Genomic DNA, 118911 nt, shown 5'->3' with positions numbered 1-118911 from the left:
TGTCAAATACTCCCAGCCCAGCTTTAATTTGTAAAGTTTCTTAAGTTAAGCTTTTTAAACTTTAACTAAATTTCTAAAAAAATAATAAAACTTATAGTACTAAATTAGTATCGTTAGATTTATTATAGAATATGTTTTCATATGTTTTTTTCTATAAAATTGATTATATTTAAAATAATTTGACTAGCGTGGATTCTACAAATTAAAGCTCTAGGAACAGAGAAGCACGAAAATCTGAACAAGTTGGAAGATATGAATTCGGACCAGGTTCGGACCGCGGTTGGGCGCGTTTTCCGCAGAGCTCGAGGCCGTCCAGGCTCGTAGTCGTAGCGCAAGTGTGCCAACTGGACACGTACGTACAAACAGACAGCCCTTTCACGCAGTTTGATTTCGTTTCTTCCTTTTTTTTCTGTCGCTTTGCTAAAACTCTGCTCCAGCTTATACTCCATTTATCATATAATATAATACATTCTAAAAATTTTAAGACAACTTAAAGGAACAATCAAATGACGCATGTACCAAAGATTATTCTAATTATAGAGTTTCTACTAAAATCATAGCTTCCTTTTTAAAAAACCTTGACAAATCGAAACATTGTTATTATGTACTCCCTCCATCCCAAATTGTAAGTCGTTTGACTTTTTTTACCCCAAGTTTGATCACTCGTCTTATTCAAAAAATTTGTGCAAATATAGTCAAATTTAAGTCATTCTTGAAGAACTTTTATTAATAAACCAATACACAACAAAAAAAAGTGATATTTTGTACAAAACTTTGAATAAGACGAGTGGTCAAACTTGATATTAAAAAAGTCAAACGACTTACAATTTGGAATGGATTGAGTAGAATACATTGTATTTTAATATAAATTTTAGAAGTCACAATACAGTTTATTTTGGAACGAAGGGAGTACTACTCTAACTCTATTTGTTGCAAAAAAAATGCAATCCTTACTTTCCAAAATATCAAACGGTTTTAATTAGCCAAATCTATGAAATATACTAATGTTTATGGTACCCAATAAATGCTATTAGGTTAGTTATGAGACATATTTTCATAGCAAGTCTATTTTGAGATATAAATATTGATAATTTTTTCTATAAAATTAGTCAGACTAAAGTTTGATTTACACGTCCAAAATATAGAATTGCAATCTTTGTTCATAAAAGGGAGCACTTTAGACCTCTTCCCGTGCTTGGCCACCACATTTGGATAATAAGCGAATAATTATTTTTCCAAAAACTACACGTAAGAGTGATTGTACCTCGTGTATACATTATTTTTCAAAAAAACTACACTTTAGACCTCTCCCCGTGCTTGGCCACCACATTTGTTGTATTGAATGAAGATAATTGTTATATAAAAATTATAGTTCTCGACGAGATCTACTACTTTCTAGTTTTAAATTTTTCTATTTGAAGTCATTAAGATTAAGCCTGGGCATTCGGGTTACCCGATTTTTTCGGGTCGGGTAATGAAAATTGTTACCCGATATTAGTCCCGAAAAAAATAGTACCCGCAATTTCGGGTACCCGATAATTCAGGTTCGGGTTCAGGTATTCCCGATTTACCCGAATTTTAAAAAATAACACACTATACAAAATTTCAATAGCAATTTATATATAATTTCAGCAGCAATTTGTATAGAATTTCAATAGCATTTTGTAAAGAATAATATATTACTATCACTTATTCAAACAAAGAGAATTATGTTCTAATAAATTGATAAGTTCTAATATTTAACTAACAACACATGATAAATACAAAGATATAGACAAATATTTAGGTAATTCGGGTACCGGAGGATATTACCCGAATTACCCAAACTAATTTCGGGTAATCAAAATCACTATCCGAATTTAGGATCGGGTACCTCCGGTCCGGATCCAGGTAATTCGGGTAGGGATAATGGGTATCGGGTAATTTGCCTAGGCTTAGTTAAGATACTAAAAAAGTAATTGCATATTTATACCAAGAGTATTTTTGACTTTTCACACCTATAGTTTGACACCATTAGAGCCTAATCTAACAACAGTGGCATAAAGGGCAAAATAAAATTTAGAGTAGTGGCGCTGAAGTCCGCCAAACTTTTTTAGTAGCTCACATGAAATTATAATCTTTTTTAATGGCTCACAAGGAATTCCCTCCAAAAAAGAATGCAATCCTTATTTTTCCCAAAATATCAAACGGTTTCAATTAGCCAAATCTATGAAATATACTAATGTTTATGATACCCAATAAATGTTATTAGGTTAGTTATGAGATATATTTTTATAGCAAATCTATTTAAAGATGTAAATATTGATATATTTTTTTTATAAAATCAGTCAAACTTTAGAGAGTTTGAAACGTCCAAAATCTACAGTACCATTGCAATCTTTTTTGGACAAGAAAGCATTTAGACCTCTCCCGGTGCTTGGTCATGACATTTGGACAATAAGTGACAGAATTATTTTTCAAAGAACTACGCGTAAGAGGGATTCTACCCTTGTGTATAAGTTACTTGCAATCTATGTTTGGATGGGCTCCTCACTAAGAGCTTCTTTGGACAAGTCGAAGCTATTTTAGAGTAGCCATAGTTTGCAGCTTCTTCAAAACGTCTCTGGCACCTCCTTTCTCCAACTCCTCTTTTTTCGCAGAAAAAATGGCTACACCTACTAAACTGTTTGGTAGAACTCATCTGGAAAAACCGGAGCCGGAGTGGAGCCCTACCAAATGAGGCTTTACTATTTAATCTACAAATGAAGCTTCCATGTTATTTCTAAAGCATATAAAATATCACATTAATGAGGAAAAATAAAATAAAGTACCCGACTACTGCCATTACATTGAGATTTTTTTAGGAATTCCTTACGTAGAGATTAATCCATACCCTTATACTTGCAGAACCGTGTTAATGATACTTTGACATTACCTATAACATAATATAAAAATTATATCTATTTCTCTATTTCGATCCATGCCATGTTAAAGAAAATGAACTCACTTTCTTTGTTGCACCCTCATGCACGTAATAAGAGGTAAAAAAATTACTTGGTTTGATAAACAAAAGATACCTTGGTGGTGTCGGCCAAGTTATTGATATTTATCATACCTTAGACTAAAAGAAAATCTAAAGTTGCATATCAAAATATCTATTGATGTCAAATATAATGAAAACGAGAGGTTTTTTTTTCCATTAACTATTGTCCAAGTTTGTTTTTGTCATTCAACTCTAAAAGCAAAAATATATTTGGCCACTGAAGATTGAACTATCAATATTGGACAATTTTAGCCTTCTAGATGGTTACAGAAGGTGGTATCATATTTTTAGAATAGTAAAAATAGTTTATTTTCTAAAAAAATAACAAATTTGGATTTGTTGCTATTTATTATTCCCATTCCTTGTTTTTTATTGCTCATAATCACTTATTACTTATTTAAATCATCATTTGTACACTATATTATATTCGAATCTACAGTAAACTATGGGTAAACTTAAGATATGGGGAAAGACCGAAAGACACCAATCTTGTAGGTGATAAGCTCCACTGCTTATAGATCGTATTTAACCAATACAAACTATTATGGCATCATACTAGCCCTCCAAAAATATTTTTTACAATTTAACTCTTACATAGTTTGTACTCTAATTTCAGTATGGGGGCCATCTCTACGTTGAATATAGCACAAAATTGTTACTTTGAATAATGGACATGACTAAGAGCAATAAAACACTACGCACAACTACAAATACCTCCAAATTCAGTGCTAGCCGACAGATTATATTATAAGAAAAAAAAGTTGGTTGTAGATCCATTTTTAATTTAAAATGAATTAATTACATATGATTTTTTACAAAACCAATCGATTTTTGTTTTTTTGGGCAAAATACAAAAAAAAAACACCTTTGAGCTTGATGGCCCCGCTTGTTTGGTATTGCTAGTTCGATGGCAAAAGGGAATTCTAAATTTAGAGTTATATGGTCAAAATCAGACTTGAAAAAACAGTTGAACGGTTTAAAATGGACTTCTCCCAATATAAAAAAAGGAATAGGTGAATGTGAAAAGTTGAAATAACTAAAGGAAATCAAAGATATTAACCGATACCGATACATGATAACGATCAATTTTTTTTCATATATATGGAAAATACAAACGCTCATTAAAAAACACTAGTTTAATTTATTGTCCCCATTGCACAAATGATGATATATCTAAAATGTCAAAATAGTTCATAAATCGAAACAGACGGAGAGTAACCAAAATAATGCGGACTTTAATAATTACTCACTGTCTCTAAATATTTATCGTTTTTGTTTTCTCATAAATAACTTTGACTAAGTATATATTAAAAAATATTAATATTTATGGTATATAATTAGTATCATTAGAAAGATCTTTAAATTTAGTTTTTTAATAAGTTTATTTATAATATTTTATAAAAATTGAATCAAACTTGTGACATACACTATACCAAAACGATAGTATTTCATCTAAGGAGGAAGCACTAGGCCCTGTTTAGTTGCAAAATAATTTTACAAAATGGCTACTGTAGCTTTGTTTGTATTTGATAATTATTGTCTAATTATGGACTAACTAGGCTCGAAACATTCATCTCGCAAATTGCAGGTAAACTGTGCAATTAGTTAGTTTTTAATCTATATTTAATGCTTCATGCATGTACCATAAAATTTGATGTAACGAAGAATCTTGAAAAAATTTGGAAATTGTTGGGGCGAAAAGTTTTTGGGTACTGTGGCACTTTCGTTTGTATTTGACAATTGTTGTCTAATCATAGAGTAACTAGGTTCAGAAGATTTGTCTTGCAAATTATAAACAAATTGTGTAATTAGTTTTTGTTTTGGTTTATATTTAATACTCCATATATACATCTAAAAATTTAATGTGACGAAATTTTGAAAATTTCTAGGACTACGCCCTCCGTTTTTAAATAACTGTCATTTACGCTTCCCTAGAAACTACTTTAGTTACATATATATTAAAAATATTAATATTTATGATATATAATTAGTATCGTTAGTTTTGAATCTAGTTTTTTAATAAATTTATTTAAAGATATAAATGTTGCACGAGTCAAATTTATGACACGTAACAATTAAATAGGGCCTTATTTAGATCTAAAAAATTGTACAAAATAGATACTGTAGCAATTTTGTTTGTATTTAACAAATATTATATAATCATAAACTAACTAGGTTCAAAAGATCCGTTTCACAAATTATAGAAAAACTATGTAATTAGTTATTATTTTATTTATATTTAATGCTCTATAAATATACTTTTTAGCAAAAAAAATTTAATACCTGCGGGCCTGAGAGTTTCTCTGCGCTGACCTTGACGGATCGAACAAGACTGCCTGCGGCATTGTTTAGTTCACCCCAAAAAGCAAAAAGTTTTCAAGATTCCCCGTCACATCGAATCTTGTGGCACATGCATGATGCATTAAATATAGACGAAAACAAAAACTAATTACACAGTTTAGCTGGAAATCGCGAGACGAATCTTTTGATCCTAGTTAGTCCATAATTGGATAATATTTGTTACAAACAAACGAAATTGCTACAGTACCGAAATCCAAAATCTTTTCGGCACCAGAGTACTGCAAGATGCAGATGCACGCAGAGTCGCACACAGCACACGGTCAGGTACACGCACGACGACGACGACGCCACAGGTCCAAGCCCGTGTCGTCAATTAGGTCCGAACCCCGAGGCCCATACACATGATGGACGGGAGGACAGACTGACACGTGGCAGGAGACCTTTTCGCCGGCCACGATGATGGCGAGCTGACCGGCTCCGCAGCAGCTGCTGCCTCGGGCTTGTTTACTTCTAATTTTTTAAAAATAAATAATATAGTTTTTTTGTTTTATTTAATAAATATTGTTTATTTATAAATTAATTAGATTTAAAAAATTCTTCTCACATATCATAGATAAATTATATAATTAGTTATTTTTTATTTATATTTGATGTTTTATATATGTACTGTAAAATTTGATGGGATCACAAAAGTGAAAAATTTTGTATTTTTTTTTCTAGAACCGTGGCTTATCGCAGCAGCTGCCTCCCTGAATGCCGCTGCCAATCGTCAGCCGGCAAGCGTCGACGTCTGACAAGAAGCAGACACTGTGAGACCACTGTGCCAATTTTTTTATCTATACTTTTGTTTACACCGTTTGGAGGTGAGAATATTTTGCAACCCTAAAGTTTACTCTCTATTTTTTAACACATGTATAAAGTATTATAATAAATTAGATTAAATAAATAACTAATTATATAAATTGCAACTATTTTGTGAGACGATTTTTTAAATCAAATTAATTCATAATTTAACAATATGATGCTACAGTAAAGCTACAATAAACATACACTAATAATAGATTAGTCAGACTTAATAAATTTGTCTCACGTATAATTTATTTTATTATTACTATCTAAACACCTGATGTGACATGTACTCCCATCTGACAGCCGATGTGACACCCCGAAATTTAAACAAGGCCTAGAAAAAACTTTCTATTAGGGTCCCTTTAGATCCCTTTATTTTGGAATAATTGAAATCTACATAATGGATTAGACTATTCTTAGCTTAGAATTTGGCATTCCATATTACTTTCTAAAGCTCACAAATAAGCTTATCTCAAATTTATAAGATGTGAGACGGAAATTGATTCTATACTCATTATGCTATAATTCAATTCTCTAACTTATAGCACACTCTTCAACACACTTTCCTACAATAGAAATGAGCATATAAGTATGTTCCTTTTATGTCTAACAATAAATATATAAATATATTATATATATATAACTATATATTAGCTTAATTAATCTATGTTAAATTGTAATTATTAGAATAAATTCAATTTTAAGGATCCAAACGGATTTAGTACAATTTTAAGTCTGTTCGTTTGAGCTTATCAACCGAATTAACCAGCCATTCAGTAATATTTTTTATACCAAATCAGTCAAAAGTACTTTCTGCTATGACTTATCCGTCAAACAAAGTACCGGTACATACAGTACTCCACTGCATGCTTCGGTACGGAATGTCGACCTTGTCAGGCAAACTGTGTAATTAGTTTTTATTTTCATCTATATTTAATGTTCTATGCATATACCGCAAAATTTGATGTGACGGAAAATCTTGAAAAAGTTTTTAGTTTATAGGTTGAACTTTAACAATTAGAATCCGGCAATTGGGCAACCAAACATTGGGACAGCTAGGCCCCACATGGCCATCCAAGATACTCCTACCCCTCTACAGTTCAGTCCCAAGTCCCAACACTAGATAAAGTTCGACAGAAAAGCTTCTACGGAAGTGTTCTGGCCTTCTGGGATACCGGAATGGGTAGACGCGAGGCTGCGCCCAATTTTTTTTTTAATTTGCATACAGAAGATGAGTGGAAGGCTGGTTTTGCCCAGTGTAGATCCCACTAGCTGTCGTGGTACCTGTGTGAAATGATAAGATTGCAATATTTTTGAGACGGGCAGAGTAAACCTCTACGTATACGGTTTAATACGAGCAACCAATCATTACCTAATATTTTGTTCTTCGCCCATTTAAGAATTATCATTTTTATATACAATAAATTTCTAAGAACAAATAATTTTTCATGGAAAACAATAAATTTCGCTACCTTCGAGAATCAAATCTAGTCAACTAGCCACATGATTTGAGAAAGTGATTCTGATACACACAAAAAAAAATCATTTCTAATAATTCCTTTCGAAAAGGAACATTTCTAAGAACAAACCAAAATCTGAAACGTTAATCTAGATCTATAGCAAACGCATTCTTAACGCACACAACTACTGTGATCTGGTCAACGGCCTTAAGCTTTATACTCCCAACATGCCACATAGTGTCATCTCACTTTTCGAGAAGTTAAAAATTTCCAACTTTGACCAAATATATTATATATATGTGAGAAAATATTGATATTTATGATGCATAATTAATATCATTAGATAAATTGCTAAATATATATTTTTATAATAAATTTATTTAGAGATATAAATATTTCTAATATTTTTTTATAAATCTAGTAAAAGAGAGAGTATACTACTGTATGCTGTTGAATTTCCCTGGTTGCGACACTCTTTAAGGACGACGGAGAGAGTACTACACTATGCTGTTGAATTTCGCTGTTACATTACGTACAGTACAGTAGAATACATCGTCTGCAGTCTTGCAATGGAAGTGGTACGCTTTGTCCATCTACCTATAGTCCTACTATACACTACTACACTGGCCTGGTGTCACTGCCATGAGGTTTTCTGATGAGCGGCGGTGACCAAAACTCCCAGCTGAACCGACCGCTCACAGCTTCTCCACCGGGAAGCCGATGACGGGCTTCACCTGGCGCGCCATGGACCGGAGCTCCTCCACCTCGTCGGCCGTGAGGCTCCACCCCAGCGCGCCTGCGAACTCCCGGGCCTGCTCCGCGTTCTTGGCGCCAGGGATCGGCACCACGTTGCCCTGGCACACCAGCCAGTTCAGCACCACCTGACGACCAAGTTATACAGACAAAGCATCGCTCATCAGCAATTCACGTATGATCATGAAGAAACACAACTGAGTACAGTAATACTACTGTGCTGCTCGTCGACTCTGTCAGTCAATTGATGCCCTAATAGTTAAGGGCAATGAGCCAAAAGTCCCCAGAACCCAGACAGCATGTCAGTCTGGAATTGGTGGATTGCTTGCTAATGTTTCATGACCAGTTCTGGTTGCAGGAACTGTTGTCATTATTCTGTCTGTCACTAATAAGTTTGTTTCTTGTAAGACATGTCTGAGTCTGCACATGTGAATGTATAGTACTCCTATTTGCCAATAGCACCGACACTTTGCAAGGAGCCAACGACAAATCATTGTAGTACAGTTGAGCTCTGTGTATAGATATGGATGGACAGAGCACCTGGGTTGAAGTCCTCCCGTAGCTTTCTCCAATCTCCTTGATCCGGTTGATAAGTGGTTGGAGCTGCATGGCATGGCATGATCCAGGAGACCTTCAGTGAGTAGACAGTATCTAGGAACGAACAAACGATCATGAAATAGTTGGAAATGTATGCAACCTTTGTCAGGAACTCTGGTGTGTATATCCGTCCTCGAGGACCTTTAGGGGGATTCTCCGGAGTGTATTTTCCTGTCAGAGCACCTGAGCCAAGGAAATTGATTGATACATCAAAACAATACATGCATGATTTCATACCACATAGGAAAGCTGAAACTCGATCAAATTAGCACCCACACATTGAACTAGGGGATAAGTTATGAATTAGGTTTTATTTGTATACCTAAAAAAGGCTAGTGAGCTTAGTTGAGTTCACCAACTAAAACAGGTACACAGTTCATAGGTATACACTCGCAGAACATCAAAAAGTGTGTGGAGAAGAAACAGGTCCTACCTTGGGCGATTGGGGAATAAGCGATTAGAGTAACGCCAAGCTCATCGCAAGCCGCCTTCACCCCGTTTTCCTCCGGGTTCCTGTATATCAGACTGTAATTCACTTGGTTCGAAGCGAGTGGAATCCCCCTCTTCTTGAGGCGCTGGTAGGCATCCCGGAGACGTTTTTCTGGTACCCAGGTATGAGAAAAACGAAATTGGTATGAATTAATTTCACTGAAATAAGTAACCAGCACAATAATAATCAGATCACATATTATATTAGTGTTGGAGTTAGACAGCAACCGCTGTAGTTTGAGACTCCAACAGCCTTTACAAGGCCCTGCTCGACAGCGTCTCCAAGGCCATCCAGGTAATCTGAATCATGATAGATCAGTGAATTTGGTGTACTAATTAAAAACTAAAGAGGGGTTCATCAGTACTTATGTGTTAATTATTTTTCTTATACCTTCGTTGCCCCATATCCCTGGCCTGAAAAGGATATGCGAAGAGAGGTTAACTGATAGAGTACACAGAGAGAAGGGTAAAAGAGAGTTGGTTGAAAAAAGGCTGATGAGCCAACCAATGAAGTTGGTAGAGCTCAACTGAAGAGACGCCAAGGCGATCCAACGAGGCCTTCAACGCACAAATGACGCTCCCACGACCAAACCTCCATGGAAGAGCTGCAAACTTTGTCGCGATAGCCACGTCTACCTGTTCCTTCTGTTGCCTTTCCTTGATAAATCTGATGGGAAGAGAGAGCTTCAGAACTGACACTGCACAGACTTAAATTAAGGTATAAATAGATCCATGAAGAATGGTTCACGACATACCTTCCTAGTAAACTTTCTGAATTAATCGCTCCTGATATCTGAATAGCATACATTTTTAAATAGTGTTAGATTTTACCTTAATGAAGCGGACAGCAGTATCAAAAAAAGGTTTTCTGTTTCTTACCCCTGCTCCATACACTTCAGCAGTATCAAAAAAGGTTATTCCACAGTCGATACTCGCGTCAAATGCTCCTTTAGCGGCCTTCAGTTTCCTATCTGGTATTTGTTTGAGAGTGTTCACTCATATCAAAAGGCAGTCATTCCAACGTTTTGTAATGTGAAGTATTCTGAGCTGAAGAGCATCTAATTTAAAACAAGGAAATGCCAGTTTTGACAATTATATCAGGTTGATTTGGATTTTGGTCAAAGCAGCAGGCATTTCATATGCACTGGAAGTATGACCAGAATTTCAGGCCAACTAAAATTTCTTCCAACGAGATGCTAGGAATAAGGAGCACAAGTGTAGGATGGTTTACCACACTTTCTGGCCCTGGATCCTGGGATGGGTTTCAGTTTCACCGTGTGATTTCAACTTCAGTATCGAAGTAGACTAGTAGCACCAACCCATCATACCAATACACTTGTAAGGGTTCAGCCTACCGCGGTTGAGACATAAATACCGGAGAGCACCGGTAGGACCGAAAATCGGTCAAAATATGGTTGAATTTTTCAAGATATTTATAAAATTTTAGCTAAAATTTGGAGAGAGAGAGAGAGAGAGAGAGAGAGAGAGAGAGAGAGAGAGAGAGAAATCTGAACGAAATGAAGCTTCAGTATCGTAGGACAGGTGTACCAACTACCAACCGATACCAGTACGCTTGTTTCTGAAATGTCATACTAATCTGAAGCGAATTCCAAAGCTGCAGCAACCTTAGCTCGTAAAGAAATGTTTTGCCCTGCAGGATTCGTGATTCAGGTAGAAGGCTGGAGGATTCAGAAACTCAGGGGCTATACTAAAACAATGCTGATTTTTATGGCATTTATAAGTTGGTGGAAATTTCAGAACTGTAATAATTCTTGTTCCTGGAAAGAGGCTGTCGCGCCTAGCATGTAATCTTGCAGCTAACTAAGAGTACAGGAAGAAAATTTGAGTACGAGATCCTGAACCAAGAAGAAGCACGCAAACGTACGTACCGTCCCACTGGAACTCGTTCCAGTAGGTGGTGTCGCCCCAGGACCAGGCCCCGACGCCGAGCTTGGTGACGGCGACGCCGGACCCGCCCAGCGCCACTTTGCCGCCCTCCTCGTTCGCCGTGGCGGCGGCAGCGGCGTCGGACGCCACTGCTTGGGGCGGCCGGAACACCCGGCGCCGCTGCTGGCCCCGACGGGTGAGCAGGAGCGGCTGGCCGCCGGCGGCGACCTGCAGAGCCCCAGTGATCATGTCGGCGGGTAGTGGCTGCTGGCTAGCTGGTCGCGCGCGCACGGGGCTCGGGGCTCGCCGTGGGGCCGTGGAGGTGCGTTGCTGGTGGGTGGCGAGTGGCGGGGAGGAGGGGTGGGCGCGAGGGATTTGTTTGGCCGGGAGACGGAGAGGGTGGCGTCAGGCGTGCAACGTGGACTCGCTGGAGGCGCACGTGTGGGCTGGGCCGTAATTGCCGCCTCTCGGCCCACTTCCCCTTACAAATTCCATTTCTCTCTCTCTTTTTTCTTTTAAAAAAAAATCCGATGCGTTACAATAGAAGCAATGAAAAATTACACAAGATATTTGATGGCCAAGTAAAAAAAAAATCAAGATCAAGATTATGGTTATTCAATTTTTCGCAGAGATAGTCGTTCGAACATATGTCATGATGAAGCAAAGTCAAGGTAGCAGTGAGGCCTTCAAGATATTTTGATGGAGAGAACCAGCGAGATCGACACCGGCAGAGTGAAGGAAGCTGTTGCCTCCAACCAGAAAAAAAAAAACTCTCTTGAGAAGCAGGCAAGCAGCCCAAAGCCCTAAACTCGTACATCAGATGATCCGGGAGTGGCCCAATCAACTATGGCAACACCATATTTGTGAATTTTTTTTTTTAACTCAAATATTAAAAACCAACACCATTTGTGAATTTATTTAACTCAAATATTAAAAAAGTTAATTGGAGATGCGAGGAGTTGAACCCCGTACCTCTAGAAAGCTCTTCATAGTGCTCTACCAAATGAGCTACATCCCCAATTTGCATTTATTAGCATTATAGGAATTTATTTTTTCTTTATTAACTTTTATTAGAAAGAATGTATATGTATTGCTACAGTTGAATATTAAACCACTATAGCTATTTTAAAATAGTTTTATCTCCTTAACTATTATTTGATAATTTTTTTTTGTGTTGCTACGGTTGAATATTAAATTCCACCATGTTTAAAGAACCACAAGTGATAGTATATCTAATTCTAATCTCTCATCCAAATTGGCGAGAACTTTTTTTTTTTGAGATTACGGTTTCCAATTTAGGTGCTACATTTTCCTCTGAAGTTAGAATTTATTTTGTTTTAAGTTATTACACTATTTTTTTACTTAAACACTTTCTCTTTTATGATTTTCATTCAAATTAAAGACGTTACAATCTTTCTCTTTCACAATAGGAGCAAGTATATTTTCTAGGATTCAAACTGAGAATCGTGTGGACTTTTTAGAATTTGAACCTACATCGCTTGATAGTGAGTTTGAATTACTGTAGAAAGGTCACACAAAAAAAAACTAGGGCAAAAACAAACAAAAATATAAAATTAAATTGTCTGGTGCCTTCAAAGACACCAGGCAAATAAATGTTTGCCTGGTGCCATGGAACAAGGCACCAGGTGAAGAATAACGGCAAATCGCGCCGTCCACGGGCCCGTCACGGGCAGATTTTTTGCCGGGTGTTTTATTTTACCAGGTGTCGACACCGGGCAAATTTTATATATTTGGCGGGTGTCTTTTTTTGCCGGGTGTCGGTGTCCAGAAAACACCAGGCAAATCATATTTTGCCGGGTGTTTTTGTTTGCCGGGTTCTTCTGGGTAGGGCACTAGGCAAATAAATTATTTACCGGGTGTCCGATAAAAAGCACCAGGCAAATCTCGCGTTTCCTGTAGTGAACCATCTTTTCCTTCTCATAGGAAAATAAAAAATGAGTATGTGAAAATTGCGATGATATATATGTATATATATGTATACAACGGAATACATCAACTAATACACTCATGAATACAACAGATCATCAACAAGTATATATAATCATATCTGCTCATGCGAAGAACAGCATGCATGTCCAGCAAATTAAATTAAACACACTATCGAATGACCCAATCATCCACAAGAATTCAGACATTGGCAGATGCCGCAGAAGCGCGCTTCAAGCCGAAGGAGGTGGCGCCAAGAACGGCATCGGCACACCGGGGATGGAAGGCATCGGCGGCAGTGTCACCTTGGGCACGGACGGCATCGGCGGCAAGGTAACCTTGGGCACGGACGACGGGACCACCGGCGGCAGCGCCACTTTGGGTACGGAGGGGATGGCCGGCATCGGAGGCAACGCAGCGGCGGTCGGCACGGTTGGCACCTTGGGCATCGGCGGCAATGTCGCCGCGGGGACCGCCGGCACAGATGGCATGGGCGGCAAGGTCGTCGCGGCAGGGACTGCCGGCACTGCGGGGATCGGTGGGACGGCGCCCACCGCGGGCACTGTCGTCGGCACGGCGGGCATCGGTGGCAGGGCGACCACCGCAGGCACGGTGGGCACGACGGGCGGCTTCGGCACGGCAGGGATGCCAGGGACGACGGCGGCGGGCGCGGCCGCCGGGGTTGTGTCGGCGAGGTGGCGCGCGGCGTGGGTCGTCGTGGCGGTGAGCATGAGCGCCACCGCCGCCATGACAAGCGCCGTGGCGAGGGGATCCGTTGCAGAGGCCGCCATGGGTGTTTGAACGGTTCTTGATGTTCTCACCTTACTGCTAGTAGCTGCTACTGCTAGCAAAGAGAGTACTGAAAGATCTCAAGCTGCTGCTTACTTGTGATGTAAAGACATGGCAAATGCATGCCAATTTATATAGGCGACGCATGCACGTACAGCTTGTGCAAATTGGTCGTCTACTCGTCTGCTTTGAGATTTTGTCTTTTTTTTTGGGTCACCTTCCGGCCGCCGTGTCAAGACAACAGTAGTTGAAGAATTTGGTGAGAGGAGATGGATGCGGCGATCGAGGTTGATATATACTGGCCGGCTACAACATGTAATGATACATTTTTCTCTGGTTAGCTCACCTTCTTGGATGACATTTTTGACACACATGCATCTCTTGAGCTCAAACATGCAGGATGCTGAAGCTGCTCTGGTTGTTGGTTGTTTGAGAGCTCTATGTGATCACACATCAGCACAAGAGTTTTATCACTACGGGAAACCGAAGCTTTGCCGAGGGTCCAGCTTTGCCGAGAGTCAGACCCTCGGCAAAGCATCCTTTGCCGAGAGCCAGGACGGACTCTAGGCAAAGACCCTTTGCCGACGGCTAAGCTCTCGGCAAAGCCGAGCACTCGGCAAAGGCCAGCTTTGCCGAAAGTACGACTCTCGGCAAAGGAAGGCTCTCGGCAAAGGTGCCGCGCCGTGAACGGCTCCCGTAGTCGTCGCCTTTGCCGAGAGCCACCCTGTTAGGCTCTCGGAAAAGAGAAGGGTGGCAAATCTCACATGCTTAAAGCTGGACCCAGACCAGCAACCTTTGCCGAGCGCATGCCACTCTGGCTCTCGGCAAAGAGCTCCTTTGCCGAGAGCCATAACTGACCCTCGGCAAAGAGCTTCTTTGCCGAGAGCCAAAATTGGCCCTCGGCAAAGAGGGAATTTTTTTTTTTGAATTTTGGACCTAAACTTTTTCTGTAGCCCTTGCATATTGTATACAAGCATATGTTCAAAGTTTAGAGATTTTTATGATATTTTGCTATATTTCATCAATTAATTTATTTTCCTTGCATTTTTCTTGAAAAAGTCAATTTGAACTAGAGGTGTATTAAATAATAAAATATAGCCATTCAAAAAATGATATTCATGTTCGAGAGTGTATTTTGAGGCTGTATCCATAAAGTCACCCAAAAGTTTGAATGTCTTGTATACGAAACATGACCATCCATGTGTTGTAGATGTGATTTTTAATTATAAAAAATCCAAATGAACTCCAAAAATCACAAAACTTGGCGACATGCCGTATTATTGTATGTCGACGCTGTGGTAAAAAAATCATAAGGTTTCAAGTAAGTTGCAACTCCGGATGTCTAAAACCCAAACTTCTCCATATATGATCACAATTGATCACATGTGGAGAAGTATGGGTTTTAGACATCCGGTGTCCCAACTTGCTCGAAACCTTATGAATTTTTTACCACACCCTCAACATGCGATAACACAACTCGTTGCCAAGTTTCGTGATTTCTGGACTTCATTTTGAATTTATATAATTAAAAATCACTTTCCCTCACATTCCTCGACATGTTACATTAGCGAGAGGGTTGAGATTTCATGTATGGTTGTGGATACGGCCTCAACATACACCAAATATCCAGACTATCATTTTTCGAATCACCGAGTTCCAATATTGCATGTACCTGCAGTTCAAATTTGAATTATGTGAAAAATATAAAGAAACAAGATTAATTAGTTAAATATAGTAAAAAAAGTCAAATTGATACCAAATTTTGAAATGTATTTAAAAATTGTGTCACAAATACACACAAAAAAACTCAGCTCTAAAATAAAAAAAATAAAAAAAGTCAACAGCTCTTTGCCGAGAGCCTGTACATCTGGCTCTCGGCAAAGGATCTTTGCCGAGAGCCTTACTGGCTGGCTCTCGGCAAAGGGTATTTGTAGAAAATAACTAGTCTTTTTCTTTGCCGAGAGTTTTTCTCTGCGGCTCTCGGCAAAGGATATTCTCAGAAAAAATAAAATCCCCTTATCTCCACCAGTGGCCCAACCAGACGCCAACCCTAACACCCGTGGCCCAACCAGACGCCCCACACCGCTGCTCCCGCCGCCGACGCCCGCACGCCGCCGAAGCCCCCGCGCCGCCACCGCCGTCCAGATCCCCCGGCCCCGCCCCTGTCCCGCCCCTCCCCGGCCCCGTGCGCCACCGCCACCGCCGCCCCTCCCCGGCCCCGTGCGCCGCCGCCGCTCCTTCCCTGGGCCCTCGCACAGCCAAAGGGCGTCGGCGAGAGGACAAGACCATGGATGCTCCGCTCTCTGGGTCAGGTTCTCGCCGAGGTAACCTCCTCCTCCTCCCGTGTCTTGGTCTGGATTTTAATTTCCATCTGCTGCCGCTGGCTTTTGTTCCCCCTGAATTTATTTGATCTGATAGTTGCAGCACACTTCCGTTCAGATGTTGGTAAATTTCGTTACTGTGTTGGTTATCTAGTTGCAGCACACTTCCGTAGCAGATTCAGATGGCAAATAACCGTAGTGGTCACTCAGATTCAGATGGTAAATTTCTTGCTTAAAAATTCCTTCAGATCCAATTAGTACATTCGTGAACTTTATTTGCTTTATTTAAATTCTTGATATAGCGAAAAAGAAACTGTGCTTTACATCCTTATGATCTGGTCACTCAGCTAATACGACAGGACTGGTAGTGGATGAAGTGGTGCTGCGGAGTAGTCTATTAAGTGAAACTGTTTCTGATTACTCAGGAAATGGGCTTATCTCTATTTACAGCTGGAGAGGCAACATTTCGGTGGTATGTCTCTCGATTTTCTCAGTTCTTATCTGGTTTCTTGTTTCCTAGATTAGGTGTGCTGTTGTGATGTTCTTGCTCTTGCGGTAGTCAAGAAATTTTCTGTAGGAATGTTGGTCTTTTGGCAAAGGGCGACGTAATGATCCGTGGATAGGCTGTTCAAGTTGTAACTGCTCTTCGGCCTGATGGGAATACTCATCTACTAGTAGTAGTTTGTAAGAACTCTTCTATGCAGTCTCCAACTTGCAGAGTGGATTGGCTACTGTTGCAAACCATTGTACTCCTACCATGCTGTTGTTGCAGCAATCTTGCTTGCAACTCGGTGCTCTATGGTTTCCCAAGGGCAAAACAATGTGGGTTCCATCTATCTTTCAGCTGTCTGTAACATATACTAATTCTTTTTTAATTCAACTCTTCCTTTTTACCCCCTCCAAAAAGGTCAACTAAGCAAACAAATTTCAGCAGACATCATGAGTAAAAACTGAAATGAGATTTAGTACAGTAGCAGAGTGGTGCTCTCACCTCAAAACTAAAAAGAGCTATTTTGGAAGTTTCAGAATACTTCAAACACTTGTTAAAACTTCAGCAGACATCATTTCAATTTAAGGGCAGAGCTGATGCTCTTAGCTAGGTGTTTGTATGTCCAATTAATGGTGCAACCATTATGTTTCGTCATTTTGCATATCTTTGTAAGTACTTCTTGTTTAATTGTACTAATTGGTTTAAGCTTTGTCATTGTAGACACAGGACAAGTTTTTTTTTAAAAAAAATAAAATGTCTTTGCCGAGAGCCTTCCTGGACGGCTCTCGGCAAAGCCCTCCTTTGCCGAGAGCCAGCTTGACGGGTTCTCGGCAAAGACTTTTTTTTATTTTTTAAAAAAGTCTTTGCCAAGAGCCAGCTAGCACGGCTCTCGGCAAAGCTCTCCTTTGCCGAGAGCCAGCCTGGCAGGCTCTCGGCAAAGACTTTTTTTAAAAAAAAATAAAAAGTCTTTGCCGAGAGCCTTCCAGCACGGCTCTCGGCAAAGACGACGTCAACATTGACGTTCCTCGACGGCGCCGTGGGCTTTGCCGAGGGCGTTTCTAGCTCTCGGCAAAGACTTTGCCGAGGGTTTTTAGGCCTTTGCCGAGGGCTCTGGGCTCTCGGCAAAGAAGCCGGATCCAGTAGTGTATACGACCACGTATGGGGTCCTCCTCTGATCTGTTAAGCATGCATTAGGTAGAACAAACAGGCAACAATGCAAGATGTGTAGAAAAGGCTGGTAGCTGTTCTCACTTCTCACACCGCCCGGCCGCCTACCACAACAGCGCTATGCTTTTGACGAGTTGAACGAGGGAAATGCTTTATGTCCATGTCGTTTATACAAACAAACTCTATTACACTATTACCCGTTTGCCGAATCTACCAGTTATTATTCAGCAGTATCTTTCTCTCATAACAAATCAACGAATAGTACTTTCAACTATGAGTTTTCAAAATCATGGCAGCAGCAACCAGTGGTTTAAGCCATGTCATCTCCTAGTTAGAAATGACTTTGATTTGGATATATGATGGTATGACGTTGGCCTACGCAATGACAGAGCTGTAGCAGGAATTCGACTTAATTATTTTTGTTTTCACTTTTCTAGGAGGCCAATACAATAGTATTGTTTTTTCTTCAAAAATTGGTTGACTTTCAAATTTCTAGTATGGCCCCCGCCGGCTATTTTTGTCTAGTCAATATATAGGACATTTATTTTGAAAATATTTGGCTAATAATTAAGTCATATTGGTTTTTTTAGGCATAGAGATTTTGCTATACATACATATCTAGATATAATATATATAACATATATTAAGGTACATAAGCGAAAACGATGTATCCGAAAAAAACAAAACAATTTTTAATTTGGAAGAAAAAAGAACTCCTTGTTACTAGTTCAATGAGATCAAGGAAACAAGATTCTTCGTTAAAGGGGATGCATGGTTGGTCCAACAGAATGAGAAAACCCGTGTCTTCTATATTAGTACCTTTTCTTCATGTCTCCTCTCTTTTACATATATATTATGTAGTGTAAACCTTATTTCAACACCATAAAAAATCCAAACTTTTTATGATACTACCAAATACACAATTCAACAACTTTTCAAATCCATAATTTAGACTCCTAATTTAAATTAAAATATGAAATTGTATAGAATCCCAAATATATGTTTTAAATTCGTAAATTTTCAAATTCAAAACTTAGAATTCCCAAAAAACTTTGAATGTTTAAGTTGTTAATAGCAAGCTATAGTGACTGACTTGCATATTTTGATATTCAAAATTTTGAAATTTGAAAATAGTCTTGGATGGAGACACATCCTATATCAAAGTTATATTGTTTAACAAAATTTAAGACTTTATAGTTGAAACCTTTTTCATTTGAAATCATTTAGGGGCTTAAACATTCAACATAAGACGACGAAATATTGATAAAAATATAGCTCTATATATGTACCAAAACAAAGAGGGGGTGATGCAGTGGTAGGAAGGTGTTAATTATTGCTGTAATAAGCAACAAATTCGAGTCTTGAGGAGAACCTAATTTTCGTAAATAAGAGATTACTAGCAAAAATGTCCGTGTGTTGCAACGGGAGAAAAAAAACTATCAAATCTATATTTATATCTCTATTATCTAATTATATATAATCTATATCTAATAATAAATAGGCAAAAAATTATGCTCTTTTTTTCGTCCATCCATTTTTTTGTTTGTCTTCCTCTAACTACCGAATGATGGAGAGTTTCTTTTATCTAGACTTATATATATAACCCGTGCTCATACAACTTAGAATAACTTGCGTCTAAACCAATATGGAGTAGGAGTCTTAATATAAATAGATTTCTCAAATCCTAAGTATTCTAAAATGAACTCTTAATAGTTAAATAGAAAAGGATAAGAATTATGTTTTTTATTTTGCTCCGCTTTCTTTATTTAGTTAGATGTCAATCGGAGGCAAAAAAATCAAAGTCCTAATCTGTAGTTCCTTCTTCTTCTTATATCTATACCTAATAATAAAGAAGCAAAATTTCAAGTTTTTTTTCGTCCATCCTTTTTTTTGTCTGTCTCTCTTTAGCTACCGGATAATGAAGAGTTTTTTCTATCTAGACTTATATATATAGCCCATACTTTGACAAGTTAGAATAGCTTTTGTCTAGCATGATATAGAGTTCGATTCCAAAACATATTAGATCAGGAACTAAACTCTAGATTCGTAATCTATTCCTCCTTAATAATAGAATGCCAAAATTTGTGGCACCTAATTTTTTTTCGTGCGGCCAATCACCAGTGTTCTGTCCGAGTTCACCATGACTGCCTGAGTTTAGATTGGATCTTTTTTTCGTCTTTACCTTTTTTTTGCCAATCACCAGTGCTCTGTCCGAGTTCAGCATGATTACCTTAGTTTGGATTGGATCTTTATTTTTATTTTCGTCTTTACTTTATTTTTTTCTCTCCAGCTCATAGGTGTTGCATACCTTGGGTCTAAAAGAGTCGCTCCCTCTCCCCCGGTGGTGTCCGTGACTTTTTTTTCTTTGAAGTAATTATATCTTTTCTTATAAGAATAAAGATAATTTTGGTCGAGCTCTGTTTTGGATTTTAGTTAAGTCTAACTATTCGCTTGTTTCGGTTTAAAATTGGTTTAAACTCATGTTAGGCTTCCGAGTTAGATTCAGCTCATAACTTTCTTTTTTTCCCGCTAACCCTATGGGACTAGGAGTTATTGTGCCATAAACAAAAAATAAGTTAAAAATAATAAGAAACCAGCTCCAAAAAAGAGAAACATAGTCCTATGTAGTCATATAAATATATATTTATACGGACACTGATGAAAGGCCTAGTGAATATATAAAGATATGGTAGACTGAAATTTTGACAACAATTTATTATTAGGTATAGAATAGCAACAGTTGGTTAGAAGCGGTCGGCTTGTCCTCCTAGTGTTGTGCTCTTACTTCTTGGTATGCATCTCATCGGCCATGAGCCTCAATCTCTTGCTTCGTCCATGGAGGCCTTTTGTTCATTAGCGTGGCCGAGAGCTTGGAGTGGCACTTCCAAGATTCATATAATTGATCACAATAAATGTGTTCAACATATGAGGTACTAATTGTTTGGGAAAAATTGGTACTCTTTGAAGTGAACTAGATAGGCCCGCCCCTTATTAAGGCCTGAGGTGAAATTTTTTGGGTACTGTAGTATTTTTGTTTCTATTAGATAATTATTGTTTAACCAAAGACTAAGAGCATCTCCAGTGGTTTGCTAAACACACTTGTTATCTTGTATAATTTGGCAAAACTAGACAAATGACCCCTCCAATGGTTTGCTAATCAACTTGCCAAAAAATGGCAACTTGCCATTCTGCAGCCATCGACGCGCAAATTTGCGCGGCTCGTTCCGCTTGCCATCGCGAGATCCGGACGCCGTGGCCTCCTCTCCCGCGCGAGTGAATTTTCATCGTCGGTTCCCGCTGTCGTTCCGGGGGAAGTTCTTGCCCGGTAATAACAACAAGCAGGGAGGCAACGAGAAGAAACCGTCAGCGGCGTCCTCAAAGAAGCGGGGGATGGACGCAGCAGACGACGTCATCTACGGCGTGTCCAAGGCGTCGTCGGCGCTGCTGAGCTCCGCGTCGTCGCTGGACTCGAACACATCATCAGCGTCGTCGTCGTCGTCGGCGGCGTCTCGCTCATCCACGGCCTCGTCCTCGCCGTCGGTCTCGGGGGTGCTTTACCCGCCGGCGGTCAAGCAGCAGGCGAGTAATAATAAGAGGCCCGCGTCGTCGTCCCCGGCGGCGGGCGCGGCTGCCATGGTGATGTGCCTCCTCATGGTGGTGTTCTGCGGCCGCGTCGGGGCCACGCTGCTCACGTCCACGGCGCTCTACCTCTTCCCGCGGCGGTGGCGGCCCGCGACGACGACGCGTAAGGAGAAGAAGGGCGCCGTCGACTCGCGTCGTCGTCAAGCGTCGCCGAGGAAGAGGAGACGGCGGAGAGGAAGGTGGTTATGGAGGGGTCCTCGGTGAGGAACCGCAACAAGTGAAGCGATGATACCCGTCGTTTCGTCCCCACCCCCTGCTAATCCTTTTTTTTTCTTTTTGAGGAATCACTGATTCTTTTTGTTTGGATGAGAAGGAAAAGTTTTTGCAGTACTCAATTTGCGCGGCCGGGGTTGCTGCTGCCGGCTCCTCTGCTGCGCGGTGGTCACCGCAGTCGTGCTGGCGGTGCTCGCCGCGGCGGCCGTCGGCGCGCTGTACCTAGCGCTCGACCCCAAGGCGCCGCGGTACTCGGTGGACCGCCTCTCCGTGTCTGCGTTCCAGGTCGACCCGTCGACGGTGACGGCGCGGGCGAGGTTCGACGTGACGGTGACGGTGGCGAACCCGAACTCCCGGATCGGCATCCAGTACGAGCCGGGGTCCAGCCTCGGGGTGTGGTACCAGTCGTACCGCCTGGAGCGCGGCGCGCTGCCGGCGTTCTACCAGGGCCACCGCAACACCACGGTGCTGCCGCCGGCGCTGGCCGGGGAGGTGCAGCTGGCCACCGCCGTCGTGTCCGGTTTGCAGGACGCGCAGCGGACGGGTGCCGCGCCGCTCGTGTTCCGCGCCGACGTCCCCGTGCGCGTCGAGGTCGGCAGCTTCAAGGGCAGGGAGAAGTCCAGTCAAAGTTAGTTGATGAAGTGGACCTACTTTTCTTAATTTACCAAGCCTAAATAGCAAACCACTGGAGATACTAAGAATTTACACTTGCTATATGTTTTAGTCACTTGCCAAATCATAAGATTTGTTAAATGATTTTTAGCAAACCACTGGAGATACTCTAACTAGGCTCAAAAAGATTTATCTCGCAAATTATAGATAAACTATGCAATTAGTTTTTTATTTATTTATATTTAGTGTTCTATACATGTGCTACAAGATGCGACGTGACGGAGAATCTTGAAATTTTTTTGGATTTTAGGATGAACTAAACAAAGCCTAAATAGGCATCTGACACTGGCTGCACCTGTCTTTTAAAACTAATTATGTTGCTGAATGGAAACATTTGTTTTTTCTTTTTTCAGAGCAAAATTCAGCCTATGAAATACCAAGAAGATATGAATACTAACATTATGCAATAAACGCAACTAAAATAAACTCATATATGCTCACAATAGAACGAATAAGCCGGCCGGGGTGATATGTGTACAATACAAACACTTAAACCAACAACCACACGTATATATCAGAAATCAGGAAAAAAAATAACTTAAGATATAATGCCAAAGTGAAGAATTTAGAATGGAGGGAGTATACGTATTATATAAGTATATGTACAACAAACATATAGAAAGGACTAAAGTAGAAACAGAAAGGAAGAATTTCTCCAACCAAACCATCTCATGAATCATGAGCAGACAGCCAGACACCATACCCAGCAAACACAGGATTGAGCGATGACCGATGAACTCGATGGACAATCAGACGACAGACTGACACTCCACGTCTCTACATAACACAGGTACACATGCATATATAGACACGGAAGGAGATGCTTGATTATGCCGAAGGAGGTGGCGCCAAGAATGGCTTCGGCACGCCCGGGATGGAGGGCATCGGTGGCAGTACTGTCACCTTAGGCACGGCGGCCATCGGCGGCAGTGTCACCTTGGGCACGGCCGGCACTGCAGGCATCGGCGGCGGGAGGGTCGCCTTGGGCACGGCGGGGACGGCCGGCATACGGGGCAGCGCGGCGTTTGGTACTGCAGGCACCGCAGGCATCGGCGGGAGGGTCGCTGCGGGCACCGCCGGCATGGGTGGCAAGGTCGCCGCAGGGACGACGACCACTGGCACCGTGGGCTTCGGTGGCACGGTGACCGCGGGGACCGTCGTCGGTACCGCGGCAAGCGGTGGCAAGGCTGCCGCGGCAGGCACCGCGGGCACGGTCGGCACTACTGCGGCAGGAGCGGCCGCCGAAGTCGAGTCGGCGAGGTAGCGAGCAGCATGGCACGTGGTGCTCCCGGCGAGCATGAGCGCCATGACGAGCGCCGCTTTGACGAAGAGAGCTGAGGCGGAAGAGGCCATTGTGCGATCTTGATCGGGCGGTTACTTGCTGCTAGTTAATTGCTCAACTAGTAGCTACAGGAGCTCTGTCTGTTTACTAGTGATGCATGCAAACACCTGCGCAGTGGATGTCAATTTATAGGCGACTGCTTGCAAATTGATCGTCATATGGATGAGCTTTTGGTGATCTCCTTCAGAGCCATACGTTTTTTTTTCTTTTTTTTTTGGGTGTCAGAGAGGTGGATGCCGGCCGGTTTGACGCTGCTTCTCCGGCAGCTCAGCTTCTTGCATGCAGGACATACTGGTGCCGTGTGCCGCATCTGCACATCTGGTTGGTTTCTAAAACCATGACGATGACATCAGCAGATTTGTTTGTAACATTATTAGGTACAACGATAGTCAACAATATGCAAGTAATTAAACTAGTGAAGATAGAGCTTGTGGTTTTAATTCAATTCACAATCCATTGCAAACGATCGAGATTGGACAGAAGCTCCAAGATTCAAACACACATGCCATCAATTCAATCAAAGATGGACATGCATCAAACTTTTTAACTTTGTTAAAGAAGAAAAAAAATCTTTACCGAGTGCTAGAAAGATGGCACTCGGAAAGAAAACAATTTTTTTTAAAAAAAACTTTGCTGAGTGCCCGACGACGGGCACTTGACAAAGACTAACGGCCGTCTTTTTGCCAAGGGTTGAGCTTTGCCAAGTGCCTAGCTCTCAGCACAAATGGCCTTTGCAGAGTGTCTAGCTTTGCCGAATGCGAGGCACTCGGCAAAGCTTTCTTTGCCAAGTGTTTTTCTTTACCGAGTGCGGCACCCGGCAAAGAGAAGCTTTGACGAGTGCCCGACATTTAGCACTCGGCAAAAAGACCCAGTCTCCAATAGTGATGTGAGAGAGAGCCTCCACGTGAGACAAGTGAATGTTGAAATATATATATATATAGTGAATTATCCGCCTTCTTTGGATTATAGCATATACAACTAAATACTTTTCAACTTATTTTGGACCGCTGATGGAGCATTGTAGGCATACAACACGGTGCCATATACTGCTTACCATAGGCCATGCTAAATGATTTAACCCTCTCACACTTTCTGTTTGAACATGCGACGTTTATACTCACCAAAAGTGCTAAGGGCTACGACACTACTGTGCCAGGAGACTTAACTCCAAGTACATGCCCACCCCTCCAACGTCTATTTAAACATGGAACCACAACTAAAATTTTCAACTTTTTCTAGTAATGTAGGCTTCTTCTAGTGTTTTAGTATTCAAAATTTAGTATAAATTTTCCCTAGTACGTAAATGTCTCATAGTAAGGATTTTCTAGTGCTATGACTAGTGGTAGTACTTTATTACTAATTAAAACACTAGGAGAAGTCTACCAACTTGATAGTGAACGAGCAATCACGTTAATGTACATTCTCCTCAAAAACCTAATTGCCTGAAGTAGTAGCAATGTAGAAACACAATATGTTAGAAGGTGTCAATTTCTCATATAGAATTACACATTTTATTGACCTTAAACTTATTTGATTTGATTCAATATGAAATAGGCCAAGCCCAACTAAATCCAGCACATTATCTAAATATTTATTTTTAGGCCAATGTGTCTTTAGGCCTTGTTTAGATGCACCCAAAAACCCAAAACTTTACAAGATTCTCCATCACATCGAATCTTACGGCACATGCATTGAACATTAAATATAGATAAAAAAGATAACTAATTGCACAGTTTATTTGTAAATCACGAGACGAATCTTTTAAGCCTAATTACTTTATGATTGGACAATGTTTGTCAAATAAAAACGAAAGTGCTACAATGTCAAAATCCAAAAAGTTTTTGGATCTAAATAAGGCCTTAAATACATTACAGTCTTTTGGTTTTCATACTGTGGCGTGGTAAAATACTATATGCATACAAGTGCGAGGATACAGACACTGCCGTTCTGCAATTAGCAAAGTGCCAAAAATAAACTCAAATACATGATGCAGAACACTCGGCGTAGCCGAGCACTCTGTTTAGTCTGTTATACAGTACACATGTGTACTTATATATAAATCAGTGACCATCAATCAAAATAAATTTTTTTTGGCAAAATGAACCAACAAAACTTAATACAATATATAGGTATATAGAATCACAAACATACATAAAAAAGGAAAAATAAATACTCCGCTAATGAAAAGGCAGCATGCATGCGGCCCAACGAACACATATGCATACATGCATGCATCACGAGTGATCAACTCGAATACTCAGATGGACAATCTATCAGACATGCATGAGCGAATGACTAGATATTACACTCCAGACAATGACACAATTAAACACTGCTGATGATTATGCCGAAGGAGGCGACGCCACGAACGGCATGGGCACGCCAGCCGGGATGGAGGGCATCGGCGGCAAGGCGCCAACCTTAGGGACGACGGCGGAAATCGGCGGCAGCGTCACCTTTGGCATGGCGGGTATAGCCGGCATAGGGGGCAGCGCGGCGGCGTTCGGCACTGTGGGCACGGTGACCGCGGGGATCGGTGGCACGGCGCCCACCGCGGGAATCTTGGGCAACGCTGGGATCGGTGGCACAGCGCCCGCCGTCGGCACGGTGGGCATCGGTGGAAGGGTGGCCGCGGGCACGGTGACGGTGGGTACGATGACCGGCGGCTTCGGCACCGCAGGAATGCCCGGGACGGCGGCCGGAGCAGCGGCCGGGGCGGCAGTCGTCGTGTCGGCGAGATGCCGCGCGGCGTGGCACGTGCTGCTGCCATCGAGCACGATGAGCGCCATCATCACGAGCGCCGTGGCGAAGAAGAGGGACGACCCGGCGGAGGAAGCCATGGCTACTACTAGCTAGCAGAAGTGTGCTCTAGCTACTAGCTAGCTAGAAACTGTGAAGGGCGCGCTTGCTTGCGATGGAGGAGATGCAGAGACATGTGTGCTTGCCGGGCATTTTATAGCTTCATTTCGATGCTGAGCGCGTACTCTTTCGCCAGCGGCCAGCCAGTTGGGAAGTTGGGAATTGGTGGGCAGGTGGCTGGCTGCTGTTGGAGGTGTTTGGTTCATTAGCTCATCACCATCTTGTAGCTGGAACCACTCTGCTGCATGACGCAATATATTGGACACTAATCAACTAATGCTGCGTTATGAATCTCTGACGACCTCTGTTTCACAAGTTGATGCAGGTTTTCTTCTCTTTCATCAGGTTAATTGTACGATGATAGCAGGTTCTATCTGTCCATAACTTGTGTTTTACGCTTATATGTCTAACTGTCTATATGTAATTAAGGACCACCAAAACCACGTAACACGCTGTGTTCTAATTTTGACATGGTTAACCTAAGTATGTATTACCATCTGGCAAATTATATTCTGCTGTAGTAATCAAGTGGTGCACTACTTGTTTAACCTTCACTGCGGCTAGTCACAAAAACAAAACCTTCATTGCGGCTTGGGATGCACATAAAAATCATAATTAAAAGTACATATGCTGAACTAATAGTACACGTACATATCGATATATCCGAAATGAGTATCTTGCCTTCAAAGAAAAGAAATCCTCATTTAGTGAACACTACTAATCCTGAATTACCTTTAGGGGCAAGAGTTTTCTTGAGTACCAAAATGAAACCACATCAATCTCTAAGGAAATATGTATTTCTTGAATGATGATGAAGTAAAACCGTCAAGATATCCTCATTTAGTGAAGGTGTATGTCGACTATGTGCATCATTATATTTAACAAGATACTACATGATAAATAATATTTTTTCTATTGATGTACTAGAGCACACAGAGATGCAAAATATGGCACATCAGAGAATAATTGTTGAAGGCACTTTTGCATTCCATAAGAATCAGACTTTCTAAGTTGTTTTTTGTTTTCTCATGAGAAATAGTTATATAGGCCCCATACATATCTTTAATTTTTTAAAAACAATGGTAAGAGCTTAGTTGTTCATTAAACTAGAAGAAAAAAAAGATGCCGGTGGCGGTGTGTGTGTGTGTGGCGTAGCCGCGTAGGGTTGGGGGGAGGCCTCATCCTTGAACTTAGTACTCAGTTATAATATATTGGAAATGAGCATTGTTTCTCTACTTATATATCTGTATAAATAAGTGCATCATCAACTCCAATTGAACAAATAAGCTTGCTTGCATACTAAAGTTCTCGCAGACAATACATGCTTAATTATTCCACTAAAGTTAGAGAGGAATATCTGTCACAAAATATTCTCTGGAAATACTAGAAGTGAAGGATTTAGTAGAGGGAGGAGATTTTGTATGCCCTAGGAAAACCTTATTTTCTGATATATTATTATTGTTCCCTAGAAGCCTTTCGTTTATTTAGAAGACATATATTCATAGACCTCCAGCATGTACTCACAAATTTAGGTTATATGGAATTTTGAGCTAACATTCAATATCTTCTTACAGTACAGTATACAATACAATGTCATATATACTAGTATCTTGTTTGTTTAGGGCCCGTTTGTTTAATTTGGCCCTTTCATCCATATCCAAATATTAATTCACCTTCCGGCTGTCCTTTTCAAACAGACAAACACAGAGAAATAAAATAAAACCAAATAAAGTCCTTAATTTATTTTCTTTAGATAGTTAAAGTAGTACACAACTCCTTTTCTTTAGATAGTTAAAGTAGTACACAAGTCCTGAGTCATGACCTCTGTTATTACACCAACAAGGACTCCTTTCTGCTCCAGTCATGGCTGCCTCTCTCTTTATTTCTAGTAACTAGCTAGGTAAGCAAAGCTATATATTACTATAAGAGTAAATTAAGTTATTACCTCGGAGGCAAGAAATATACATCACCTCAAAACCTCAGCACACGTACTCTCATCATCGCTTGTACAATCTCACTGCCGCCGCCACCTATTAGATCATGACTGCATGCATGCACAGATACTGCAGATCCGTTAGTTTACGCAGCCGGAGCAACGTCGTAGTCGTCGTCGTCATCGTCGCCGGCGCCGCGGCAGCCCCTGAGGTTGCCCTCCATGGGTGGCAATGCCCACACAAGGTGATCGCACTGATCGTCAGACCAGCTGGTTATAGCAGCCATGCCTAGCTACCTAACCCTCGAGACCTAGCTAGCTCGAGCAAGCAGTCAGCAAGAAGAGTGTGTGGTCACTGGTCAGTGACCGAGTGAGCTAGCTAGTGTGTGGAGCTTGATTGCTAGCTAGTGTGAAGCTGAGAAGCTTTAGCTGCTAGCTTGCTTGGTTGATGGAGGAGGGTTGGTGAGCAGGTGGAGGTATTTATATTGTCGCCGAGGTCTCTAGCTCCATTGGCGTCCGTGCGCCACGTCGCAGGTCGGAGCGAGAGGTCCAGATCGAGCCATGCAGCCCTTGAGCTAGCTCTTCACAGAGAGAAGGGCAAGCTTCATGGTGGGCGCATGGCTAGTATAGCTCGGTTAATCGCCAGGCCGGAAGAGAATCACCGGCCGGGCAAGTGGAGAAAAAGATCTCACAGTATCTGGGAAGATGGGCGGAAGATGAAGACACCATGAGATCACTGCTGCAGCTAGCTTAGCTTTGCACAAGGCAGCAGCAGCAGCAGACAGATCTCATCTCTCTGTAAAGCCAGAGGAGCACAGATACCCCCGGCTCTCTCTCCCTTGCTTTTCAGTTTTTTCTCCCCAAAGACACATGCACATTGTTGTCCGCTTGGGCCCACCTTGACATCTGACGTGGCTTCACGACGTTGGATTGTCTGTGCCAATATAGCTAGTTACAGCAGCAGCAGCAGTAGTAGTACCACTAGTTAAGTAAACTGTTGCGTCAGCAGTAGAATGTCAAGTCTCGCCTATTCGAAACCTTGGGATCAACGAGGTTCAGGGGCATGCTGCATGCATTGTTGGTACGGTGGCTTTTCGTACGTGGACCTACTTATAGTTGATGTTGACCTAGTTAACAGGTGGCAGATATTGGAAAGTTTAATAATCACCTAGTCTTATCTTGTGATTAAATGAAACGTTATGTACACTCAAACAATGTGCATGTGAGTGTTTGAATGTGTCATTTATGTTCGTACAATGATGGCATCGTCTTGTTCGTTTGGCTGATAAGCCGTTGCAGAAAGTACCGTTGACTGATTTGTTGTGAAAGAAAAACACTGTCGAATGGCTGATAAACGAACAATTAGACTAGTGTCTTCTATAAGTGTGTCTTCTAATTCCATAAGTAGTAGTTATGTTACTTCCTTGTCAAATTATTTAGGAAAGGCCAAAAGGGGATTGTGAATCTTAACTCGACGAGTGTTTTTTTTCATACACAAGAATGTTTTCTTCCCCTTCTTCCCCCTTCCATTCTCCATGTAAAATTTGTTGTCTCACCATGAAAAGATGGCAAGCGTATTCTCCATCATCTTCATCAAATCCAGTGAGGATAAGGGTTTAGGGTTTGTCTTTGGGGGTTTCCTTCATTCCTTAATCATAGATAGAAGGCTAGGGAGAAAAGCTAGCTCGACGATGGATGGATGGGTGGGTAGAGCAACCGACAGTGGCAGGCCATTTCGGATGGTTAGAGGCGAGGTGGTTCACCCCACTGAGTGCGGCGAATCATGTATGCGGTGTAGATCAAGCGCCAATGACGTCATTCACAAGATGAAAGATGTGATCGTTGGGGTTGTTTAGGGTGGTAGTGCATGGCCACTACGATCGACCTCATTGGAGGCAGAAATAACAACAAATTAAGTGGTTGGCTCAGGTGGAGCGAGGATGGCACACTGGCACGATGGATGGAAGTTATGAATTAACATTAGGAGCAATGGCAGAGCTAGAATTTTAAACTTGGGTATTCGTACTTCTACGCAAAAAAAAATCCATAGATATCCCACAAAGTAGGCTGGTTTGGAAAGGTAGAACTTTAGAAAGCAAGCCAAAAAAGTGTTTATTTGATTTTTGGGGGTTGCAATCAACCAAAATAGCACAAAAAATTGTAACATATATATATATATATATATATGTGCATCATATATATGAAAGTATCCTAGAAAAGTTGGGTACCGTATTTCCAGAAATACTAGGGAATACCCTTGGTCCGCCTATGATTCGGAGACACAAGACGATAAGAGAATATTATAGAGGAAGAAGAGTGCAAGTGAACAATTGGATTACATGATCAAATTAGGTGTGATCTTAGCCCCTCTAATGTCCAGGACGTTTGTGGCCCATATCTATATCTGATACTAAATTGATGCGAAGTGAATTTTCAATTCAATTTTTTCCACTTTTCGTAATGCCTTTTGTGTCTCTCTCTCTCTCTCCCATATATGATTTAGATTTAGAACTCATACCTGTACGAGTTAAAACCACATGTGTTTATGTATCGAACGACAACAGTATACGAAGTCCCATTATTCCAATACTTATTGGAACAAACAAATAAACAACACAACAATTACATAAATCTTCGAGATACAAATCGACGTATAATCACATGATAAAGGTGTATCTTCCGCAGCAAACGTACAAACATGCATGCTTGATATATAGTATATATTATATGGTAACTACGACTTTTATTGATAACAGATTTTGACAAAAGCTAGTTACTAAAAAACAGTGGAAAACTCTAAATCACTAATCATACATCACCACTGAACCCTCGGCAACGCAGCAAGAAAGAAAGATTTGCATTTGAACACACGTGGGGGCACATGCGTGCAACATAATCCAATCCACCACGCGGACACACGCAGGGTTGCGCGAGAGGCCTCTCGCTAGCTACGACGTGCGCACTGCACAGGAGATCACGGCACCCCGGTACTGGTGGGCCACCGCCGGGGCATGTCCGTCCGAGTTGGCACGCGGCGCCACACCGGGCTGAGGCGGTGCTCATGGCGGGCGGCCGCCGGCGCACGGCCGCCACGTGGTGGCGCGGCGCGGTGCACGTTCCGTCCTCAGCCCCGCGTGCACGCCGCCGCGCCCTGGTGGACAGGAACCAAGGACAGGACAGGACAGGAGACCGGACCCATGCATCAGCAAGCGACGATGTGACCATGCATGTGCGTGCAGCGCGCGCGGCCCAGCCCAGCCCAGGAAGCGCGCTCGTGGACCGTGGGCCGGGGCGTACTAGGCCTAGAGATTAGCGGGCCCATAGCCCACGTACTATGATATGGTGTTCGTTTCTTGCCTTGTTTGTTTTCTGATGATGAAATTCTGAATGGAAGCCATCGCTATGTCTCGGAAATGCAGACTCACTGCACTTTGTGACTAATTTCCAAGGAAGAAGCAAGATGAGCATATGAAAGGAAAGTACGTAAGCTTTAGTGCAATGTGCATTCATCAGTACACGCGAAGCTAAAATGTCATATCATTACACAAGTAGTATATATGTATAGCAGCAGCAACACGGTTATTATTCTCTGTACAGAATGTATGGCAGTTCGATCGGTTTAGTTTTGGAGACGGAGATGAAATCTGAAGCAATCATAGAGATTAGATTACTGATTACACAGCAGGCAGCAGGCAGAGGAAGGAGAGAAACCTCACTACTAGCTCGCCCTGCTCCTGCTGATGATTGATGAAGCAGCGAGGGGAATAATAATGGATGGGATGCCACTGGCTAGCTACTCGTTCTTCCTGAACTTGGAGACGCCACCCTTGAGGATGCCCTTGGTGTCCAGCTTCTGGTACTGGCTCTGCACCACGCCCAGCATGTTGTACAGGAAGTCGTCCACTTGGTCCTGGTACCTCTCGTACAGCACTGGCAGCGTGTGCGCGCACACGAACCCTGAATTATCATACCAACCAACACGATGATACCGTCCATCAGCAGCTAATTAATTAAGCATTTACCAAACAGAACATTCAGAACTGTAATGTAACCCTGAAATTATAAGCACTGTCAGAATTCAGAAATCATTACCGATGTAGATGACTGTCAAGAAGTTGCAGAAGCTGCCGACGATCGCCGCCGCAAAGAACCCGGCGATCACCTTATATCAATTGCCATTACCAATTGTTAAAAAATTATATATACAGGAAAGCAAGCTCATCAGTCGTCGGTGTGACAACAGCTACTGCAATTCTGCAAAAATGTTCAGCAAGACTGAAGAGTCGAGCACCACGGCCTCACTTACGATGAGCAACTGCTTGAGGTCTCGTCCGCAGGACACGTCCTGGAGGAAGCCCAGCGCCCTGTTCACCTGGGCGCCGACGGCCGCGCCCACGTTGGCGAACAGCTCCTCCGGCAGCTGCACGCGAGGCACGCTGGAAGGGGACCTGGTGGATCGTTGAGCAGGCCAGCCACGTTGGAATGGGATCGATCAGCCATGGATGGCAATGGCATGGCATCGAACGACGGAACCAACACAATATAGCTAAGCTGACAGCGGCGTGGATGAGTATGTTCGTACCCTCTGTTGAGCACGGCGGCGAAGGTGGACCAGGCGAACTGGACGGCCATGCCGAGCGCGAGCAGGAAGCAGACGATGGTGAGGAAGTGGTAGTCCAGCCACTCGAAGAAGACCCACACCAGCGTCGCCACGCCCAGCACGCTGGACGAGATCTTCTTGTTCCGCCACAGCAGCACGTCGGCGGCTGCAGCCATTCCATCGTCAGACATCATTCATCACAATTCATTCACAAGGAAAGAATTAATTTGTAGACAGTCAGCCACTTGATGGATGGCATCACTATATATTGTTACTTGCAATACGTACATTTCCCGCCACCCAGGACATGGTGGATAGACTTCTTGTTACCGGCCTGCCCGCCGCCGAAGAGCTTCTTGGCCTGGTCGGAGATGGAGCCCTCGCCGTCGTCGAACCGGACTGACTTCTGCTTCGGAAGGTTCTCCGCGATGGTCTCCATGATGTTACCCATCAGGTCCGCCGCCGCGTTCTCTGAATGCTCCGGCATCTTCGATCCCGCCGCCCTGGAAGAGTCACGAAACAGTCAGTCAGTGTGAGTCAGAGTCACAGGCTCACAGCCATATGCCTCTTTCTTCTTCTACCTGTAAATTTTCTAGTTAAAACAGAGTAACAGACAGGTCTGCTGCGGCAAGGCCGAAAAGCTTACAGATACAACCTTGAAAAAGAGCTCCCAGGTGCTGTTGGGGAGATTATAATTGAATAATAAGAGATTAAACAGAGCGCATGGCGTATTACTGTCAACTCTGAATTAATAGCCTGAATCCTGAACAGCTCAGGAACTCTAAAAAAAAAGATTCGAACCTGAACAGCTCACCCTTCCCTTTTGTTGTCCACCTCGACGGCGGATTCTTTATTCAGGTCCAGGTTGCAGAAAAGCTAAAGCAACCAAACCAGCCGGCCAAAACGAATTGGATAAGGTCTCTACAAACTGACCGGAGGAAACTAGGAAGACAGGGATGAACTTACCGAGGATTAGAACAGCAGCGGTTCGAATTGGGGGCGCCCCGGCCCTGATGATCTTCTGGAACGGTCACAGTCGGCGACGAACCAGGTCTCGGGGATTCTTGCTCACCTACTATGGCGAGGCAGAGCAGCCGGGAGAGGAAAGGTAGTTGGGGGAAGAGCCAGCCAGCCATTGGTTCATCCGACAGGGACAGCCAGACAGGTGGGCCACGGGGCCCACTCACTATCCTGATTGGGCTGTGTGTGGGCTCACGGCGTCCACCTTGCAGCCATACGTTTCGCAAGCGTGGGCCATGCCTGTCAGTGATATTTTCCACCCTACACCCGCCGACAAACACACTGCAGCCAGCCATACATACGTTTAGCAACAAAAGCGTGCAAAGTTCAAAAAAAAAAAAAGCAAAAGCATGGACCAAACGAGCCCGTAACGCTTAATGGGCCGTAACCTCACGACGGCCCAACGTGAGTTGGGCTGGAAAATCCTTACCATCCACCGAAACGGCCCAGCATGGCGGATTTCACTTGGGCTTTGCTGATTGCTCCCCTCGCTTACCGTCACCGACCACGACCACCACTCGCTCCGCCCGCCGCCACCGACGCCGACGCCGCGCCTCCCGGGCGGGCATACCCGCACCTTCTCCGCGGTCCGCACCCGCGGGCGGGACCATTTCTGCGCCTCGGCGATCCCTGCGTCTGCGTCTGCGCTCCCCCGGGGAAACCCGGCCAATATCCGCGGCGCTGAAGAAGCGACGGCGGCGCGGGGGCGATTCGGGCGAGCGGGCGTAGTCGAGGATCCTCGTGCCGCAGGTGCGTGTTTTTCTAGGATCTTGGGGAGGCTTCGTCGTTGATGCGATGTAGCAGAAGATTCGATTTCGATTAGGGATCGTTGCCTCAGCATTTCGGTCGTCCTGCTACCGCTGTTTATCCGTCTTCTGAACTTTTTGTCTCACGTTGTAGCCGATCCTGTATTCGTGTTCACTGAGCACTGGAATCATATCCCTGAAGACCTCAAGCTGCACAACCAGAATCCATCTACGTTTCTTCTGGATACTAGCACCTACCTGGTTGGTTCATGTCTACGTCTTCTTTTTTGCTTCTAGTACACCAGTTCTGTTCTGCATCTTTTCGAATTGGGTTCTAAATAGGCGGTTCTCTTGATTTCCTGGCGCTTCTAGGTAATGGCCGAAATCGAACCCTTACAAGTGGTGGTGTATGAAGGTAATGCAGACCTACAGATGTCTGGTGGTGAGGATGAGTTTGTCGCCTTGCCAGGCAATGGATCCACAGATGCGGCGCAGGAAGGTAACGCGGATCCAGTGAAGGGAATGATATTTGATAGCGAGGACGACGCGATCGCGTTCAGTCAGAGATATGCTCAGGAGAAGGGATTCACTATAACACGGAGGACCTCTAAAACCATGGATGAGAAGTTGCAGTATTTCACTCTCGCTTGCAACAGGCAGGGGAAAGCTCAGTGCTCCAGAAATAAGTTGAATCAGAATCCCTCCACAAAAACACAGTGTCCGGCTAAACTGAATTTTAGACTTCATGACACTGACAAGTTCTGCTTGACTTCACTCATACTCGAGCACAACCATGATTTGATTCCAAGCGAGACAGGGATCAATGTGTGCCGGAACAAGATACCTGGGGTGAGAGCTAAAAGAAGAAGGCAAGAGTCAAGTGGCAGGTCAGAAGTTTGTGCGAACAATGTGCAAGGTGGACACTATGAAAATCCACAGTTTGGTGAGAATGAGTGCACAGACAATTCTAAGGAGGAAACAAGGCTGAAGTTGTGTGCGAACAATGCGCAAGGTGGAGGCTTTGAAAATCCACAGCTTGGTGAGAATGAGTGCACAGACAATTCTAAAGAGGAAACAAGGCTGAAGTTTAGTGCCGAAGATACACATGTGCTTTATCAATACTTCTTCCGCATGCAGTCCAAGAATCCAAACTTTTTCTATGCCATGGATTTTGATGAAAATTCCCGGCTGAGGAATGTTTTCTGGGCAGACGCAAGAAGTAGGGCTGCATATGAATCTTTCTCGGATGTTGTGAAGTTTGACGCTGCCTACCTAACAAGCAAGTATGAAGTGCCTCTTGCTTCTTTCGTTGGTGTAAACCATCATGGAGAACCAATTCTTCTGGGCTGTGGCCTACTGTCAAATCAGAACACAGAATCTTTTGTATGGCTGTTCAAATCTTTGTTAGCTTGTATGTCTTACAAACCACCAAAAGGTTTGATTACCGATCAGTGCGACGAAGTGCAGGATGCTGTTGAGCAAGTTTTCCCTCAAACTTACCATAGCTGGTGTCTGTTGAGTGTCATGAAGAAACTCCCTGAAAAGCTCCGTGGATTTTCGAAGTTAAAAGACTTTAGATTCATTTTCTCAAATGTGGTCTATGAATCTCTGACAAAATGTGAATTTGAAAAAGGTTGGCTTGAGATGACCAGCAAGTTTGGCCTTCAAGGCAATTACTGGCTTATTCAGCTGTGCATTAATTGGCAAAAATGGGCACCTGCTTATATAAAAGATACCTTTTGGGCTGGCATGGCTGTCACAAAAGAGTGTGAAAGTGAATATGCTTTGTTTGATGGATATGTCAGTTCTGGAACAAAAATAAACCAGTTTCTAGAGCAATACAGCAAAGCACTAAGAGACATGGTTGAGAAGGAAAAAAATGCCGATTTTAAGTCTTCTCATGAAGTGGCATCTTGCATCACTCATTATGATATTGAGAAGCAGTTCCAGTTAGTATATACAAATAAAAAGTTTGAAGAATTTCAGGAGCAGTTAAAAGGTAAAATTTACTGCTATCCAAAACTTCTGAAACAAGAAGGTACATCTTACACGTTCAATGTTGCTCAAGATGTTAAAATTAGGGAGCAACAACTTACATTGGACTTTTCTGTCTGGTTTAACGGCGACGGATGTGACGTGAAATGTGCATGTCGGCATTTTGAATTTCAAGGAATCTTGTGCTGCCACATCATCTCTGTACTTACTCTGATGAAGGTCAAAGAAGTGCCCTCCAAGTATGTTCTGCAGAGGTGGAGAAAGGATTTGGAACGTAGCTACACTTCTATTGCCTGTTCGTATGATGAGAATGTCAGCACACCAATTGCACAGCGTTTTGATGTGTTGTGCAAATCGTTCTATGGTGTGGCAGAGAAGGCAGCGACATCAGATGCACTGTTCGAGTCAGTGATGGATGGCCTTGCACAACTGAAAGTAAAGGTTGAGGCACAGCATGCTATCCCTAACCCTCAGAGTGGTAATGCATCATCTGAGCGTCAAGACATGGAGATATGATGAGTAGTCCCTTTCTCCCAACATGACATGAATATCTGACAGTTTTCTGTTGTTACAATGTAAAGATATATCTAGCGTCTTCTATATCTGGAATTGCAAGTAGTAATGAACCATGATCAGATGGTAGGATGATGTCGAGTCCATTTCTCCTGACATGACATGAATATCTATCAGGTTTCTTTTGTTCCAATGTACTATAAAGGTATATCTAGGCCGTGTTTAGTTCTTGAACGGAAAAATTTCACGACATTGTAACACTTTCGTTTGTTTATGGTAATTATTGTCCAACCATAGACTAACTAGGCTCAAAAGATTCGTCTCGTAAATTCCGACCAAACTGTGCAATTAGTTTTAATTTTTGTTTATATTTAATACTCCACGTATGCATCTAAAAGTTCGATGTGACGGAGAATCTTGAAAAATTTTGGGTTTTGGGGTGAAAGTAAACAAGTCCCTAGCGTTATCTAGTTTTCTGTTGTTCCAATGAACCATGAGTGGATCTTGAATTCTATATTTAGATTGCTATATATATACCTGAATTTCTGTTGTTTAGAGCTATTCCCAGCTTGCCGTGTTGCCATTAAACATGCATGTCACTAAATTTAGCTTCATCGTTTCATTTTAGATTCTTATATATATCCTGGGCAGTCTCCCATCTGTGTTTGCGGCCCTCCATTTTGCTGGGTTTGGAATCTCGATTCCACAGGAAAGTCACAATGAGGCCTCTCGCCTACGTGACTCTCCTGGCCATTTTTTTCTCTTTCCACCTCCATCTTTGTGCATCCTCACGCCTCCTCGCCGAACGTCCTGCGGCGGCTCCAAATGGCCATCGCCTTCTCGCCGGACGTCCTGCGGCGGCTCCAGATGGCCAACGCCATCTCGCCGAACGTCCTGCGGCGGCTCCAAATGGCCATCGCCTTCTCGCCGGACGTCCTGCGGCGGCTCCAGATGGCCAACGCCATCTCGCCGAACGTCCTGCGGCGGCTCCAAATGGCCAGGCAGCAGCAGGTGCACCGGCGCCGGTTCCTACCGCAGGGTCGCCGGAGAGCATGCCGGTAGTGAGCATGCCCGCCGCCAACCAGCCGGCCAATGTCCCACTTCCAGCTTACGGCAACCTCCCACCGGAGTTGCTGGCGAAGCTCCCGGCCAACGTGCCGCCGGACGTGCTGGCCAACATCCCGCCGGAGACGCTGGCCAACATCGAGGCGTCGCAGGGGCAGCTGCAGACGAGCGAGATCCTGGCCACCATCCCGGCGGTGCAGGGCCAGCTGCCGGCGAACCTGCCGCCCGAGGTGCTGGCCAAGCTCCCGGAGGTGCAGAACCATCTGCCGGCGAACATCACGCCCGAGATGGTGGCCAGCCTCGCCGCGGAGCAGCAGAAGACTGCCGGCTCGCCTGGGGCGGCGGCTCTCCCCACCGAAATCCCGGAGATCCCCAAGATGCCCGACTTCTCGGGGCTGGCCAAGATCTCGTTCCCGCCGATGCCGTCGGGGCCCAAGATGCCGCAGCTGCCGCCCAACTTCTCGCTGTTTGGGTACGATGTCCCCATCCCCAAGTTCATCACCAAGATGGTCGACGGCAATGGCAATGGCGGTGGCTGACGGCGGCGGCGGTGGGCAAAACTGACGCCAAGCTTTGTTCGATGTTAGTGGCATCTAGGCTGTCAATTACACATTAACTGAAGTTTCGCCATGGTTTTGAGTTCGAATAATGTGATCATTTTGCGATTCTTTTGGTTTGGGTGTGATCTGATGGACTCTGTTCTTGCCATGTGTATATATCTTTGCTCATTTAAGAAACATCTGCAGGTTGAAAAGCATTGCAATTTTGCTACTCCTTGAATCGCGTTCTCGTCTCAGTTGAACATCATCTAAGTATGGAGTCATTGAGGTTTAATTTGGATTTGTGAAGTTGATAATCGATCGTTGTTCAAACTTGGTCCTACAAAAGAAAACTTGAGAAAATGAAAGATATTATATATGCAACATATATAGATATTCCTGGTCCAAAGATAGAATTAAAGTCTAATTCTGGGACGATGAGGTTAATAGTAAAGTAAATAAAGTATTGTTAAAGTATTTTTATTGACAAAACAAGTCATAATAAAAATAAAAACACATGCATGTTTGGACACATGCATGAAGTATTAAATATAGACTATTTATAAAACTAAAAACACAAATAGAGAATAATTTGTGAGACGATTTTTTTAAGTCTAATTAGTCCATGATTGAACAATGATTGCTTACAAATGTGCTACAGTACCGATTAAACTTTAGTACCTCCAACCAAACACCCCCTAACATCTTTAGGTCGCCTCGATTTAGAAATCCATGATCAATTAACCAATTTTAAAACTACAATTAATAAGACTAATGGGTCTAATATTCATAGACTTAGCCTCCACTTTTGAAATGAGAGATAACATTGCGAAATTTAATATGCACAGAAATCCTCAAACGTGGCTAACAAATCCTTCTTCATAAGATCCCAAAACTTATGATAAGCCATAAAGGAATACCCATCTAGTCCTGGAGCACCTTCAGCATATCAACTCCAAACTGCCTCCTTTATTTCATTCTCAAAAAAGAAGATATCAACAAATCATTTTCACTATATAATAGACTAACACTCTGTCATCTTGTTCCCAAAAATCACGAGATAAGGAAATCTTCAGTCTATCTTTTTTTTGAAACATGTCTTTATAAAAAAGGCTAAGGCAATGTCCATCATCATACTTTTCTGATCTCCCACTAGGCCGTTAGGACCTTCTAAAGCATCCACCCTTTTCTCAGTACTTTAGTCATTCAAAAAATTAAAAAACTTTATGGTAAGATGGACCATCTTAGGTGTAGAGTGGCATTGGCCATGTCATGGATGGAACAATCCACCGACTTGGTGGACTTCATGAAAGAAACATGTATCGATCGACATGGGTTGTCGCTAGAAAGTGTAGTGGTATGATGATCTTATTTCGACGAGGGAAAAGTTATATAAAGTAAATTTGAACTCTTCTTAAGTTCGCTTATAGTTTGTATTCAATAACTAAAAAAATCAATACACTCTTGGAGCCATTTTGTATACAAGGCCTTGTTTAGTTCCAAATTTTTTTGCAAAATAGGAATAGTATCACTTTCGTTTGTATTTGACAAATATTATACAATCATAGACTAACTAGACTCAAAAGATTCGTCTCGTCAATTCCGACCAAACTGTGCAATTAGTTTTTATTTTCATCTATATTTAATACTTCATGCATGCGTCTAAAGATTTGATGTGACCGAAAATTTGAAAAATTTTGCAAAATTTTTTGGGAACTAAACAAGACCCAAATATATTGATACAAGTTTTATTTTGTAAACTTGTACACACAACTTGACTATATTTGTTAGTCAAAATTCATAAAATGTGACCCTTTTTTCAACAAGAATTTTGCTTGGGCCTTGTTTAGATCCAAAAAGTTTTTAGATTTTGATACTGTAGCACTTTTATTTTTATTTGACAAACATTGTCCAATCATGAAGTAACTAGGCTTAAAAGATTCGTCTCACGATTTATAGTCAAACTGTGCAATTTGTTTTTGTTTCCACATATATATATATATATATATATATATATATATATATATATTTAATGCTCCATTTATATGCCGTAAGATTCGATGTGACGGAGAATCTTGAAAAGTTTTTTTTTTATTTTTAAGGTGAACTAAACAAGGCCTTGCTTATCATTGAGGAGGTAAGCCAAATTAATAAGATCCACTCTAGCGTACGTGTGGTACAGTACAACCAGCAGGTAGCCGTAGACGATGATAGCGGGGGGTACACTACGGTGGTGACAGTGCTGCCAAACGGCGATGGGAGAGGGAGAGAGAGCCAGTAGTGTGTGTTGGGCCAGGCAAACATCGCGATCCGACGTGGCCCAATGGCGCGTCGCGGAGCCTTATCCCGCGGCGTCGTCCCTGATCCAAACTCCATCCGCTGGGGGCGCCGCGCACCACAAGTAGCCGCTCCCCCGGCGACCCCACCGCCGCCTCCCCTCCCATCGTTAACACGTACGCCGCGGCCTAACACACCCGCGCGCTAGCTAGTGTCATCCACACTCTAGCTTCTAGCAGTCCGGAGGCCGGCGGCAAAAGCAAAGCAAAGCAAGCAGCTTGGTAGCGATGGCGTCCACCTCCTGCTTCCTCCACCAGTCCACCGCCCGCCTCGGCGCGTCGCCGCGCGTCGCGGCCGCGCCACGCAGCGCCCAGCTGTTCGTCTGCAAGGCCCAGCAGAAGCAGCAGCAGGACGCCGCCGCCGTGGATCAGAGCGACGTCTCTCGCCGCGCCGCGCTCGCGCTCTTCGCCGGCGTCGCCGCCGTCGGCGCCAAGGTCAGCCCCGCCGCCGCCGCCTACGGAGAAGCAGGTAACGAACGAATTAACGGAACCACCCCGCCGTGGCGTCCTTGATTATTTCTCTTGCCTTGCTTCATTACCCTGATGAGTGCCTGAGTGACTGATCCGCCGCGCGTGCAATTGCATGGATCGGCACAGCCAACGTGTTCGGCAAGCCCAAGACGAACACGGAGTACATCGCGTACAACGGCGACGGGTTCAAGCTGCTGATCCCGTCCAAGTGGAACCCCAGCAAGGAGCGGGAGTTCCCGGGGCAGGTGCTCCGCTACGAGGACAACTTCGACGCCAACAGCAACGTCTCCGTCATCATCCAGCCCACCTCCAAGAAGACCATCACCGAGTACGGCTCCCCCGAGGAGTTCCTCTCCCAGGTCGACTTCCTCCTCGGCAAGCAGGCCTTCGGCGGCAGCACCGACTCCGAGGTCTCTCTAACCAACCTTGCACCTTCCTAGCTACCTACTTAATTTTGTGTTAGCTGTTCGCCCGCCGGCCGCCGGCCGCCGCCATGGCCATGCTCGATCGTCGTTGCTTGCTTGCTTGGTGCTTATCGCCATCATCGATCTGCTTGCTGTTGTTTGCAGGGTGGATTCGAGACCGGCGCGGTGGCCACGGCCAACGTGCTGGAGAGCTCCACGCCCGTGGTGGACGGCAAGCAGTACTACAGCGTCTCCGTGCTGACAAGGACGGCGGACGGCGACGAGGGCGGCAAGCACCAGCTCATCACGGCCACCGTCTCCGACGGCAAGCTCTACATCTGCAAGGCGCAGGCCGGCGACAAGAGGTGGTTCAAGGGCGCCAGGAAGGGCGTCGAGAAGGCCGCCGCCTCCTTCAGCGTCGCATAATAATGAAATTGTGCTGCATCGGCCGGGATTATTATTTCTTTGATGGTTTGGCTTCATCAGGGGATGCACAACGTAGAGAGCATGCTTGTGTATGTGTTCCTTTGATTGTACATGAGAACAACAAAGACTAAGGAGAGCTCCATTTCCATGCATGCAAGGATCCATCGATTTTCTTCAGTCATGCAAGCTGTTTAAGAAATCTTAATTAGCACTAATAATATTTTTCTAGATAAGGGAACGAACGAAGTTCAGCCTCTACCATCCGGAGATGGTACACAAGCTTTGTTTTTTTTCATATATGTTCCCTGCCATAACTCTGTTTGTTTTAGCCAAAGAATAGGCAGTTTGGATGAATTATGGGAAACTAAATTGTGTGGAAACTAAGGTTTTTAAAATCTCAAACAAAGATACAGCACCAATGCAAGGTTTTGTGAGAGTTGGACTTTTGTGTAGGCAATGGGGAAGGGATTCGAGAACAGAAAGAGAAATGAGAGGGAGATGTAGTTTGGAGGAATGGTTAGTAGAAGTTTTTTGTCTGAAGAAACAGCTTATTGTTCCCTTTCCAACTCATCTGCTTTATAGCTATTACACAAAATCTGAGTGAACCTGAAAGCTTGAAATCATGGATGTCACTGTTGACACCGTTTTAAATGAACTGACTGACAAAAATTGTGGAGGAAAGGGAGATGCGGACTGATACCGTTGGTTCTTTATGTGGGGATAAAGAAAAGAGGTGGACAATACTCTGGTTGAGATGGAAATGGTTCAGGTTGAAGATGCTTGTTTTCTCAAGGAAAGGTTGGGGATTGGGAGTTCTTCTGATCATGCCAGATTGGTTAGGCCTTGTTTAGTTCGTAAATTTTTTTGTTTTTGGCTACTGTAGCATTTCGTTTTTATTTGACAAATATTGTCAAATCACGGAGTAACTAAGCTTAAAAATTCATCTCACAAATTACAGCTAAACTGTGCAGTTAGTTTTTATTTTCGTTTATATTTAATGCTCCATGCATACGACCAAAGATTCGATGTGACGGAGAATCTTGAAAATTTTTGCGAACTAAACAAGGCCTTAGTTCGGAAGATATGGAGGGGAAGGCCGAATGGCTCAGATTTGTTGCCTGCTGGTTCTGCCAGTATACTGAAGCTGGTGCAGATTTGGCTGCTGTACAAAAATTTGATGCGGACGTGTCCAAGAAGGCAAGAACAATACACGAATGCTAGCTGGTGCTGCTATTCCACAAGTTATGGTTCAAGTCCAAGACTAGTACGCTCATCTCGGATGAACACACTCTTTCAGAGCAGAACTAAATTTACATTTGATTTTTTTTATAAAAAAAGCAGTGTGTTTTTGGTAAGTAAGTCGTTCGAGTTCTGATAATTCTATCTAAACCTGTTTATGTTTCTATTTGATTGTTTCAAAAATACAATTCATCCAGTTGGATGAGATCAGGTTCCGCCTCTTTTTTTTGCACATCGAGACAAACACTACACACCAAGGGGCTTCACAGTTGGGTCATAACCCTCCTTCTAAATCGATCCTAGAAACATAGGCAAGTGCTACTAGAAACGAATCCACAAGGACATAGAGGGAGTACTTGTGATCACGCGTTGGTTGGGATGGCATATCACTCAAAGACTCAAGATTCGTGCTAATTTAGGCGATACTGATGATGATTTAGCCATACAACAACACTGTATTTTTCTGCTTTTGATTCTTTGGTTGGCTCTGTTCACATGCCTGACTGAGATTAAAATTAATTTGTTTCTAGCCGGTCCATGTAATCAAATCAGTTCACAGTCGATCTACGATGTATACCGCTACCAGCTGTGGATTCGTTTCTAGTAGCACTTGCCTATGTTTCTAGGATCGATTTAGAAGGAGGGTTATGACCCAACTGTGAAGCCCCTTGGTGTGTAGTGTTTGTCTCGATGTGCAAGAAAAAGAGGCGGAACCTGATCTCATCCAACCGGATGAATTGTATTTTTGAAACAATCAAATAGAAATATAAACAGGTTTAGATAGAATTATCAGAACTCGAACGACTTACTTACCAAAAACACACTGCTTAGGGCATGTACAACCCACAAACGGAGCCCTGTCTCTAAGTGTCTCGAATCTATCATACAGACAGGTATAAAGATAGGTCATACAACCCATAGATGGAAATCTGTCTCTAAGCAGTTTAATGCTTTACACGTAGCTAAGATCAACTATAAATAAATTTTGATATACCATTGTGTGGCTAATATGTTCCTCCATGCACAATGCAAAGTTTATACAAACATGCTCATAGCACCAAAATGAAAATTAAGTTCACAGAAACATGCTCAGAATTGCAAACAACATGCAGTTCTCTACAAATAATTTGTTCCTCGACTTCTTCTCGACCGGCAATGTCAATTTCAAAGCACTGCAACAAGAAATACAAAATAATGCAGAAGTTTAGAATAAAGTAATGTAGCTGATAGAAATTAACAAACTTAATAATATATTAGAGTCAATACAGATAAGTAAAAGCAGCTAATCAGCTATGAACATTTATACAGTTCTACTGAACTTACAGATATATAAGAGTACAGATATATGAATATGCCCTGATTTCACATTTGTCCACTTCTGACACAACTGAACTCAACTATCTCCTAGATTTCTAATTAGTAGTTAAAAGCCTACTGTTTTTTTTAACATAAAAGTCTACTAGTTTTGGCAACTGTAAATTATCTTATCATTGCAAATACAGTTCAGATACAGTTTGAACAAAATACAGTCAACTAAAATTATCTTGCCATTAAAAATGTAGACTGCTACTATTGCTCATTTTGCTTGAGAGTAACAGCCTGCATCTGCTGCTCATTTTGCTGCAACTAAACAGAAGCAATTACTTCTCCCTCAACTCACTACATAAAAGAATCAACATGAAGCCAACATCCATTGAGATTTGGCCTTATGGAAGAACTACGAATCACCAGAGTAAAAGGATTTCAGAATCATTACCTTTCCTTGAGGCAAGCACCGGAGCAGATCTTTGCGATGTGAGTGAATGTGACCCGCTGCAGCTTACAGTTCATGACTCAAGCATAATAGTCTAGATTCACCCTGTTGTATGCGTTGAGGGCCCGAGCACCCTAGTCCGTATTCGTTGCGCCATGGCCAAATCCGGCGAAGACAACTACCGCCACCATATTCTTGTGATGCAGGTCGCCACGTTGGGGAGCCAGTGAACCGTAGCTCGCTGTCGGTGAAGGAAAGTGGCGCAGGGGGGAGGGGGTCTGTGCAGGGAAGGAGATGATGGTTGAGAAGAAGATTGGCCCGCGGACAATGATTTACCGTGACTAAGGGTGCACGCCGCCACAGCGCCTCTCCGTCGCATCATCCCTCGCGCCGCCGCTCCACTCCTCCTGCGACTGGATTCTGGCTCGCAACCGCAAGTAACAACACCATCCCGCGCACGTCCGAAACCAGAATCCGCATATGTTCGCGCGGGATCCGCACGCGCCGTCGAGATAAGAAGACGAGTCCTACAACGCAACTCCTCGCGGCGCTTGGGCCTTGGAGCACGAGCCCTCCCCGTCGTCTCGCGAGGCGACGGGGCAACCGTCTCCACGCCAAAGCAAGGTGATTTTTGCAAAAATGCAGAGATGGAGACGACGTGTTGTACATGCCCTTAATACGTATGGTCATTGATTTTAATCACCAGTTTAATAGCCATTTAAGGGAGTTCTCAATAAGGGCTCGTTCGGTTCTCGATAAAATTGTTTTCTGGAAAGAATCCAGCTGGATTGGTTATGTAATTTATATAAGCTTCAGCGAACTGGAATGATTCTTCCAGGCCTCAAACCAGGTCTACCGAACAAGCCCTAAACAAGGTGAGGCCATGGCCCTTTTTGGCCTGCATGTAGCTCCGCCAATGGATAGGATCATCTCATCCTAGAAAACTAGGATGAAACTGTCCTATGTACGTTATCTCGTCGCTAAACCAAAAACAACGAGAGGTGGATCGGAGCCGCGCAGTTGTTTCAGACACAACATTTTTTTCACAAAGGTTGCCCTTACCCATGATTGGCGTTCATCGAATGTAGGTCTTTATTTGGCTTTGACTTTCCCATGGTCGACGCTAGCTGCTAAAACCAGGTCCGGACCAGGGCCTTGTTTACTTCCCAGAAAATTTTGCAAAATTTTTCATATTCCCCGTCACATCGAATCTTTAGACGCATGTATGGAGTATTAAATATAGACGAAAATAAAAACTAATTGCACAGTTTGGTCGAAATTGACGAGACGAATCTTTTGAGTCTAGTTAATCCATGATTGGACAATATTTGTCAAATACAAACGAAAGTGCTACAGTGTCCATTTCCCAAAATTTTTCGAAACTAAACGAGGCCAGCTCACTCTCGTTTCAGCATCCCATCTTCCTCCTACCGTACACTACTACCGTACGTCCGTACGTCCGTCCTTGCGATAGTTCCGTCCGCCGTGTGCCAATCTGGGGTTCCAGTCCAAGCGTCAAACTTCGGCAGGCCGCAGGCGCAACTCCAGCAGGTGACGAACTGACGATGAAGAACCCAGAAATCGGTACATCCCTTATTTAATTATCTGGTTTTAATCTGTTTTTGAACACTTTCATCATCAGTCATTGGCATGGCCATTTTCGTCCCGCTCGTCTCGTTCTTTGCTCTGGCATATATCTGCGCGAGGAAGAGGCGCGTCGCGGCGTACGTCGGCGGCGTGGAGAGGGGCACGTCGCCGGCGCAGCACTACGCGAGGGGGATCCGGTACCTGCACACGAGGAGTGCCAGCAGAAGATCGTGCACTACGACATCAAGCCCGGGAACGTGCTCCTGGACGGCGCGCTGACGCCCAAGGTCGCCGACTTCGGGCTGGCGGCGCGGCTGGTGAACCGCGGCGACACGCACGTGTCCGTGTCCCGCGCGCGCGGCACGCCGGGGTACGCCGCGCCGGAGATGTGGATGATGTCGGGCGTCACGGAGAAGTGCGACGTGTACAGCTTCGGCATGCTCCTGCTCGAGATCGTCGGCCGGCGGCGGAGCTTCGACGAGGCGGCGCCCGAGAGCCAGCAGTGGTTCCCCATGCTGGCGTGGAACAAGTACGACAGAGGCGAGCTCGCGGAGCTCGTCGTCGTCGCGCCACCGAGCCGTGTGGCGGCGGTTGGTGACGAGCAGGGAGCAGCAGCAGTGCGAGGAGACAGTGGAGAGGATGTGCAAGGTGGCGTTCTGGTGCGTGCAGCAGCTGCCGGAGGCGAGGCCGCCGATGAGTGCCGTGACGAAGATGCTGGAGGGCGAGATGGACGTAGCCCCGCCGACGAACCCGTTCCCGCATCTGATGGCAACGCCGGTCGTGGCGAACCTGTGGACGACGACGATGACGAGTGGCAGCGCTGGGAACAATGGGGTCTTCTCGCCTTGACACTTAACCGCTGGGACCTGGGACGACTACAGGAGGGGAGCCTAATTGAGTTTGACTTGACCACCTACATCTTTCTTTCTTTCTTTCTTTCTTCACACACATCTGAGAAATCAAGTTGGTGTGCCTTGTAGATATGTATATATACAAATATATCTACATTACATCCAGGCCTTGTTTAGTTCACCCCCAAAACCAAAATCTTTTCAAGATTCCCCATCACATCGGATCTTACACCACATGCATGGAGTATTAAATATAGACGAAAATAAAAACTAATTACACAGTTTACCTATAAATCACGAGATGAATCTTTTAAGCCTAGTTACTCTATGATTGGATAATGTTTATCAAATAAAAACGAAAATGCTACAGTTCTGAAAACTTTTCAGTTTTCGGAACTAAACAAGGCCCGTGTTTTAAAACTGAGATTAGGGCCATGTTGTACCTTGTACAAAAAAGTGCCTTGTTACAATAGTATTTACATTACCCAGTTGAAGCATATATGTAAATTATTTTTGTTGAACTTGTCCTTTAACTTGTTTTTCTTTCGAAGATCGCTAGCAGAACTAGTCCATTAACTTGTGTTCCTACGCGTCCTCTCTATTTCAAATTATAAATCATCATTTTTAGCATATTTTTTATTACTACCTCCATCCACAAAAAGGTATTAATATTTATGATAAAAAATAAGTATCACTATATTAGTTCTAGAATATATTTTCATAATAAAATTATTTGAAATCATAAATACTTATACTATTTATTATAAACTTGATCAAACATAAGTTAGCTTGACCGACACGATTCTCATAATTACATTCTTTCCCGGACGAAGGAAGTATTTATGAATTCGGCACATTCTTGTGCCAGTTCTTTCAACATGTGGCTTTATATTAAGTTCGATATACACTAGGCCAGAAGTAAAAACACTTTTAAATTACCTTCTGTTTGAATCAAAAGCCTAAAATCAAACAACCTCGAATTTTTGAAAGGGAAACAGACAAACTTGATTTGAGTGAGAGGAGCTAAAAGAAGAGTGGACTGCAAATTTGGTAGGAGCTTCGTCGTGACGTTTGGAAGGCCCACAATGTTTTTTTCCCTAAGGCCTTGTTTGGATGTCGTCGGATTCACCTCAATCCACATGTATTGAAGTGGATTGGGGTGAAATTTAGTTCAAGTTCCAATCCAATCCACTCCAACACATTGATGCGAATCCGGATACATCCAAACAAGGCCTAATAGAGGCCCATTGTAGCGAAGATCTGGCCCAAGGCTGGTCCTCCGGATATCCCTGCTAGGGTTAGCCCACTGGCTCTCCTATATAAAGATAGAAAGCGCGGCGAGAGCTCGCGCCGCCGCCGCTATCGCATCAGAAGCCTCTCTTCCCGAACCCCGTCCGAGAGGGCGAGAGCGAGAGCAGTCGCTCCGGCGAGAGAGGAAGGCAGCCGTCCCGCCCCGATGAGGGCCAAGGTGAGCAACCATACCTCTTCTGAATCTCGCTGCGCCGCCCTCTTTTTTGCACTTACTATAGTAGCCGTCCGCCGTGTGGTGTGGTTCTCTGTGATGAGCAAACAGATGACGAGTCCGATCGAATCCATTCCATTACACCATGGGGACAACCGAGGCATTTGTCTGAGAGAACCCACCGCTCTTGCTGTAGTGATGCTAGTAGTTTTTGTTTCATGTTGTCATGTTGTTCGATTGCTTGATTTTGCGTCTCTTTGGTTGGTTGGCATGATGAGGAAAGAAATACAAGTCTGATCTACTAGATGAGAAATTCCTCCTACTCATTCTGAATGCTAACGTTCCGTCTATGTATACGTATTGTTATTTTTGTTCGGGTGATTAAAAGTTTCCCTAGTTTCCAATTGAACAGTCAGTTGTGCTGATTGTTAGGACAGTGCAGATAAATCGAGTTGCCAATGCAATAAAATCATCTCCCACTATTGTTGTATTTCATTGGACTTGAATAACCATCAGGTGGGGGCTGAACATCCAACCTTAACCGAAGAATTAGAATATATCGTGTTCTCTGTGATGATCAAACAGATGACGAGTCCGATTTAATCCATTCCATTATACCATGAGGATAATCGAGGCATTTGTCTGAGAGAACACAACAATGCTGATCCAGTGTTGCCTATATTTGTTGTTTGATTGTTCTCTCATTACGAGGAAACTAATAAGACTGTCTCATTCATTGGATGATAAGTTCCTATTCGTTTTGACTGCCAATGTACATTCCACGATTGTTTTGTTTATTAGGTCCACTACTGTTGAGCTAATTGTTGACCGTTGCAAGTTAAATAACACTTAGTAATTGGTAACCAAAGCTTCTCTTGCTATTATTTTATTAGATTGGAGAAAATTTTACATTGGGGCTGTTAATGGTCAGCAGAGTTTGGTGCTTTGTGCTCAGTTAGCTTACTGTTATAGAAAAGGCTTGACTCACAAACTTGTTGTGTATGGCTAAGACGCAACTTTAACTCACTAACTGCCTAAGGTATAGGACCTGACTGACAAATTGCAGCAAGGATTCTACTAAGTACTAACAAATACTCTTTCAAATAGTTATAAGTAGCATTGTGGGAACTAGTAGAACATGTGACCAAAATGCCGTATGTGATTTGTTGTTGGTGCTATTGATGCAGCAAAGGCCTTGTGAGGTCTTAAGCAAGGTGTTAGAAACATTAATTTATATGCTGAATAATAGGTGCCCTGGTGGGCAAGTTTGCTACATGTGATACCCAAGGGGTCTATGGTGGACTGCACAGCAACATAATTGAGCTGCAGCATCACACATGGCTTTGTTTCTGTTACTCTCAAATCTGTAATTCTGTATTTGTTTTGTGGTACTGCAATGTTCTCTTTGATGATACAACAAAGATGACGAGTCCGATCTAATCCATTCCATAAACCATGGGGACAATTGAGGCATTTGTCTGAGAGAACTCTTGTTTATTTATCAATTAGTTTCTGTTTTTCTTGCCTTGTATATATATATATAATTTATTGGCATGATGAGGAAAGAAATACTGTGTCTGATCTAAGTGATGAGAAATACCTCCTACTCATTCTGAATGCTGTAGTCTCCTTTTCCTTTGCTTTTTCTCTTTTCGTGATTTGGCTTTTTCTCTTTTCGTGATTTGGCGGAATCTTGCATTTTTATTGGTACTCATGATCATTTTGAAGATGAGGAACAATTGATCTTCATTCTGATTAGATCAATGTATTCCACAATAACCGCTGTTGATGTTGGGGTGTCCCTTATCTTTTCTTTTCATTTTGATCTTTCAGTTCTTGACATGCATCTTGCGGTTTTCTCATACTGTGTTGTTTGTCTGATGTGCAGTGGAAGAAGAAGCGGATGAGGCGGCTCAAGAGGAAGCGCCGAAAGATGAGGCAGAGATCCAAGTAGGCAGATCCATGGAGTGTCCGCCTGGAGTCCTTGTGTTCGGTTGCTGTTTACCGAATAATTTTAGTTTTCTTTAGTAACAGAGTCTGTAATGTATCTGAAGGTCTTTACAATCATCGTCTGTCCGTGATCTGTAATGAAGCCTACCGTCATCTGAATATTGTTCCGAAACATTTTTTTCTCCATATAGAACCATTATTGAATCATCCGAATACGGTTCCGAAACTTTTTTTTCTCTTCATAAAACCGTTATTGCATCAAGTGTTATCCTTTGGTTTCGTTACTTGTGTTGCCTAATTTTTACCATAAAGAAAATCTCGTCCTGAATATAGTGCCTCTTTAGCTGATGTGAATGCTTGTCAATGGTTGTGGATTTTCACATTGTTAACAATTCATTATCAAAGTTGCTACGGTCGATCATGAATGCTTGTCAATGCCTCAATGGTTGTGGATTGGTTACATGACGTTCGTCACCAAACAATGATAAGATAATCAATGGACTTAATAATTATGCTAATGAAAGTTTGAGTTACCAATTATAGCCAATGAAAGTATTTATGATATGGAACCTGGCCCTTGAGTGAATTGAGCTACATGTGGCCCATCTATATCTATGGAAAGATTACCTGCAAATTGTAGGTTAATATAGTACCGAATTGCTTGTTCCGTGGTAGGTTCACTTCCATATAAACGTACTGATACGTATGCTATAAACTTTTCATGTATAGAAAGACAAAAAAAAATACCGAGTAGGTAATTTTTCTTTGCAATTGCAAAAACATAAGAAGAGAAATATTATTAGGAGAGAAAACGGAGGGGTAAATTTCAGGCCAAACAATTGGAGGAAATAACGACCTCTGCAAAACCCCCGACAACGCCGCAAATTTCCTGCGCTGTTTCTCGCCCCTTCCCCCGCGCCGCGCCGCCCTCCTCTGTCCTCCCCTCCCTTCCCCTGTCCCGGGCAGAAGATTCAAATCCCCCCGCACCGCCCCGGCGCCCCGCCGCGCCGCGTCGCAAAACCCTAACCTGCCGAGAAACTCTGCCGGCGGCGCCGCCGATGGACTGGTACTCGGACGACTCGGACCCGGACATCGACGAGGACCTGCGGGAGGACCTCGATGCTCTGCGCCGCTCCTGCATCCTCTCCGGGGCCGACCCGGACGCCGCCGTCGCGCAGGTCTCCTCCGGCCTCCTCGCGGGCCCCTCCACCCCCGCCCTCGCCTCGGCGGCGCCCGGGGCGGCGGCTAACCATCATCATGCGTCGTCCTCGGACGACGACGAGGAGGAGGACGAGGACCTCGCCCTCGTCCGCACCATCCGCGCCAACCTCCACCACCTCCATAATAACAAGGCCTCGCCCGCCGCCCCCCGTGCCGACGACGGCGACCCGTCGTCCTCGCCGCGCCCGATCTGCACGTGGCCGCCGTCCGACACCGACGAGGAAGAGGATGATCTCGAGACGCTCCGCGCCATCCAGCGCCGCTTCTCGCATTACCAGTCGAGTGAGTTCTTCTTGCCTGCGAATTCGTTTCCATCGTTCCTGCTGTCTGATTCCGAATTCAATTCTAATTCTAACTAGCCCCTTCCTAGAGTAATTACTGGCAATTCACTGATGCCTATTAATTAACGAACACCAGTGAACTGGGACAGCTTTGATTCTGCTTGGTGTATTGGCTGCTAAACTGACTGTCTGAAACTATGAATACGGCGAATTAGCAAGCTAACTTTTGATCAGACGCCCAATGATCTGAACAGTATGGGTCTTTACAAACATGAACCATGCCACCTATGTTTTCTTCATGTTTATAGGGATTTATCCATCCTTCTCTGATTTCCATAGTTGTTCAGGAATTTAAAATACAAGATGACTAAGTACATTTTCCTGTGCTCTGATTTAAAATACAGTTAACCTTCTCGTAATGCCCTCTGTAATGTATGTTGTCATCCTGTTCCAGCGCATGACACTAAATAGTTATGAATTCTATGCAATGCATGACTAGTTTAATGGTTCATGCTAACATGCAAGGGGATAGTCATCATGAGCATTTCTATGTCTGTTATTTTGAAGTTGTAGTATATACTAGTAAGGAATTGATAATTCAGCACATGTTCCTCTGTAAGGTAAATGTGTGCACCACACACTTGATGAATGGTCCTTAGTCCTTTGATTTACCTATTGTAGGTACCTCCACTGCGTCACCGAAGACCATGAAACCTGAGGCGTCACAGGGAGTCCATAGTGACCTTTTTGCAGACAGGCCTGATGATGATTTAGCTGTGCAGAAGCAAAATGCAAATGCTCCTCACCGAGATGGGTTTCCAAAGGCCGCACTATTGTTAGTGGATGCTCTCAAGAAGAACAGAGCATGCCAGAAGTTCATTAGAAGAAAAATGGTTAACATTGAAGCGAAAATTGAAGAAAATAAGGATCTTAGGGATCGTGTAAAATGTCTTTTGGGCTATCAGTTGAGCTGCCGAAAATCAGTCGGTAGATCTTTAGGCCAGAAGGAGGATCCTCGTGTCAGGTTGATTTCCCCCCTGAAATCAACTCAGCCATGCTCAAAGGTATTACAGCTATGCATTGGACGTTGCATGATACACATTATTTCCTTGTAGGATATATAAAACATTCAGATCTTTTATTGTTGTCCCTATTGCTATTCATTCTTTCAAGCCTACCATGGGAAAGCCTGCCATGGGAAAGCCTACCATGGGAAGGTTAGTAACTAGCTTAGCCTAGAGAAATTTGTCTACCTTTTGGTTTCTTGCGCCTGTTGGTGTGAATACCTTTATGAAAACCTCTGCAGCATTTCTTTATAGACATCCATGATATAAATATTATGATCTCCCCTGTTAGACAAACAAATTGTAGCAGGTCAGCTCACTCGGTCGCAACAGTGTTTTTATATGAACCTAATGCTGTAGGTACTTAACTCATCTTAGTCATGTTAGCTAATTTGTTTGGTTTCAACTGTCATAATATATTATTTACTTTGATTTTTTAATTTCATTTGCACTGCAACATTTATCTGTTAATTACATGTCTATTTTTCTATGTGCAAGGTTAGTTTTTAGTACGTATTTGTTGTATATGCTATCAAAACTACTGTTTCCCTTTCGCGACCAACAGAATTATATAAATAATACTTGAAACATGGAAGTTTTTGTTTTTATACTACATATTGTTCCTCTCTTGTGGTGCAAGAATTACTGTATTCTATTTTGGCTCACTTTAGTCTTCTAGTTTTGTTTGATACAATAAACCTTATAACAGTGACATATGTTTGGTGCAGAACAAATATAGGAAGATGCCTGCACTATTTCTTGGCCCAGCTGAGAACCCACACGTTTCAAAATATGAAATGGTGCTGAAGCAATTCCCATTGTCATTTAAGAAGCAACCATGGTCAGATGCGGAGAAAGATAAACTTGCCAGAGGAATAAAGCAGCAATACCAAGAAACATTAATTTTAGACTCGCTGAATAATGGAAGGTAATTTCGAATTTCTCATGGATTTACTCTGCAAACTATATGTTTTTTTTGTTGATAACACTTTTCCTTTAATTCTTCAAGCATATCAAAGCTCAGTAGAAAAAATTATGATGCTTCAGTGCAAGTTAATAGCCATCCTGTTTTTCAATGAGCCTGTTATAATATTGTACTCCCTCTGTCCCTATTTAATTGTCGCCGTTGGTGTGCGTGTCACAAGTTTGACTCGATTTGTATAAAATACATGCAACATTTATATCTTTAAATAAATTTATTAAAAAACTAGATTCAAAGATCTTTCTAATGATACTAATTATGTATCATAAATATTAATATTTTTTAATATATATAATTAAAGTTGTTTCTCGGGAAGCGTAAACGACAGTTATTTAGGGACGGAGGGAGTATTCTTTAATGGGTCTGACATAGTAGATGTCAGTTAATGAACTGACATTTTTGTCTCCTTCACTGTTTGGGGTTGAAGTATTTGTTTCCCACGAAAAGAACTAGGTTTGGCACAACCTAACTTTCAATGCAACTTTAGGCCTTGTTTAGTTCCCTGGATGAAAAGTTTTTAGGTACTGTAGCACTTTCGTTTGTATTTGGCAATTATTGTCCAACCATGGACTCAAAAGATCTGTCTCGCAAATTACAGGCAAACTATGCAATTAGTTATTTTTTTTATCTATATTTAATGATCCATGCATATGCCGCAAGATTTGATGTGATTGGGAATCTTGAAAAGTTTTTGAATTTCGGGTTAACTATACAAGGCCTTAGTATTTTATTGTCTTTGTTTATAGCCTGTCCGTGCTTGTTTTGGACTGAAAAGGCTTTGATGTTGTTGATTGCATTGCTTTTAACAGAATTGTTGTGCTGCAGTGCTGATGGTGACTTCAGTGCAGTTGATATGGCATATGCACTGACAACTGGTGCTGGTAATTTTGAGGTGACTCCGGAAAATCTTAGATCGGTTCTACCATTAATAAACTGGGATAAGATTTCTGCTATGTACCTGCCTGGTCGATCTGGTGCTGAATGTGAATCAAGGTACTTCTGTTCTCCACACTTTTTTTTTTGTTCGTGACTTCATGTACACAGCATGCTTTATGTCTCAGTCTTTCATATGATCATATCGCACTACTGTTGGCTTACAATGTGATTTATGTAGTTTCTACGTCCTATTTTCATAAACATGAAAAAATGTTCATTATTAAAGAATTTTGATTACATTTGATCAGGTGGCTAAACTGTGATGATCCATTGATTAACCATGAAGCCTGGACTGCGGATGAGGAAACGAAACTTCTACTAATTATTCAAGAAAAGGGAATGTGCAACTGGATTAACATTGCAGTTACACTGGGTACTCACCGGACTCCTTTCCAATGTCTTGTTCGTTATCAACGAAGTCTGAATCCCCACATACTGAACAAGGCCTGGACAAAGGAGGAAGACCTTCAACTTCAAGCTGCTGTTGAGACCTTTGGTCAGAAATGGCAACTTGTCTCAGCTAGTCTGGATGGTCGCACTGGTACTCAGTGCTCTAATAGGTAACATGTTATTCTCAGCTTGATTGGTAGAGCTACTTCCTTCTGGCTGCTGCTATTTTGCTTCAGTTACTGTATGGTCTGCATTTGTGGCTGGCTGGTACTGTACAGCTGCAGCCTGCAGCACTGCAGCAGTAGCACAGCTGAGTTGTTCCTTCTCTTTTAGTTGTCTTTTTTTTGGCCAAATTGTTTCATGATATTTTGCTTTCGTCGATCAAGTTTATCTTTTGCTTTCCATTATCTGTTTTTTTTCTTGTCTATATTTTTACATTTGTCTTTGCTAGGTGGAGGAAAACCTTGGCCCCTGAAAGGACCAGTGTGGGAAGATGGCTTCTGGATGAGGACAAACGCCTCATGGTCACTGTTAAGCTAATTGGACCTGGCAGGTGGAGTTTGATTGCTCCGTTTATTCCTGGCCGAACACAAACACAAATCTTCGAGAGGTAAGGTTTGGATATATTAGCTCAAAGTTTACAGTTTGATGGTGATGGTAATGCTAGATTCTTTTAAAACAGGTGGTGCAATATTCTTGATCCAGATCTATATCTTGATGACTGGCGTCCTGAAGAAGATTCCATGTTATTAGCTTCAGTATCTGAGTTTGGACCTTGCTGGTCCAAGATTGCTAAGACGATAATTCCTGGACGTAATGATAGTATGTGCTATAGGTAAAACTTATTTTCTTTTCTGCCTTAGCATGATGCCATCAAAAATATGTTTTCGTAGAAGCTTCCTTGGTAATGGTTATTTCGTCGTGAACTGCAGACGATGGAGAAAACTTTGTAAACATGAAGTCCAGAAAGTTAGAGAAGCCAGACAATTGAAGAAAGCTATTTTTCAAACCAATTTTGTTGATAGAGAAAAAGAGCGGCCTGCAATTTGCCCTCGTGACCTAATATCACTTTTACCCTCCAAAGGTGATGGATGTGGTGAGGCCACTGTAAGGTATTGCAAATTTCTATCTAGTAGTTGTGTACTTATCTCATTATGGTCTCTTTTCCTTATGTTCTTATTTCAATCCCAATTTATTGGTGAAGATCACCCCATTATATATTGAAGTCATCTACATGCAAACCTGTATCTGAATACTGATATTAGTGACAGTATCACAGTGATCAAGCAGGATTTTTTCATATATTACAAAGTTTGACTTTTTTTTGCTCACAAGTTTGTCCCATATTTGATTTTGCAGTGGTAGGTCTAAAAAGCAAGGCGAAGAGAACCTAGCTGTGTCCAATATTGCCAACATTTCAGCTGGTCTTGATTGTGTTTCTGCTAATACTGATTTGAGCACCGGCTCAAGGAGGTCAAGGAGAGTATCGTCGGGGTACATAACAAAATCTTGACTTTCAATTAATGATATATCTATCATTATGCTTGCTCACTATTTTGTGCCATACTTGCTTTTGCAGACGTAGATCAAAACAGCATACTGAAGGGAATAATATTGCTGTGCCTGATGATCTCAATGCTTCATCCAGCGCCCCTAGCAGTTCCAGAAAGAGGAAATCTACTACTGGCAACAGTGTAGCTGCAAAAAAGAGATTGAGGGTATCTATCAGTGTCAGTGCTGATAATGAGGTAGAGACAAATAAAATAACGAACTCTGTGGCTGTTGGTGAAGAGGGAGTAGTCAAAAAGAGAAGAAGGCGTTCGAAACTTGTTTGCAATGAGGGTGCTGATAATGAGGTAGGGGCAAATAAAATAATGGACTCTGTGGCTGTTGGTGAAGAGGGAGCAGTCAAGAAGAGAAGAAGGCGTTCGAAACTTGTTTGCAATGAGGGTGCTGATAATGAGGTAGGGGCAAATAAAATAATGGACTCTGTGGCTGTTGGTGAAGAGGGAGCAGTCAAGAAGAGAACAAGGCGTTCGAAACCTGTTGGCAATGAGGGTGCTGTCAGAAAGAGGAGGGGCTCTATCAATAGGGATGATGAGGCAGGAACAAATATAAGGATGGATCCTGCCATTGGTAAAGAGGGAGTAGTCAAAAAGAGAACAAGGCGCTCAAAACCTGTTGGCACTGAAGGGCCTGCCTCTATTGGTGATAATGGTGTAGTAAAAAAGAGGACAGGTTCTGTCTCCACTGAAAATCATGGTGCTGTTACAAAAAGAAACAGAGCGTCATCAAGGTAGCACTTCGATGCAGTGGTTTCTCATAGACTCATATGATTTGCGTTATCTCCTTGTGGAGTTCATTGACACCAAGAGTGTCTTTTTTTGCCCTTTCAGGAGGAGGAAATCAGCTAATTTGCCAACAGAGGGTGTGCCGAATGCGGCCACTGATTTGAACCTTCCTTGTGCAATTTCTGAAGCAAGAGTTGTTGATGCTGGAAGTATGGATAAAGGGAGAAGAAAATCAACCCCGAGGTATTATGCTTTACCTTTCTTGTTCGTTCTTTTATCTTTTTTGGTGCATGCACATAACATTGAGGTGAAGGGTTTGAGTTGTTTCCTAATTTTTTTTCACCGTGTTGTTTACAGACCCAAGCAGCTAATCATGTCTGAAGGGGATGCTGATAAAAACTCCACATTCACACGACTTGCCAATTGCCTGTCGTTTGCCCGTATGAAAGGAATCAACAGGAACAAAAGATAATTGAAGTTGAGGTATAATAATATCATCCGGAATTGCTGCACTCGAAAGACCTTAATATATTTGTGATTTCTTTTGGAACCTGTTACTCTTTTTGCTACTGTATGGTACTGACTTTTGCTTGCTTTTGTGGCTATAGAAACCAATGCTTGAAAAGGGTTTAGTTTCACCTGTGAAGATGATTTTGCCTGTGGAGATTACAGTCAGTACGTGGAATGCCCAAAGGTAGTAAAATGTCATAGAAGTATCCAGGCTCAAGGGATGAGAAATTTTCTTATCGTTCTCTCTGTTCAGGATGGTGCTCAATAAGCTGGAGTGTTATCAGGCACAGTGCCTTGTATGTGAGCAGCTCCACAGCAGATTCCCTTACACAAGGTCTCTTTTAACTACTGGAGGACATCTATTATAATGAGCTTGTTTTGCCGATGCATCACTGTGCTGCCTCGCTCTTATGCAGGAATCTTTTTTAAACAGAACCAAGGTCATCTCGATGCCATCTGTTGATGCCAAAACTGGCACACCATATACAGGTAGTAGTAACTTGTAAGTGCATGCAAAGAGTATCATATAAGCTTTGAATTGGACCCAATTGATATAAGTTCTCCCTAAATATCGCTGTCCTTTTTTTGGTGACTTATTACCAAGGGGCTGTTTAGTTCCCAAAAGTTTTGCAAAATTTTTCAAGATTCTCAATCACATCGAATCTTGCGGCACATGCATAGAGCATTAAATATAGATAAAAATAACTAATTGCACAGTTTGTCTGTTATTTACGAGACAAATTTTTGAGCCTAGATAGTCTATGATTGGACAAGAATTGTCATACAAACGAAAGTGATACCGTTGCTATTTTGCAAAATTTTCTGCAACTAAACAGGGGCCCAAATAAAGGTCATTCTATCTTGGATGGGAAAGTAAAATTGTACGAGTTGTCTCGTTGGAGACCTGGCAAGTCTCTTCCCAGTTGGTGGTATATTTACTGGGTATTTAACGAGTCGATGATAGTTGATTGATTCTGCACGCGTGTGCGATGAATGAGCTTAGTTCTCGCCGTTAGCCATTTTTTAACTTGCAGTCGCATCAAATCTTTGGTACTAGACAATAATGGCTAGGACAGTCATTGACACTTGAAAGCTGGTACAAGTCTTCCTGTATGCCGATTCATATATGAAGCGGGTACAAGTGTCGTGTGATTCCTTTCTTTGGTAAATAAATCCTCAGCTGCCTACATCGTTCCATATCATATCATATTCTTGAAATTTCCTGAGCATCTGACTGATAAGGATCTTCTAATGATGCAACGAGAGATTGTTCAGTTTTTGTCTCAGCATGGCTCTCAGATGTGTAGATTTCCGGGTCTGCTAACCTGACATTTTTTTAATTGAAATTTACCCAGCTGCTCTCACAGTATATGCGTGTAAAGACCAGCAAGTACACTGCAACTGCTCAATAACCTAACCACGTTAGCAAGTGATGCAGTATCTATAACTATCAGCAAACCATCTCCAACATCGCACAGCCGCTTTTGGATAATATCTCGTTGAACTTTTTTTTTAAATAATTATATAACCTCATATAACGAATATGTCTATATTATGATGATATTACATTTATCAGTTAATAATGCCTGTTATAAATATGAATCTTATTACATTCATCAGCTAATGCCCGCGATAAATATGAATCCTGAAGAATCGAACGAATGGCTATATATAATATATGAACTGACGCCTGTGAGTGACTAAGAGCCCTCGAGGAGAGGTCTCTAGTAAAACTATGTTCACCTAAACTTCACCCATCCAGAACCTCTTCACAAAATCATAGCCTGTGGCGGCTCATAGCCACTCCTGTGCGCCTTCTGCCATGTCCACGCCACCCTGAGGCTCTCATGGAGGTCGGTGCGCTGCGCCGTCCAGTTCAGCTCCTTGTTGATCTTGGCAGGGTCGCTGTATACCTCCGCGTAGTCGCCTGGTCTGCGAGGGAAGTAGTCAACCTTGATGTCGACTCCAGTTGCCTTCTTGCAGGCATCAACGAACTCCTTCACTGACCGACCTGAACAATCAAATGGAACCGTACTGTATCAGCAAACTGACAATGTGGTATTTTGTTTATTTAGTTTTCATATATATGAGAATGAGATAAAAAGAGAGTATTGGTGTTCTGAGGATACATGACCTTTTCCAGTGCCAACATTGTATATACCAACTCTGCCTCTTTGTGCCTTGTTGAGCGCCTTCACATGGGCATCAACAAGGTCGGTGACATCAATGTAATCTCTTACACAAGTGCCGTCAGGTGTTTCATAGTCGGTACCTTTAACCTGCAGTGGCAAGTACCATTAGTAAACTATATAAACTAAGCAACATAATATGGCAGCAAAAGAGCTATTAAAGGATATATATGGCAGTAGAAGACTTAACTGCTTTCTGAAATGGTAAATCAACGTACCTTTAAACCTGGAATGATTCCCAGTGCTGCGTCAAAGCATGCCCCCGATATACGGCCATGCTCACGCAATTCAGGTCTAGGAGCTTCACCCAATCTGCCTTCTGGGTCAGAACCAATGACATTGAAGTATCTATAGCAGTGCAAGGTTACTCATTACATTAGTATAAATCAGCGATTAATGATGGTTTCAGAAGAGGGTACTTTTGATATCTTGGTGAATAATCCAACCTTAGAATCATGACAGCCATGTCTGATCTCTTTGACTTTGAGAAGTCTAAGATGATATCCTCCGCCATTTTCTTGGCCTTACCATATGGGTTGATCGGAAACTGCACAGCATAGTATAGCTCAGAACTTGAGAAGGAAAAATGGTAAATTGTGCCCACATTCTTATTCTTGTTAGCACCTACTAAAAAAAGCTCCAACTTGTTTTAGAAAGAAACTAAAAATTCCAAAAGTGAACTGCTGACCTGGGGAGTTCCTTCAGTGATGGGCATCTTCTCAGGCTCTCCGTAGGTCGCACACGTGCTAGAGTAGATGAGAGTCTTCACGTTGTGTGTAGCCATAGCTTCCAGCACCACTAGAGTGTTTGCGGTGATGTTATGATAGTATCTGTTGAAAGCGTTCTTCGAGTATTACTATGTGCCGGTATGGGAATTGGATGATAGTCAGACTGAGGCAAAGTGAAATCCCATTTACCTAAGAGGTTCAAGCGTGCTCTCACCAACATAGGCCACAGCAGCAAAGTGCATAACAGCATCAAATGCGTTCTCTGCAAATATTCTATTAACCTGAGAGGATATGTTATTAAGGAAATGAAATCACAAGAGTAATCTTTTTTTTTTCTTGTCATATTTAATGTGTTCTAATTAAACGGAATATGAGAGTACGTACGGAGGCATTCGATTATTTGCATTGCACAGAGAATTAAAAGCAATCAGGATACAGCTTCTGGATCTCCTAAATCAGCCTGTATGAACTGCAACCGCCCAGGCTCTGGAAACAGGTTCTGGAGAACTTTGATCGCCCCGATATTCCCTCTCGAAAGATTGTCCTGGAGACAGCACAAGTGTGTACCATAACCGTAAGCATCCCAGATATGGAAAACTCGGACAGGAACGACGCAGGATTTGAGCAGGAAATGGAGACAGCAAGTCATGCATGATTGAAGAAGCATGTATGCTTTACATACCACTATGGTGACTCTGAAGGAGTCCTTGAGCAGGCGAAGAGCGGCGTGCGAGCCGATGTAGCCAGCGCCACCGGTGACTAGCACGTGCGTGACCCCAGGCTCATGGATGGAGAACTGCGCACATTCACAAATCACTAGGGTGATTGAGGGACTTGTAGTTTCAGGCACTTGAACTCGAAATTCAGTTACCAAAAAAAGGGCAAAAGAAAAAAAAAATTCACTAGCGGATCGGTGAATGCTCTTATTAACAGAGCACCTGGAGCTGTGGATCCAACTAGCAGCAGGACAAATCCATTCGTTTGTCTTATAAGCCGTATTTATTTTTTTTCTTGCTAGGTGTTTTTCTTCTCGAACAGTGAATCAGCGAACGGTAATGAATGGTAGCAGTGGAAGAAGAGAAGGTTGGTTTACCAACCAGGGTGGGTGTGGGAGGCCTTGTCCTGTGGCATGGTGGCTGGGTGAGCATGACGACGCACATGGCGGCGAGGAGCGCGAGCATGACCACCTTGCTGAGGCACCGCGGCTTGCGCTTCGGGTCCGACGACGACAGGTCCATGATCTCTGCAGGGACAGCAGGGAGAAGTTCAGTTTTTTTTTTTTTTCCTTTTCGAATTGCACGACGGCTACGGCACGGCGGCAGCGGCGGCGGCGAGAGGAAGACGACGGCACAGCACGATTGCGCTGCGTTGCGTTGCGTTGCAGCAAGAGATCCAAGGAAGCGGAGATGGAGGGGAGGAAGAAAAAAGAATAGTAATGAAAGGCAGGAAACAGCGCAGGACCTGACCTGATAAGGCGGAGGAGCAGGATCTGGCGGCGGGCCTCTGCGGCGGCCTGCTGCCGCGGGTGGAGGGCAGCATCGGCGCCTGGATTGGTGCACCTGCACCTGCACGGCAGCCGGCTGGCGGCTGGGTCAGGTAGAGTCGAAGGCGGCGCCGCTAGTCTGCCGGGCTCGGTGCAGATCCAGCAGGCCCAGCGGCAGCAGAGTGGAGAGGAAAGCGGAGCAGCAGCCGGGAGTGGAATCGGGGACACGCGGGAGCGGACAAGCAAAAGGGGGGAGGTGGTGCCCCAGGTGGAGGTGGAGGCTGACTGCGGAGGTGGAGTTCGTTGACGATTGTTTCTCCACACTAGGGGATGATCCTCACGATGGGGGTGGAGCGGGTCGATCCATAGGATCATCGAACCAGCCCAAAAATTAGAACTAAATGGGCTCCTAATGCAATCCATGACATAGCAGAGGAGCAATGGATAAGAATCATTCGAACCAACGGATCAAGTGGGTGGAACCCTTCAGCCTGACGTGGCCGCCGCCACAACGGCCCCTTCGGTGCCATGGAGACACGCAAGCTGCTATCGCGCTCGGGATCTCGTGACAGTGCGCTTGTCAAGGCAGGTTGTCATCACTGCCTGCTGATGCCGACTTCCGACTATCGCCGCTGCGCTTCGCTGGTGCCACGCCGTCATGGGCCTTGTTTAGTTCCAATTTTTTTGAAAATCGACACCATAGCACTTTCGTTTGTATTTGACAAATATTGTCCAATCATAAACTAACTAGGCTCAAAAGATTCGTCTCGTCAATTCCGACCAAACTGTACAATTAGTTTTTATTTTCGCTTATATTTAATACTCCATGCATACGTCTAAAGATTCGATATGATGAGGAATCTAGAAAAATTTTGCAAATTTTTTGGAACTAAGGCCTTGTTTAGTTCACGCCAAAAACCCAAAACTTTTCAAATTCCCCGTCACATCGAATCTTTCGGCACATGCATGAAACATTAAATATAGTCAAAAAAAACTAATTACACAGTTTATCTGTAAATCGTGAGATGAATCTTTTAAGTCTAGTTAGTCCACAATTGGATAATATTTGTCACAATCAAACAAAAATACTACAGTGCTCCGAACCAAAATCTTTTGGAAACTAAACAAGGCCATGGGCAGGTCCGTGCGGGGGAACATGGCTGGCCGTGGCCCACTCTACCGTTCAGTAGGTACTACGGTCTACCAGTGGATTAACGGTCATGCTACCTTTGTCAAGTGCACCACATACCGTTGCTGGCAATGGCGTTCGTCCGTCATGCTAGTCATGAAGAAATCGATCTGTCTTCAATGTTTCTAGCACTACGGGGCACTGTGCTGGTAATGCAATAGGACATTGCCACGCCACCAAGAGCAGGTCCATTAATGCTTTTCATGGGACTTAATTGAGTTTTCTAATGTGGAGCGATCCATAATATCCATCAGAGCTCCATTGGTTCAGCAACTGATAAAAAGGAGCATCTGGTGCTCCTGCGCTAATCAAATGGATCTTTGGATCAGTTGCGGTTCGCTCCATGGAGCAACCACCCCCATCTTTAAGGGGATGGTGCGGGGGTGGGCAGAAGGCACCGTGACTGGGGAGTTCGATGGCCCAGGTCGGAGGTCGCCGTCGCCGCCCGTCGTGGCGGTCGTCGGCGTTATTTTATTTTTTTTTGATCAGGTCGGCGTTAAATTAATGCTTTGGTTCGGTAGCCGACGAGGAGCAACGCAGTGCCTGCGGGCTGCTGTCCCTGTCCCGGACGCGTGTCCTCGTCTTACCTCCTCTCTCTCTCTCTCTACCCAGCCTTCCCACGCATGGCACACAGTCACACGGTGCGTGTGCTGCTACTTCTTGCTAGTGTGTCCTCAGGCCAGTCTTAATGGAGTTTCATTAGAATTTCATGTACATTAAATATGCTGATGTGGCGCTATATTAATGAAGAGAGATGATAAGAGTTTCATAGAAGTAGAGAGAGTTTCATCCCCATGAAACTCCTATGCACCGTTTCCAAAATATTGATGTGTTGAAAACTGTGACGCGAAACTCCCATTGAGGATGGTCTTAATAAGAGACCCTTGGAACTGTCAAAAAAAAAAGAGACCCTTGGAATCTAAATCTAAAATGGGTTTCCAAGACAACACTTATAGACTTTCATATATAGAAGACCTATTTTGAGTGTTAGAAGAGGCATAACTCGTTTGCAGAAAGTGTTGTCTTTTGAGTTTTGTTGTTGAAGAAAACTAAAAAAAATAAGTATTAAACCGATTTGTTTCTAGTACCTAAACATCCTAACATATGCAGACATAGACTGTCTCCAACAATGGTCACCCAAAATATAAGACTTATTTGTCCTTTAGGTAGCGCTATAGGTAAAAAGTTCCATACCTATTTTTAGTCTTCTCCAACAACAAGACCTAAAAGACAACACTCTCTGCAAATGGTTCTCGAGAAGAGAAGATACCCAAATTTAATTTGGGTTATGGCTCTCCTGATATCCAAAATGGGTCTTCTATAGGTATTGTGTTGAAAACTTATTTTGGGTTTGGGTTCCTAAATGGGTCTTCTATTGGAGACAGCCCTAACATAAGCTACCAACGGCATCCATGGTTGGGCCACGCCGCAGGAATTTTCCATTTCATGGATCGGGCAGTTAGACTGCTTACAAATTCAGTATTACGAACTGATACCCCATGCATTGTACTCGGATATGACAAAACCAGCAAACAATGTGATAATTACCAATCAAACACATGACTAGTAATTAATATACAATCAATCACGCACAGCTAGCAAATACCAAATTTGGGTATCTACAAATTTGGGTTACTATACGAAATTTGTAATCTCATATTACTGGTCGACTTACTTTCAGTATATAACCACTGACTAGCTTCTAAACCCTAACTCCCCATTGTCTTCTGTCTCACCTCCTTTGATCCTAATCACCTATCGCCTTCCCCTGATTGCGCGTCGTGTCATGCCCCCTCCTCGCACATTGTCGCCTCCTCCTCAAGCTTCCTTCCCTGGCCAACTTCTTCCCCATCACCACGCTCACAAGCTTCTTCATCGGCCAGCTGTAATCAAGCGAACCACCTTCTGTTCTTCCTCTTCCTTGCTCTCCTAAATCTCTCTTATGGTTGCATAGGCGCGGCGGTATATTCCTCAATCCCTTGACCGGCGTAGGGGGCAACGATGGTGTAGGCTAGCATGTTGGAGGCAGAGGTCGGACCAGTGTGCATGACACATGCAATGGAGGCGTGGCTTAGCCTCTGATGGGCTCATCAGGCCATCGAGCTAGCCTGACCTAGCTAAGACATCGTGCCACCCATTTAGCCATTTATACTCAAATGTACAATTGTGCGGAGAAAAGTTGAGACCTGTTGTCGAAGAGCAAAGGCGTAAGCTAGTCAGATAAAACTACATCTCTATATATAGAGAGAAAATGGTGAGATCAACAACAAATGGATGGATATAACCTAGGATGTAGGGGAGACATATTAAGCTATTTTTTATCCACATGACAGCTAACCTTTGATTAAGGCCACTAGCTTTAACTGCGTGCATAGGGGCTGCCCGGAAGAACATAGAGTGTGTTTGGTCCCTGCACTAGGCTCTAGCCATGCTTCCATAATATAACTTGGGTCTGTTTGGTTCCCTGTTTGGCCTGTTAGCCAGGCTTCCACAAGCCCATTTCATGTGAATTCGGTGGCTTCCTGGAAACGCCCGAATCGGGCGTTCTCACAGAGCCAGGCTTAGCCAGCCCCCGCTACCGCGTCCACTCACCTCCTCTCCCGTCACCCCTTCACGCAACCCGCCGAAGACATAAGTCTATTTAAACTAAACCAGACAACAAAACACACCGATTCTTAGCCAAGCTTAGCTAATATAGGCAACCAAATATGTGCTACTTGCATTAGTTAAAGCTAGGCAGAGCTAGTCTGTCTTAGTTTTGCTGGCCAGACTTGTGTAATAAACGAAACCAAACACACCGTAGAACACACCGCAGGTAGGGACCCTTGTCGTCTCCTGATCATACGGGCCATGTGGACGCATCGTGCGCATGTTTTGCCCACCCCTTTCACGTTTCGCTTTACCTCAGTGAAAAGGGAAAAAGCAACCATCTACCTCGCCAAGATTCATATAAAAAAGTTTTTTAGTACAAGTATTGCCCACTAAACTTTAGTGACAGCTACTACTACGTGGGGTTGAGAGAGTTTTGTTTGTTTTTGCACCTTTGGCGTATAGATCCAATCAGCACCAGGTCTAGAAATTTCTCCATCAGAACTGAAATGGACAAATTAAGGAGTCCGGATACAATGGAGTTCGATGTTGATCAGCCACCAAAAATTGCGCCACCGACTCTTCTCTCCTCTCCAATCATCATCTCCATGTCTTGCACAGCTTGCACGGTACTGTATACTGGTTATTGCTAACTACTCCTCGATACCGGTAGCTAAATCTTCTATAGCTATCTTAAGTAGCTATTTTTTAAGATTAACGAATTTATAGAAAAAATTTATAAATATGTGTATATGCTTTCATGGTATATCTGAAGATACTAATTTCATGTCATAAATATTGATTATTTTTAATAAATTTGGTCAAATATTTAATTCTTTTACTAAAGACAACTATAAAATTGATTTATTCAAAGATGGATGGAGCAGCTAGTCCAATACTAAAGGTTTGTTGGTTAAACTATGACTGTGAGCTTTGAAATAAAAAGGTGTGGAAAAGCTTCTGTAAGTTATGTGCTGCAAAAAATATGTATGTTGTTTAGTTAAAACAACTATGGAACCTGCTCTCTTTATCTCCCTTGAAATAATTGTAAAATGTATCTCTATTTTCACCTATTTGGGAAAACAGAAAGCTAAAAGCCAAAACCATGGTCTAAGGTGTTGTAAAACTTATACTATGCGGAAGCAATTGCTTCTAAAAAGCAGTTTCTGGTTGGCCATTTGGTTAGGGTTCTACTTTTTGGCAACGTAAGCACTTCTCAGAAGCTGAGCCGAATTAAACACAATCTATCTTTTTAATGTTTTGTTCTCACTACATGTCTACACATATCTATATCTATACTAAAAGGGAAAATTTTGTTCCTTCAAATTTTGGTCTGTCACTTTCTCTTTTAGTCCTCTATCCCTCTCTACTCCCTCGAGCGCAAGAGTGCATCTAGTTTCGTAAGAGTAATAATACGTGGTGAACTAAAGATAAGAGTTTTAATTACTTTACTATCACATCACAATCCCAAACTCATGATTTTATATCCATACGAGTTAATTAAAATAACAAGCATAGAGCCATGGTATATATTTCAATTTGAAGATGTATTGAAATAAATAACACAAGCTATACATTCTTTTTCAATGTAAAGGTATACTGTATTCGCTAGTATTATATAGAATATATAAAGGTACATAAATGAGTAAAGTGGAGTGCAAGTATTAAGCACATGGCTGACAGATGAGTAGGATGACTATTTTTCTTCTGTGATCGACAAAGATGCTGCGGTACAACCGTAATCGTGTAGCTAAGGCCATAACTCTCTTAAGTTTTTTTTAGGGGAGAGCCATGACTCATAAGTGAAGATCATCACCTTTCTCCCCTCCGTATGTTTGTTGCTGGAAGAATATGGGCCTTGGCCTTTTAATGCAATTAATGGCCCAGGCAGCAGCACTTAAAATTGGAATTTGACGAATATAATCCAGACCATATAGTCTACGAGCACACTGCGTCCATAACCTATGAAATTCGACCCATTTCTAACTTTCTAATACTCCCTCTATCCTAAATTATAAGTCATTCCAAGAATATCGAAGAGTCAAAATATCTCAAGTTAGAACAAATTTATATGGTAGGATAATAACATTTATGATATTAACTAAGTATCATTATGTTCTTTATTAGTTATATTTTCATAATATATCTATTTGATGTCATAAAACTAGATATACAAAAGCAACCCCGCCGACCCCCACACGGAGAAGAAAGGAAATGGCCTCCTCTGCTCCTGTGCAAGGAACTCGCCCCATCTCCCACACGCGGGATTTGTCTGACCCAACCTCGTCGGAACCCTAGCACCTCCCCCCGTCGCCAACTCGCCCCCACAATCCCTCCCCCTTGTCACTGCAACACTAAAACACCATAAATAATGTTATTGCAACATCATCAAACAAATTGTCACAACAATAGGTTAAAACAGTTGAAACACCATGAACACATATATTGCAACAAACAAAAAGAGACAACAGCTGCAACATTGGGATGAAGAAGTTGAAACACCTTAATACATACTATTGCAACAATAAAGTAAAGCAACTAAAACATTATCCTAAGCAGTTGAAACACGATGAACATATTATTAAAATAACACTGAACAACTACTACAACACCATACAACAATTATTGGAACATGCAGATTGAAGCAACTAAACACATATTGCGTACATCTCAAAACAGTACTGTTGCAACATCAATTGAAACCTACGACAACAACCAGACAGAACCATTGCAACACGGCGACATCTAGAGAGAACCATTACAACATCCAAAAGCTAGTTCAACAATAGAAACCGCCCTCGCCCTCGGATCTAGATCCATACGAGAAGTAGGAATGCAACATCAGGAAAAAAAACTAATGCAACAAAGAAAAATACTTGTGCAACAACAAAACGACGCTACTACCTCGCTGGAACCCTAGCAGCCATCACTGCGTCCCTCAGATCTAGATCTAGAGGAGTAGGAATGCAACATCAGAAAAGAAAAACTAATGTAACAAAGAAAAAAATTCTTTTTGCAACAACAAAACAATGCTACTGCAACAGAGCTTGCCGAAATATTAACCACCACTGCGTCCCTCAGATCCAGAGGAGGAGGAGGAGAGCTCAGAACCAGAGGAGGGGGGAGGAGGAGGAGGAGTCAGATCCATAGGACCCACCTACCTTGTTGGAAGCTATGCCATAGCCATCATCTCTGGTAGCATGGTGGTCACAGAGGAGAGGAGGGAGGGATGGCGCGGCTCACTGGAAGTTGCCGACGTCGCCCTCCTCTCCAGTGTCATGGAGATCAAGGAGGGAGCGCGAAGAGGCGAGACGATGGCGAGGTGGATGCGAGCATGCTCCGTCCCATAGACCAGCAACAAGCGTAGCGCGAGCAACAGCAGTGCGGAGGAGCAGAGAGGGGGAGCAGGCGAGTGGAGAAGAAAGTGGGCGAGCAGGCAAACAGATAAGGAGCTGGGCAGGACGTCGGGTCTTTTCGCTTTATCACACTCGGTCATGTTCCGGGTCTGTTCGAACGGACGGACAGATGACTTAGAAGGAGCATTACCGTAAAATTTAGCTAGCTAAAATTTGAAAGCTAAACTTTAGCCAGCTAAAAGTCCTCCTAGCTAAACTTTAGCTAGGATGTTTGAATCCTTCAACTAATAGACTCTAAATATTGAGTTTACTAGCTGGATTAAAATAGCTAAACCTTAGACCATTCGGATCCCTAAGAGCTAATTCAGCGAGCTAAAATCTTAGTTGGTAGATACAAACAAAGCCCTTTATCTCAATGCTGCCACGAGATAGAAGTGGGAAAAATGAAGAGAAGTGGAAAACGATAATAGTCAATATAAAAGATCGTGCAGACATGGATATAGTAGAGGCGGACGGAGAGAGAAAATTTATACTTATAAAAAATAAAAGTATTTAAAAATTACTACCAAGTGAAAAAAAATAAGGAAATGGAGTATGGCCTTGTTTAGTTCCGAAAAGTGAAAAGTTTTCGATACGTAGCACTTTTGTTTGTTTGTGACAAATATTGTCCAATCATGGACTAACTAGGATCAAAAGATTCGTCTCGTCTCGTGATTTACAGCTAAATTGTGTAATTAGTTTTTGTTTTCGTTTATATTTAATGTTTCATGCATATGCCACAAGATTCGATGTGATTCTGGATGAACTAAACAGGGCCATATATGTACCGGCACCATTTGCGGAAAGATTTTCTATGCGATGCCGGTCACTGCATCATGCATGCAGACATGCACATTGACAAGACGCATGCCAAGTCGCCCGGGGGAGGGACAGGTCGTCATCACACGACTGGCAAACCTGCCGTCTGATCGATCGCAGCGGGCCATGCCGCCGGCCATGCATGGACCGCTCGACGTCGTCCGGCCGGGACGAGCGGACGGAGCGAGCCGCCGCGCGCGCCGGCCGGATCATGTCATGTCGTCGTCCGTCGTCCCCCACACCCAGGCCTTGTTTAGTTCGCAAAAATTTTCAAGATTCCCCGTCACATCGAATCTTGCGGCACATGCATGGAGCATTAAATATACATGAAAACAAAAATTATTTGCACAGTTCATCTGTAAACCGCGAGATGAATCTTTTGAGTCTAGTTACTCTATAATTGAACAATGTTTGTCAAATAAAAACGAAAGTGCTACAGTGCCGTTTTTCACAAGTTTTTGCGAACTGAACAAGGCCCCAATCGGCCAGTCAAAAGAAGAGATCCATCGTCACCGCTGCACGCGTTGGCAGGCAGGACGATGGCATGGCAGTGGCAGTGGCAGTGGCAGCTACTACTGTACAGGTACAGCGTCCAGTGATGGATCGATCCATGGACTTGACATGACGGGCTGCCTCGCGCGGCCGAGCCCCTACAGCCTGCCTCGCCGCCTCGCGCCCGCCCTCGCCCTGTCGACGCGTCACCCACCTAGCAGCTACCCCTACTGCCTACTACTCGTACCTCCCCGTCGCCCACCTGCGTGCATGCCATGCCATGCCAGCCATCGCTGCACCTGTGCGTGTCTGCCGCGCGCGGCATCTTCGCCCCTCCACACGCCATTGCCTGCTAGCTACTAGCTGGCCTGACGACGGCCGCTATATATTGAGCGCCCGGCCGGCCGCACCGTCTCCGGCCGGGAAGCTCGCGCTCGCTCGTCGTCAAACCCTCGCACGATCGAGATCTCTCGCTCGATCTGCAGCTAGCTCTTCCCTTCTTCCCCTGACACATACAATACATGTCGACGAGCGGTGGCGCTGGCGCGCGCTCGTGGTCGCCGCCGCGGCGGGCGAGCCGGTACGAGTCGCAGAAGCGGCGGGACTGGCACACATTCACGCGGTACCTGGCCGCGCACCGCCCGCCGCTGGAGCTGTGCCGCTGCAGCGGCGCGCACGTGCTCGAGTTCCTGCGCTACCTCGACCGCTTCGGCAAGACGCGCGTCCACGCGCCGCTCTGCGCGGCGTACGGAGGCGGCGGCGGCGGCCCGGCGCTGGTGGCCGCGGCGCCGTGCCAGTGCCCGCTGCGCCAGGCGTGGGGCAGCCTCGACGCGCTCGTCGGCCGCCTCCGCGCCGCCTTCGAGGAGCGTCACGGCGCGCGTGGGAGTGGGACGATCTGGACGTCGTCGCAGTCGCAGTCGCAGTCGCAGCAGCCCGCCGTCGTCGACGGCGACGCCGCCAACCCCTTCGCCGCGCGCGCCGTCAGGCTGTACCTGCGCGACGTCCGCGACGCGCAGTCCAGGGCGCGCGGCATCTCCTACAGCAGGAAGAAGAAGAAGCGGAGCAAGCAGCAGGACGGCGCCGCCGCAGCAGCAGCCGGGTGCGCCCGCCCGCACGTGAACGGCGCGACGTCGTTAATGCATGCCGCTGCTCCGCCGCCCGCACCGCCTCCGCCTCCGCCTCCACCGCCACCACCGCCGTACTGCCTCGCCGGTGTGCCCTTCGAGTTCTGTGACTACGGCACCGTCCTCGGAGGAGTTACCGCCAATGGTGCGCCTGGCTTCTACCTGCCGTCGCTGTTCAACACCTTCGGCAAGCTACTTATTATCTATTTATTGCGTTCAAAAACTTATTATCTATTTATATCTTTGAGGTGATTTTGGTACCGCCTAGTAGGGATGAAAACGGTACGGATATTTTCCGACCGTATTCGAGACCTAATTCGTTTAGAGATGTTCAAATCTGTCCGTATCCGAGTCCGAATGTTTAACATCCGATACCGTATCCGTATCCGAATACTTAAATCGTATATTTATGATGTCGACATCCAATCATATCTTATCCGACATGATTGACATTATCCGTATTCGAATCCGAATTCGACCAGAAATATGAAAACAAATATGATATCGGTGATATCCGTCCGTATCCGATCCGTTTTCATCCCTACCTCCTAGCACAAAAAATGGTGTTCTTTAATTCATATTTCAGAGTGTTTTTGCACTTGCATTTAGGCAGTCTCAGTGCATGTTTCATGGGAGTATCATGCATATTAAATAGGGTGCCATATAAGCAAAACTGCTGACTTGACAGTGTTATTAATAAAGGAGTTTCATCAGATGAAAGAGGAGTTTCATCCCCATGAAACTCATGTGGCTCGGTTACCTAGTTTATAGTCTTGGTAACTGTACTATGAAACTATGCATTGAGACTGGCCTTACACTGTTTCATTCCTAGTTCTGTTTACCTTTTTTTTATGAAAATGCAGTAGGCAACACAACTACTTAAAATTCAAGGGCAAGGGCTACATATATTTGAACTCAAAGCTACTAGCTAAATCTTTCAACTCAGTGCTTACTGCTCACATCGAGAAGTCGAGATTAAGGAGCTCAAAAACTGTTGCGAAGAAGTGTGAACCTGCCTCCATTTAAACCATATGCAGTAGAAGCTCGTAACTATAAATCTATTTTTATAACATATATAGAGATTCCGCTTTGAAATTGAGATTTAGTTTTCAAATCAGAAGCACAACAAATTTTTAGCTATATGTAGAGATAAGAAAGAAGCTCAAAAACATCTCTTCTGGAGCGTGAGGCACCCTGTATATCTAAGGCAAAATTTACTTATTAGGGACACCACTCAAACGTTTAATATGTTGTTGGACACTGCCAACTTAGAAATTTGTCCGGTACCATTACGAAATTAGAGTTCTTCGTTATAACACACCGCATAGATTATTTTAATCATTTTTTATATTTCAAGTGAGAGGAGGCAAGGAAAATATTTTTTTCTGCCCCTTTCTTCAATCTTCGTTTGCTCATCGTGTCTATCTCTGGCAACCATATATGTATGCGCGCCCACCACCACCACCGCGCTCGTGTCTAGCGACTAATGCCTAGGGTTCCTCCTCCTTCATGGCTGTCGAGGAGGAGAGCCACCCTCCACATTGGCATGAAGCCTCCCTCCGCAAAAGCATGAGGCTAAGAGGGTGGCTTCGCTTCGCTCGGTGGTAGCATCCCTAGCTGATGGGCTCACGCGCACACCTAGTGCTGCACTAGGCTCCGCGAGGTCCTCATGCGAGACGCGATCCTAATGTGGGTCTCTTAAGAGGAGGTTGAAACATATGCTTGTCTCTTAAGATACAAGTTCGATATACAAAGTTTTTCTTCATCATCCGACTTCATATGAGAACTTTATGAATTATTTTTTGATGCAACTATTTATTTCAGAGATGGGTATCTTAAGATGTCCACCTTATCTTTGTTGATCGATTCCTAGAGACACACTCTTAGAGCAACTCCAGCAGGGCCCCTACTCAAGCCCCAATAGCTAAATATGGGTGCTCAGTCTAAAAACATTACTCCAGCAGGGCCTCTACTCCAGACCCCATATTTGGCTGGGCATCCATATTTCTCCCCCAGACCCCATTCCTGTTGGCCCAACAGGGCAGCCCCCATCCTCCATCGCGTGTCCTAGCCCCAGCGCATGCTCTCTCTCTACCCTTGCATGTGTATGACACCCTACGGTAACCGGCTCAATGCTCTAATTGTGTCCATGTCCAAAGGAAGAAGAAAGAGGAAGAATAAAAAGACACTGACGAGTGGGTCCCTTCTGTCATTCTCTCTAGAATAGGTTTGGGGGCCCAAATTTGGGTGCTACTATTGGAGTTGAAGCAAAAAAGTTAAGCCCCAAGAAGTAGGAGGAGCACCCAAATTAAAAGTAGGGGCCTAGTTTTGGGGGCTACTGCTGGAGTTGCTCTTAGAGTGTCTAATAGCGACTTTGACAGACACCTCTTTTAATCATTTAATAAACCGAGGCTGACGCTTTAGTATATATACTTGCCAGGTCACCTTAGGATATGCCCGTATCTAAAAATGATTCGCTGAGGCAGTCTTTTGCACGGAGGTTGTGTGACCATTTACGGTGGTCTTTAGATGAGTTCTAGGGAGTGCTAAAACACACGCGCAAAATACCAGTTAATTCACTCATCTCATCACTGATCTCAAGTTCCAATGAAAAGTCATGGCTCGTCTGAAAAGTTATAGCTAAAATTACAGTTGGCTGATTTATTGTGAGAGAAAAACATCGTTGGCTGGCAGAAAAAAGTACGGTTCATAAGACAAGCGAACGGGCTCGTCATCTTCAGTAATGTCGAACCTCGAGTGCAACGGGCAAAGGAAACTTTCTTGAAGGAAATCAACCTTCTGACTCTGGGGTCAAAGCAAAGGACTCGTTAATCTTTGATTTATAGATCCAAAATCTATTGTAATCTTGTTGTTTAGCTCTATTTTCTTTCTCTCTTTTTTGTGTCTTAATTTTTTGGTCTTCTTTTGTTTTGTTTGTATTGCCTAAACTCTTTCTTTTAATTAAATACTTGTAGGGGCTGCGGCCCCTCTAGTTATGTCAGAAAAAAAGTTCCAATGAAATGTGTTGGATCCGATCAATGTTAGGGTTGGAGGAACTAATTGATTTCCAAAGATGAGCTCCAAAAACCAACCAGCCCTAATTAATTAAGGCCTTGTCTAGTTGTTGTTGTTTTTTTGCAAAATGGATACTATAGTGTTTTCGTTTGTATTTGATATATATTGTCCAATTATGGACTAACTATGATCAAAAGATTTATCTCGCAAATTATAGACAAACTGTGTAATTGGTTATTTTTTTATCTATATTTAATGCTCCATGTATGTGCCGTAAGATTCGATGTGACAGGAATTTTGAAAAAAATTGTAAAATTTTTGTGAAGTAAACAAGATATAATCCCACCTCGAACTCGTAGGCACCTGCCAATGTTCCTTCTCTGAAGAACCCTAGCTGGCTGTGTTGCCATCCACTTATACTGTTCCCCGGGCTGGGAGGCTGCACGCATGCCTGCATGGGGCGCATCATCGTATAGTAGGTGTTGCTTACCATGTCACCAGCTGTGTGACTGTGTCTGTGTCCCCCCTGCTCCTGCCATGCCGTATCGATCGGCCTCGCCGGCCCTCCTGCATTCCATCTGCTGCCCTAGCTATGTTTGTGATGATCTGAATTTTACTCCCTGTCACAAAGATATTTAAATGCCAATTAAGAGAACTAAACATGAGCTAATTAATTATAAGACTAATTGCATAAATTGTGACTATCGAATGTATTAAACTTAATTAATTCATGATTAGCCTATATGTGATGCTACATTAAACATGTCCTAATTAATGCTTAATTAGATTTAATAGATTTATCTCGTGAATTAGTTACAATAGAGACTAAGGCCAGTCTCAATGCATGTTTTATGGGAGTGTAATGCACATTAAATAGGGTGCCACATAAGCAAAATTGCTGACTTGGTAAGGTCATTAAATGAAGGAGTTTCATCAGATGAGAGAGGAGTTTCATCCCCATGAAACTCTTGTGGCTCGGTTACCTAGTTTATAGTCTTGGTAACTGTGCCATGAAACTATGCATTGAGACTGGCCTAAAGTTTAGTCATGGAATCCGAGCACCCCTCCACCCTACGCACGTTGCCTTAAGTAGCTTTTGCGGTGCTTTCGGATCTTGTTTTGAAAATTTTAGGTTCGATTACTATAGTATTTTCGTTTGTGTTTAGCAATTAATGTTCAACCACAAATTAACTAGGCTCAAAAATTCGTCACATAAATTATAAATGAATTGTGCAATTAGTTATTTTTTTATCTATATATATATATATATATATATGCATCTAAAATTCGATATGATGTCTTGAAAACTTTTGAAACTAAACAACCTCGATCGATCTAGCTAGCTACACTCGCTTGAGTGACGATCGATGCAGTGCCACTGCTGGTATGATGCTGTACAGCATAGGAGTAAGTACATGGCAACATGCAAGATACTAGTCCGTACACGTACGTACCCTCATGGCGCCCGGCCGTAGCAGCATGTGACGCTTTACATGCGTCACGGCACTGCAAAACAGTGTCCTGCTGCCCCTGACTGCCTGGTGCCTGCCTCTGCTCTGCAGCACTCAGCAGTCTGCATGCATGGCGCCTGACCGTCTGACCGATCGATTGGTCGATCGGCTGCAGCAGTGTTGGGTGGATGAGTCAATGGCGTGCGCCCGGCCCGTCTGTAGCGTCCTTCCCTCGTCCACCCTGCGCCCGACACGTCGCCTCCCTACTCCTTCTGTCTTTTTCTAGCCCGTAGAAGTGGAATTGGGGGCTAGTGCGCCTAACGATCGTTGGCCTGATTTGGGGTCCTAAATCTTTACATCCCAAAACTTTTGACAGTAAACTTTACATTCAAATAGGTGTTTAGATGCTTCTCAAAATTTTTTGGTTTACAAAACACATGACACAGGTCCCTAAGCAAGTTTACACAGTTTTGGGCTCCAAAGTCTCAAATTCCAAATCTTTACAGCCAAGTTTTACAAGCCCCTGTTTAGATCCATTCTTATAAAAAGTGCTCATTTCTCTAAAAGTTTTGGCTGTTTGGCTGCATCTAAACAGGCCCTTGGTTGCTGAAAATTTTTACATTCAATTAAAGCATCTCCAAGAGACTAGATATTAAGCTATAAGATTTAGCCATTGTGTAAAATAAAAAACTCATTTAAAACATAAAGTTCCATTGCAGCATTTGTATAAGATAGCTAATGAAGACGATATGCTATATATGACAAATGAAAGTTTAGGATAGCAAATTTGCTATTTTAGCAAACCAGATAGTACACCTGTTGGACTTTAATTTTTGCTTTAAAAATGTAAAAGTAGATAACATGGATAGCATATCTGTTAGAGTTGCCTTTATTGTATTTCGTTTGTATTTGACAATTATTATCTAATTATATACTAACTAGGCTCAAAAGATTCGTCTCGCAAATTACAAATAAACTATACAATTAGTATTATATATGTAATTGCTTTCATGTCTATATCTCTAGATTTAAGATGTATATGACCGGACGAAATGTATATAGACGAAGTATATGATCATACTAGACCATTTAAGGTGATATGTATGTTAAGTATGCATATATACATAGAGTATGTGGTTATATTTATTGTATATAATATAGTAGTGACATTTTAGTAATATATTAAAAATATGAATTCCTTTGAAAATTTTTCGCGTGGTAAGATCTAGAGTATCTTAATATGAGTATATAAACATACTCAAACTGATAAACAATGAGGTGTTTTACTTTTATTAGAATTAGCTAAGTTGTTAAAAACAATACTTTGTATTTGCATACAAAATAAATGCACTATTATTAAAATATGTTTCAATGTGGAGTCAATAATAGAAATAATTTGATGTTGTAGATGTTGATGTAATTTTTGAGAGCTTAATCAAATTAAGCTAAAAGTATTTAAATTAGAATTTTTTTTTGAGAGCACGCTTAGGCGCATATTTCATTAAGCAGAAGAGAGTTCAAAATACAAATTACTTGGTAACAAACACGTTATTGAGGCAAAATACCGCTACATGGCACACTAATACCGGAAAAGTTTCTACTGGCAGTCTTGCAAATTGTTAGTGTGAAAGGTTGGAAATGTAACATTCCACTAGTGTAAACTTGAGAACCCACAGTCAGCCAGTGTAAACCTATTTACATCAGTTGTGGGCCTAACAGTACCGTCTATGTAAATCGTTTACACTATTGGTACACTTAAGAAAATCATCAGCGTTAAAATATTAGATTTACACTAGCAGTAACTTAAAACAACAGCGAGTGTAGAATCAATTTACACTGGAGGAAGAGTTAAGTGAGTCACCTGTGTTGTGGCGGTTCACTTAACACTACAATTACTGTAGTTGTATCTACACTGGCAGTTCATAGTCACAGACTCACACGTCTGTTTTTATGAACCATATGTGAAAAATATACTGACAGCAAAAACCGTTTATGTAGTAGTGGCAGGGGAGGTTCTCATGTTGTTACAGCATTGGACACGCAAGCACAAGAACCTGATCCGCAGAATGCTAATGACGAGTGACAGAGACACGAGAGCATAATAATTCACAGCTACAACAAGGCCATGAGTTTATATGCCGTAGCACAAAACATGGAGAGGCAGAGCATCCATCAATAGATTCATCTCGATTTAATTTCACACGCCGGCCGACACATCAATTGTTAATTAGTTTGGAATGCTGAACTTAGTCTGTGAAAGTAAACCACACAATGCAAGTTACAATGGTGGACTGCTTGGCGCCTTGCATGCAGGCAAAGCAGAATCACCAGAAATTGTACATACAGTGATTCAGACGAGCTACGGCCGGCTTCAGAAGACCATAATACAAGGTATTGGAAAGTTTGTCTGTTTCAGCCATCTGCCCTGGTCCATGATCAATGTACATCACTCAATCTGCCTCAGAATGCCTTCTTCTCATATGAAACAAGACCATGGATCCCTCCTTCGACTTGGGCAGCACCGGTTCTTACCTGAATGCATGGCAGTTTATCGATAAGCAAGAAGAGGTCAGCATATTGAGCAATGTGCTTGGAATAATCTATCTCAACTGAGAGAGAGAGAGAGAGAGAGAGATGTTCACAGATCTTGGATGTGCGCCAGCATATCAGTCTGAACTATGTGGGCAAGAAAATAGCATCATGGATTTTACTGAGAAACCGAGGCATAAAAAAGTGTTGCCAATGGTTTTTCCTTTTTTAACTTTTAGAGCTAGCTAGGCTGAGAGGATAGGGAAGCTCCAACTAAATCATTCGTTAAACTAGAAGGATCTATTTAGAAAGTTAACACAGATGCCCATGAATCACTCTAGTACAAGAAGTTCTACACTGTTACATGGATAAAAATACCTTAGATGGTCTTACAATATGATTTATCAGAATTTGTACATGATTGGCATATATACAGGAAGAAGTGCAGTGTTACTAAATGCTGTTAAATTGAAGCAAAGCTCCGAGTTACTATTTAGACCACAAACACAACGAAATACAAATGGCACTATGTTTGCTTTTTTATTTCAATGATGTGTATTCTTTTGCCTACAAATGCTAGTTATATCAACAAAAGATTTTGACCTTCTCATACAATCAGTTCACAAATTCAGAATAAAATCCTTAAACTTTAAGAGCAATGTACGAATGCACGATAGATGAAATTTTGTTTTTCACTTGCAATTGCATCTGATGACTAATGTCGTACATACCTCTAGTCGAAGAGATTCTGATCGTAAAAGGTCATGGGCTGACTGCAAGGAGGCTGCACCCAGGTCCTGGAATCCTTGCTTGACAGCTTGCATCGTATAAGGAATGAACCTCAATACAGAGCCCTTGTCAGCAACTGCTCCAACAACTCCTTGAGCAACCTTAAGCTTAAGCGTGTCTCCAAGGTATCTCACATCACTTCCCTTTGTCATGGCTTCAAGAGAACCCATGCCTCTATATTTTTTGACACGATGGCCATCCTTAGATCAAAGAAATAGTTAGAAGCAAAATGAGTACATAGAGAGCTAAATATATGGCAGCAAAGGATACAGAGACAAAGTACGATTGCATTCACTTGACACTTCAATTTTTTGAAGTCCTAAGATACCTAACACAATTCCAAGAGGAGATGCAGAGGTTTAATTTGTGACTATTATTTAGGGACACCTGATAAATTCTTGCAATTGCATCACAAACATACCTAACCCAATATATAATAAAGTATGATACTAAGAAAACCATGTTTGCACTTATTCAAGTTAGTCTACAAAAAACATGACACCCAAACCCAGGGCGTGGCGAAGGAGATTGATGTTTTATGTTGAAAATTACTTTGGATAGTGGTCCATTATGGCAAGTGTGCAGTGGCTTGGCCTACTGCTACCTGTCCGACAAACATGGGAGGCTTTTGGCATCCCGAACCTGAAAATGACAGGGACGTCACTTGCAAATGTGACTCTAACCTAGTGTTTGGCGCTACTCGGTAATTCAGTCTTAAATTTTGGACTGAGTGTAAAAAATCCTCTTTGCTGGCAACCCAACCCAAAAATTGGGTCTACACTTCCAGGGTTTGAGTTTCTCGGTTGGGTGAAGACTGAGGGGGCCATTTGGCAGCGCTTCTTGGTACAGCTTCTCCGTGAGAAATATTCCCAGACAAAGATCATTTCTACGTTTATACTGGAAGCTGAGAGCTAAAAAACTACTCATCACTACTCCATATTCAACCCCGACCTCACTAGAATCACTCCTGAATCAATTCTCACCTGCAACCCACTCTGCTCACTCACCAAAATCAACTTGAATCACCCCATCAAAGAATCAAGGAGCTAGAGCTAAGAACTAAGGAGTGGAACTCTACCAAACAGAGCCCGAGATCCTCCCTCCATCAAACAAGGGTGTTGATACTCTGTTCGCGCTTACAACCTAGCAAATCCAGAAGGAGAGGAACAACGCCCACGTCTCTCGGGGAGCAAAAACACAGCCAGGCACGTTGGTGCAGCAAACTAAAGCAGAACCAAGTTATGGTCTTATGGATCACAGCAGGAGAGGATAAACTAGGTTGTCTCCTTCGTGAGCAGTCGACTAGCTCATTCCAGCTGTCATTTTGTTGTTTATTGATATGTAAGATCACGCTGTACTCCTTTATCGGTTGTGGCTGCGGCTACAACAAGTATGTCCAAGTTCTGGCATGTGTTCTGTTAATTTTTTTTTTGAACGCAAGGCATGTGTTCTGTTATAAACAGACTCAATTCTCCTTCTTAATAAAAAAACACAGCGCACTCTCCTCTGGCTATTCGAAGTCCCAAACCTAGACTGGTTATTGGTTATTGTCTCACCAGTCACCACAGCATTTTTCAGTAGCTTATCCACTGCAGTTCCACATAACATGTTGCACTATGATCTTTATAATTGCTAAAGTTAACATACAAAGCAGACAGTCGTGAAAGAAGCAAGTGCAAACATTTATATTTTCAACAAGCTTTTAGAAGGCTTTTCCATTTAGCTTTATGACCTGTCCTTACTCCTTAGTTTGATGAAACAGTTACCAATAATGTACCGAGGGATCTCTTTTAACGCACTAGCCATGAGTGGGATGAGATGAGCAATAGACCTAAAAATTAAAGTGATAATGGTTATGTTTGTATATACAATTAGACATGCATGATGCGTCATCATTTTATATTGTCAAGTCAAATAATGTGTGCTTAGTGAGCTTCAGGAAATAAATATAATAGAAATAATAGAAAAAGGTCATAATCCCACACCTTGTACTCATAAACACCGGGAGCTTCAAGACTGCCAGCCAGGAAACTACCCATCATAACAGTAGATGCCCCTAGAGTCAGAGCCTTTACAATATGCCCAGAGTTTGAGATTCCACCATCAGCAATAACAGGCACACCATGATCCTTGGCATATTGCCCTACCTTGTAAACTGCAGTAGCCTACATATAACAAAGAACAGAGTAAAGGAAACAGCATCAGCATATATAGTGGAACTCAAAGCTTCAACTCTTGGAAATAAAGGCAGAAAAGTATATATATGATATGAGGACAAATAATATAATGTCCCATCACTATAGATCTGTAACATTTTTGAAATACACCAAATGTTCAAGGGACCCTGTAGGTTATATCTGCATCCATTATTAGAGCACCATGATACTTTGCCGAAAGCACTTGTGTTATGATATTATTAAGAGTGTGCGATTGTTGACGAAGCATGCATGTTGCTCCTTTTCAGAAAATATAAGAAAGCATGTCACAAAGCATTGTTGTAACCAATATCCTGAATTTAGCTTTTGCTGATACAGGTACATAAATTATGCAACTAGATAGCAAGGTGGTCTCCAAGAAGTTACTTCCTCCATTCCATGACAACTTTATCATGCCAATCACAACTTTATCACGGCTTGGGTATATACCATTGTTAGAGCACCATGACTACTTGTGCACATCTCATTTTTGTAAAATGCAGCCACCAAACATCAGTCATAACTTCATCATGCCAATCACAAAGATATCACCAAAATTTCAGATACCCTGCCCTCCTAATTAAACTTTTTGAACGAAACCCTCCTAATTATTCAACCAAAATTAATTACTCAAGTCAAATTACCTTCCTAATTTCAGCTCAAACGAATTACATTACTCAAGCCTTTGCTGTGCTCGATCAACTCAATGAAAACAGCAGACAAACTCACCTTAATCAATAGCAGTAAAATCAAATATCATACTGAGAAAGAGAAATCATCAATGTATACCTGTCCTCTGCCTACAGCACAAACCTCCTGCGTGGTGCAAATCGATCCAGAGCCCATCCCAACCCGCAATCCATCCACCCCGGCGGCGATCAAATTCTGTGCCTGCGCAACGGTGACCACATTTCCACCGATCAAATCCACCTCAGGGTACATCCTCTTGGCATACTTGATCATGTCGAGCTGGTAAACAGAGTTCCCCTGGGAGCTGTCGATCACAATGGCGTTCGCCCCTTCCTTCACCAGCATCTCGAGCCTGCGCTTGTCCTCCTCCCGCGTCCCAATCGCCGCCGCGACGACGAACCTCCCGTCCGCCCCGAGCGACGGCGTGCCCAGCTTCGGGTAGCTACGGATGCGCTCGACGTCCTGGGCGGTGACGAGGTCGACGACGACCTCGCCGGCGCCGTCGTCGGAGACGAGGGGCGCGAAGTCCAGGCCCTCGTCGGCGAGAAAGGCGGCGGCTTGCTCGAAATCGAAGGCGGCAGACGCCGTGCGGGGCGCGGGGGTCATGTACTCCGACACGGGGACGCCGGGCCTGTGGTCGGCGGCGGCGGCGATGCCGACGAGCCTGGAGAGCGCGTCCCCGCGCTCGGTGACGACGGCGTACGCGCAGCCGGCGAAGTCGGCGGCGGAGGGGGCGGCGGACGGGGCGAAGAACTGGGTGGAGGAGACCCAGGGGACGCGGCGCGACTTGGCGGCGCGGAGGATGGAGGCCTGGGTCTCGGCGTCGGCGTTGCTGTGGACGACGGCGGCGGCGCCGAGGGAGGCCATGGCGGCGGCCATGGCGGACTCGGAGACGGTGTCCATCGGGGAGGCGACGCAGGGGAGCGACAGCGGCACGCGGCGGGAGAGGCGGGTGGAGAGGTCGACGGCGTCGGCGGGGAAGTCGATGTAGCCCGGGAGGACGATCACGTCGTCGTAGGTGTAGGAGACGCCCTGCGAGAACAGCCGCGCCGCGGAGAAGCTGTCGTCGGCCATGGTGGCTTGAGGGGTTTTGCCTTTGCCGGGGTTTAACGTTTAACGGTGGCGTGGCGGCGTGCGGGGCGCAGGTCACGAAAATGAGCGGCGGCCGGCGGCAGAGTAGGAACGGACCAGTGACCACCGCGGCGACGCTTATTTATGGGCGAGCAATCGCAATAAGGAAATACCGAAATCCTCCCATGTGTGAAGTCTCTTAAGGTTATACTCTCTCCATCCTCAAGTTATAAAACATTATAAAAATCTTAAAAAGTTAATTTAATCAAAATTATAGAGAAAACATAAAAACTTATAACATCAAATAAATATAGTATAAAAATATAATTAATAAAAAACCTAATGGTACTTAGTTAATATCATAAATATTATTATTTTATCATATAAATTTAATCAAACTTAAAATGCTTTAACTCGGAATGCCTTATAATTTGAGATGGAGAGTGTACCTATGAATTATGAAATCCGAAATATTGAAATCCTACACTAAAATCCTGAAAATTTTTGTAGATATAGCTTGTGTGTTTCATTTTTATATTAAATAAAAAACCTTCAAGCTTGTCTAGTGACATCACTTACATGAATTATTATTACTAGCATGATGAACGCGCTAGCCTGCACCATTTCTTTAGGGGGAGAGAAAAAATAAAAAAAAAAGTGAAAATAAACAGTGACAAACAGTGAATGAATAGGGGTTGATGCCCTGAGAGGTCAGGGATTCAGGGATTTCCTTTTTTCATATAGCTGCTTACCAAGGTACTATTTGAAACAGAACACTAGTGGGAGAACTACAAATTAATTGAAAACAAAAGGAATGAAAAAGTGATATCCTTTATAAATTGTTGTTTATTTTCATGACCGTGTCTTAGCATGTTTTTTCATGAAGAGAAAACAAGAGTTACAACAAAGGCTTACCAAAAACAAAACAATCCCTGCAAAAATAACAATATATGGATCAAACAAAGTTCACAATGTTGGAAAAAAATATCAATACTTAATCAGGACACGGATTTGTATCATTTCACTAATTATGAAATAATTTTTCATATTTTACTTATTTGGTGTTGTGAAGTTAATAATTAATTTTTTTTATGTAAGTCTAGTTAAATTTAAAATAGTTTGACTTAGAATAAATTCGAAAGTAATTGTATTTTGGGCAGGAAGTTAAAGGGGGAAAAACACCAAATTGAACCGATTAAATCTATAATCAACCCCAACAAGTTAGTAATTATTCAATGACTGGTGTGCCAAAAGGACACACTACTGCATTAACATTTTCTAGAGGCGGGCAAAACAGGTTTCTAGAAGCCGACGACTACCCTCCTCTAGGAAGTTGTCACTGTTAACGGGAAATAACAGAGGTTGCAGCTATAGTTGGCCAAACGGGCGGCCCGGCACTATGCGGCACTATGTCTATCGTGTCGTGCCGTCTCGGGCTATCGTACCAAACTCTCGGCCCAAGCACGGCACTATGGCTCCTTAACCGTGTCGTGTCGTGCCGATAGGCACGGTGGCCCATCGTGACCGTGCTGGCCCATGGCTTCGGGAGAAGTCGAGAAGCTCATTGCGCCCTGGCTCAAGGAGAAGACGAGCGTTACCGCTGTCGTATAGTCAGACGAGAGAAAGAATGGCCGCAACAAGGATGCGTCTGCGCCGCCGACTAGGGAGTTAGTGTTTGAAAGGGTTGTGTGATGCTTATATACATGACTCAGAATACATTCAATGGTCATGGTCTATCCTCAAAGCATCAGATGATGGAAATAATCGTGCCAGTGTCGTGCCAGCCTATTAATCGTGTCGTGCCCGTGCCGGCACTGCGGGCCGAAGTTGCGGCCCAAACACGACACTACCACCGGACCGTGCCGGACCTGGACCGTGCTTTTTAGTGTCGTACTCGGACCGGCCCATCGTGTTAGTGCCTATAGTTGCAGCAGCCCATACCCACGTCGTCCATGCTGCCACGTCGCCATTGTATGTAACCAGAGTACGTAGCTCATCCTTCATTATACGCAATCGGCCTCCTTCACTGGATTTGTTGAGAAGAGAGATGGGGGATGAGAAAAGTGCCTTGTTTAGTTCTGAATATTTTTTGGACTAACTAAGTTTAAAAGATTTATCTCGCGATTTACAGATATACTATGATATTAGTTTTTATTTTTATCTATATTTAATGCTACCGCAAGATTCATTGTGACGAGAAATCTTGAAAAAAATTTAATGTTTGGGTGGGATACGAAAAATCAGAGCCCCAGTTCAGTCTCAATCTCGTGGTAGATGAGACACGGGCGGTTGAGAAAATCCAGTGTGATCTGCTGTTTTGTTCTTTACATTGTTTGCCACCATGCATTTTATTATTTTGCACATGTGGTCATGTCGACATACGACATCTGATGGAGCATGTATGTGTACTGTCTGTGTAATTAAACTGGTGGACAAATGTGTTCTCAAGCACATCATGCACTTGCTAGTAAAATTGATGGTAGATCCGTTTTTATATTACCAAAAAGCTATACACATTAGGCCTTATTTGAATGTTGTCGGATTAACCTCAATCCACATGTGTTGGAGTGAATTGGGATGGAATTTAGTTCAAGTTCCACTCCAATCTATCTCAACACATATGGATTGATGCGAATCCGACTATATCCAAACAAGGCCTTGCACGTCCATGCAAATAATGGGGGGTTGGTGGGAGGAATAATCTACGTGTTCTCGCGTGATGTGCATGCACCCTCCATGCATGTGTGTACTGGAAAACATTCCAAATACTACCTCATTTCTTGCATCAAAAGTTCAAAACCAATATATGCAAGAACAAATAAAGTGCAACGTCTCACCACTCTCTCGTCTTCTCCATGGCGTGCTCTCATTCTCATGAGGGTCATTATCACCTCCTCATCACTGGCATCGCTGCTGCATTCGTCGCCGTGATGTCGTTCTTTCTTCGGTATTCTGGTCGTCGGCGTCTCCGGTGGCGAGGTCGTGGTGGATTTCCGCCGGGGCCTCCGGGGTTGCCCGTCATCGGCAACCTGTTGTCCATGGACCAGTTCACCCACCGCGGCCTGGCCAAGCTCGCCAAGGTTCACGGCGGCTTCTTCCACCTCCCCATCGGCTTCGCCAACGTGTTCGTGGTGTCCTCCCCGGAGACGGCCAGGGAGATCCTTCAGGAGCAGGCCGGCGTGTTCTCGCACCGCCCCGTGACGGCCGCCATGGCGTACGTCTCGTACGACCTCGCCGACATGGCGTTCGCGCGGTACGGGCCGTTCTGGCGCCAGATGCGCAAGCTCTGTGTCGTCAAGCTCTTCAGCCGCGGGCGCGACCAGTCATGGCGCACCGTGCGCGCCGAGGTGGACGGCCTCGTCAGGTCCCTGGCGGAGGCGGGCGCCGTCGTCGTCGCCAACGTCGGCGAGCTCGCCTTCAAGTTCGCCACCAACATCACTCTCCGGGCCGCGTTCGGGGCGCGGAGCCAGGAGGACGAGGCGGAGTTCGTCGCCATCATCCGGGAGCTCTCCCAGACGTTCCTGGCCTTCAACGTCGCCGACTTCGTGCCGTTCGTCGGCTTCCTCGACCTCAACGGCATCAACAGGAGGACGAGAGCGGCGAGGCATGCCCTGGACGTGTTCATCGACCGCATCATCGACGAGCACGTCGCCAGGTGGAAGAACGGCGACGTGGCCGCCGCTGACATGGTCGACGACATGATCGCCTACCTCGCCGAGACGCCGGGGAGAGACACGAGGGCGGACGGCGTCGAGCTCAAGGATCTCCGGCTCACCAGAGAAAACATCAAAGGATTAATCATGGTGAGTGAGTGGTAGAGTTCGATCGTATTATTATTCATTAATTTTTCAGTCGTCGTCGTTCGACGACGAAACATATATAGACATGGCAATGGCAATGGCATGCAGGACATCATGTTCGGCGGCACAGAGACCGTGGCGGCGACGCTGGAGTGGAGCATGGTGGAGCTCCTGCGGAGCCCCGGCGAGCTGGAGCGCGCGCAGGACGAGCTCGCCGGCGTGGTGGGTCTCGACCGGAAGGTGGACGAGAGCGACGTGGAGAAGCTGCCCTACCTCCGGTGCATCTGCAAGGAGGTGCTCCGGCTGCACCCGCCGCTGCCGCTGCTCCACCGCGAGAGCCTCCAGGACTGCGCCGTGGGCGGGCACGCCGTCCCGCGCAACTCCCGCGTCTGGATCAACATCTGGGCCATGGGCCGCGACGAGAGGCACTGGGAGGACGCCGACGCGTTCCGCCCCTCGAGGTTCGCCGGCGCCGGCGCCGGCGTCGGCGGCGACTTCTGGTACTTGCCGTTCGGGCACGGGCGGCGGTCGTGCCCCGGGATGCAGCTGGGGACGTACGCGGTGGAGCTTGGCCTGGCCAACCTGCTGCACTGCTTCCGGTGGTCGCTGCCGGATGGGGTGGCACCCAGTGACCTCGACGTCGGTGACGTTTTTGGCCTGACGGCGCCCAGGGCCCAACGCCTGTTGGCGGTGCCGTCGCCACGCCTCTCTTGCCCGTTGTTCTGAAATATACAATAATAAAGCCTATCTCGTGGCATGTCAGATGGATTATTATGTATATGGGCACATGCATGACACATTAGATAATATATTATTATAGGCTATTATGTGTCGTATCAAAGCTTCAACTAGTAGTGATGCCATCGATCAGGAGCTAGCATGCATTTCCGCCTACCGTGCAGCAGTGCAAGACGGTTTTCAAGAAGAAAGATTCATCCTCATATTGATCGGCTACAAATTTTATGTGTAATTCTTTTTATTTTCTTTGTGACTTTTTTTTGGTTTTTGAACATTATGTTTTGATCATCTTTTATTTAATAAAATTTCAGTAGAGGGCAATCCCTCATTCTGTTCACCTAAAAAGAAACCGAGTGATTTCCCGGATTGCCACATATGAGCCAGTAGTGATATCAAAGTGTCGCTATAGGTTTAAAAGCATAACTATGATATCATTGCCAGTTTAGGTTTTAATCTGACAGTGACACTCGTGATATCACTATATATATATCGGATCAATGCCACACCCAGCTAGCGATGACAAACATTCATTGGCGATTCTAGCACTTGTAATGATGCTCCAGCAGCGATTGTCTGTTTTGGCATCGTGTCCAGAGAAATAGGAAAACAAAAACGTCTACTTACCCTCCTCAGCTAATGATCTCGTATAGTTCAATTATTTAATATCTAAATTTTATATTGATAGGTACAGGGTACCCAGAGTATTTTGTTACTCTCGTAATGAGCGTGGCTTTGACTTCCTAACCATGTGGTAATGGATGCACTCACGAAGGGCATGCTTGAGTTCTGTCTCGTAGTGGTATGGCAGATGGCAGTCCAATGCTATAGTTTCTATACCTATTCATATTTATAGATATTTTATCTCTCCATTCGCTACTAATCACATCCTTTCATGTCTTAGTTCTAATATAGGCATGGTTTCTAACTTAGATTCGGTTTCTATAATTTTTGCTCTCTCTTTTCAATAACTATCTTGCTACATCAGCAAAATGCTTAGATGACATTATAATTAATGTTCATAAAAACTATAGTAATTTCTGTATTGGAAGTGTTTAGATATAGCCTCAACCCAGGTCGGCGGCTCCATCTAAACTCATTTACTCTTCCTTCTAGATGTTTAGATACAGGACCGTCCTAGGAATTTCAGAGGATATGAAGTTTAATATTAGGCTCTAAGGCCATTTTTTATTGTAGGTTTCATGGCCTAGTTTTAAAAACATCCATATTTTAGAAACAGTACAAAAGAGCTACTCCTATGAAACTCTTATCATCTCTCTTTTCATTAATATGATGCCACATTAACATATTTAATGTCCATAAAACTCTAATAAACTTCATTGAGACTGACCTAAATGTGAAATGTGTGCTGCTTTGTATGTATCCGTGCATTGAGATAAGGGTCTAAACTTTTCAAGAAATATGTTTCTTGTCGGTAACATAAATTACAAAAGGTCTATATACAACTTAGGCCAGTCTCAATGCATGTGTTTATGAGACTGTCATGCACATTAAATAGGGTGCCACATAAGTAAAATTGCTGATTTGGCAGGGTCATTAAATGAAGGAGTTTCATCAGATGAGAGAGAAGTTTCATCCCCATGAAACTCCTATGGCTCGGTTATAGTCTTGGTAACTGTGTTATGAAACTATATACATTCAGACTGGCCTTATATCCCAACAAAGATATCAATCAACAAACAAAATCAACGGTACCTGCTATATATGCAAAAAATATTCAGACAAACACTTCGTTCTATCAGCTCCAACAACCCTCCAACGAAAATAACATGCTTCAAAAAGCAAGTTGAAGCTATAGATTTACAATTTAACCATCTCAGAAATATACAAAACACAAATGGACATTTTAACGTATTGAGTCATATCCAAGAGCAACTCCAAGAGACTCTCTAAATTTTTACTAAATGTTAGAAATAGAGATTTTAGTGAAAAATCACCCTCCAAGAGCTTGTCTAGTATAAATGGTTAGACAAATATAATTATATTCTATTCCATAATTTTTGCTAGCCAAAAATAGAAGACAAGAATAGCTCTCTAGAGTGCACGGAATATAGAAAAGCTATTGGAGAGTGAAAAGATGTAGAAAGCATTTTTTATGTAAATGACTCTTCGGAGATACTCTATGGTAAATAGGACCTTTTTTTTTTGTTTTTTTAGCAACAAAAATATACTCCATCTGTCCATTTATCGGAGTCATTTTAGGGTCGTACACAGTGACCAAAGAGAAATTAATTCGACCAGTAAAAGGAGCTGCATGCAGACGGTTGAATTAATTAGACTAGTGAGAGGAGCCGCATGTGTTTGAAAAAAAGGTGAAAATAGTGGTACCTAACTGAGATGACTCCGATTCTTGAAGAATTTTTTTTTATAAGATGACTCCGATAAATAGGCGGAGAGAGTATTATTTTTTATGCACAGCCAAGTTGGAAGGGCTGAAATTTTTTTGCCTGTGTCCTAAGTCCGATACTCCGGTCTTCATTTCACTTGCCCAAATAAATTGTTCCTGGATAGGCCCATGAGATAGCAAACGCTAGTATCTAGGGCCTGTTTAGCAGGGCTCATCTCTAGCTTCTTTAGAAAAGTTTACCAAATGTTTTTCTAGTTTTAAATAAAAAGCAGAGAAATCAGAGATATTTTAGCGAAGCCACAAATTATGGCTTCTTTATAATGACCATAGCTTCTCTAGAGAAGTCTCTCATGAGCAACCATGTCAAACACCCCCTTAGTTTGCTTGTTCCAAATAAGTCAAAGTCCAGTACTCCGGCCTTCATTTCACTTGGCCCAAATAAACTATTCCTGGATAGGCCCGGGGGATAACACATAGTCTGGAATAATCCAGGCCTGGCCTCCTAGCAGGCTAGCATCTGCCAATCTTATATTGGGCCGATCTGGGTATTGAATTTCAGACCGCAAAGAACCGGTTTACATTGTTATCGGTTCACAAACTTAACCATGTTGTCATGTTGTTGTTTCCTATGCAACTTAACACCCAGAAATTGTTACGTGCTTGTGTCTAAGATAGTGGACCCAAAGTGCGAGCATGCTGTTCTGTTTTGTTCTGGATTTCGAGCGTAAGTATCTCCATGTCGATATGTTTGTTTTTCTCTTTAATTTCCTCTTTGTCTTTGTACCATGTCAGCAAAAACATCCTAGTATGTAACTCTCTTTTCATTCTAAATTTATAAAATTATGGTACTGTGGGGATCTTCCCCATAGTCTTTCCAGTAAAAAATGATACGTTGGAATTATTGATGGATTTGTTGGACGATTTCAGGCTCACTGATGAGGAGGAAAAATTCATTTGGGTGTTAGAAAAATCTGGTAATTATATATACTACAAGATCTATATATAGTAGAATTAGTAATAAAGAATGACGTTGTGGAATGGGTTGCCAAAAATCAAAGTTTTATGTGGCTGGTTATGCTTCAAACAGGGGTTAACCTAACTACCTAAGAAAGAAAAAGTGTAAAGGCAGTAAAAATTGTTGTTTGTGTGGAGTAGATGAAACCACATTTCACATTTTCTTTAATTGCCGTGTTGCAAGGATCATATGCTTCTGTTTCAAAGAGGCCTTAGGATGGGATAGAATTCCAGTAAACATGAAAGATATTTTTGATAACTGGATTCCTTTGGGTGTAGAAATTACCAAATAAAGCTTTTTATTTTTTCCACGGTTTTATGGGGGTCGCGGAATGTGTGAAATAAGACAACCTTTCAAAAATGTGTGAAATAAGATGGGGGTGAGAAGAAATTTCCAACAAATTCTAATGAAGTCTTTCATTTTTTTTTTGTTTTTATAGAAGTGATGCATTCTTTTGAGAGAGCAAAATGCAAGATATTTTGGATGAAAAAATTGGAAGAATGAAAAACTTGTTGAAGGATTCCTTGAAAAATGGGGAAGATTTTGATGTAGAGGGTGTCCTTTAGATTACTTTGTACTCCCTCCATCCCCAATTATAAAGCATAATCTTGAAGAGTCATGTATTTTAAGTTTAACCAAATTTATATGATAAGATAATAATATTTATGATATTAACTATGTATTATTAGGTTCTTTATTAGTTATATTTTTATGGTATACCTATTTGATGTCACAAATCTTTATAATTTTTCTATAATTTTAGTCAAACTAAATCGTCTCCAAAATTCTTGAAAAGCCTTATATAATATAATTGGAGACAGATGGAGTAGACAGTTGTTCTTTTATGTGGCTTTTTGGCCGTAGTGGTTGGTCTTTCGCCGTGTAAGGTTCTATTTCTGTCGTTTCGAGGAGCTTCGTTTTGATCCGTACGCTTGCTGTTCTTGTAGCTGGTAGCCCCAGCAGTTTTGTTCCTGAAGTTGTGACATTCTTAAGCTTTTTATAAAAGCTAGGTTTACCTGTCAAAAAAAAAACTTTCGACAGCGATTGGAAAGCTTCCAAACCACATATTCAAATTATGGCATTATTCTTCACTTTAAATCTACTATAGACGCTTGAACCACTTTAATCTACACGTACTATATACACAAACTTCAAATTTTCGTATTGACATCTACAAAAACAAGCCTTTAAATCATGCAGATCAATGTTAAAAACCTGTTCTCCATCATGGCACATAAAAATACGAAATAAGGTTTCAAAAAAATGCATGGCATTATTAGAATATCTACTACTAGCTTTCACATCTTTAGTGGGCCCACGTCCAATGTTGATGCGCACCTGGCGAACAACGCTTTCAAGAGGAACAAGTCCACTAGCTCTTTCTGCAAAAAGCGCTAAAAATAGGAAGGCGCATGGCCGCACATTTCTGCAAAAAGCGCTAAAATGGAAAAGCACAAATACGCGGAAGCAAATAGTAAAAACTTGCCCAGATGGGAAAGCACATATATACGACCTGGAAAATTAATTTTCCGCCACGATGAATTTTTGCGCAATATTTCTCAATGGATCAACGCGAAACATATGCGTACATGTGCATATCTTTTACTGAATCCATGGCGACGAAACCGGTCTGTACCAAGTTGAAGAATCAATGCACGGTCGTTGATGTGGGCTACATGCAAAAGAATAGTGTGTAAAAAAGCATTATTACAGCGAGCTCCTGGTCCTGCATTGTGCCTAGTCTCCTAGCTAAAGGCTTGCATGAAGGCAGCTGTTGATCGATGATCAAAATCTGACCGGAGAGTCGAAGATAGATGGGAAAACATGTGCAAATAAGAAGAGAGCAAAAAGGATTAAATTTGGAGCAATTTGAGCACAACGGCAATATATCCGGGAAAACCGGTGTTAATTATGTATCGAGCTTAATTATGTATCGAGCCTAATTAATTTCGTGCTTTTTCTTTGGAAACTCATCGGATCTCATGGGAATATTGTTAATTATGTATAAAAAAAAATGTTTCCTACTAGGATAAAACCGCTCTCTCTATTTATATGAGAGGATCATGGCCGATTTAATATCCATTTATCCAATAGAAAAATATATCTACTACACATTTTACCCCTCTCTTTCTCGTCACTATTGCTTCTCACATTTTTTGTTGTTGATGCATGAACCGTGGATCAGTGAGAACCAGTGTTGGAGAAAGCGCATGTGGTGGTATGGCCAATCTTCCCCTTGAAGAGGCCTACGGGGGTTATACTATAGTAGTTTATGAAATTCACCCCCACTAAGGGGTTGATATAAATTGGCATTGCCTTCTCTCCTAGGCCTTTGTCCTGAGACCTTCACCCTAGGTCCTCGTTCGGTGCCTCCGTCAGTGGACCTCGTCCAACCAACCTTGTCTAGGACCTTCGTTCAGGGACCTCCACATGAGACCCTCGTGACCCTCGCATGAAACCTTCACCGTGCGACCTTCTTCAACTAGCCTCCACCAAAAAGCCTTCTACCCTCAACCATGTTTGGGACCCTTGTCCCAACAAGTAGCTTTAGGGCGGTCAGGCTAGCTAGGGAAACCCATCACCGCTGCACGCCCCCATGGGGGCCCTCTCGAGCGTATGGGCTTTCAAGTTTCAAGAGACCTCATTAGCATGTCTTGCGTATCACGCACCTAATGAGGTTCATTCCATGACATGTCTTATATATAATGCTCATTGCTAGAGGCACCAAGTGAAGTGTTTGTGTGCGAACATGACGACGTGGATGACGGTTGATCTAAAAGTCGGCTAGGCTGATCATTGGTGAGCAATCCAGCTCCTTAGTAGAATGTTGAACTAATTAGCATCAACAACAATATGCAAAACTAGATTGTAGTGTAGTAGCTTTAGCTAAGTCTAGAGATGATTGGATCACTTTGACTTGACTTTCCAAATTGGTCAAACAATTCTTTGACTGCAATATCCTTGTTATATCTCAATGTATAAGAATTATTTAGTTCAATTCCATGCACGATCGTAGAATATCGATCTGGGACTTGCATTGCACATCACGGGCCACAACTAGTTATAGAAATAAAGGGAGTGATTGATTGGGTGGCTAAGCCCCAACCAAACTTCCTAGATGCACCCTCTATTTGTTTGGTTTCATGTTCAGCACTTGTAATCATGCTTAGCTAATGCAAAAGATACCCATTAGCTAGCTGGCTTTCCAAGAACGCAATAGATTTGTTGCTACCTAGCTCATCAAACCTACTGCCTGCTTGGAAGTGGGCTCAGCAATAGGCCTAAGAGCGGGCTTAATGTTGAGCTTGTGCCTTTTCTTGTTTTTAACCTATTTTTGAAATCGAGCATTATGACCATCTCTAAAGAATTAGTTAACATTGGTGTTGACCCAGAGGTAGACGCGTCCACTGTTTCTTTTTTTCTTGATCAGGTTTTAACCTATGTTTCATTAAGAGGAGAGGCTAAAAGAAAGGCCGAAGGCGGCGAAGATGGAGGCCGGGAAGATGCGCACTCAGTTGCCATCAGACCCGCCAATACCGCAACCACGAGCCTCGAGTCGACGCGCACGCATGCAGCCGTCTTGCTTGTGCCCTTGGGCCCTGTGTCAACGCGCATGTGCGATGTCGCCTCACCTATTATGAGCACCATGACCGAAGGTAGCAACGCGGACGGTGGTGGAAAAGACGAGCAGGATGGAGTTCGGGGGTGCCACTTCTCCTCCACAAAGCTCGCACCCGCCGGTCACCACGGTTGCCACGCTCCCCGCAAGCTGGCCCCGACAGAGCTGGATCTAGGATGGGAACTGCCAGAACCGCAGCCCCAAGCGCGCCTGCCGATGTCACGCCCGCTCAACCGCATGAGCACCAGGTCTAGGCCAAGGGTGACCAATCTATGCCCTAGGGACCTTGGATTCGAGTCCCCAAGCTCACCCGCGGCCACCCTAGCTGCCCGAAGTTTGAAGTGCAGGGGAGGAAGAGAAGTGGAGAGGAAGGGAGAGTGGGAGGGGAGCTACCGTAGGAAGCCATTTTGAGTGCCCGCAGTGGGCCGCCGCCACCGGTGAGGAACCCTAGCTACTGTAGGAAGCCTTTTTTAGCTAGGGGCGGCAGGGGTGGTCGGGAAGCCGGTGAGGTAGGGGGCCAGCGGTGGTGGCAGGGGTCGCCCTCGAGCCGCCCTGTACGGACGACTTGTGGGGGAGAGGGGGGGGGGTCGAGAAACCAAAAGGATTCAGCACTTCAGCTACACATCACACGAAAGTGGAATATACCCCGTGTTTCTAAAAACTAAAAGTGCACGACAAAACTTTCTTCCGGTAGTGTTTGAATTGTTGAAGTCTCTCATTTTGATGGGCCCACATGTCCAATTTTGATGCGCACTTGTGAACCAACCAAGTGACCAGCATTATGTACACACAAAAACTTTGCTTTAAAGAGCAAGTGGTGGGCTAGGAGAGCCCAGTTACATTGAAAAAATAATCTGCTAAAATGGGAAAGCACACCCCCATGCATTTATGCAAAACGAGCACATGCACACTCAGCTCTGCGATCATACCGCTTTGCATTGCCACCTAGATATTTCTGGTCACGTCACGGCAAAATTGCACAAGAAGAAACAATTGTCTCCTTCGTGGACGCATATCATATTGGATGTATACTGTTCAATACTTTTTGCTAAACCACTCGTTTTGTCATTTTGATGAGACCCCAAATTCATTTGTTTCCATGCATGCATAAAGCGATCGCTCTCACGCTCCATCTTTGTCCCTGAAAGCTCCTAATTTGCCGCCTTAGTCATCAATCAGAGGTGCTCATATAGGAGGAGAATTTGTGTACGTGTGTTTATAAACTACCAAACTGAAGAATTAGTTGATCAGGGTCGTCATCGATATTGCATTGCATGCATGTGGTGCCCTTTTCCTTCCGGCTGATGCATGCAATGATGCAAGAGCACTGTGTGTAGTGTGTGTGGTTAGACAGCATTATTACATCAGCAATTAAGCTCCTAATCCTAGTCTCTTGTACTCCTAGTAGAGGATCGCAGGAAAACGCTAGCTAGGGCAACATGTATTAATTAGTCCGGATCAGATGGTCGAATCACTTGAGTTAGCTAGCTAGCTAGAGACTAGCAGCAGAGAGCTGCAGCCTGTTCGTATACATGTTGCCCTGGCTAGCTTTTTTCTTGGAAGACTCTAGGAGACTAGGACTAGTTAGCTAGGACGATGATTCTTCGTTCGACGGCGACGTCTTATTTGTCTCGATCGAGATCTCTGTACAAACAGGAACAGGATTCAGTTCCACTTCCACGCACGAGCGTACGTAGCGTATATCTATCGTCGATCGGGGCAGGGGCTCTCGGACTGGACACAATGCAAGTCTCATGCATGACTAGCTGTGGAAAGAGACTGGAAATGTTGACACTGACACCGTCAGCAGCTGGAAGGACGGATCTGCTGCTAGCTCACCTAACCTGCCTCTGTGGCGGCTGGCTGAAACTGAAAGCGACAACGTGACGAGGAGTCTGGAGCTCGAAACATCCGCGGATCCAGAGGTTTTCCCTTTCTCCTTTGTTGAAACCGTATACGCTAAGTGCTGAAATCTGTCTCTATCTGATGGATCAGATCAGATGGTGACCTTCTATTCGTCCGGCCAGCCTCTAAATTAATACTACTAGCTAGTAGTATACTAATAAGACGACAAAGTTAATTAATAAATAAAGCTTGTGCATATGTATTGTTCTTGATCTTAGCCTCTGGCCCATCAGCAGGCACGCTAGCTAGTCTGATTTTGCTCTAGCTACCTACTCCCTCCATCTCAAATTATAAGTCATTCCAAGAATTTTGGAGAGTCAAAACATCTTAAGTTTGACCAAATTTATATAATAAAATAATAACATTTACGATATCAACTAAATATCATTAGATTTTTCATTAATTATATTTTCATTATATATATATATATATATATAGATGAGAGTAACTACACGCGCGTGTAAAAGAAACGCGTCCTATATATATCTATATATTTGATGTCATAAATCTTTATACTTTTTTCTATAATTTTGATCAAACTTAAAATGCTTTGACTCTCCAAAATTCTTAGAATGGCATATAATTTGGGATGGAGGGTGTGTATCTAGTAGCTGAACGTTACGTACAGTATGTGTCATGTATACATAAGGCCGGCCCTGCTGGCTGCTATGGTTACAAGTTGTAGTGAAAGCAAGTTTATTCAATTTGACAGGTCATGATCAAGATTTAATTAAGCTGTGATTTCGCCCATCCTTGCGCTGCTCTTACTAGTTGTGAGTTTCCGGGTTAGACCAGACAGATCATGTTTCAGAGAGAGGAGCTTACTGAGCACCTCCCAGCTGGGCCAGCTTGCTTATATAGTACATATGAAATTAAAGATAAGCAACCACGTGACGAGAGACTTCAAGATTTGGTCCAGCATTTCACGGGGGATGCCATATATAGAGCTATATATACCTAGTTTGATTGATTGTACTATGCACTTTTTTTCTATGATGTGGTGGACAATATTTATGTTTAAATGTATTTTGAAGTTGATGTGACATGTTTGAATCTGCTAAGCTGATTTTGTGGTTGAAATATATGCATTACAAATATTATGATCGAGTTATTGAGGTGAAATGATATATGCTTATTCATGATCAATATTCCTACATTGGAATAAGAGAAGTAATGACCCCGGCCCACTCGCCTAGGAACCTCTCTATATATAGAGAAGTAGAGGCCCTGATTTAGGGTAGTGCCCAAGATGCTCTAAGGGAATATACCATATAGCATAGTTATGTATGAGTGTTGAATCTTGTTAATGTGTTCTTTGTGTCATTATATTTGTCCATAAAGAATAATGATCTAGTATCTTGTCTATCCAAATGAAGCAGCTTTGGCTTCATCATTTATAGATCCAACCCTAATTCAACATTGCATAGATTCAAAAGAGTTAAATGATGCATACTTAAGAGAAGTAAGGCAACAACTCTAATTCAACATATAAAGATTCATAATCACACAATCAATTCACTCTACAATCAAGTGGGTTCATAAATATATCTTGAATTTGTGCTAGCAAATGAAACAAATAATTGGCAAAACAAACAACTTGTTGTGGTTATCACCTAAGTATAGCGAGGTTCACTGCCGTGAAGAACACCACAAACACATACATATGCTAGTTCCCTCCGTTGTCATTGCAAGCGGGCCTCCATTGTGGCATGCTTCCTTCTACCGATTATTCTCTTGGCAAAAACCTACCAAAAATCAAAATAATAAAATGCAAAATATTTGCATTCTTGAATTTGTATCATGCTACTATGCTTGGTACATGTCATCACTATAGGTTCATGTATTGTTGGTTGTAATTTGGCAATTGTAAAGCTTGTTTTTCTAGCGCCATCTTCCCCCCTACCACTTTGGTGCCGCTAGGGCCATTGAAATCACAAGCCACTATCATGATGTGGTGGCACCAAGGCTATCCTCCACTCCCCCCCACCTTCACACATCACCCTTGAACCTTTATTCTTTCTTCCCATCTGTGATCTAGATCCCTTAACTTCCACCACTCTAGTTTAGGTGTAGTTTGTTGTGTTATGCAATATAATGGTGCCACAATGTGTGGCTGACCATGACAATGACATATAGTATCCGACGTGCTCCGCCAAACTTGGAGGCTGCACATAAAGTGGCTGACAACAACAATGGCACATTTTGTAACGGTCTTATTAGGTATGATATGATGCATCTTTGTAAGAGGACGTCTAAAGCTAGAATTCTATCCATTATCTTAAAAAACTTAAACCCATTTTCTCTTCTTGTAGTAATCTTAGTTGCGACTCGTGGTAATCACATTGCAACATACTCTATCCATTTAAAAATATTGGTTGATATTTTCCTTTGTAAAAATTTTCTAAGTTTAACCAACTTAATTCATAGAAACATAAATATCTAAGACATTGATTTAGTTTCATTAAATCCATAATAAACATATTAATTTCATGATGTAGATATTAATATATATATTTTATGTACATCTAGTTAAAGTTAGGTAACCTGGACATAGGATAAAAGCTAAAGTACCTACCCTTTAGAATGGAGAAGAAGCACTATACATTACAAACACATGTATGTTAGACTTTCCTTTACACCAGGCAAGAAAGTGCATTTTTTTCATTGTGCACTATGTCGAGCCCACACTTTTCACCTAACACTTGGACCAGGGAAGTCAAAATATGTTCTAACTTCAGGCCAGGTTAATTATGTGGTGAAACCACATCAAATATGAACCATAGAGGAGAATAGATCTCATGAGCCTAGCTAGGACCATATTTCACGAGGTTGCATTGCTCATTATTATAGTACTTTGGGAACAAATAGTAACATCATATATCCAATAAAGACGATGTATACTCTATATACATCGATACAATTGTTTTGACAACATAATACACATCTGGGAAACTCTCTATATAATCAATAAGGTCGATTTATCGTATATTCTCTGTGTAAGTAAAAAAACCTAGCACCTGCACGTCCCATATGTCGATCTTTTTGGTGTTTCGTCGGCAGGTTTCGTTCTCTGCTGCGGTGCTACGTGATGTGGAGCTGCACTGGATCACTCCCAACCAAAAAAAACAAACTAGCTATAGCATTGAACATATAGAACACAGGTGTTTAATTTCTTCTTTCCAAGAACAATACAGCCTGCAGCAAGTCTCCTAGACCTAAACATATGATCTAGTGTCATAGAAGGAGAACACACCGGGGCTGGGGTCCGTCAGCTCCATCACCATCCTGCCAATGTCGTCCCAGCTGGACGACCCATCTTTGTAGTACATGTCGTCAAGCCCGCCGCCGGCCGCAGGGCTACTAAGCACGCTGTGATGGAACGCGGCCATCGTCGGCGACGGCAGCGGGGCCGTGGCCGCCGCATGCAGCGCGTGGCTGTTCCACTGGCCCTGCTGCTGGTCGTAGCCGTAGCCGTAGTCGTAGTCGTAGCCGTCGACGATCGCCGGAGCTTGCGTCGGCTGCGGCAGGTCGTTCGTGTACTCGTCCCCGGTGTCCGACTCGAGGCTGCCGGTGACGGAGCTTGACTCGCCGGGCTGCGTCGTCACGACGGCGGCCGTGGCGGCGGCGGAAACCTTGCTGCTGCCGGCGATCTGCTGCTGCTGGGGATGCTTCTTGTAGGTGAAGTTCCTCCTGAAGATCCGGCAGATGGTCCACACCTCGGCCTCCTGCTCGCTGGGCGAGGTGTGGGCGCTCTCGGCGCGCGGCGGGAGGCGGAACTCGTGCATCATCCACTCCGTCTTGGTGCCCTTGCCGGCACTGCCGCGGTAGAAGACGAGCGACTTCTTGAGGCCGATGGGGTCGCCGGCGCGGCCAGAGGCGGCGGAGTGGATGGGGCGGTCGATGCCGGTGGCCTTCCAGAAGCCGGAGCCGGTGACCCTGTTGGGCCTGATGCTGTTCCTGTACTTCCTCCCCCGCAGGCAGAAGAAGTACCACTCCTTCTCTCCCAAGATCGAGCTCGATTCTGCAAAGTGTCAGTGATCAGTTATCCATCATTATACAGGAATGCTATAATCATTATATTGCTCCAAAGTCCAAAGTTCATATCTTTGATCCAAGCAGCAATTTTTATAATTGGTTCATCTAGTTCATGCGTGAATTAATTGTTGCAAGCATATATATAATTTTTTGATCATGCATGAAATTATAATATAGCTAGTAATCGTCACACATGCATGAGTTGTGTATGTTGCATAATTAAGCTAGGTAGTTAACCACTTACTTGGGAGGTCCCATGGATCGTGCTTGTAGATGTCGAAGTCCTTGATGATCTCGATGCTAAGGCGCTTCCCGGCCACCTTCCGCCGGAGGTAGAAGGTGACCAGCTCCTCGTCGGTGGGGTGAAACCGGAACCCGGGAAGCATGTCTTCTTCCTCCTCCTCGTCTTCCACAAGCACCACCTCCTCTCCTTCGCCATGCTCGCCAGCCATGACAATCTCTTTTGCCATGTAGCTAGTGTTATTCTTCCACCACCAAAGATGTAGAGCTAGTTTTTAGGATCCTTGCAGATGAGCTGATATATATTTAGCTAATTTGGTTTCTTCTTACTCTTTGATCAATAGAGTAGCACACAGGCAGAGCCGTGTAAGTCTTGCTGCTAGCTGTGTGCTAGGCTATTGATGCTAGCTAGCTCCTGCCTTTATGTTTTTGCGATATGGAAGTGGCTAGGGCTCTATATATACACATGTGATGCGGCGGATGCTGGCCCTTGTACTGAACTTTGTCCCAGAACATGGCTATGAAGGTTCATGTATATGCTTAAGCCCGGTCAAAGCTATGAGGTTTGACTTGATTTCTGGCTAGCGCTACCAACCATGCTGTCTTTTTCTTGATAATATTTGCTCGTATTTACACCCTTGTCTTATTAAAAGTGAAGTTTTAGACTCTATATGTCATCTTGTTTGATTGTTCGTCTTATTCAAAAATTTTATATAAATCTTAATTATTTTATGACTTATTTTATCATCAAAGATACTTAGTAATTTATTTATTTTATATTTTTTTAAAAAAAATAAGACAAATAATTAAACATGATATAAAAAGTTTAAAACAACATTTTTAATGAGACGGTGGAAGAGTATACGTACGTGTCTCCTTAACTGTTATTCGTCCATGGTGAATCACCATGCCCCTGTAGCATGCACGGTGACTTGTTTCTTTTCTATATCTATCCTTTTCGCCTTATTAGCGTAAAAAACAACGACGACAAGACGTGAGCCTCCACGGTTGTGCCGCCACGTCCAAAAGCAACGCCGCCACAATTTACCTTTAAGCTTCTCAGAAAGTGGTAATTCGTGTCTGTGTTTTATTACGCTCATGCATATATATGGTTATTAACAGCTGCTTGCATTGTTGACCTTTGTTTATCCTTTGCCGTACAAGCTAGCGACCAACCATATATACATGCAGGATAGAACGTCAACAACAAATGTGACAAACTAAACCATCTCGAAGCTTAGCTATTGATCACGTTATTAATTTTTCACCAGTATTATCAGAGAAAAAAGAAACTGCTGTGTACGTAGTTATCCTTTATTTCGCTACTAACTAAAGTCAGCAGAAACATTAATACACAGATGTGTAGTTGTACACTAGAACTGTAAGACACAGTGACTATACTCACTAGTATTATCCTTGCCATTGGATATTTAAGTACACAGTAATTGCTACTATGATCAATCGTATATGTATCTCACTTATTACTTGCCAGTTATCTGTGCAAAACAAAAAAGAACAACAAACTGTGTACCGATAGCTCAGCACGCATGTCATCATCACTGTCTCATTCACACAGATTTTCTTTGAGTTCTTTACTTAGTACTAACTCCATAAAAAAATATAAGGCATTTGACTTTTTTTATTTTGAGTTTGACCATTTATTTTATTCAAAAAAATTGTGTAAATATAGTTAAGTTTAAGTCATTCTTGAAGAACTTATTAATAAATCAAGTCACGACAAAAAAAATAATATTTTTTATAAATTTTTGAATAAGATGAATGGTCAAATTTGGTGTAAAAAAAATCAAATGTCTTATAATTTGAGATGGAAGGAGTATTACTATATGGTTTTTTTTTCTATTGGATGGGAGTATATATATATATATATATATATATGCTGCTAATAGTAATTAGTAAACCACTACTGGACAGTCACTTTTCTATAGAGAAGTAGAAAGGGACATTTTCTTTCCTTACAAAAAAAAGTAGAAAGTGAATTTGGCATCCAACTACCGTCGGTTCATTGTGTGAAGAGCCGTGCCATGACAAATATTCGCGACACCAACCACCTAGCCGTCAGAATTTTAGCTTTACCCTTCTTCAATCTTCACTGACAACAAACAGGACCGTCAGATAGTACAAATGGGCATGGTAAATTTAAAACTTTGATAGCCCCACTAGTTTAATTGCTCGATCGTCTACTGTTTGTTGAAGAGCAAAAGGCAGCTAAATCTCGAGAAGCGGCTGTCAACTTCGTAGGTACATAAGGCGTGTAGAGCTCCGACAAGTACATCTTTATTTTGTTTCTAGCTACTTGCATCTGATCCATTATCTAAAAATAAAAGCTAGTTGCATTTGATGTCAAAGAAAACTATCTATCCCTTTAACACCTACACTCTAAATAAAAATAATTGAGTAAAAAATGAGCATATGAATTCATCGTTTTTATGATCTCAGTTTTAATGAAAATAAATAGCCAAAAATACACATTCACAGCACAGACGAACGCAGCACATTTTAATTGGGCATTCGTTAATATGATGGAATTTATTTTATTGCTGCAATTTGACAAGTCTTCTGTTTTTATGACTACAGGGTATATTAGGACTACAATCAGCATATAAAAGGAATATTCTCCTTATATGCTTGTAATAGAGAAACCCCATATTTTCACTACCCAAAATAATAGAGTTTTCCTAATATTTTTAAGTAGTAATAAAATACTACCACTGGTCATAGCACATGGAATCCTCACTAGGTAGCATTTGGTAGTGAATGTTTATACTAAATATTGAGCATTAAAACACTAGAACCCCATGTCACTAGGAGAAGTTGCAAATTTTGGTTGTGTTTGCTGTCAGATGTTGGAAGTAACGGGCAATCAGTATGCATGTAGCCTTTGTCTTGGACGGAGAGGAAATGCAAACGAGCAACTTTAGTAACTTGTTTGTCAACCCAATAAGTACGTGTGGCATAGATTGTTATATATGGTTGCCTTGGCAGGTAGAGAAACCAAAGAAGAAGTTTCAGTTAGAATGATGGAGCAATTATCATGACCACTTGGTTAGTTCCATATAGATAGAGATGAGCTAAGTGTCTAGCTTAGTTGGTTAGATTCATCGTTGCATTATGGTGGAATCCGTGTGGATGAGTCTGTGACTAAATTGTTGCTCGTCTTAACTTATGGATAACTATTCTCTCAGTGGTAGGATGCACATTCAAAGAGTTAGAACACTCGGATCACACAGAGATCATCTCAGCGAACTCAAGAGAATGTGGCCTAATCGGTTCTAGAGGGCGGCTTAGCTGGTTTTGTAAAGAGCTCGTGAAAAATCTAAGAATGATTGTTAAGAAGGAATGTGTCGGGAGGCGCGCCCAAACTTGTTCTAGAGCCGGCAATCCATCTAAAACATCCACAAACATCATCGAGATGATGAGAATATAGGTTGGAAAGATAGAGTTTGAAAAAAAGTAAAATAGTAGATCATTTTGATCGATTACCATCAATCTGGAGACCGTTTATGTACAACTCGAAATCCACTTCAGTCGGATTAGCCGAGAGGTTTAATCTCTATACACCTATAGGCCTGGGCAAATTACCCGATACCCATTACCCGTACCCGAATTACCTGGACCTAGACCCGAATTACCCGAACCCGAGGTACCCGATCCTAAATTCGGATAGCGATTTTGATTACCCGAAATTAGTTTGGGTAATTCGGGTAATATCTTCCGGTACCCGAATTACCTAAATATTTGTCTATATCTTTGTATTTATCATATGTTGTTAGTTAAATATTAGAACTTATCAATTTATTAGAACATAATTCTCTTTGTTTGAACAAGTGATAGTAATATATTATTCTCTACAAAATGCTATTGAAATTCTATACAAATTACTGCTGAAATTATATATAAATTGCTATTGAAATTTTGTATAGTGTGTTGTTTTTTGAAAATTCGGGTAAATCGGGAATACCCGAACCTGAACCCGAATTATCGGGTACCCGAAATTGCGGGTAGTGTTTTTTCAGGACTAATATCGGGTAACAATTTTCATTACCCAAATTTTGAATTACCCGAATTACCCGACCCGAAAGAATCGAGTAACCCGGATGCCCAGGCCTATACACCTAAATAAAACTTAATTAATGTCCTCATCATGCGCTTGCTAATCGTGCGTCGAGCAGAGTCTGCGTCAGACGCAGCTGCGAGCCTAACCACCAACGAGCGCAAGGTGCTCGATAAAATGCTTAAGTGGCGCCGGACGGCGGGCGTGGGGCTAACAAACTGATGAACTGAGATCGATGGAGTACTTTCACGAGGGAGAATTTTGATATAAAGTTTATCTTCATTTGAGTTCATATGAAAAAGTTATCAGTTATTTTTTGATATAGAGTTTTAAGATTATTTTGACCCAAATGGGACTTAAAATAAGTTTAGGGACCAGAATGACACAAGTGAATAACTTTGGGGACCTATATGAGAGATTTTCATGTTTAGAGACTAGGATGACACAGCCAAATAAGTTTAGGGACCGAGATGACACAAACGAACAAGTTCGAGGATCTAAACGGTCGATTTGTGAGTTTAGGGACCAGTATGTGACACAACATTATAAGTTTAGGGACCGATGATGGACTTTACTCAAAAGATAGTGAGTTCCCTTAAAGCAAGATGTAAAGTTAATTAGAGAGCAAAGTAGGTGAAAGGCTCTTAGGGATAGGAAACTCCCAGGTGTTATGTCCAACATCCTTGAAATGACTACAATAAACTCTAACCTTCTTGATGAAGCACCCTTTGAGTTTCGGCAAATGAAGCTTGATCTTTTGAGTTGCACCCAATACCATGCTTGTTGGAGTACCCTGAGTTGAAAAGCATCTCATTGTGCTTCTCCTCTTGCAAGATGCCTCAAGCTTGAGGTAAATATAGATATCTCCTTCTCTCTAACTCTTTTACTTTTTGCATCATGGTTGTGATAGTAGACAAACAAATAGTATTGCAATTCATATCATGAGAAAGAGGCATACTTAGTTCTTTGGGGACCTCCGTTTTTACTTCATTAAGAAGCTTGCTGGATGTCACCTCAAGTTCACTATATTTTGTGCAAAGAGAGTTGTGTTTCCCTTTTATGACAATGTAGCTAGGCAAGGTCCAGCTCGATCTGTCTTAGTGAGCTCAATGTGAATGCCCTCGATCTTGGTGTGCCCACTCTATCTCCTTGCAATACACAAGTTTCTCATTGTGCTCTTTGGCTATAAGTCATTGTACTTTGCAAGCAACTTGGAGTGTTTGCTTTCAGGTTCTTTGCTAAGCACACTTCCATTAGTGCCAGGGCGCAGCTAACCTTTACCACCGGGGTGAAGCGGCCCCGATAAATTTCTACAAACCCTATAAAAAACTACTGTTAATCACTGCTCACTACTACTATTGACCCCACTGTGTAGCGTGAGACCCCGGTAGCAATGATGGCTGGCTTCGCCCCTGATTAGTGCTTATGTTGTGCTTTGCAAGAATAGAAGGTTAAGTTCAAGCGTCTCATTATTTTGGGTCTCAAGAAACTTGATCATTGCCCTTTGCCTCTTGATGATGGTTGTATATTCATATGGCATAAGTCCGTGTAAACATGCAGTGATCCGTTGATACTATTTGAAAAATTCATGTTGTAATTTTAGGTGCTGCCTATAGTCATGGGTACTAAACAATAATGATATGGTTATTGTGTCCTTGGTCATGACTCATGATGATATAAAATGTCCTTGTGCCAGCAATCTTAAGAGTGATCTCAATTCTAGATCATATTTCATTGACCTTTGACTGCTTATGAGTTTTCCTTATCATATACTCATATATAAAGTTAAACCTCGCTAGATGAATTCTCTCTTCATGCAAGATATCCACATCATTTCTCACTGAGTGACCCACTAAATGTTCTATCTCTTCATGCAAGGTGTCCACATCATTCTCCACTAAATCTATGTCATCTCATATTAATTACAAAAAAAATCCATGTCATCTATATCATGTGAAATACTTTAAAGATTTAATTTATTAATATACAATTCATCTACATATGCTATTTGTTTGATCACCTATGTCTCTATAATGTAATCAAATATTCTATTATTTTTCTTCTATTAGCTTAGCGATTGTTTACTAGATCTAATACAACAAAATAACATGCAAGTCAAATTCATATATATGTATACAAAATATACTGAATACCATGTAATAATGCTATATATATAATGATTTATTTTAAAAAAAAATTCTGCAGCAACGCACGAGGAATTCACCTAGTTTTTATATATGTACAAAATCATGAAAGCCTCACGCCATTGTTAATACTCGTACTTAAATATAAGAGTGCTACACACATGATCGAGAGAGAACTACTGTTTTAATAATCGTTCCTGTCAGCAAGTTCGGCGGCGCTTATATATGTCTTCCATAGAAAAATGCTGTGCACGTTATTTCATCGATAATCAAAGGATCGATCTCCACTCTACCTCTGAGATGTCCGATGGATCAACTAATTAAGTGGATGGTCAATACAGCTACAACGCATCACCAAGTCCAAACAACCACTCATGTTATTCTCAACTCTCGTCTCTGCTTGGATCGTCAAGCTGCATATATATATGCTTATAAGGACGCACCATCTTGACCGCCAATGTGAAGGATCTCATGTCTATCCCTTCTTATTATCATGATATCATGCATTGAACTACAGTGACAAGAAGTAAGCAGATGCTTGCATATTTCATTATTAATTAGCTTATAGGTCTAATTAAGTATATGCAGTTTTGACCTAAGCCAATCTTTGCTCAATAATCTAAGGTTGAATGAAGTGAATTTATCAGTTCAACCATGCTTTGACGTCAGGTGCTTGAATGTGTTTTCGCCCTAGTTTGTTCGTAGTACTGAGCTAGCTTTGACAGCGAGATTTGAAACGCAGAAAAATGAAAAGGATGTTCATAATTGGTGTAGTTGAATGGTCTAAGATTGTGGTCTTATCCTCATGAAAAATCACATGCATGAAGGGATCTTAAGTGTTGGTCCAGAGATGTTAAGATTTTATGTGATTATTTAGACATCAATTACCAAATCAATACAGGTGTAATGTATGTACCAGGTCTGATCCACGACACTGCGGATGCGGTCGCAACGCACGTCACTCACTTTCGCAGGACGGGACGTCACCATGCGCCGAGATTGTTGCCTGGCTCAGCAGGCTTCTCGGTATCCAGATACGACAGGTTGTTGCTTCTGAGATGTTGCCTCGAACTAAACTGCAAGATAAAATCCTAATAAGATGGATGAGTGTAACACTAAAAACGGCAACGACTATGATGGTTGTCCTGATGACCATGGGCATGACTTCCTTGGTCCGCATGCATTCACATATGGGCAGTGTGAGCTACGTACTGAGCTACCTGATCCTATATAGTGCGGCACTTCAAGCATGATTATTACTGACCGTGGCATCACATTGCTGATGATAGCCCAGCGGCACCTGATGATCCTGCTACACCGACACCTCAACCATTTGAGTCAGTCCAATGCAAAAGGAGGTGCCAATTCATCGTGTGTTCTCCAGAGTACTGCAAGACACATGCCATTATTGCTTGTCAAATGTGCGTTTGAGTGCCCGCCCATCTCCACTGCAATATAATATCTATGTCGACCATGCAATAAGCACAACACAACCTTAATCGAGGCCACATTTTTACAAGAGTTCATGCATGAATATGTTTAATAATTGTTGAAGCCGATTTGGATCACAGGTTGCACACAACCTTTGATTGCAGCAAGAACGCAACAAATCGACGAAACTGATCAACAAGCAGGTTACGCCGATTTGAAGCTTGTTTTTCGCCTGGTAGACTGGAATACCTCCCGGCAAGACCCGTCATGGAGGGGCACTTAGAGGTTGAGCACTCTGGCCGAGCCAGCACAAGGAAATCAGCCTAGCCAATTTGGCAAACCACGCAGGGCAAAACTCGATTTTTGTCCTTTTTCGCTTAGAGGCTTCGATTCTCGTTGGGCCAAATATTTTCTTACATCCTTTTAACACCAGAAACATATTGGTAAAGCTCAATCTCTCAGTTCTCATATTTTGGGTGCGGTTGCTGGTGGAATTGACAGTCTCAACTCAACCTTGAAGATGAACATCGAGAGAATAAACAAATGACTTGTCAATCTCGTCGGAGATGGTAGGATCGAGCTTGCATTGCAGAGCTGCATGGGAAGGAGGCCCCCAGCGATGATTCAGTTGGCACACGCTGCTTAATCTGCCACTGCTACCAATGGGGTTTCAGTAATCCCATCAACATTCCATGGGCTAAGATCAGTTTCAATTGAGAGTTTTATGGCTTTAAATAAGCTGACATGGCATCGAATAGATAAAGAAAGAGATAATAAAAGTTTCTTGGGTATAAAACTCTTCTACACGTACTATTTCTAATACATTGAGTTTTGGAAACTGGAAGATAAAACTTGTCACCGAGACTAGCATAAATAGAGAATCCAAAACACGTTAAAAATGAAAATACAAAGAATTACTCTCCCATAGCAATTTACACTAAACATTTCGCCCCTGAAATGGACCAAGCCATATATGCTCCTCTTTGATCTTTGCAAGCAGCACCCCACGGGCAATTTCTTGTGATAGAAGATAGATCCTCATGTGTTCCTCTCTTAGAAATACTTCTTTTGTTCCTTTTTAACTGTCGTTTTTTTATTTTTCAAAAAGTCAAACATACTTAATTAACTTTGACCAAATATATATATAAATATTAATATTTATGGTATATAATTAATATCGTTAGATAGATTGGTGAATCTGTGTTTATAATAAATTTATTTAGAAACATAAATATTGGTAATATTTTCTACAGATTTAGTCAAACTTAAGAAAATATAACCAGCACAAATACTATAGCGACGCTTAAAAAAGGGATAGGGGGAGTACTTAGCTACCTAAGTAGGACTTGAATTAGTAACTTTGATCACTTCTGGTCATGTCAGCATCTTATTATAAAGAAGAAAGAACACGTGCATATGGAAGGATATGATGTGTTGACACGTAGAATGGTAGGATATGTTCCAGTTTTGGCACTCCAACTATTTTCCATGCATCCACCAATCTGCCTGGAAAATTTCTGCAGACACACATCGTATATATGTACGTCACTTGTCAGTTTTGAACAAGTCATTAGCCTGTTTCTGGTGTGAAAAGTCATGGCTGAAAATACTGTTCGCTGATTTATTGTGAGAGAAAAACACGGTTAACTGGCAGAAAAAGTACCATTTGGCCATTGCAGTTCAATTTAGGGGGTGTTTGATTGGGGTTGCTAAAGTTTAATAGGTATTGTAGCATTTTTTTTTATTTGACAATTATTATCTAATCATGGACTAATTAGACTCAAAAGATTCATCTCGCAAATTATTCTCTAACTATATTTTTAGTTTCATAAATAATCTACATTTAGTACTTCATACATGTGTCTAAACATTTGATGTGATAGGCGGTAAAGTTTAGCGCCCGTAACCAAACAGGCTCTTACTTCTTCTTAGTGTCCATAAAATTAAATATTGTGTTTCATTTCACTATTGTGAGTGCCAGAGGTACTTTTTTTAGATAAGGAAGCATGACAAACAAGTACAGACACCACCAAAGTCCAAAATCCTGCTTCCGTGGATGTGACCCATATCAAGTCCAATTTTGGCCATCCAACTATTACCAGAGCTTTGCTTTTGATGGCCATGCAATCCTAAAATAAGAAATATTTGACCACCGAGCTATCAATATTAGGCAAATTGGTCATATAGCTAGTTTCAAAAGGTGGTTTTGTATTTCTCAAAATAATGAAAAGGTTTATTTTCTAGAAATACATAAATAATTATTTTAAATCAAAAAGATATGATACTAGTATTGCCTTTTTAATAAAAATATATAATGTGCATGTTGGTGGTAGATTTGGTAATATTTGGATCTTAATTATTTATGGCAGTTCATAGTATCTTATTGCTCGTTGTCATGTTCTTATTTATTTCAATCACTATTTTGAGCTATATTAATCCTATAGATCAACCAAGAGAACCTATACTCAAGATAGAGTACCAAATATGTTGGATACCTACGAGAGCTTGATTTCATCTTGATCTTCTCCTTGCTCGTAGTATACGATGGATTCTACTAGTCACATTGGTATAATATCGTGTAAAATGTTTGTTTGAATAAGTAGTGAACGTGATTACTAGCAATAAAATACTAGAGTAGGAACAGATAAATACCAACAACTCTAAATAGGGCACCAACGGATAGACTATGTTTTTTTTGGGGGGGGGGGGGGGTAATACTAACTTTATATTTTTCTTATTCAAAATAAAGTAGTTGTGTTAAACAAAAACTTTTAGAAAATGTAAAAGTGCCTTTCAAATATGGTGATCAAAGAATTCTTGTTTTAGATTTGTATATGACAAAAACAAACTCAGACAATAGTTGGATGACAAAAACAAACTCAAACAATAGTTTGGATGACCAAAACACCAACCAAAACACTTCTCCCTATATATAAATACACACCATTCAAAGAAACAGCCATATGCATTAGTCGATGCAGAAGTTGGGATTAATATATTTCCTTTTCTATAAATAAAGTAATTGCTATGCATAATTCGCGACATTGGGATTCCTACTGGGTAGATGAAGTGGTATCCTCGTCTCTTCACTAGCATACTAAAAGGTGGCTCCTAGATGTACTCTCTCCATTCCAAAATAAATTAACTCTTACAAATGTTTGAAGTTAAACTATTTGAATTTTAATAAACTTTAGAAGAGTATCAATATTGATTAGACCAGATAAGTAATTGATTATACATTAGTTGGTTGGATTTCTTATGGTGAAACCTACACACCCGGGTTCAAGTCCTTGACTTGGTATGGGTGCTCGTATTTTATGAATTTATTACAGGATTTAACGGCGTTATGCTTTCAGTAGTAGGCGACATCCCCCTTGACAGCGAGGCGTCTATGATGACTTTGTGAATCTCAAGATCTATCAGCTCAGTCTTTTGGAGTTGCTCATAGGGATAGGATCTATGTATGTGTGTTTATAGGGGTAAGTGTGTGTGCGTGTTTTAAGCGTCTATATTATATTATGTAATTAAAAAATAAGTACACTATAAAAAATATATTATGTATCTATCGATATTATCTTGGTATCATAAATATTGGTGCTCTTTTCTATAAATCTAGTTTAAGATAATTTAATTTTGGAACTCTGGACGTTGATTTATTTTGGGCTAAGAGACTACTGCATTTGCATCCACTAGAAAAAAATACTTGTTCTTTGTTACCACAAGGGAATGCCCAGGGACTCCGTGGTATTGCCGTGACAACCCCATTCCTTAGACTAAATTAAACTGCAAAGGAGAGAGAAAGTTGTGGATCACCTATTCCTAGTTCCCAACAATTAAGCAGTATAAACAGGCAATAATATTTGTGGGTGGACTCTTTCCTGGATGCAAAAGAAGGCATAGATCGAAAGTGTAACTTGTTGTCTACCCATTGGACTTGAAAGGTTTAAAAAGTACTATATATACTTTGGTAGGTAGACGAATATAGGTGCATCCAGTTCCCACGTGGAGTAGTGATACATACTACTTCCGAACTAACAAAAAATTAACACGGGGCAGGCAATCGATCAGTCTACAATTTCCATTATGCATGACCAGTAATAGTAATACTCCCTCTGTTTCAGAATGATATTTATATTTCAAACAGAAAAAAATCAACTTATATAAATTTTGACCAGAATTATTATTCAAATTATATACAAGTTTGAAATATAAAACTTGTATTAGTGTCTCTGAAATTACATTGACTCTTTAGCAAACGACACAAACGATGAAAAAATATTTTGTGGTCTGTTTGATCTTTCTGTGATTAAATTGCATATGAAATTAAAACTCATAGTGTTTGCAGCTTAATTATGCTCAGAGCCTCAGTGTGTCCTCCAAAGTCCTTGCCACGGTCTAAATCAATCTGCAGACCATATGAAAACGAGAGGTTCAGTTGGCTATGCTATGCGACAAATCAACCCAATTGAAACTTCTGTACAAAAATTCCTGGGTTTCCACGAATTTCAGTCAACGGAGCAGATGCAGTAGATTTGCAGGTTTTTCTCCGTCGAAAGCAAAATATGCCTGTGACGCGGTGACTGCACATGGTCTCTGCTGCCTGCTGGACGCTGTCAGGGGCTATCTCTGCTCGCTCTTGTCAGTTGTCCACGTCAGCAAGTTATCCCAGTCTTACACGTACCTTCAGGGTTGATTAAAAGTATGGTCAACATGGCTAATCACGTATTGTCACCAAATCCATGCATCCAATTCTAATTAAGTCTCGTATGCTTTATTTTATGCATGTATCCATTCTTATTGTCATGGCAGCCAGCGTCACAAATTTGACAGTGTGTTGGATCATAAGTCTCGCGTATATGCTTATTGTCATGCCGCTTATCCATGCTTACTGAACATAAATTTGACACATACCATTTTCAAGGCTGCTGAACATAAATTTGACAGTGTGTTCTGAATTTGTGAAACAGTGGCCGACAGCCGTACATGCAGGTCCAAAGTAGAGGTTTTGACCAGAAGACAAATGTAACATCCTAGTAGCTCATTTGTGAACCTGTACATTGCGATCATATTCTTGCGTGGTTACATGAACCTGTTTATCTTAATTAGAGCAATTTTATAACCAAGATTGTCGGCGAAAGATTAGGGATCGTTCATAGCTCTATAATACTCCTCGTGTCAATATGCATGTCATCACAGCCTTTGTTTTTGGGAGCCTGCTAAGAGCATCTCCAACAGTTATGCAATTAGAATTTGCTATTTGTTGGAGTTTGCCAAATCCCTAGACGTTTTGCCGAAGGAAAAATAAATTCATCTCCAAGTGTTTGGCATTTTTGACTTGGCATTTCCCAAAATAGTGGACCCAACTATTTTTGTCCAGGAATCTTTCATCTTCGCGGGAAATTCTCTCGCGCGTCGCGTAGGCGCTTTCTTTTTCGCGCGCAATTCCTTCGCCCATCGCCGCCAATTCTCTCGCCCGTCGCACGGCCGTGTTCATCCCACAAGTCCACATCGCCGCTTGGTCCAGGTCATCGAGATCCGATCGAGGCAACAGTCCTAGGTAGCACCGTGGCATCCAGGTCCCAAGGATTCCGCAAGGAGGGCTTCGAGGTCGCCAAAAGAGGTCGCTGCTTGATCCAGGCCGGCGACATCTGCTCAAGGTAGCCTCGCGTCGCTGCAAGTGTTGGGAAGATGCTCTCCGCACTCCCCAGCAGTACGGTGAATAGTGAACCTTCTCACTCGGTGCCGTGAGAGGTCTGAGCTCCAACGGACAGCAGGCTCATTAGTAGGTGAAAACAGTGAATGCTCTCTCCTTCCTATTAATGGCGGTATCGCGCCCCTTATATAGGGCCTGGAAACCGATCTAATGACATTTACATAAATGCCCCGTGACGGTGGGGGAATATTCCAGTATATTCTTTCATCGCAGTCTACTGACCCTAATACACCTGCGTAATTTCACATTAAGCCCTTCGTTCATCCTCTGACTGGGGCCTCAGCTGACCGGAGGCTTGGATCCTCCACCCAGTTGCGGATCCTCCGACGCTTTGGTGTCGGAGGTTCCTCGGCCCGGCTGGGCCGGAGGTTGCTTGACCCGGCCACCCCGGGAGCTCCTCCTTAGCCTGGTCCAGTCGGAGGTTCCTCGGCCTGGCTGCGTTCTCGCCATCCTCGGACCCGGGAAGGTCGGAGGTTCCCCCCTTTCCTTGTTTGTGGGCCTCCGCCGGTGTCTCAGTCCCTGCACACACTTAGCACGACCAGACGAGTCGTCAACATTAGTATTTTCCAGTGAAGGATATCCTTCGACGCTTCAGGCGTCGGAGGTTCCTTGGGTGAAGGATAACCTTCGACGCTACCAGGAGGAAGGATGCAGCTGTTCCCCAACAGTTCCCCCCTTTTTGGGCTAATGGCACTCCTGCGGTCCATGTGCTCAAAAACATGCCGCGCTGCGGAGGCTACGAGCACGGTTGCTGCCTTCCCCCCTGGTGCGCAGGATGTGCTTGTTAGCGTTGTTGGAAGAATGCTTCTTTTACTTAGTCATAATTTCCTTGGTTTGTTTGTTTTGCAAGGATCCTATGGTCATTACTGTTCTGATACCTTGTTATCCTTCGCGATTTATATTTCGGAGGTTATTATAGTCGTTGGAGTTAGCCGTTGGTGATGGAGAATCGCAACGGTTGGGCCGAATCCTCCGCTTTTAGCCGTTGGGCGCGGGGAATCGCAACGGTCACGTGGTCGCAGGCCCCCCCCCTATAAAAGGGGATGCTGGGGAGCTTTGAGCTCTCACCCCTGCCTCGCTTTGCCTGCACACTTTCCTTCGCCACATATTGCTCTCTGAGCTGCTCGCGCGCCTTTTGGTTGTGTTTAGTTCCCAAGTGTTTTCGGAGGTTTTAAGGTGGCTCAACTTCCTCCGCCGCGACCTTCGAGGTCAGATTTTTCTGGTCCTTTGCGCAATTTTCTTAGTGTGAGGTCTGGAGGTTGGCTGCGGAGGTTTGAGGAGTGGATGCTTGAGGTGGCCGCAGCTCAAGATCTGGAGGAGACGTTATCTGACGTCGAAGCTTCTGTTGGTGACTTGGTCAGTGCGAAGGAGTTTGAGGAGATGGCGGCGATTACCTTTGAGTTTGGGCAGTCGACAGTGAGGACGGAGGATATTGCCGATATGGTTGAGGCTAGATTTTTCAAGGATGGTCGGGCGGAGGCTCCTCCTGCGGGTCAAACGGTGCCTGCGCCCGGGGAAGGTTATGCGGTGGTTTTTAGGGATTTCTTCACCTGCGGGCTTCGAATGCCTCCGTATCATTTCCTTCGCGAAGTGATGGAGAGTTTCAACGTGGAGCTACAGCATTTCAGCCCCAATGGGATACTAACCCTTAGCAAATTTGCCTGGGCGTGTGAATCCTACGGAGCCATGCCCCATATTGATACTTTCTGCTCGTATTTTGAACTTCAGCGTCAACCTAAGAAGGTGAAGGATGCTGAAGGTGTTGAGTGCATTGCGCAGTTTGGAAGCTGCGCGTTCATGCCGCGCCGCACAATGCCTGGGCCAAGGTGCGAGATCTCCTACTGCCAAAAGGGCAAGTGGGAGAAGGATTGGATGAGAGCCTGGTTCTACGTGAAAACCCCCGCTGCGTCGAAGACTTTAGATGATGGCAGCGTTGATAAAGTTTATCCTTACGCGTCGTTGATGAAGGAGCTGAAGCCTTTCTCGAAGGTTGATCCTTCGCAGGAAATGTCGGAGGAGCGACTGGCCTGTGATAAGGCATTTGCGCTGGCATGCCGACATTCCGGAGGCCGGGATTTGGTTGAGGAGATGGTCGCTGCTGACTACTGGCCCCTTGGCCGCAGGACCGATGAGTTCACCATTGAGATGGTGCAAGTCCCTGTGTTTGGTCCTCCGGAGGGGTTACCGTTTCCCCGGTTTGGCGCGGGTATTCCGGAGGATGAGACCAAGGAGTCCTTCCTTGATCGAGTGGAGGTTTCCACTCGGAGGATCGTCGGGAAGATCTCGGAGAAGGAGTATCTCCAGCGGAGGTCTGCACTGGGCACGATGCCCCGCTTTAACCGAGTGTTTGAGGAATTGGGGATTGAATATGAGGATTACGTTGTTCCTCCGGATGTTTTGCTTGGGTTGGAGAAGAAGAAGGATTCCTCCAAGGCCGTTGCTGCGGCGGAGGCTAGGAAGAGGAAGGGTGGCGGCGCTGTGAAGCAACTTGCTAAGAAGCGCAAGGCGGAGGTTGTGTTGGAGACTCCTGTGGAGTCTTCCTCCGCTCGTTCTTCTGCTGCCGAGTCTAACTCGGTGGCTTCTGTTCCTGCGGAGGCTGCTCCTGCTGGTGGGGTTCCTGAGGCTGAGGCCTCACGCGCGGTCTCTTCTATATGCGCGCCTTTCGCGTCCCTTCTTGGGGAGGAGTCTTCCGATGCGGAGGCTCCTGAGGCGAGTCCTGCG

General features: G+C 42.9%; 17 protein-coding genes, 2 long non-coding RNA genes and 1 pseudogene across 24 annotated transcripts; 11 read left to right on the top strand and 9 right to left on the bottom strand.

Annotated features, from left to right (window-relative positions):
• LOC8086398 (uncharacterized oxidoreductase At1g06690, chloroplastic) lies at positions 8078-11701 on the bottom strand. Its single transcript, XM_002459292.2, has 10 exons — positions 11361-11701; positions 10351-10442; positions 10227-10264; positions 9977-10138; positions 9863-9885; positions 9700-9771; positions 9416-9583; positions 9083-9165; positions 8926-8988; positions 8078-8513 (listed from the first exon to the last, which is right to left on the bottom strand). The coding sequence occupies exons 1-10, from the start codon at positions 11605-11607 to the stop codon at positions 8328-8330; spliced, it is 1134 nt and encodes a 377-aa protein (XP_002459337.1). The 5' UTR covers positions 11608-11701; the 3' UTR covers positions 8078-8327.
• On the bottom strand, positions 13319-14345 carry LOC8079915 (protein app1). The gene has a single exon (XM_002459291.2). It carries the CDS (start codon positions 14094-14096, stop codon positions 13539-13541), a length of 558 nt encoding a protein of 185 aa, XP_002459336.1. The 5' UTR covers positions 14097-14345; the 3' UTR covers positions 13319-13538.
• On the top strand, positions 15364-17321 carry LOC110432405 (acrosin-like). Its single transcript, XM_021452769.1, has 5 exons — positions 15364-15376; positions 16059-16418; positions 16570-16634; positions 16841-16887; positions 16993-17321. The coding sequence occupies exons 1-5, from the start codon at positions 15364-15366 to the stop codon at positions 17036-17038; spliced, it is 531 nt and encodes a 176-aa protein (XP_021308444.1). The 3' UTR covers positions 17039-17321.
• LOC110432404 (putative protein TPRXL) lies at positions 20985-22052 on the top strand. Its single transcript, XM_021452764.1, has 2 exons — positions 20985-21002; positions 21202-22052. The coding sequence occupies exons 1-2, from the start codon at positions 20985-20987 to the stop codon at positions 21916-21918; spliced, it is 735 nt and encodes a 244-aa protein (XP_021308439.1). The 3' UTR covers positions 21919-22052.
• Positions 22054-22713, top strand: LOC8086397 (NDR1/HIN1-like protein 6; the record flags this gene model as incomplete). Its single annotated transcript, XM_021452743.1, has 1 exon — positions 22054-22713. A coding segment is annotated over one exon (507 nt), but the record flags the coding sequence as incomplete, so codon positions are not given.
• On the bottom strand, positions 23164-24051 carry LOC8086396 (protein app1). The gene has a single exon (XM_002459290.2). It carries the CDS (start codon positions 23950-23952, stop codon positions 23428-23430), a length of 525 nt encoding a protein of 174 aa, XP_002459335.1. The 5' UTR covers positions 23953-24051; the 3' UTR covers positions 23164-23427.
• On the bottom strand, positions 26012-27335 carry LOC8079914 (protein app1). Its single transcript, XM_002459289.2, has one exon. The coding sequence runs from the start codon at positions 26779-26781 to the stop codon at positions 26284-26286; it is 498 nt and encodes a 165-aa protein (XP_002459334.1). The 5' UTR covers positions 26782-27335; the 3' UTR covers positions 26012-26283.
• Positions 32214-34526, bottom strand: LOC110432507 (reticulon-like protein B8). 3 transcript variants are annotated; one of them, XM_021453042.1, is made up of 7 exons: positions 34300-34471; positions 34135-34209; positions 33622-33836; positions 33316-33499; positions 33040-33181; positions 32826-32895; positions 32214-32690 (listed from the first exon to the last, which is right to left on the bottom strand). In XM_021453042.1, the coding sequence occupies exons 3-7, from the start codon at positions 33818-33820 to the stop codon at positions 32527-32529; spliced, it is 759 nt and encodes a 252-aa protein (XP_021308717.1). In that variant the 5' UTR covers positions 33821-33836; positions 34135-34209; positions 34300-34471; the 3' UTR covers positions 32214-32526. The 3 variants fall into 3 exon arrangements, with proteins under 3 accessions (XP_021308717.1, XP_021308718.1, XP_021308716.1); XM_021453043.1 differs by having other exon boundaries at positions 34148-34209; XM_021453041.1 differs by lacking the exon at positions 34135-34209 and having other exon boundaries at positions 34300-34526.
• Positions 34841-37817, top strand: LOC8079913 (protein FAR-RED IMPAIRED RESPONSE 1). Its single transcript, XM_021454528.1, has 3 exons — positions 34841-35103; positions 35254-35360; positions 35472-37817. The coding sequence occupies exon 3, from the start codon at positions 35475-35477 to the stop codon at positions 37608-37610; it is 2136 nt and encodes a 711-aa protein (XP_021310203.1). The 5' UTR covers positions 34841-35103; positions 35254-35360; positions 35472-35474; the 3' UTR covers positions 37611-37817.
• Positions 38276-39443, top strand: LOC8079912 (transcription initiation factor TFIID subunit 4). 3 transcript variants are annotated; one of them, XM_021454531.1, is made up of 2 exons: positions 38276-38432; positions 38517-39443. In XM_021454531.1, the coding sequence occupies exons 1-2, from the start codon at positions 38327-38329 to the stop codon at positions 39209-39211; spliced, it is 801 nt and encodes a 266-aa protein (XP_021310206.1). In that variant the 5' UTR covers positions 38276-38326; the 3' UTR covers positions 39212-39443. The 3 variants fall into 3 exon arrangements, with proteins under 3 accessions (XP_021310206.1, XP_021310204.1, XP_021310205.1); XM_021454529.1 differs by having other exon boundaries at positions 38276-38488; positions 38573-39443; XM_021454530.1 differs by having other exon boundaries at positions 38277-38404; positions 38489-39443.
• Positions 41636-43029, top strand: LOC8079911 (oxygen-evolving enhancer protein 2, chloroplastic). Its single transcript, XM_002461393.2, has 3 exons — positions 41636-42016; positions 42145-42428; positions 42588-43029. Exons 1-3 carry the CDS (start codon positions 41776-41778, stop codon positions 42846-42848), a joined length of 786 nt encoding a protein of 261 aa, XP_002461438.1. The 5' UTR covers positions 41636-41775; the 3' UTR covers positions 42849-43029.
• Positions 45047-46247, bottom strand: LOC110432170. Its single transcript, XR_002449579.1, has 2 exons — positions 45844-46247; positions 45047-45259 (listed from the first exon to the last, which is right to left on the bottom strand). It is a non-coding gene; the product is annotated as an uncharacterized LOC110432170 (long non-coding RNA).
• On the top strand, positions 47491-48276 carry LOC8079910 (annotated as a pseudogene).
• On the top strand, positions 49589-51916 carry LOC110432440. Its single transcript, XR_002449891.1, has 2 exons — positions 49589-49746; positions 51629-51916. It is a non-coding gene; the product is annotated as an uncharacterized LOC110432440 (long non-coding RNA).
• LOC8086395 (myb-like protein L) lies at positions 52570-59950 on the top strand. 2 transcript variants are annotated; one of them, XR_002449890.1, is made up of 15 exons: positions 52570-53193; positions 53874-54256; positions 54985-55184; positions 56064-56231; positions 56423-56734; positions 57016-57174; positions 57247-57399; positions 57497-57676; positions 57924-58058; positions 58144-58860; positions 58961-59098; positions 59213-59338; positions 59464-59549; positions 59619-59699; positions 59782-59950. XR_002449890.1 is itself a non-coding variant. In XM_021452861.1 (13 exons), exons 1-12 carry the CDS (start codon positions 52749-52751, stop codon positions 59325-59327), a joined length of 3105 nt encoding a protein of 1034 aa, XP_021308536.1. In that variant the 5' UTR covers positions 52570-52748; the 3' UTR covers positions 59328-59338; positions 59464-59943. The 2 variants fall into 2 exon arrangements, 1 of the variants encoding a protein (XP_021308536.1); XM_021452861.1 differs by having other exon boundaries at positions 59464-59943.
• On the bottom strand, positions 60860-64266 carry LOC8079909 (probable UDP-arabinose 4-epimerase 1). The gene is made up of 10 exons (XM_002459288.2): positions 63749-64266; positions 63380-63525; positions 62965-63078; positions 62719-62826; positions 62472-62563; positions 62243-62384; positions 62001-62101; positions 61773-61902; positions 61500-61644; positions 60860-61376 (listed from the first exon to the last, which is right to left on the bottom strand). Exons 1-10 carry the CDS (start codon positions 63819-63821, stop codon positions 61135-61137), a joined length of 1293 nt encoding a protein of 430 aa, XP_002459333.1. The 5' UTR covers positions 63822-64266; the 3' UTR covers positions 60860-61134.
• On the top strand, positions 72771-78151 carry LOC8086394 (protein G1). The gene is made up of 2 exons (XM_002461390.2): positions 72771-73560; positions 78126-78151. The coding sequence occupies exons 1-2, from the start codon at positions 72771-72773 to the stop codon at positions 78149-78151; spliced, it is 816 nt and encodes a 271-aa protein (XP_002461435.2).
• Positions 80007-85288, bottom strand: LOC8079908 (inosine-5'-monophosphate dehydrogenase). The gene is made up of 4 exons (XM_002459287.2): positions 84142-85288; positions 83143-83322; positions 81100-81357; positions 80007-80371 (listed from the first exon to the last, which is right to left on the bottom strand). The coding sequence occupies exons 1-4, from the start codon at positions 85114-85116 to the stop codon at positions 80300-80302; spliced, it is 1485 nt and encodes a 494-aa protein (XP_002459332.1). The 5' UTR covers positions 85117-85288; the 3' UTR covers positions 80007-80299.
• On the top strand, positions 87837-89988 carry LOC8086393 (cytochrome P450 84A1). The gene is made up of 2 exons (XM_002461389.2): positions 87837-88916; positions 89022-89988. The coding sequence occupies exons 1-2, from the start codon at positions 87969-87971 to the stop codon at positions 89637-89639; spliced, it is 1566 nt and encodes a 521-aa protein (XP_002461434.1). The 5' UTR covers positions 87837-87968; the 3' UTR covers positions 89640-89988.
• On the bottom strand, positions 101771-103060 carry LOC8086392 (transcription factor JUNGBRUNNEN 1). The gene is made up of 2 exons (XM_002459286.1): positions 102835-103060; positions 101771-102576 (listed from the first exon to the last, which is right to left on the bottom strand). The coding sequence occupies exons 1-2, from the start codon at positions 103058-103060 to the stop codon at positions 101771-101773; spliced, it is 1032 nt and encodes a 343-aa protein (XP_002459331.1).

This window comes from Sorghum bicolor, chromosome 2, assembly GCF_000003195.3.
Source record: "Sorghum bicolor cultivar BTx623 chromosome 2, Sorghum_bicolor_NCBIv3, whole genome shotgun sequence".
Classification (NCBI taxonomy): Eukaryota; Viridiplantae; Streptophyta; class Magnoliopsida; order Poales; family Poaceae; genus Sorghum; species Sorghum bicolor.
This window is presented reverse-complemented; position numbering and strand designations above follow the sequence as displayed.

Excerpts from the sequence above, each read along its gene's own strand:
- LOC8086398 (XM_002459292.2), bottom strand. The coding sequence starts at position 11,607 with ATGATCACTGGGGCTCTGCAGGTCGCCGCCGGCGGCCAGCCGCTCCTG. Across the intron at positions 9,772-9,862 it reads AGGGATATGGGGCAACGAAG|ATTACCTGGATGGCCTTGGA; the intron begins GTATAAGAAAAA and ends ATCATGATTCAG. Across the intron at positions 8,989-9,082 it reads CACCAGAGTTCCTGACAAAG|CTCCAACCACTTATCAACCG; the intron begins GTTGCATACATT and ends CATGCCATGCAG.
- LOC8079915 (XM_002459291.2), bottom strand. The coding sequence starts at position 14,096 with ATGGCGGCCTCTGCAACGGATCCCCTCGCCACGGCGCTTGTCATGGCG.
- LOC110432405 (XM_021452769.1), top strand. Across the intron at positions 16,635-16,840 it reads TGGTCACTCAGATTCAGATG|GAAATGGGCTTATCTCTATT; the intron begins GTAAATTTCTTG and ends CTGATTACTCAG. Across the intron at positions 16,888-16,992 it reads GGAGAGGCAACATTTCGGTG|GAATGTTGGTCTTTTGGCAA; the intron begins GTATGTCTCTCG and ends AATTTTCTGTAG.
- LOC8086396 (XM_002459290.2), bottom strand. The coding sequence starts at position 23,952 with ATGGCCTCTTCCGCCTCAGCTCTCTTCGTCAAAGCGGCGCTCGTCATG.
- LOC8079914 (XM_002459289.2), bottom strand. The coding sequence starts at position 26,781 with ATGGCTTCCTCCGCCGGGTCGTCCCTCTTCTTCGCCACGGCGCTCGTG.
- LOC110432507 (XM_021453041.1), bottom strand. The coding sequence starts at position 34,469 with ATGGCTGGCTGGCTCTTCCCCCAACTACCTTTCCTCTCCCGGCTGCTC. Across the intron at positions 33,500-33,621 it reads TGTCCTGGGTGGCGGGAAAT|CCGCCGACGTGCTGCTGTGG; the intron begins GTACGTATTGCA and ends GAATGGCTGCAG. Across the intron at positions 33,182-33,315 it reads GCCGCCGTGCTCAACAGAGG|GTCCCCTTCCAGCGTGCCTC; the intron begins GTACGAACATAC and ends ACGATCCACCAG.
- LOC8079913 (XM_021454528.1), top strand. The coding sequence starts at position 35,475 with ATGGCCGAAATCGAACCCTTACAAGTGGTGGTGTATGAAGGTAATGCA.
- LOC8079912 (XM_021454531.1), top strand. The coding sequence starts at position 38,327 with ATGAGGCCTCTCGCCTACGTGACTCTCCTGGCCATTTTTTTCTCTTTC. Across the intron at positions 38,433-38,516 it reads ACGTCCTGCGGCGGCTCCAA|ATGGCCATCGCCTTCTCGCC; the intron begins ATGGCCATCGCC and ends CGGCGGCTCCAA.
- LOC8079911 (XM_002461393.2), top strand. The coding sequence starts at position 41,776 with ATGGCGTCCACCTCCTGCTTCCTCCACCAGTCCACCGCCCGCCTCGGC. Across the intron at positions 42,017-42,144 it reads CGCCGCCTACGGAGAAGCAG|CCAACGTGTTCGGCAAGCCC; the intron begins GTAACGAACGAA and ends GGATCGGCACAG. Across the intron at positions 42,429-42,587 it reads GCGGCAGCACCGACTCCGAG|GGTGGATTCGAGACCGGCGC; the intron begins GTCTCTCTAACC and ends TGTTGTTTGCAG.
- LOC8086395 (XM_021452861.1), top strand. The coding sequence starts at position 52,749 with ATGGACTGGTACTCGGACGACTCGGACCCGGACATCGACGAGGACCTG. Across the intron at positions 55,185-56,063 it reads GACTCGCTGAATAATGGAAG|TGCTGATGGTGACTTCAGTG; the intron begins GTAATTTCGAAT and ends GTTGTGCTGCAG. Across the intron at positions 57,677-57,923 it reads TGTGGTGAGGCCACTGTAAG|TGGTAGGTCTAAAAAGCAAG; the intron begins GTATTGCAAATT and ends TTGATTTTGCAG.
- LOC8079909 (XM_002459288.2), bottom strand. The coding sequence starts at position 63,821 with ATGCTGCCCTCCACCCGCGGCAGCAGGCCGCCGCAGAGGCCCGCCGCC. Across the intron at positions 63,079-63,379 it reads GGCCTCCCACACCCACCCTG|TTCTCCATCCATGAGCCTGG; the intron begins GTTGGTAAACCA and ends GAATGTGCGCAG. Across the intron at positions 62,564-62,718 it reads ATTTAGGAGATCCAGAAGCT|GTTAATAGAATATTTGCAGA; the intron begins GTATCCTGATTG and ends ATATCCTCTCAG.
- LOC8086394 (XM_002461390.2), top strand. The coding sequence starts at position 72,771 with ATGTCGACGAGCGGTGGCGCTGGCGCGCGCTCGTGGTCGCCGCCGCGG. Across the intron at positions 73,561-78,125 it reads GTCGCTGTTCAACACCTTCG|CCCGTAGAAGTGGAATTGGG; the intron begins GCAAGCTACTTA and ends GTCTTTTTCTAG.
- LOC8079908 (XM_002459287.2), bottom strand. The coding sequence starts at position 85,116 with ATGGCCGACGACAGCTTCTCCGCGGCGCGGCTGTTCTCGCAGGGCGTC. Across the intron at positions 81,358-83,142 it reads CCGGTGTTTATGAGTACAAG|GATGGCCATCGTGTCAAAAA; the intron begins GTGTGGGATTAT and ends CTTTGATCTAAG. Across the intron at positions 80,372-81,099 it reads CAGAATCTCTTCGACTAGAG|GTAAGAACCGGTGCTGCCCA; the intron begins GTATGTACGACA and ends CCATGCATTCAG.
- LOC8086393 (XM_002461389.2), top strand. The coding sequence starts at position 87,969 with ATGGCGTGCTCTCATTCTCATGAGGGTCATTATCACCTCCTCATCACT. Across the intron at positions 88,917-89,021 it reads ACATCAAAGGATTAATCATG|GACATCATGTTCGGCGGCAC; the intron begins GTGAGTGAGTGG and ends AATGGCATGCAG.
- LOC8086392 (XM_002459286.1), bottom strand. The coding sequence starts at position 103,060 with ATGGCAAAAGAGATTGTCATGGCTGGCGAGCATGGCGAAGGAGAGGAG. Across the intron at positions 102,577-102,834 it reads CGATCCATGGGACCTCCCAA|AATCGAGCTCGATCTTGGGA; the intron begins GTAAGTGGTTAA and ends GACACTTTGCAG.